Below are 144179 nucleotides of genomic sequence, written 5' to 3'. Positions count from 1 at the left end.
GTCATTTTTTTTTCTGATTTCTCGCGAGTACCTTTAAAATCACGTTCTGAACACATTCAACGGCTCGGATCATCGAAATTCAATCAGGAAAGGGAGGTCCGCATTTTATTAAAATGATGTGGTCCTTACGGGAGACGGATATATATATATATATATATATATAGAGAGAGAGAGAGAGAGAGAGAGAGAGAGAGAGAGAGAGAGAGAGAGAGAGAGAGAGAGAGAGAGAGAGAGAGAGTACTATGATTTTTTTACTTTTTGAAAACATGAGAGAGATAATATTTAGGCCCTAAAAATATTTATAGCAAGAGAGAGAGAGAGCACTAATAAGCCATTTTCAAACACATAGGCATACGGCATGCAACCGAATATATAGCAAAGTTTTTATTAATGTGGGGGTTTAAATTCATTCGAGCTATGTTTACCAAGAATCGTAAGGACTGAATACAAGAGGGAAATGTTCAAGAAACCGACGTAATTGCCATAACATAGAAACTTCCCAATACTTTATAGATCTAAATAAAATGCACGTACATGGCCTTTTGTGCCATATATATATCCACATTCGGATTATTCAGGTCTAAAAAGTCAAGAGGGTCCGGGGAATTTTTTTTTTTCTCGACAAACGAAACTTTTATAATTAATTAAGTATATATATCCACATTCGGAGTATTAATTAATTGATATCGCGCCGAACCACTGTAGGCGCCATGTCAAATTATGCCGCGCGCAAATTAATGTACGTAGTACTATCATGGTCAAAGTAAATATAAATAATCACCCAGCTGCTGCATTATTCTTAATTAATGTATATATCGCTATAGACTGTATAGTACAGTATGTGCTATACTACTTGCTTGGCCAAGTCTTCTGAGCTTATGAACGTCCCATGAAACCCGTACGGCACTCTCGAAGGAAGCTTAACCGATGCTTCTAATCGCAAATTCATTGCGTTCACTATCTGGAGCTCCGATTTCCCCGTCCTCTCGTCGTGAACAAACCCGATAATGTACCCGTCGTCTTCGCTCTCTGAACACGGGTCCCTCGGCACGAAAAACGGCTCCCCGCCGTACCTCCGATCGCCGTAGAAGAATTTCTCCACTCTTCCGGTCTCCAGTTCCACCTTCGCAAACCCGGACACCTTGGGCCAAGGCTCCGCGATTGCCAAGTAAGCGAACCGGGTCTTCCGCCCGAGCTTGTTCCGGTTCACCATGCCCGCTTCCAAATTCAAATCCTGGCTCGGTGATAGTATCTGCCGCCGGGTTGACTCGCGGGTTTTCAAGTTGAGCCGGATCTCTGTCAACACGGACTTCAAATTCTCGTCGCACTCGTTGAATATCGAGTCGGGCGGGGTCATGCACGACCCGATGACCACCACCTCGTCTGACTCGGGTTCCTCCCAAGCGTTCCACAAGTGGAAGCAGAATGTATCCGGACACTCCACCCAAATAATATCCGACCCGGTCTGAGCATCCCTCCTGAGAAACCCGAACCGGGATATCTTTTTCTCCTCGTAACTCACGGGGGACCCACCGCGGAGCATTTCTTGTAACTTGAACACCACTTGCTGGTCGGGTACAACGACGTAGTTTTGAGTAATCGCAAAGTCATGCATCATGGTTGGACCATCCAACGGTATTTCCACGTCCGGTGATTTTTTCCCCTCGGGGGAAAACTTAAAGTACTTGAGGTACGGCTTCTGAACGACGTCGTAGCTGAGGCCCATGAGCTCTTTGGTGACCGGGTCGAGTTTCGGGTGGGCTATCATGGTGGATTTGAGCTGGTTGTCGAAATCGTACCGTCCGATTGTTTTCAACTCACCGGAGGGAGTGATTTGAACTTGGTAAGGCAGGTCGTCTTCCGACATGGCGAGTAGCCTCCGGTTGAAGTAGACCAAACCGGCGTTGGCTACTCCTATGCCGTGGCTATGGTCCACGAGCCCAAATAAACCACGGGCGTAGAAGAGAAGTAGTCGGGCAATACCCGAATGCCCGTGGAGCTCTCCTATCGGTTTAGGAAAAACCGGCCGGCCGATTTCTCTCTCCTGAACCAGCCGGTGAGTCTCCGTGAACCGGCATGAATAGCTAACGGAATTGTTATCATTTATAGTGACGGCGTGAATCATTCCGTCGCCGTCGAAGAGATGGTGGCCGGCGGGGGGGTCGTACATCGGGTTGGCTCCGTTGCGGAGGTAGACGCCCCGAATGCAGTCGGGTATGGATCCAATGACGGGGAGGGAGTGCTTTGCGGGTTGTTCGGGTACGGGGGCGAAGTTACCGGCGATTTGGACGTGGGGGTCGGCGGTTTTCGGTAGCGGGTGGCGGCGCTCGCGGGAGAGCAACGCGCTTTCTGCTGCGTCTAGGGCAGTGGCGGCGGCTCTTTGGAGGAAGTTCCAGTGTGGTGGTTGTTGGGTTGTTTTGGGAGTGTGAATGTTATGATTAGTTGTTGTTGTTGAGTGAGAGTCCTGTGTAGTGATTGTTGGTAGTTGGTAGGGGAGTTTTGGGAACTGGAGAATTGAAGGGGAGTGTACAGCACAACGGATTTTGGAACCTCTCTTGGCATATATACTGGAATTTCTTGATAGTGTGGTAGAAGGAGAAGAAGAAGACATGGTTGGATGTACTGAGAGAGAGAGAGAGAGAGAGAGAGAGACAGTGCAATGTGCTTGTTGAGAAGTTTTGGAGAGGGAGGGGGTTGAGAAGTTTTGTTGAGGGGGATGGGACATTTTTGGAGTATAAATAGAGAGAGAAAGGGTAAGAAGGTCCACCTGATACAAAAAGGAGAGGACCACGTGGTGGATTTGTTGGAAGTGAGAAATTTTTCAGTTCCGGGTGCGCACGGGTCACGTGGTGCCGAGCACGCATTTTGGCCGTCCAAATATATTTTGGACGGCTCAAATCTGTTTAGACTTGAGGGGGTATTTTGGTAATTTAACACTAAAAAATTACCGAAACAGATCTGCGCCGTTCAAAACACGTTTAGACAGCCAAGATTATGCTCGGCATCACGTGGCCCGTGCCCACCCAGCATTGAAAAACTTCTTGTTGGAAGTGCACTTGGGGAATTGACAGATTGAGAGATATCCTTTGTGAACTACGACATTGAAACTTGGCAACCTCTTTGGTCAGATCGGGAGAAAAAAATTTCTTGTGAATTTTCTAACTAGTCTTGAGGTGAATGTCTGTCTTTGACCGAACCTAGATAAAAAATATGCGAGGTGCGCATGAGCAGGCCCCATCATTATCGGGAAAAACAAAGTAGCAGTAGTATTATGTAGTTTGGTTGTGACATATGGGATGACCATTAGAGCAGAAGTTAAATATTGAGGGATAGCGACGGGAGCTAAGTAATTGACTAATTGGAGTGTTGATCGAAGGGGTATTAAATTACTATTTTGATGGGCTTGAAGGGGTATTATTAATTAATTAATTAAGGGGGCCATTAATGATGATTAGAGATTTGTGTTAAGAGAGAGATAGGCACATCATTAATCTGCACTCTGATTGGTGACTTAGTATTTGTTAAGTGTATAATTGGTGTCTAACTCCGCGTATTCCCCTGTAATTAGAGAAAGGAGTCAATTAAAATAAAATAAAAAACCCCAGCTAGCTCTATTTTCTACTCTTTGTCAACTTTGAATTCTTGGTCAAATCACCTACCTCAAACTCACTAAATTAAATACTAGTAGTATTCAACAATTTGCCCTTGGAAGGTAAGATTCATTTGGTTTTGTGAGTGGAGGTGCCCTACATTTAAATAAATCCCAACCTTTTAAGAGTTTGCCCCTTTAAGTCTTGTTACTCTTGTATATCTATCTAAAGAATAAAAGTAAGAAGTCAATAAGACTTATAATTTAAAATTACTTTAAAATTATTGAATAGTTTGGATTATCCAAAACATTACTTTAAAATTACTAAACGGTTCGAATTATTCGTGCAGGATCCGTAGTGGGCCCCGCTTACCGTATGTGCACTTTTGGTTAGTTGCTTTAGCATTTTCGATAATTATATCACCAAAAACAAGTGTTTGCTCGAAGGCCATTAAGATTCATATGTCCCCGCTATATAAATTTGCATGCAATCTCTTTTAACTTGTCGAGATTACATCATTGCCCTTTGACTTGCTCAATTTTTCATGGATGGAAGGATATTATTTACAATCACATAAATCTATACCAAAAAAAAAAAAATGTAGTCACCTAAAATAAAAAGAAGTCCTCTCCTGAACCCTCTCTGATACATAGGACAATATGGAGAAAGTTTTCCTTGATACTATTTTCTATCCAAATGCATCGAACGGGTAAGACTAGAGTAAACAGATAATAGATTAATGTTGAAAACCAATTACTTTGCTCAAAATGTGAGAATAATAGCATCTGGCAATAGTGACTGAATTCTTGCTATATGTATAACTATCGCCAAACGTTTTATATAGGTCCCCCAATTAATGCATGTGTTCTTGGTATAACTCACATATTCGCTCGTGTGGTTGTAGGCCGTACCAATCAAGCGAAATATGAGGCCATTGATTTACGCCTTTCTTTGGAAGTTGGTTACTAGTGCATGTGCATTTTTGTTTCTGGTTACAGACGTCGGAAACCTAACCAATTGAGAAATTATCAATGTCAATTGGAAAAAAGACCGATGGAAATGACACTCCATCGAGGGTACGTAGTGATAAAGTTTAACGGCGTCATTCGGAACGTCTTTGTCTTCTCTTTTGTGCAAATCTTACGGGGTGGTGAGAAAGAACTACTTTCTTTCGGTTAGGCTTGTATTTGCTCTTTTAACTCGTTGTACTTGGTGCTTTAATTTGAGCTAAATAATACGTACTGTTTGCCGATAAAAAATAGCAATTATGGTGAACATCTATGCCATTACCTCCATCAAAGCAAATAGATAATCTAGCTAGCTAGAAGATAGAGTATTGTCATAAATATCTACTCTTCTACACATGTTATGTCCCCCCTCATATAGCCTCCAAAAGAAAGTATCTCTCTCTCCCCAACAGTTGTTTTGAGAGTAGTACTGTACTGTACGTTCTAGCATCCAATCATCAACTTCCAATTTGCCCCAGTTAATCTCTTACTCTTAATGCCTAAACATTTCTGATACATAACCTTGAGCTTAATTTGTCTCCCTATTAATGTCATGGGTGAGATGTGACAGCAAAATGGAACAAAAATTAATTACTTAATTACTTAATCATCTGTGGAAATTAATAATGGTTGGTGTAAAAGGCATCTGTTTTTTATGATATGATGGCCATTCCATCCGTCTTGCAACAAAGCTGACCTTTTTAGTTTAATTCATTAATCCTTGGGTCCAATAACAATAATATAAAATGAAAAATGATAGTATGAGCAAATGGTGCAGAAGGGTAGAGATTAGGGGTACCATTTTCTGCAGCTGATCGAGGAACAAATCCAACAGAGACGGATATAGATTGGAGCTCAAAAGATTATAGCACGTGCATGTGACCATGAACTATAGTGTTAGGTAGATATTTCCTTACCATACGCCGACCAAAAAAAAAAAAAAAGTAGTAGTAGTAGTAATCATTCTTGAACATATGATACAGACTATATACAGTAAATAACAACTGGGAGACATGGAACGATTGCTGAGCTAACCAGGATCACATATACAGCCCAATTCCAAATAGTATATCTCGATAGTGTTTGAGGGACATAGTGGTTGGGGGGCCTTTAGCCAACAGTATTTGGAGATTGGGAAAGGGTGGGTTTGGGGATGCCTTCTCTGCAATTCAATGGCTAGTAGAATCGGAGTTGCAACTATGCATATATGCCTCCACCTAAAAATGTCTTGAATCTATGAAACTCATAATATTTATCATAAATCTCCTTACAAATACTATGAATTTCTATGCATGCCATATGCAGGAGCAGACCCACCTTGGGTCACGTGTCCCCACGCCCTTTTAAATTATTTTTTTCCGATTTTCTGTGTGTGTGTGTGTGTGTATATTATATCTATGACGAATATGTGCAAGAAAGCAATGTTTGGTGCTGTGATAAAGTACTGGCTTTGTGAATAAGAGTTTGTGTGTTTGAATCTCCCCCCACTCCCCTAAGTTTTTTATTTTTTATTTTCAAAACCTTGGCACTAGAAAATTGCCCCACCTTAGAAGAAAAACGAAAAAACTGAAATCTATCCTCCTATACTCGGAACCAAGGTTTCCCCTCTCTCCCAACGTCTCCAATCATTTGTATAGTACTCAATGTAAACTCGCACATTGCATTTGTACACTTTTAGTCCCCCGAAACTTGTACTCGTGCAGTTAATAATAGGAAAACAAATGATGAATATGTGATAATTTTGTTTTAACACATAAACACATATAGTCGAGGTGCGCAAGTTTGCACAAGTAGCTGATTATAAAATACATATATGCTTCAAAATTGTTATTTTATCATGAATGCTAAAATTATTTTGGTGTTAATGTATTTAATTGTAACTCATATATTATGGTTATAAAGAAAATTGGTGCCCCCATTATGTCAAATTCATGAGTCCGCCACTGGCCATATGTATTCGTATCCAAATAGAGTGTGTATTGTACGTAGCATTTTTCACACTGTATACGTACATTGTTGAAGGAGGTTCTCTTGAATCTCCTGACATAATGTTCTAACCAAACATATGAACCTATGTTTCAATGGCCAAGTGGGTACTATGAAATTCCACACATAATCTATATATCTGCTTTAATATCATGTTAGATTGTTGATGAGCACTCAATATTATAGATATTTGGAGTGACTAGTCTCATTTTATGTTGTTTTAACTTGTATTTATCTAGCTTTTATTTGATACTGCACGTAAGTTGTGTTTTTAGTGTTTTTAGGTAAAACGTGCAAATAAGGCGCATTTCAACGCCATGGATGGCTCAAGTACTTCCAAGTGCCCGAATACCCTGTCGGCCCCTTAAAATTTGTCTAAGTATGAAAAAATGACTTTCAGAAAAAGTATCGATTTTCGAGATTAAAATAGCGGTAATTGATCCTTGAATTTTTCTAAGAGTAACTACAAAGTTACAAGATTTTATTTGAAGAGCAAGGTCATGTTTTGAACCGTTTTCTCTTGCGAAAAATGTGCAGTTTTCCATTTTACACTAAAAGTGGGGGTTTGACATTTTGATTTAATTGGAATCTTCAAATTCTGGTAATGTCATTGTTTTCAAATGGGAGGTACTTTCTTATTTTCATTAAATAAATTAAACATTTCTTTTACCTTTTCTTTGCTTAACTTTAGAGAATGAAAATAAGATGTTGTGGAGCTCCGGGGCCGTCGGGTGCCAAGTCTTGGACGCTAGCTTTCCTTTCTGAAGATAAGCTCTGCGTATCGATACGAATTAAGGGTCGTATCGATACGCGTTGGTTAATTGGGCAGTCAGAGAGTTCCGTATCGATACGGCCATAAACCGTATCGATACGGGCGCGTTACGGGGAAATTGGTCTTCTCAGCTTAGCGATGTGGTATCGATACTTTGCATAATCTATATCGATACGGGGAGCTCTTGGCCAGATATTTTGTTGCTTTTTGGACTTTTCATTAATGGAATAGTTGCTACTTTTGGTATGTTTTTAGGATATTTTGTAGAGAGTGGATTTGTTTGTATAAATAGGTTGGAAGTCTTTCTCTCTCATATAGGTAATTTTAGGCTTAAGTTTCTAATTTTCTCTCTAGGTTTTTCCATTGTTAGTCTTTCAAGGTTTTCAAGTTATTTCCTTAAGAACTCAAGTAAATATTTGTCTTATGTTAATTTGTCTTATGTTAATTTCTAGTCTTTTCAATATGTGTGAGTAGTCTCTTGGCTAAGTCTTGGGCAACTATTTCCCAATGACTTAGGTGGTTATTTGGTTCTCAAACCTTCGGGCTTAAAATCATGGTTTTCGAAATTTCATTAACCTAGCCATTTTGGTCCAAGCGAGGGGTGTTAACTCCTTAGTATGTCGTTTAGTCAAGCGGTCTTGGCAAGTGGCATATTGAGGGCTCGTGGCCTCTTACGTGTTAGATACATTAGCAAGAATAGGTTGATTTAATTCCGGTTAATCACATCTTTCGATAAACGAAGTCATTAAAGCTAAATTCTCCGGGCGTGAGCACGCGGTCGTGATTCTCGCCTGAGTTATAATCGAGAACCGGTAACGGCTTAAGTCAAGGGTTAGACGATCCCTAGACTTGTCTCTTTTAGTTTATTAATCTCTTATCTAATTTGTTGTTTTAGCCTTTCTACAGTTAAAAGCAAAACCAAGTTGGCCGTCTTAAACGCCACAATCCACCATATAAAACCTACAATCCGATTAAGCTATTTTCGATTCTCTGTGGATACGATCACGGACTTTTCGGTTATTATGCTACTGATGACCTAGCCCTACGCTTAGGGTTTTTCTCAACCTTAATTGAAGACGAGGTTTGAAGGCTAAGCAATTATTGACCATCAACTCATTTAAAAACTTACGTCTTGAATGCAAACAATCTTTAGAAAGCATGCATGCACATGCTCGGTGTTCTTTTTTAACTTGCATGCACTAAAATCTCTTACTATACCGATCTTCCCTCTCTCTCGTTTCCCTTAAAAAGATTTTCAATTGGTAAATCATGCAACTTCATTTTAGTTTTTTCACTGGTCACTAAACAGACCATGCAGAACAATTATTCAAGACAAGTAATTAATGCATAAATCCAATTTGTAACTATAAGTCATAAATAATTGATGTTTTGCACGAAACAGAAGGACTACCAAAGGTCACCTTATTTTGTACAAAACTTCCTTTTGTGTAGAATTAGCCATTTGTGAATAATTGCGATCGCTTGGCTATAAATGAAATGGGGCCATTTTTCCATCCAATAGACACAATGACAGACTGGTTTGGCAAACAAACTTCACAACTTGCACAAGTGCTTTTGCCACAATAGAATGAAGACAAAGCTTCCAAGAGTCGATCTCCTCATTTTGGCCAAACCTTTCTACATATGTTAGTTTGCATTATAGGCTCAAGTTGAGAAAGTATAGGGACCAAGACCCATCATAGGCAAGCATCCACTTGTAAAATAAGTGACACTGCATTGGCCAATTAGATCAATTCCAGTAGCTCGCCATTCAATTCGTGCGAAAGCGACGAATCACCAGACGTTACGTTAGAGAAAAAAACAAATGTACAAGCCCTCTTCATAAGATGACAAATTCGTGCGGGACTAGAAAACACAATGCGAACCTACAGAATTATGTATCATATTAATGGAGTCTGTCTTACATCTACAAAAACTGTCTTACATCTACAAAAAAGTTATCTTCAAGCCATACAATAGTAGCACACCCTACGTCACACAAGAAATGCAAATTAGGGTTCTGAATTTTCAAAAAAAAACATAGCAACAAGATGAGAAATCATACTCCCTAGCTCCAATGCATTACTTTCAATTAATACATAAAAGTACTATGTGATATTTATTTGTTTAGGATTTCGAAATCAGAACAATAATAGTACTACTGTATATCATTTTTCTTAATACATAATACAAATGGATTATATATCCATCTTCACTTAAAAGTTAAGTTACCCAATTAATGTTTGTAAAAGAAATCACATGGGAGCTAGGCACTAGAAAAGTGTGTTTAATCCCATGAAACATGGCCAATCATGAAACCCTGAATTATTGGTTAATAATCTATGATCGATTATTATTCAATTGGATATATTGATTGGAATTTGATGAGGTAGTTATGGTCGTTGTTGGCAGTTATTAGCACATGGAATATATATGCAGCAGCACGATCGAGAAGATCGAAATTAATGAATACTTTTTATATCTGAGAGATGATGATGCCCAAAGAACTTGGTTAACTAATTAACTAACACTAATGATGGTTAATTATTAGTTTATTAATCATGGAAGAAGTCGGTCGATCTCCAATTGAGTTGTCAGATATTGGGTGCATGGGCAATTATTTATGAGCAAACATTGTTATTTATTGGTCAGTAATTGGAGTCTTGGACTGAAGTGCATTAATCTAGGGTTAAGTGAAGGGTAAATAAAACTCAACTCGATCGATATTAATTATTTGAACATTATTTTGAATTGGGAAAACGAAATGCCAACTTATCCTAGTCCGTTGAACTAGAGAGAAAGAGAGAGCGCGCGCACGCGAGAAATTTGCTTTCTCTTAGAGTTTGACTTTGAAATTAGGAACCTCCTGTTTACTATCAAATTATTATGGGGCCAATCCGAATGGGACCTTGTCCCATCATGAGTCCCACAAGGATTGAGTCCATAAGAATTAATCAATGTCTACGTAAGTTGATCAGAATATCCTGAGAATTATTCAAAAAGAAAAAAATTGTGGCATAACTATTATCGTGCCATTGATTCTTTTAATCTTTGTACTTCAATTCTCAAAGATCAAAATAAATTTGTTTTTGCTGATAATGAATCTTAAGGTTGTTCAAATGATGACATATATACTGTTCGAATGCAACTAACCAACTGGAGTTAGCTCAGTTGGCCAGAATTCTTATACTCTTTGATTTTTGTTTATTTGCTTTGTTTATCTTACATTTTTCACAATTGCAAATTACTAATTTGAATCTATTTTATTTACACTTCAATTTTTTAATCAATATATAATATAGTAGATATATGTCTCCCGTGGATAGAATGAGAACAATAGTAGCATGCGTCGAACACAAAACCGAAAAAATTAAACTATTTTTTTCATCAACTAGTGTTGTGCCTGTTTGATACACGATACCGGAAAAAAAAAAACCAATTTGATTTTTGTTTTAGCCCGTGCATAGAGCGGGCACCAATATGCTTGCAATTAATTGAAGAAAGAGTACAGGCCCTAACGAATGGATCCGGCTCCACATCTGATTATGGGGGAATCGAGTACGTCGTTGGATAATTAGTCAGTTAATGGCAGTTAGCACATGGGATTAGCAACGATTAACACGAACAATGATTAGAACTACAAACAATGATTTAATCTGGTCATAAACGTGGGTTGTAAATTCGTATCCTGATACTTGGTAATATATTCTCCAAGACTTCTTCTTTTTAAGAGAAAAAAATATTTTATTAAATATTTGAAAATAAAATACAAAGACAAAAGAGATGAATTTTTTTTTTAACTATTTCTTTAATTTAAAAAAATATTTTTTTTTAGAAAGGGGAATTTCATTACAAATCTGAAACCCCAGCTAAAAGATTATACAGATGTATAGAGAAGGGCACAAAGCAGGGAGAGAATAAATTAAAAATCCGAGAATAAAGATTGTTTGAAGTGAATATTTGAGTTGTTGATCATAATTTAAGGGGAAGTGCTATAATACACACATTTTATTTGGGTGTGTATCATATGCACCCTAATTGAAACACACCAAAATGTTATGATTTCCAAAATAGTATGAATTTATTGTTGAAAAGTTACGAATCATATTGATAAAAAGTTACGAATTTTTAGTATAAAAGTTTACAGTACGAAATAAAATGTTATAAATGACCGGTCCTATAAGTAATTTTTTATGAGGTGGCACAATATGAACCACACAATAGATGCATATGGTACACATCTTAAAGATGTGTGTATTGAAGACTTTCCCTAATTTAAGATCTTGAACTTGAAGTGGAAAAGATTTGGACATGTGAGCCTCGCTCCGCTATATATGGTTCTTATTTTTAAATACTTATTTTTTATTTTACAAGACAGATCATTCTCTCACAATTTATCACATTTGACTCAAATCATATGCCCATAATTATATCTAAAAATGCTCACATTAGAAAATGCAAAAGAAAGAAAAAAAGTTTGGCATTATAGACTCATGTGTAATAATTAAGGAGGAGGATCATGAAACACTCCTACATGGATACCTGCAGTCAATACTACTCATGTGCAGCAGGTGCGAAGGGTAATACTGGCAATTAATTTACCCAAAAAAAAAAAAAATACTGGCAATTAAACCGACTAGGACCTCATTCGTACGTCCACGTGTGCACATGGATACACATGTGATGTGAACACCCACATGGGATTATCCTTAGTAAGATCTTCTGAGATTTCGTTTACTAGTATTTTTTTTTTTTGGCTTACTAGAATATATTTTGCATGTATCATACACATATTCATACCCTTTTTTTTTGTTTTATTTATTTATTTATTTTGTCGTTTTTGATCACTTAAATTTTACAACTGCCCTGATTATGTTCTTCTAATTAGAGGAGGTTTTTTTGTTTTTTTTTTAACGGCGAAGAAGAAAAATATAATCGAAGGAAATATCTTGCCTTCATAAGCTAGGTATGGATCTTTTTTAACTTTGAAAAGTGATCATTGCACCTCACTTTTTTATAAATACACTTTAAAACATATATTCTAATAATGAACTTTGAGGAATGTGTTATGTGTAATAGAAAATACTAAAAGATAAATTTCATGATGCATTTATAAGATAGTAGATCGAGTGCGAAAATCATTTATCTGACCTTTCATTAATTAGTTGAAACTAGTTTGGATAACTCAGTAGCCCATTAGACCGATTAATTTTGAGAGCCAATCACACCGTCTACTGTTATTGGGGGGGACTATGGACTGACCCGACACGCAAAAGTTGATAACTGAAATATTTACACTTTGTGTAGCCTATTTGTGGAAGAAAGCATTGCCACTCGATAAAGAACATGCATCGGACTATAAATAATTAATGAAGTTATCCTTCATTTCAAAATTTTAAACCTAAATGGTAGCCTATATGTTTAACAACTTAACCATATATCATGTTTATTATCAAAATAGTAAATTATGTAATAGCTACAATTGAAATATATTAAACATATAGGATTGGACCAATCACAATATAGGTAATAGAAGGTTTGACAGTCAGAGTAGGGGAATTACTAGCATGATTTGGCTGGTAGCTAGGATTAGCAAATCGATCATGTGGTCCACGATCGATCTCTCCTTTAATTAATTGCTTTGTCAATAGTTGTAGATATATAAATTACTTTGGGTACGTATTGATCGAGAATGGGCCAAAACAAATACTACTAATATTTTAGAGATGTAGGCATCCGTACGTAGAATTTATCATAAATTTAGTTTAAGATTCCCTATAACTATATAACTGTTAGGAAACCGAAGCCCCAAGACCCAGTAATGACGCGTACAGATTAGACAACAAAAATTGTAAAACCCTATAAAGCGGAATTAGGGTTCTACCTCAACTCCCTGCGACACGAACGCTGGTTGAACTTGTTATAGCACGTCTTGCTATAAACCACGAATACTGCTCGACCGTACCTTACAATCTTCTATCGTATTCCCTGCACGTCTAGAACACGAACCAAGTGTGGACTCTTTCGTGATCTGTTTGCTCTCTCTAAGCCTGCCTCTATTTACTGAATAATAGAAAAACATTCATCCTGACCTAAAGAGCATAACGTGTATATATAGGGCTACGATAGGAACCTAAGGAGTAATAAGTCTGGGCTCCCAGTGTAAATAAGAAAACTTAATCCCACCAGGATTCTATTTCTTATTTCACTAATTATAATTCACCCCACTACAGAATTATAATTGTACTCCCGTCCTTATCTCAATTATATTACGAGCTCCATGATATTAAATACTCATTAATCTCCCCACGTTAAGATTACAGATACCCGTTGATTAAAATAAATTACTAACAATCTCCCACTTAATCAACATCTTAACTTGAGACTATCCGTTTAACTTATTCGATATGTCGGATATAAATATCCACCTGCAGGGTTTGACATAATCGAAACTTATAAGCTTACTCAAGGGGTATCATCAATCCCTATCGGGACGTGGATTCCATTAATAATTAATAGTTGTCATATACATAATGTTGCTACCCAATTCACCGAGACTATTAACCGTACAAAGATCTCACTCTTTAATGAATCAAAGTCAACAACATTAAATATATACTTCTAATAATTATCTTTGAATTAAGAGAATAAGTATTCATAATAACCATGAGATTCCAATTGTCTTATAAAGTTAGTATAAAGACAATTACCTCAATACGGTCCCGTTCAATACACACAAAGTATACTAGCACAATGAGTTGGAATTAACACCATTCCCTGTAGTCAAGAAAAACCTACTAAAATATTGTGCTACAGTCCTACCGATGGTGTGTCAAATTCCATCTAAGACTTTGAACCATAACTTATATTCCACAAGAACCGATGATCCAATCTTCTGTGTGTAAACCGTACTCTACACACTGGATTATCTACTATGTAGAATAAAAGACACACATGCACAACATACAAAATTATCATGCAAATATTGCCCATAAAAGATTCTCATCAAAAATGGATAAAACTGATTAATAATTAAATATTAATCCATCATATAAAAACATAACTTTTACATAATCTCTTAACAAACTCCCACTAAGACTCAAAACCATACTGCCATGCATCTCACTCCCATTCCTTCTACGTAACTATCAAAAGTCTTAGCTGGTAAGCTCTTCGTAAAAGGATCTGCCAGGTTATTCGCTGATGCAATCTTGGTCACAGCAACATCACCTCTCTGTACGATCTCTCGAATCAGATGATACTTACACTCAATGTGTTTGCCCTTCTTGTGAGTCCTTGGCTTCTTCGAATTAGCAACTGCACCGCTATTGTCACAATAGAGTGTAATGGCTGATTGCACTGAAGGGACCACTTCCAGATCCAACAAAAAGTTTCTAAGCCAAACAACCTTCTTGGCTGCTTCAGAAGCTGCCACATACTCTGCCTCCATGGTAGAATCAGCAATGCAAGATTGTTTGATACTCCTCCAACTTATAGCTCCACCTCCCAAGGTAAACCCATATCCTGAGGTAGACTTTCTGGAATCCCTATCTGACATGAAGTCTGAGTCTGTGTACCCATGAGGTACCAGACTATCTGACTGGAACACCAACATATGATCTCTAGTTCTTTTCAGATACTTGAGTATATGTTTCACTACAGTCCAATGTTCTTGCCCTGGATTAGACTGAAATCTGCTAACCATGCCAACGGCAAAGCAAATATCAGGTCTAGTACACAACATAGCATACATAAGGCTTCCTACTGCCGAGGCATAAGGAACTGCCTTCATTTTCTCCATCTCTTCAGGTGTTTTAGGACACTGATCCTTGGATAGATTGATTCCATGTCTAAAAGGGAGGAACCCTTTCTTGGAATCTTGCATGCTAAAACGGGCTAGAATAACATCGATATAAGTAGCTTGTGATAAGCCCAACATCCTATTCTTGCGATCTTGTATAAGCTTAATCCCTAGGATGTGACCAGCTTCTCCCAAGTCCTTCATTTCGAATTGGCCGGATAACCACACTTTCACTGAAGATAACACTCCCACATCGTTTCCGATGAGCAGGATATCATCGACATATAGTACTAAAAACGCTACAACTTTTCCGTTGCGCTTCTTGTACACACATGACTCATCCGGACATTGATCAAAACCAAAAGACTTGATTGCTTGATCAAAACGAATGTTCCAAGATCTAGATGCCTGCGTAAGCCCATAAATAGACTTCTTAAGCTTGCACAACATGTGCTCCTGACCTTTTACTATGAATCCATCTGGTTGCACCATATAGATACACTCATCAAGATTTCCATTAAGGAACGCGGTCTTTACATCCATTTGCCAAATCTCGTAATCGAGATGAGCCGCAATGGATAAGAGAATCCGAATGGACTTAAGCATGGCTACTGGCGAAAAAGTTTCCTCATAATCGATCCCTTCTTTCTGAGTATACCCTTTCGCAACAAGCCTAGCTTTGAAGGTATGCACCTTCCCGTCCGCTCCTCTCTTCTTCTTATAGATCCACTTGCACCCAATGGGTTTAATCCCTTCAGGTGGTTCTACAAGATCCCAGACCCGATTAGAGTACATAGACTCCATCTCTGATTTCATAGCCTTTTGCCAAAGTTCCACATCTTTATCTTGAAGTGCCTCATTGTAATTACAGGGTTCAGCATGTTGATCATCAGGGATCATTTCAAAAAACTCTCCCAACAACGTATACCGACTGGGTGGAACAGTAACCCTCCCACTACGACGAGGTACCGATGTGTCAATAGGTGCCTCTACAAATATCCCTTGTGGCATTTCCTCCTGCACTATTGGTGGTAAAGAAGTTTGTGACGGTCTCTCTCCTCTCAATTCTTCTAGAACAATTTTACTTCTGGGTTTGTGGTCTATCACATAGTCCTCTTCTAAGAACCGGGCATTAGTGCTAACAATAACCTTCTTATCCGCAGGACTATAAAACAGTCCACCTCTCGTTCCTCTAGGGTACCCCACAAACAAGCAAACTTCTGTTCTCGATTCCAACTTATCTGCGTTCCCATTCAGCACATGTGCTAGACTACCCCAAACCCGAACATGCTGGAGACTAGGTTTGCGCCCAATCCATAGTTCTGTGGGTGTAGATGGTACTAACTTAGATGGTACCAATTTAAGAATATACGCTGCTGTTTCTAGTGCATGTCCCCAAAACGAAATTGGTAAATCTGAATAACTCATCATTGATCTTACCATATCCATAAGAGTCCTATTCCTTCTCTCTGCTACACCATTTTGTTGTGGCATACCTGGAGCTGACAATTGGGATGTAATCCCTTCAGCTGACAAGTAGTCCCTAAACTCTCCCAAGAGGTATTCACCACCACGATCAGATCGTAATGTCTTGAGACATTTACCCAAACGCTTTTCTGTTTCCGCCCTATACTCCCTGAATTTCTCAAAGCATTCGGACTTACGGTGCATCAAATAAATGTATCCATACCTTGAGTAATCGTCAATAAAAGTGACAAAGTACTCAAAACCACCTCTAGCTTGGATATTCATAGGCCCACACAAATCAGAGTGAACCAATTCTAACGGCTCTTTGGCTCTATATCCTTTTGCTGCAAAAGGCCTTTTGGTCATCTTACCTTCCAAACATGATTCACAGACTGGAAGTTCCTTAACTTCTAATGAACCTAAAGGTCCATCTCTAACCAGTCTAGAAATCCTATTCAGATTAATATGACCAAGACGTAAGTGCCAAAGATACGTTTGGTTCAATTTCGAAGGCTCTTTTCTCTTACATAGTAAATTATTAGTGTTATTCAATTCATGCAGTTGCACTGTAGGAAATATAGGATTTATAATGTAGAGATCATCCACCAATGAACCAGAACAGATAAAACGTTTATTTAACTTAATAACCACAGAGTCACTAAAATAAACCAAATATCCATCCTTTATTAACTTAGAAACTGAAACCAAGTTTCTTCTAATAGTAGGAACATAAAGACAATCTCTCAAAATTAAACTCCTATTACTACTAAAATTTAAAAAAATATTTCCTACTGCAACTGCTGCCACTCTCGTAGCATTTTCCATATGTAGATAAATCTCCCAGTCACTGAGTCTTCTGGTTTCCTGGAACCCCTGCAATGAATTGCAAACATGATTAGTGGCTCCCGTATCTACACACCAGGTACTGGTAGATAACACCGCTAAAAATGATTCAACAACTAGTGAAAAAGATTTACCTTGTTTGTTCACTTTATTGAGAAAAACCGGACATTCCTTCTTCTAGTGTCCTTTCTGCTTGCAGTGAAAACACTTGCCCGTAGGCTTTTTCACTCCACCTTGAGGCGCATGAACTGCCTCCACAACCTTTTTCTGAGACTTATTCTGCTTCTTCTTGCCTTTCGGCTTAAAAGTAGAAGCCTTCTCAGCCACTAGCACTGATGGTGGTTTCTTCGTAACCAAAAGACCCTTAGCTGCTTGGAGTTCCTTAAAAAGTTCCGCCAAAGATAAATGCATTTTGTTCATAGAATAAGTCAGGCGAAACTGCTTAAAACTCTCAGACTGCAGTGAGTTGAGAACGAAATCGATCTGGGTTTCCCCATCAATTTCAGCTCCAAGGATCTCTAGTTTATTAAGAAGAGCTATCATCTTTAGAACATGATCCCTAACCGGGGTCCCTTCAACATGGGTGATGCTCACCAATTCTTTCATAACAACTAGCCTTGCTGCCCGATTCTGATCCCCAAACATTTCTTTGAGGTTCAGCATCATATCAGAAGCAGTTTCCATAGCTTGATGCTGATGTTGCAATATATTCGACATAGAAGCCAAAATATAACACCGCTCCATCTCATCAGCCTTAACCCAATCTTTATAAGGCTTTGCTTCCTGTTCTGTGGCATTTTCTTCAAGTATAGGAGGGCACGCCGTAGTAAGCACATATTTGTGGCCCTCAGCAGTTAACACAATATTCAAGTTTCTTTTCCAGTCAACATAGTTTGGTCCAGTAAGTTTATTTTCTTTGAGAATAATGGCAAGTGGATTGAAAGAGCCCATTTTTGAATCTGAGAATCAAATAACATAACAATCAATTATGAAGGGCAATAAAAATTTTGAATTTCATTTTAATATTGGTTCCCTCTACCACATGTTAAAAGAAAAACATTGGCAACCCTACACACCGTAAAGAGCATGCCTCGATGGGAAGTCTCTACTCTTTATCATTCATGTAGATAGGCACAACCTTTTAATTTTACTATCTAGACACTATACCGTGCCAAGCAAAATTAAATAGCCAATATAACTTCGGTCCTATAAATAATAATAGTGACTCAGATGGTGAGGATACTATTATTTACAGGTAAGTGTATACCATTACCTAGCCCCATGACCCATTGTTCCGTTATGAATTACCTCAGATGGTGTAGTAATTCACACAACAATCATCATAGACCCATCCTTTAAGGAAGTCTGTACCGATGAGGGCATAATTAATTTTGCCCGATAGGGGGGAAGATTCTAAAACCATCACACAAAATTAATTACATCATCTACATACTAGTTATTTAAAAAAAAATTTGTGAGGGTTATCAAAAATTTTAAGTTTGCAAAAAACGTGATCTAGGTCAAAAGCCATATAATACCATGTTGTCCCAATATGGTAAACTATCATATATGCAAACAATCATAGAAACATGCATAAACATAATTTAGGAAACATAATAAAATATGCATCCCAACTATTATGGTCAAAGATGCAATCCTTGAGCAACAAGAAATTCTTCCAAACTTGAAATCCTTAAACAATAAGAAGTCCTTCCAAACTTGAAATCCTTCGGCTATACTTGTGTAGAAGACTTAGATAGTTTGAATCAATCAAGAAAACCAAAATCCAACCGTGCTTAGGCAAAAAAATTTCGGATTTAACATATTCCCGCGTAAACCATCACAGCCTTCAGTATTTTGGCCATATCTTTTCCATCTGACCTCCAATTGAAGTGATTCAAATTGGGTTGGATTCGAAATTCAATTATCTACAACTTTCGTGAAGAACAGATTTTCTGATTCCAATGTTTACTGGGTCGAAATAGCCCTGCAATCAGACCCTACGAATCTGAAAAAAAACTGTTGCGAGCCAAATAACTTGAATCTTTTGTATCTACCATCTTCGATCTCCGAATAACCGTCGAATGCTATTACAATCGAAGAAACATACAAATATCGATCTTATGCCTCCATTGGAGTTCACATGCTACGTTAATTATTACAACCACGAAAAATAATCGTGGCACCCAATAAATAACACATGCTACGTTAATTATTACAACCACGAAAAATAATCGTGGTACCCAATAAATAACAATAACCACGAAAAAATTATCGTGGGATCCAATTACATAAAACCAATAAAAATCATGTGACCATAATAGCTGGGTAAGAACGTTGCAAAACAAGGGTTAGCACAGTTCTACGTTCTACCCTCTATAACCTACGGACAACATGGCCTGTTTAATCCATACGCGTGATTACAGCCTGCTTTGATACCACTGTTAGGAAACCGAATCCCCAAGACCCAGTAATGACGAGTACAGATTAGACAACAAAAATTGTAAAACCCTATAAAGCGGAATTAGGGTTCTACCTCAACTCCCTGCGACACGAACGCTGGTTGAACTTGTTATAGCACGTCTTGCTATAAATCACGAATACTGCTCGACCGTACCTTACAATCTTCTATCGTATTCCCTGCACGTCTAGAACACGAACCAAGTGTGGACTCTTTCGTGATCTGTTTGCTCTCTCTAAGCCTGCCTCTATTTACTGAATAATAGAAAAACATTCATCCTGACCTAAAGAGCATAACGTGTATATATAGGGCTACGATAGGAACCTAAGGAGTAATAAGTCTGGGCTCCCAGTGTAAATAAGAAAACTTAATCCCACCAGGATTCTATTTCTTATTTCACTAATTATAATTCACCCCACTACAGAATTATAATTGTACTCCCGTCCTTATCTCAATTATATTACGAGCTCCATGATATTAAATACTCATTAATCTCCCCACGTTAAGATTACAGATACCCGTTGATTAAAATAAATTACTAACAATAACTTGACCAGACAACAAAAAAGAAGAAGACCTAGCTTGCAACTGCAAAGGAACACCATTAATCTTAATGCTCTAAAGTTAGTTAACGCTGTTCCTTCGTTGACAAGTTAGGTTAATTAGGTTGAAGAAATATATATATCAATTAATGGATCAGCCTATATATATATATATATATATATTGTTTTTCCTCTTGCATGGGTCTTAAAGAAATGAAAAGGCCAATCGATCCCTTCTAGTCTTCTGGATACCAAAAAAGGGTGTCGGCCAAGAAATCCAAGAATTAGGTATAAAGTATTGATCTCGATCGATCATGGGTGATGAATAAAAATGATGGCCGGGAGAATCGATCAATTTTATACCTTAGTCAAATGAAAAGGTCTAGCTAGGGGAGGTAGGTACGTTCCTCTGCAAGAGAGAGATTGAGACACATGCAATTGGATTAATGTGTTTGGTGGCACATTCAAGGCATATATAGATTATGGAAGAAAATTGAGGTGGGGTTGGATACTCAGTCACACAAGTTAGGGCAATTACAAAAAAGAGAGGTCCCCGGCCCAGTGTTAACTACTTACCAATTGTCCCAACAGCTATAATGAGCCCAACAATGTATATTAATTAAGCTATATATCTGACACCCTTCTTCACGTGTAATTCCGTCTTACCCGTGGAAAATCCAAACATCGCTACATAACGCGAAAGAATGCAAAGAGGAAAAATAAATTCAAACAGGGAATTGAACTTGAACCGAAGGCCTCTCTCAACATAAGCTTTGGTACCATTTTTTTTTTTTTATACCGGGAAGCTTTGATGCCATGTTAAGTTTACTAAACTATTAGAAAATGATACCATCAATGTTATATCAAGCCATTTGACACGGAAAATATATGGATCTAGACCAATAAAATTGGCGGATCAAAAAAAGAAAAGATAAAAGATCGATAAAATTGTGAATGAATTTCAACCTCTCCTCTCATTGTCAACTATTTTCAAACTACATGCTTTATCATAATGCATCTGGGCATTTTGAGACCAATACAGTGTTTTATGGGCTTTACTCCTAGGTGTTTGGGTTTGACCCGTTGATCGGACTACACCACTCAGGTGTTTGGGCCTCGGCCCGTAATCCAACTTTTATTAATCAAGTTTTCTTAATAAATTTTTTATCGTTTCAAAAAAAAAAAGAGAGCCTCGGAGAATGCAAGTACGATATCCTCTTGCTAATGCTATCGCAAATTCGCAACCTACCCCTCTGCCTCTCTAAGTTTTCCTTTTTTTAAAAGCAAAAAACAAGGTACAACAACAATAAGGGGAAGAAAAGAAAAACAGTTATTAAAGAGCTAATTTTACGACAAGCAAATAAACTAGCTCTGAGCCACAGCCAAAATTAGCCTCGAGCAGCACCAAACCATCCCCTAAACCAGCTCCAGATGTGCCCCAAAACCAGCCCAAAAGAAACTACTCCAAATCAGCCAGCCTCTAAACAGCTCCCAAATTAATCTGCTCCCAAACAACCCCTAAATGATCACCCCCCAACTGAAGATTTATCCCACATCGCTAAACGTACAGTATTTAAACTAGTATTCTTATCTTACCCAAAAAAATATATTTAAACTAAGCATTAATTAAGAGCTTAAACAGTAGTTTGTCCACTCATGATTACCACTTGACCGTACGTTTTGGGTTTGAATATTTTGGCAGATTTTAGTGGGGGATTGTTATACTTTCCCTTTCTTGTTTGGAGTATAATACTCAAATTGATCAACAACTGGTGAGATTCCTTTTGTGCACCGTAATTAAAATGAATCACGCATTCTAATTAACTAACTTGTAGTAACTCTTTAGTTAAAGAAAAAAAGAGATAATCTTCAACCAACTCAAGATTGTTCTCTTTCTATCCCAGGATTCAACTAGCTAGGAGCTCTCTCTCTCTCTCTCTCTCTCTCTCTCTCTAGTACTTCATTTCTTCTCTAAATAAACTTCCACCTCTCTTTGAATCATTTTTCCTCGTAGTGGTTTATGTCCAAGTACATGCATGAATCATTAACCCCTCGACATTCTGAGACTGAAGTGATCGATCTTGTTGGACTACTGGAGCGTTCAAATGTCAAACCCTCCATAATGCAATGCTAGCTGCAGTACCAAGGGACACAGGGATTTGTGCCTAACAGGGGCCCGAACCATATGCATTTTTATATTGAGATAACAAAAAACTATTTTAGTACGTTGCATATGTTACTTGCAGGAAGAGATCGATGAGATTGTGTATGTGCGTAGCCGCTATTTAATGTTATATATACACACGCGACAAATAAATTGATTGATAAGTTAAAATTTCAGTAATTTCCACACATATATGGGAATTTTAAGATATTTTTTCTGTGTAGGAACTTGTAGGGGACACAATCCCATTGATTTCTTTTTAGAATTAACCTAGAAAACTAGTGTGGTAGGTGAGAATATGTGGAGTTGCGCAGGAGTCCTGGCACCACCGGTTGTGTCCGCCACTAGTTAATTGGATGATTGCACGTTTTTCTCTATAGCAATTTAGAGATATGGAAATACTAACATCGGTATTTGATCAGTTTGAGCGTGTTAATTAACTTTTGCATTATCTTGGATATCTTTGATTGTGGAGGGAAAAGAAAAGCAAGGAAAATAAAAATGGAGTGCAGGAATGTAAACTTTTCTTTTCATTCTTTGTGTGGAAAACCGACATGAAATTTAAATGTAACATCCATATTTTAAGTTTGCACATTTGCATGGCATTAAGAATAACTCCATAGCAATAAATAAAAGGAGTTTGTTGGTATTATGATTAGCATCTGTGTGTGTAAATATAACCCAAATGTATCCTCTCTAGTCCAAAACTTGGAGTACCGGAGAAAACAGTTCAACTATAAACTGTGAAAATTAATAGTTGGGATTTGCTCAGAAACTCTTCGCGAGAATTAAAGAATCAATTCTTCATGCGAAGAGTTTTTAAGCAGATCCGAAACCATTGATTGCAGCATTAGACGGCCTAGATTTCAACTGTCCCTTCCAATCGATCCAAAATGTGAACTGGGGAGGATCTTCCAATCCAAATATGTTCAACCATAGGGGAAACTTAATATAAACTAATTCAATTAACAAAAGTACGTAGGATCAAATTAGTCTGGATCTTCAATCCAAATTAGTCTTGATTATTGATCTTGCTTAATTTTCACTTGAATTGCGTTTTTCAGTCTCAATATACGGCATAAGAGTAAGACTTCATTTGGCTGCAGGTCTAAAAATGCCAATTTTGAAGTTTTTTTAGCAAACGAAAAATCTGAGAAATCACGTAAGTTGGCCCAAAAGAACCCACTAAATTTTTTTTACGGAGTATTTGCTTTCTATTAAAATTAAAAAAAAAAAACAGAAAAGTTTAGACATCTAAAACCACTTAATGATTTTGTTCGATTTTAAACCAAAAAGTATGTCCACACATACAAAAGTTGCACAGATCCTACGCAAATCTCGTTGTGGGGCCCACTACAGATCCCACACAAACAATTCAAGCCGTTCATTAACTTCAAATTATTTTTTCGAGTGATCTTGCGAAAAATCAACTCAAAAAAATACTTGTAAGTACTCCATCCAATTATATAACTTTTCTCATGAAAAATGGTTCTTCTTGACAATCCAATTATTTTAGGTTAGATTCGCAGAATGAAGCTAGCTATTGTGTTTTTGATCGATTGGCTATTGTGTTTTTGATCGATTGGCTATTGTGTTTGGATATCGATCAATTCAGGCGCGGTTCTTCAATGAGTTACCCCAGCCAGTAGCTAGTAATTGTCGCTGCTATGGACCTGTAATCAGTTTAGACTGCAGTAAAGATAGGAGTACAGCAAAGGATGTACAGCAGTCGTGCACAGATTGCAAATGTTCTTACCGATATTAGATTGAGATAATATTTTTATAAGGACCCTAAACAAAATATTTTGAACAAAATGAGCAGTTCCGATCATCTTTGGGAGATCCGAGAAGGGCGCAAAAGCGATCTGTGCACGACTTTTGTACAGCCTTTACTGTACTTGTAACAGCTCTTTTTAGACTGTAATAACATTTTAGGATCAATGAAAAGGTATATGATTTGATCAAGCACTTACAAATATCTTTTAGAGCTGATTTTTGCGAGGTCATTCAAAAACAAGATTTAAATTCAATAAACGCCTTGAATCATTTATGTGGAATTCATAGTAAACCCCACAACGAGACCTGTACATATAACGGTGTAAGATTCGTGCAATGTTTGTCTGTGTGGATAGCACAGCTCATGCGATTGTGATAATACTTGAGTTATCAATGAAAAGAGCAAGTGAAGGACGCCAACTTGTTGAAAAAGGATGCCCAATCTTCGTGGAAGAAGCAAGTTGTGCATGCATTATCGATCCCAATTGGCGTTGGTGGTACGTAAAAGTGCTTTTTAATTGAAGTTCCACTTTTTGCTGGCAAAGAGTACTTGCAAGCCACAAAAAAATACTCCATCCACTTAATTCTCTTTCTACCTCCAAGAAAAAGGAGATTAATCAGTCATGTCAACTTGCATGTATAATCGTTGTTTTCTTCCGGAACTATTGTGGGGCCGAAGATGCCCCACCCCATTCTTTTTCTTTTTTCTTTTTTGGTATAATTTGCAAATAATTTGATTTGAACATAAAATCTATTATTTGATTGGGGTTGACATCAACTGCCATTGGTTGTAAGGGTGTGGGATGTTTGCACCGATGGAGAGGATTGACAATGTGGACAACAGCAGGGGTGAGGCTGTATCGGCAAAGCGACGGCGAGGTTATGAAGGCGTATGGTGATGGTGAATTGGTGATGGAAGGAGGGTTGAAGCGTTGGTGGAAGCGGTAGCCGTCAAGAGGAGCAAGGCGTGACTGGTGCTGAGGGAGGTGAGGATGGGGCAAAAGAGGTGGATGGGGTGTTTTTGGCATACAGTGATGGAGGGAGGGTAGAGGCGGTAATGAATGTTGTGGTTGAGAGGGGGAGGATTAATTGCATGAGCGAGAAGCTATAGAGGGATGGCCAGTGATGTCAAGTGGGGAGGCCGCGGCGGCGATCGAGTAGGAGTGGTGTTGGAGGCGACGGTATTAGTGGTCTTGTAGGGTTAGGGTTTCTGTGGTTTGCTTGGCTGGTGTGGACCGGCCCAATTACGCAAATGGGCTTGGCCAATTAAATCAAGTTGCATTTAGGGTGTTTTTGTAACGCCCCGACTTTTCGGAAGCAATATAAAATAAAATCTTAAGAAAATTTGCTAAATAAATATAATTTTTCAAAACAAAGTTTAGCTATTATAGTCACAAGATAAATTTACTGATTCAAAATACATTAACTTCAGAGCTAACTCTAGGCTTGATACAAATTCGAAGCATACTAGATCTTCGTTCTTGATATTCTTTTCGTGTTGAACTGCACTATCTTTGAATCATCTCCATTGAATCTTGTGCCCACTGGCAAATTGATCGCCGAAGCAAACGATTTGCCAGGATACAGACGTATCCGTGAGTGATAAATCACCCAGTAGAATAATCTAACCCAACCACCCCTCTTACTTTACAATTAGCAGGTAAACAAGATAATATTGAATCGAAGAAGCCAAACAAATATTATCCACATAAGCCAGTTCATTATTATTCATAACTTAATGTGAAATCTAAGATCTCTCCGCGAGATTTTTCCTCCCCAACCGCTAGCTATGCCCTGTCCCATGAGCTCACTTGCTTTTGTTGTCGCGGATTGCACTTTAGTTATGTACCTAGCGTGTATCCTCTCATTACAACAAAAGAAAGCTTATCATGCCCGAATCATAACTAGGGTTCGCTTATCTTATATACCACTTCACAATCATCACTGGGCTTACTTTGCCAGTATCAATACATCATTGGGCTTACTTTGCCAATCATCATTTATCAATCAACACTGGGCTTACTTTGCCAGTTTCAAACCATCACATCCAACTCATCACATCTCAAAATCCCGCCTGCAAGCAATTTAAAAATAAAACTTTCCAATTTATCCATTATCTAGCATCGTCTAGATGAGTTCTATTTCGCAACACCACCCCATGTCTCTAGGGTCTCATCTAGCATTTTAATCAAGTAATAGTGCATTATACAATTAAAACGAATAATAATTAAAACAAACTACAAGCAAAACAATCACACAACCTCTTATGAATGGGCCGTTGCCCTTAATCTCGTATGGCTAAGATGATAATAAGTAAAAGCTTTTTTTAAAAGAATTTAAAAAATATATTTTTCTAGGCTCTCATTAATTATTTCTAAGTAATTAGATTAATTAAAAATTAATTTGATGCATTAATTAGGTAAAAATATTAAAATAATTAACGTGACCTGATTAAGAGTTCGAGAGGTCCTATGCAACCAGTTGAGTATTAAAAGTTGGGTTCGGAGGGTCGCGGGATTATTTTAAATAAAGACGTTAAATAAAGTGGCCGAAAGTGAAGTAAATAGATAATAAATAATTTACTAATTAAAATATGTTGAGGTTAACAAAGTTTAATCTTCGGAAAGTAGGGAGTCTAAATAAAATTACTCGGGCATTAATAATATGGTTTATAATGTCGTAAGGAATTTTTGATTGGAAACGCTATAGAAATAACAATAAATGGTAAATTAAATAAAAAAATATTAATTTTAACAAGATATCATCTTTGAGATGCAAAGAGTCTAGGAAAAATTATTTTGGGTGTTAAAACGTTGTTTGGAATGTCGCAAAGATTTTTCGTTAGTAAACTTGATAGATAACTAATAAATAATTCAATAAATAGATAATTAAATAAAAAAAATATGATCTTAACAAGTTATGATCTTTCAGGTGTGAAAAGTCTAGGAAAAATAGTTTGGGTGTCAAAAATGATGTTCGGAAGGTTGCAAAATTGTTTCGAAACATTTAAAACCAACTCAATCTACCAGATAAATTAAACTGATATAATTAATACGTTTTATACTAATATGGTATTATTTTGTAAGAAAATAATATCATATCAGTAGTTTTTTATAATATTAATATCAGACGGATTGTAAACTAAATATCAGAAGGGTTATATTCTTTGCAAATAATTACAAATAAAATGTCGGGTTTAAAACTAATATCACATTGGTGAATACGGCAGAAAACTCGCGGTAAACTACATTTTTTTCGTTCGGGACATAGGGTTAAGCATATAAACACTTAATATACTTAGAGAAGAGATTGGAATGGATTATAATACCTTTAATCGGATAGAATTGATTTAAAAACGACTCTTGAATTTTAGGGAAGAAAACTTCGAGCTCTTTGATCGGAAGACTTTGGGATCGGATTGAGGCTTGTTTGGGGATGCTCTGGGTTGTGGGAAGAGTTTGGAACAATCGAATTGGATTTCGGTCGGGTCTTGGTACAAAACCCACTTTTCTCTCTCTTTCTTTCTCTCTCTAAAACTCCATTGATTGGAGCTTGGGTTTCTTTTGTTTTTCTCTTCTTTTTTTTTTTCTGGTCGGCGCGTGGGGAATATTGTAGTGTAAATTTCGTGGGTCAAGGGGGTGGGGTATTTATAGGAGAATTTTGGTAGAAGAGGATAAGAGTTAATTTAATGGGATTGGGTTTATGAGATTTGGAATGGACGAATTAGGCTTGATTTAAGGGTTAGGGAGGAAGTAGAGACTGAGTAGGAGACGGAGAGACGGAAGGAGTTTGTATTTGTGCATGCATGTAATTTGTGTGTAGAAATTTTTTAAAAAGAATACATGTATATATTACATGCATAATTGTATTTAAAAATAATAATTGCATTAAAGAAAATAATTCTAAATAATATTATATTTAGGAAAAAAAATTTGGGTCAAAAATCCGGGTCGTTACATTTTTCGGATTTGATCTTGGCCCAATGGGTGTTTTGAAAGGCGTGTATCGAGAATTTCAAGGGGTGTGCGCTTTAATGGAATCCGAAATGATACACCCACCGCCACTCCTCCACCGCACGCACGCCGGACCTACTCCGACCATCGAACAGCCGATCTGAGCCACCCAAAAAAATTTTAAAAAAAACCGAATGGGCCCGCGCGAGAATCAATGGCATCCGACATGTGTAGGTGCTCGATCCGAACTTCCAAAAATCAGATGATCTGAGACGTTAAAAAATGGAAGATTGGTTTGAGCACTTACACACGTCGGATGCCATTGATTCTCGCGTAAGCCCACTCGGTTTTTTTTTTAAAAAATTTTGGACGGCTCGGATCGGCCGTTTGATGGCCAGAGTGGGCCCGTCGTGCGTGCGGTGGGGGAGGGGCGGTGGGTGTATCACTCCTCTAATGGAATTGTGGGGTTCAAGCATTATGGGTGTTTAGTTGGCTTCTTGTCAACTATTTTAGCTAAAAATCGAGAAGCGAAGATGTAGAATAAGTTTTTGCGAAAAGAAATTGCTCAATGCATTTTTTTTTCTACTGTGTATTGTGTTGATTTCATTAGGTATCTTGATTTTACCATGATGAATGAAATTATTTTTGCAGAAAAAAAAATTTTAATATGGTATCGAGCTGTAGGCAATTGGTGTTGTATACGAACCTCATCGCCTACCTAATGTTAAGATACTCACACGTGTTTAGTCTGTTTATAGAGGAGAGTCACGTGAGGGAGCATATTGAATGTATAAATAATAAATTAAGTTATTCATATCTCTAACAGCTTAAACTTTTAAATGACTTGGTAGTTAACAATTTAATGTCTAATAATTCATCTTTAGTGTATTGTAGATTTTGATTGTTTAAATAAAACTCATCCCGTTCTTAGTTGACCAGAGAAGAGGATGCGTGAACGAAAACCCTTTCATTTTGATTTTCACTAGTTTTGGTAACATTAATGCTAGAGACAATCAATGCGCTTGTAAACCAGTCGGTAACTCTTGGTTCTTTTTTTTGGGAGACTAAGGTTCGAATCCCGTTGTGGGCAGTTTGTGAGTTCAGGGCTATAGATAACATCTAAACCCTCTGTGGACTAACTTACTAACTTCCCCCCACTAACCATCGCTAATGTATACAATATTGGCAAATAAATAAATAAATAAAAGTGCTAGAGAAAGAAAATGTATCCCAAAAGTGTTCTAAAAAGAACAACTAGTGATTAAGATTTACTTTGATATATGAGATCCAATCATCAAAGTGAATCTCAACCACTAACTGCTTTTTTCAGGACACTTTGGTAAGTTTTCTTTATACGTAACATTGCTCCTTTGGTAATGTTTTGCATAAAATAATTTTAGAGGCACATCAATTTGTCAAATCTCAACCACACCCCTCTAACATATATGTAGGTCCTTAGTATTTATTGGGAATTTCAATACATGCATGTGAAAGAGGTATGGTTGGGGTGTGACACATTGATATGTCCTTAGCATTTTCCTTTTTATCAATGATATGGAAACCTTTTTTTTGCGGGGGGAAAAAAAGAAAAAACTACTCTTAAAATGAAATTAGAGAGTGGATGATTTTTACATGCATGGTGGCAAGGGGGGCGCCACATTTGGGATTTTCTATTGCATCCGGGTGGTGATTGATTTTCGCACTCTCATGTTAATGATTTGCACATCTTTTCATTGTTATTTATTTACACACATCCGTTGTTCTTAAATTTTATTTTGGTGTTTTTGTTCGTCTTTTTGAATCTTGTCAGATTGCGGTTTAATTTTTAATAATTATTTGTATTGACGAGAGAAGTTTAAAAAATTGTATAAATTATGATCGAAAGAAAAAAAAAAAGTTTGCTAAAGACGAAAAAAATATCTAATTTGCAGTTGATATTTTTGTCTTTAGTGTCGTCGAATTTTTTTCAACTTCAGTCAATATTTTTATACTATTTTATTTTCCTTGGTGAGACGAATAATTAATCCCAAAACTTATGATGCAATGCTAAATAAAAAGTTATGAAAACTAAAAAAATACCAAAAAAAATATTTATGGAGAATGTACAATTATATGTCCTATTTCTACAAATATTATCATACGTCACAAATGGGATAGATGAAGCATATGAATTGCCAGAATGGGATGGCCGTGCATATGCAACTATGCAAGCATTTCTGGCACGTCAAGAACTCCATAAAAGCCACTGGAAAAAGATTTACAAACTTTGTTCGACCCGATACAATGCATCTAAATATATATATATAGACACACACACACACACGAACCTAATTTTTTTCTTTTTTTGAAAGTCCTACATACCTACATATATACGTATGTGCATGTGCCTGCTATTTTTGTAGGCAGCATTTTTTTTAATCGGCAAAAAAGGAAGTGTTAAAGGGGGTGCAAGTATTAATTGGCATCACTACTGAAAAACTTAGCATTCCAACGAGGTTGGCACCCCACATCCCGACAATCACACGCCCCTCAAGCCCCCGAATTTAAGGTTGGCAAGACACCAACCCAAATACAAAAAGAGATCCAAAAAGTAGTTTCAAATACAGTAACACCTCAATCAAGGTTTTTGATTGCCTCTAGATACGTACATAAGATGCAGTTCTAAGGTAATTAATTGACAAACCAAAAAAATCAGGTATCTACTGCCATCAGAATTCAGATTGTCAGATATTTTTTATTAAAATATGGAAAGGCATATGACACTGAAAACTGACTAGTGGAGTATAGATTGCCATTTGCCACCATATTTGCTTTGGACATAGGTGCAAAACAAAAGTTCAAAATATTTAATAGTATGAACCATATACTCCTTCCGTCCCTTTTTAAGTGTTCTGCTTCATAACTCCAACTTATTAAAAAGATATCATCATTACACCTTTCACATCAACTTTTTCCTCCACTTTTCCTACTTACCCATCATCATTACACTTTTACTCACTAACTTTTCAAAATAAAATCTACTTTTACGGACAAAATAGACAATACACTAACTTTTACCCCCCTAACTTTACAAAATGGACACTTATTAAGGGACAACCCAAAATGGAATACTGGACACAAAAAAAGGGACGGAGGGAGTAGTTTTTATTTTTTAGTAAGTGGGAACGATTTTAAACTTGGAAAATTGAAAGCAACAGAATAGAGATCTCCGTTTCCTCCATTTCATTGCATATTAAGCAGTACTAAGCCCATCTAACTCAGGGTTTCGCGAACCCTAGCAATTTTTCTTAACACGAACCCTGAAGAAAAGAGAGTCAAACATAATAATGTTATGGTGTTATACTCTGAACGGAGATAATGAGGAACAACCCCAGAGATGATATTTGGCCTGATCACGGATGCATGGGGCACCTCGAGTCAAGGGATTTGGTAGGTCTCAAAAGTCGCTATAAGGTATCGAATCGAGGGATGGAAAAATGGGTGACATAGATTGAAATCCAACAAGTTTGGCAACAAATCACTTCCAATGTTTCTCTTGATTGCAATTTTTGATGACTCCACGCAAACAAGGAAAAGTCCGACCAAAGGATCTTTACTCCAAAAAATTGGATAAAGAGTGGTGCTGCTTTACCAAATTAATCTACTCATGATAATCAACTCCCTATCCAAAAAAAAAAAAAATTCTACTGACCAAATTGACCGTGAACAGAGATTTAAAGGGATTAATGCATGCATGAAGTGGAAACAATGAAGATGCCTAGCTAGGGGCCAAATTTATAGGGACTAATATGAGGTATTGAAAGATGTTATGGACCTCGATCTGTTTTAGTCGTTGGATCGACTTTTGTTTTGGACTTGGCTCATTCAGCAGTATTATACATTACACTACCCGTTGATGAACTTTCAAGCGTCGGTAATTACCAATGAACCTGATAAGAACCAGCTCTCACCCAACACCATAATACTTCTGTATAATTGAAGCAAGCCTATTATTGTGCACAGCAATTTCAATTCAATCCAAGTATGGAAGCCCAGTTCCAATAACAAGCTTTAAGCCCAAGTTCATTACTTAGAGATTTTGGACCCAAAGCCCAAGTTTTATTTTGAGTCGCGATGGTGCATCACATTTTTCATATTTGTATTACTAGATTGTCCTGGTTGGCCAAAACATAAGGCTTTCTAACGTTTGAATCTCAAGGGATGTAAATATTGTTGATCGAGTATGTAAAGAGGTGTGTGTGTGTGTGTGTTAAGAGCCCGTAAGCAGACCCGGATGCCAGATTGCTTCTAAAGAGGTGTATGTTAAAAAATAGAGCGTGAAATTGGCAAAAGTGGACTGAAGTACTTTTTCTTGGGGTAGGCTTAGTTTATCCCTTATACTGTATGCAGTTATGCACTGCTCCTCTAGGATGAAGGACGATAATTGAGAAACCAGATTGCCTCTAATGGGCCTTGGTCTTTCTGGACAGGACATTGGTTGGTCCACAAAACTGCAAAAGGGTCACGGCCCAGTTAAAGGCCTAGCGCGCAGTTCTACAACCAAGTCATGACTCATGAATTTGTTGAATAGAATGGGGCTCTGAATTCATTCTAGATTTATGCTGCCTTTGAGCCTTTGAGCATGCACCCCTAATTAAGAGCCATGCACCCCTAATTAGAGCCAACCACAATTTACTGTATTAGATTTATGACTCTATTTGATTTGGTTTGAGGAAAAATAAACAAAAATTTCGAACCGTTGTTACTCAATGAGTCGTTCCTGTATTGATTATATACTTAAACCAGTTTGGTTTCAAGTACCAAAGTTTCATACACCAGCACTATATAAGAAACATTTGTCGACTTTGTTAATTAGCTTGTTCGTATCATCATGAGACATTTGTCTTAAACGAGGAAATGGGCCTTGAAGATTGATGTGATTAATTAAACCAGGAAAGACGATTTAAACATTGCAGCTTACAAGATGAATGATTTAGATTGCCAAAAATATATGATCGAAATAAGTCCCACGCACTTATATATAATAATGGAGGCTAGATTGATTTCTTTTTTCTTTTCTTTTCTTTTCTTTTGATATATGCGGCTAGAGTGACTTCAGTCCCAGTCTTTTTCCATCAGTTTTGGAGGATAAGTAGACATGCTACATATCTATGTGTTCATACAAAGTTACAAACAGCATAATCAGCCTTGTAAAGTTAACGCTAACCTTTATTCATTTACTTTTGTAGTATACTATTTTCCTATGTTTACCGAGGTGCTTAACACTTGGATCTCGGAAAGTGTGAAATTTTATCACCAATGTATTAGCCCCCGATTAAACTATTTGGTCTTTTAGGTAAATAAATTAAATAGAAAATAATTTCTGCACTCCTCTGTTTAAAAATTGCACTCCAAACTTTGTCTAGTGCTTGTTTTGTGTGTCATTTAAAACATTAAAGGACAAATTTTAAAGTGTCTCATCTATAAAAAAAAAAGTAAAGTGCAAAAATCACTACCCTAAATTAAACTCCCACCTCGACTTCAAAACTTGCTATCGTTCAAGTTTAAGATTCAAAAACCCATTATGCTAAATAATTTGTAGCAATCAATTAGTTGAACTGAAAATTTGACATAAAAAAGCTGGACATTGAGAGGTGATTTCAGAGAGTAGTACACAGTTGTAATTAGATAGAAAGAGACATGCCTACAAAGTCCAAACACTAGGGGTGACTTGATTGGATGCCCAAATTAAAAGGGACGGTTTACCAGCTAATTAATCAGGCCATGGCCGGCTTGGTCCTACCCAATTATCTTATCGTTCACACAAACCAGGTCCCAGCTAAAGAGCAGGAATTGGTGGAGGGTAGGCTGTCATCATCCTCTCCATGGATGGATTGTGTTAGAACTTAATTAGAAATGTGCCATATGTTTTTGGGTAAAGTACATTGACCTCCCCCGAGGTATCGACAATTTCACCGGCATCCCCTGCTTTTTCTAAAGCTAAGCAAACCTCCTTAATCCGTTGTAAACGAAGTTAACGATTTGTCATCTTTTACCTTTTTGCCCCTGCACTTTAGTTCCCTTTTTTTTTAAAACGTAAGCTACTGTTTTTCCCTTCCCTATTTCTCTTTTGTTATTGTTGTGTTTTGTTAAGTTTCAATTTTGTTTATATTCTTTACAATCGAGAAAATATAGTTGTTTCAATTTTCGTAGTCCAATTCAACCAAATTACCTGCACGGAACCACTCGTTGAGTTGGAGCTTCATAAATATTGATGAACGATTCCACGTTATTGTTTGATTGATCGCCCTATGTTTGATCAAATCATAGCCAATTAATTTTTCCTCATGATGTCTTCTAATTAATTCGGGTTGGCTCCTAAAAATTATTAATAATAATAAAGGTGTTCCCTCACCTAATGGGGTGGTTCGTGGTGGGTTTTGAGTTGGAAAATGTGAAGAGAATAGTTGTTTGTAAGTGTGGACTATAGAGAGAAAAAGAGAGGGCGAAGGGGACCACGGGTAGTGGTTGGTTTGGGTCCTTGGAGGTGAGAGAAAAGAGGGATGGCTATGGTAGCTAGACGGTGATGCAACGACCATATGAAGTAGTAAATTTGGTGGGTTTAGGCATTTTTGGCACTTTACCCTTGACTAGTAAGGGTATAAATGGCTACACATATTAAAATAAGGGCATAATAGGCATTTAGGTAAAATACAGTTACAGACTTCAGCTTTATCCATTAGTCAATCGTTGGCCAACTGACGGAAGGGATGTAATTTGTCGTATACCAAAATGGAGGTCAATGCAGCTTGGGAAAAATTAGCGGATGCCAGTGTGTTTGTCATATACCACAGGCAGCGTAATTTACGGGGCAATTTTGTTCACCCTCCGTAAAAGATGGTAAACATTATCATCTTTTTTATTGGATGAAATGGTGTGGATTCTACCACAAAATGATATTATATTTACCATGCAATACATTTTTTGATAAGTATGACATCATTTTGTGGTAGAGTCCACATTATTTCGACCAATAGGAATGAAGGTAATGTTCACCCTCTTAAATGGAGGGTGAACAAAACTCAACTCATAATTTACCCTATGTCTTTTAATTTTTATATTTGTAATCTCTCAGAGAGAAAGTCTAGTGCCACGGCATTTTAATCAAAGAGAAAGTCTTAGTGACCGTATTTTAATACCGCATTCTTTACTTCATAGAGTGTGTTGGTCCTCACACAAATGTTTGTATGGAGTCAATCACATTTGTGTCTATGAAGTAAAAAATGCAATGTCCGTAGCATAGATCTTTCACAAACCAATTAAGCAACTCAACAGCTTAATAAGATTATACGTGTATAAGTCATCAAATTATCATTATATATATTCAAGGTTAGTTGTGAAATTCTTATAAGATTACATACATACTCCAAGTTTGTAAGCTTAATCGAGCCAAATATTGTCAGGTTTAGATTTGGATCATTTAATAAATGAGCCTATAATTGAGGCTCAAGTTCAATTCGTTTAGTATCCGAATCGAATTCGAACGAATTTTTATCGAGTCGAGTCTCGAACAGCTCATGAACGGCTCAATTATTTGCAGCCACAAGTTTTGATAAGAAAAAAACATTTAATCACAAATTTTATTTTTTTTGTCACATTTTATACATCAATGAAATTGAAGGAGTTAATATGATAGTTCGTTAGTTCACAGAAAATCCAAAAATCGTCCATAACCATGAACCCTACTCATACCCCTCGCGGGGCTCGAAACCCTGCCTCCCCTGACGGAGGGGGTGAACTTTACCATTAGCACGGCAGTTAAATCACAAGTTGTTTAACTGGTCAACTTTTGCGGCTCTCTGTTTTTGTTGTTTTTTTTGGGTGCCACCATGCCCGCACGTGAACTAGTTTTGTACTGTAAATTCACATCAACGAAATTCCCATTTCATGATGTTGTAAAATCTAGTTAGAAAATGGCATTGTATATAAATGTACCTTAACATTTACTATCTTTTACAGTGCCTCTAAGAGAAATAAGTAATTATTTTTTAAGTAAAAATAATTTCTTATGAGAAAATAATATATTCTGTAAAGCGAAAAATAAGTATTTACAAAATAAAATTTTTAGCAAAATGGGACCTAAGACAAGGTATTTGAATTATTAGAAGAAAAATTTTATAGTTTATTTATATTAAAAAAATAGCTTGTAAACTTATTTGTCTTAATTTTCCCTTTATTTTTTTCCTCTGGACATAGAGAGCGCGAAAGCTTTTAGAGTAAATTGCTTGTGAACAATAACTAGATGTATGCATGAGAGACAAACTATCGATCGTACCTATAAAAGTATATTTTACATAGCTTCTTTTGATGCTGCCAGAGAACCCATTTTATGTGTTTAATTAATTAATAAAATAAAATACTATCACTTTAGCCAGTCCGTTGTACATGCTCCAACAATATTTTAGTGTAAGATGTCAATGTTATGGATGCGGAACGATATTCCCTTCGCCGGCCATATTACGGGAGAAAATCATGATTAGTCAGGCCTGCAGACACTGTTACATGATATTCCAGTATTTTTCATCGCAGCACATTTACATAGACCTCACGAATGTTGGGAATGTAAATAATGAAGTTTTCTCTCTTTTTAACAGCTTAAACTTTTAGACGAATTGGTGATTAACAACCTAATATTATGATATCAGAGCAAGCAATAAATTATGTATTCAAACCTCACAACTTACCTAATGATAAGAATTTACACGTATTTAGTCTGCTCATGGATAAGAGCTTGGCTACACGTGAGGGGGCATGTTGGTGGATAACAACCCTTTTTTTTTAACAGCAAAAAAAAAAATCATTAAAGTAAAAATTGTTAGTACAAGACTAATAGGAGCAAGAAAACAATATTATGTTTAAAGAACAATTATCTGTCCAATTCAAGAACCAAACCTACGATTGGCAAGAAACCAATCGATGACACCCAATTAGGACAAAGCCCACCTAAAATGACCGAAGCCTAAACGAATGTATTAGGTGGTTCACAACCTAATTATAATAACGAACATTTGTATTTCTGAAGGGTATGCGACCATTGATTACTCCAATATTCTAGGTTGGGGTACCTCCCCTACCCCATGTCATTCATAGTTCAGGGAAGACTACCTGCCAACTGTGGTGATGAAATGCTCTCAAAATCAAATGATATGTGATCCAAAGGAAAGTAGATAATCTGTCGCTATTTCTAATACTAAATACTAGCGTGTAATCTAGCTGTATCCATTAATATTTGCTTTATAGTAACTTAGGATGTTTTTTGTCAGTATCCAACTTTAATACTCCATCTTGTTGTATCTAACAGCATTTCCTGCGGATCACAAAAAATAGTATTTCCTTTTTATTTATTGACACTCCTTTTTTTTTTTTGTCTTATTCACTTGGAAATACTAAGGTGAGGGTATTTTTCAAATTTCAATGCGAATAAAGACAAAAGAGAGTGTCAATAAAGAAAACGGGAGTATGAAAACCATTCCCATATTTCCTTTATAAGTTAGCTAGGATGTTTGTGTAAGCTTACCCGCTTCTAACTTTGATATTCTAATCTCGCAGTCTACCTATGGAAGCTCAATTAAAATTATGAAATTTTTTGTATGAATTAACTCCACATGAAAAAAATAGTTGAGGCTAATTCAGTTGGTCAGAACTCTTGTAACTCACTCGAGGATTAGGAGTGCAAATCCTCCCACTTGCGTATGGGTGTTCTTTCCTTTATATTTGTTTGGATTATTTCTCCCCCTAATAGAATTAGTAGTTGGGTTGGGCTTATAGTCCTTGTGGAATTATTTGAGATTGTTTCCTCCTCTAATAGGGCTAGTAATTTGGTTGAGCTTATAGTGATTGATGCCTATCAAAAAAAAGCTTATAGTGATTGAGGAGTTGTTTTCAATTTCATGTACTCCTTCTGTTCCAAAATATTCGTTCGGTCCGCAAAACGAGGACCTCAAAATAATATAAAATTTTCAAGAAAAAATAAATTTTTTTAACAATTTACTAGATATCAATGAGTTTTTTTAATTTATTGAAAAACCTAAATTTTTTCTTGCAAAAAATATGTAATTTTCAATCCTCGTTTTCCGGCCAGACAGACAATTTGGAATGGAGATAATAATTTTTATACTTGTATTTTCCCACCGCTGGACCAAAAAAAAAAAACCTCCACATCAATAGCTGATAATGAAGCCCAAATTACGGGTGGTACAGTGGTAGAATAAAAAAGATTTTAGAAATTACAAGCCCAAATTAGGGGCGTAGAATCAACAAAAAGAACTGGCCATAGGACAAGTTAAAAAAAAAGTAGTGGGAATCCCATTAAAAATTGATAGTTGGAGAAAGAATAAAATACACCGCACTATCTAAGTGCTTAAATACACATTCGTGGGGCGTGCCGATACGCGCCGTCCTAATTTGTAATTTTAAGCTGATAATCAAAGTATAGTGTTGTGTTTTTCCCTTTTTTTTATTCCCCCACCCCCCGATTGTTCCTTTATGGCTCCCAAACAAAAAATGTACGAGTTAATTTTGCAATATGAAGCCGAGATATTTAACGTTTGGGTTTAGTGACGAGTAATGTGAAAATTTTATTATGTTTATTCAACTCAATTCAAATATTGATCACATCTACACAAATAACCTGATTTTAATGGATGTTTAACAATTCATAAGAAATTAATAATTCTAAATCATTAGATACAGCTGACTGAATAAATCTTACAAACTCTTTAGACTATTTCATATAAACATATTATATATATGCAACGATGTTTTAATATCACACTGACATGCATTTTTGCAACCAAGTTACAAATTTAGAAATATAAAAAGAAATAATTTGGACGCATGCAGTACTAGTTTTAGATAAGAAGTAACCTAAAGGCTCCTCTTTTATGATGGCTCATCTACCATTCTACCCTTTCAAATACTTTTTTATGTAAATTTTCACAGTTTAAGGTAAATAAGTAAATACATCCATAAAAGAGGAAAGTGTTAAAATCAATTCCAACTATATAACCAAAGAGTTTGCATGTATTTATATTTAATTTTTTATGTACCTTCAGTGTTTCCATATCATCAAAATGCATTCAAATGTGCTAGGTGTTAGTTTGATAAAATTAAGAATGAAAAGCTACAAATTAATTATTGAAAGCTAAATGTGAAAATTTTCAAGCGGAAATTAAAGTTGTTTAATATTAGTTGTTTACTAAAATTATTAAGAGTTTTCACTTATAGCAAACTGCTTCATGCTGTCCATAAATTTAATTATATGACCAACAATTGATTCCTTTTAGGTTTACAAATAGTCAACATGTAATTGTGGTGTCGATGGAAGACTACAGATGATGATGTGATGTAGAGATAATTTGAATAGTGGTCATGGTAGGGAGGGGGTGAGTCGCTGGATTGACTCGAATAATCAAGCCACCTCACCAACTATGGTCTACCCTTGCGAGACAGTTCTTAGCCGCTACTCTAGGATGAACTGAGCCATAGCTTCTAGGACATGCCGCTCCCCAATCTCCTTGTAATTAGATCTGTTCGACATGCAACCAGTCTAACTACTGCCCGTACAGTCACTCTTAAGCCAGACAGTTTACTATCCGCTGACCTTCCTCTTATATTCCAGACCAATCTCTTTATTGTAAGAGCCTCATTGGTAAGTGGAATAGGCTTGTGATCTCTCCAATCACCTCCTATATCTTTCTTTACCAACTTGAACGGCTCCTGTTAGCTCTTCGCATATATGAGCTATGGTTTTCTTCTTTTGCTCTTTGATAGACAAGAGCAGTACATGAAGCTTCAAATGCCATGGTTCTTGTTATAGACTAGGCTACAAGTGAGAGTGGTAGAATTCATTCAGCTGTGAATGTTGCCGATACCGGAGCGGCTAAAGGAAGCAATAGCAGTAATAGTGGTCATGGTGATAGGTAGGGATTGAATGTGGTAGAGGCAATTATGGTGGAAGGACAGCGACTGGAATGGTAAGGGGAGATGGCAGAGGTGGGTGAGGTCGGTGATGATGGCAACAAGTGGTTAGTATAGTGAGGTAGGGTGGCTACAAAGGTGGAATGTGGCGGAGTAATGGAGAGATGATGGTAGTTGGAGCAAAGAGGTGGCAGTGGTGCAAAGATGGTAATGCTAGCTATGGTGGCGGCAATGTTATTAGTGGTGGAGTGATTTGTACCGACAATCGTAGGGGTGTTAACATTGGAGAGACTGGTGTGGTATAAAAGTACTAATAAATTCAACCAAAATTAACTAAATACTCCGCATAAGATTGTTTAAATTTTATTAATTTTTGATTCTACTGCTATAAAGATATATTATCCACTTTTGATTACTTATCACCTAATATATTCGATTTTCAGAGCTCAATTGGATTGTCAAACAATTTCCCCCATCGGTGAGATTATTGAGTGATTATTGAGTGCTTGGTGTTCCAGGGCCGTCCCTATCCAACACACGATTATATGGGGTCAAACATTAATGATTGAGCTCACACAAATATGTGCCGGTACGTGACTGTGCTCTGGTGCTTTAGTAAGGATTTTTTGAGATTAATAGGATAGTCGAATGTCAGTAGAGTGAAGTGGAGTGGAGTGCAGCTAGTGTCCATAAACACTCATCCCCCAAATCCTCCGGGATAAAATAGATTAAGATCAACAAATCACTAAAAATAGAAAAATAATAGGATAGTCGAATGTTTCCGAGCATAATTACCAACACACGCTCCATATGCGCGTGGGACGTGGGACCACTTGAATTAAGAAGCCACGTAGCCACCTATTAGATACTCCGTATGAGGCTAGCGGAAATTCCGTTTGACCCAAAAAAAAGAAAGAAGATATGAGGCGAGAACAGAACAATACGAGTAAAAACATTTCTCTTTTATATAAGTAAAGAAGAGATGTAGAAGAATAGTTTTCTCCTGGGTAATCAATCTTATACAGCTCTAAAATCTCCACCGGTCACCATCTTTACCAAATCTCGATCCAGTTCTATATCTGTACTGATCATAAAAAAAGATTCTATATCTGTAAGTTCATCCTGTATTTGCTTTCTCTCTTCGTCTATGTTCTTGTTTCTGCTACGTGGGCTTTCTATCTGATTTATAGCACTATTTGTCTTTTGGGTACAGTGCTTTTTGAAATTGTTGAGATTCTTTATCTGATCTGTGAACTGGGTTTTGTTGTGGGTTTTCTGATTTTGAAAGAAATAGATGAGAAATTAAGCCGTTTCTTGGGGATTTGAGCTTTTGGTCCTTTTATGCTTTCTAGTTAAATAAAGTTCACACCTTTTGGACTCTCAAAGTTTGTATTCTAAGTAGGAACGGAAACTTGTGGCTATTAGAAGTGAGAGACAATTAAAGTTGTCTCCTTTTGGTGCGCATGAGTTCAAACTTGGGTGTTTAGGCAGAGGCTGTGTCCCCATCAACCGGTTTGAAGATGATTTAGGATTCAGTTGTCAAGAAACTGGTTCTTGAGTTAATAGATTGATTGCTTTGAATTGGGATTTTAAACTTTCGATGCCATTAAATAGAAACATCTTCATATATTGAGGCAAGGTGTTTCATTAGTCTTTCTGGGGTGGTTAATTTTCTTGGTGATAAAAAGTAGTTCCCATCCAACTCACTGGGAGATCGAAGAAAAGATGCAAAGGGTACGTGTTTCATCGCACCAAGCACCAGTACACAAGCTAGGGGATTCCCAGATGACATTATCCCCAAAATTTAGACTACCTGCAATCCAATCTTCTTTATTGGATCCTTCTTTAGAATTCGAACTATCTGTGAAAGGGGATCCACTCATTCCAGGACTCCCAGATGACATAGCTCTCAATTGCCTCCTACGAATTCCTGTCCAAAATCACACAGCGTGCAAATCCATTTGTAAGCGTTGGTATTTCATGTTTAGTAGTAAGGAGCATTTTTTCAATAGGAGAAGGGAACTTGGGTTCCACGATCCATGGCTTTTTGTATTTGCCATCCACAAAAGTACCGGAAAGATTCAATGGCATGTTCTTGACCTAAACAACTTCTCTTGGCACAATATACCAACTATGCCTTGCAAGGAAAAGGTTTGCCCACAGGGTTTCCGATGTGTTTCGGTCCCACGTGAGGGGACTCTCTTTGTTTGTGGTGGGATGTCTTCTGACGTGGATTGCCCCCTCAACTTGGTATTGAAATACGAAGTGCAAAAGAATCGTTGGACTGTAATGAAAAAAATGGACACTCCTCGTTCGTTTTTTGCTTGTGTTGTCATTGATGGGATGATTTATGTGGCTGGAGGAAACAGTACAGATCGGTTTGAGCTTAATAAGGCTGAGGTCCTGGATCTTGCAAAGGGGACTTGGCGTCCTATTGCAAGCATGGGAACAAGCATGGCTTCATATGATGCAGCGGTTCTGAATGGGAAGCTCCTTGTGACTGAAGGTTGGTTTTGGCCTTTTTTTGTTGTACCAAGGGGTCAGGTTTACGACCCGAGAACTGATATGTGGGAAAGTATGGCTTCTGGGCTTAGAGAAGGGTGGACTGGTTCGAGTATTGTGGTTTTTGGGCATTTGTTTGTGGTGTCAGAGCACGAAAGGACGAAACTTAAGGTTTATGACATGGATACGGATTCTTGGGAGTTTGTAGAAGGGCGTCATTTACCGGAACAGATATGCAAGCCTTTCTCAGCTAATTGCTGTGATAATAGGATCTTTGTTGTGGGACGTAATCTCAATGTTGCTGTGGGTTATATCTCTAGGGTTAGCTTGGATGGCTCGGGTGAGAAAAAATGGAGATTCTCTGTTCGATGGCAAGTGGTGGATGCACGAGAGGATTTCTCTGATTTGACACCTTCTAGTGCTCAGGTTCTGTTTGCTTAATTCCTCAGTTTGCTTCTTGTATCATGTTTCACTACTTGTTGGTTGAGTTGTAAAGATTTAAATGTCTAGAGCGATGATAGATGTGTGCAAGGCTTTTAAAGTTCTCCAATCAGGTGTACTAATAGTATGTGGCTTAACTATACATGTTTCCTTTGTTATTTTGTTTGATCGCCCAATGTGCCGGGTCAAACAATGACAATCTTGATTGAAGAAACGTTTTTCTTTTATAAGTTTAAGATATTATTAAGCTCAACCAAAGAATCAAAGTCTGGGGATGAAAACCCTAACAAAAATAACAAAACAACAGCAATTAGGCAGCTACAACTGTCTAACAAGAACCCTGACTATAAAGGTTGCAGAATCCTTTCAGACAAGCCCCATTGCATACAGAGGGCTTTATTCTTGAAGGAGTGATTCATATTTCTCCTTGAGCTGAGAAAATCTCTAATTCCAGTTGCAATCCCCGTGGCCACATTTTTTCCTTTTCAATTGAAGAAAAGTTGTGCATTCCATTGTTGGTAATCAGTGATTTTGGAAATGGAAATTGTAAACTAAGGAGTCAATGTTGCTTGAGAACTGTCACATAGACTCCTGTATATGTGTGCAAGCACCCGTCGGAATTCGACTCTTAGGTCCAGACAGCATTTGACACTTACTTCATCGTCTTGTATATGTATCCAAAATCTGTAGTGGGATATTCACCCTGCAAATATGTCTACAAAGTTGAGTTTACGTTTACCTTCCATACACCTGTGGGCAAAAACTATGCATGAAAACGTTGATGATGCCTTGTCATTGTCATTTTACCCTAAAAATGAAAGGGTCATGAAATATAAGATGTTTTCCTGCTTCCTTGATCATAAGCTAAGCCTGTACCCAAAAACATAGTCGAAGAATAGCTAATCACGTCTGTGTCCAGGTTAAGGCCAATGTGGTCGATTTCAGTGATGGTAATCTCAAAGTGATTAGGGTGCTTTCTCCTTTTGATGGGCATTCTAAAATCTTTTTGGGTACGTTTTTGGTAGTTGAACTAGGCTCCGTTTGTTTCGATGAAACATTTTATAACCAAAAGTATTTTCATGTAAAATTGAAAAATTGTTTACGGCTTTGTTTGTTTGGGGTGAAAATATTTTCCCCAAGAATATGTAACTAATATTTGGTGTTTGGTAGAGGTAAAAGATTTTGCACCAAATGGATGTAGAATGTTTTGTGGCTCTCATCTCCGTAAGTCATTTTACAGCTCTGGTCTCTTATCCATATTCCACCATTGCCAATCAACAATGCTGGGCATGAATTGAAGCTCTCTCTCTCTCTCTCTCTCTCTCTCTCTCTCTCACACACACACACACACACACATGTATGTATGTATGTATGTATGTATTAAACAGCCCCAATTAGTACTTCGTACTCGTCTCTCTCTCTCTCTCTCTCTCTCTCTCTCTCAATACACTCTACTTTCACTCCCATTTATTCTTCCAAAACAATCACTGCCCAAGTTCTAAATGGTTTTCCGTGTCCATTTCCCAGGTTTTCATTTGGTTATTCTCTCTAAAAATGAAGGTCATCAGGTTGGTTGACATTTCGTAAATTAGCAGGTTCTTAGTTGTTTAACCAAGCATAGTTCTCTCCGTAGGTCATCTGTTATTTTCCGAGTTAGAACAACTGGAACTCTAAGTGGGTGATGCACGGTGATCAATAAAGGGTTGCATTTTCCTCTGTAGTTTTTACATACCATTGTTTTTCAATTTTTGTGTTCTTTTTATGGAAAGAAAAAGAAAAGAGAAATCTTTTGGCTCCATCAGGATCACTAGGAGTTGACAATCGTGTTTAGTCCCTGTTCTGGACAAGATTGGTTACTATTGTTAGCTTCTTTGTCAATAACAAAGGAGAAAGCATACGTTCATCGGCTTCCAAGCAAAGGAGTATGTTTGGGCTAAAGAGCAATCAGATTCACACTTGAGTGTATTCTCAATGATTTTGGCAGTTATTTTGTCAGTTCTAAAATGTTTGTTACTGGCTGCTTTGAACAATTCGTACTCGTTGACTTCTTGATCTGATGCCACTCTTCAATCTTAGAATACCTCTGTTGACCCTGCCTAGAGTATCCTCCTATTGGGGATTTCCCCTACTATACGTATAAGAATGAAAACCTTCCATGTTCATGGTGATCGCCATATATATAATGCGACAGATAAATGCAAAACAATTTGGGATACGTGTAATGTTCTATTTGTTGGTCCTGCAATAAGTTCCTGATCTGGAACTCTCATATTCATTTGCCTTCGAGGACTTGCTTCTTTTGAAAGGTTCCAGTACTGTTCATTATTATTTTGCATTCTCATTAGGAGTGGAATAGAGATTTAACCTGGTTCTGTTCAGAGGTTTTGGTACTTGAAAACTTTTACTGGTCATGTGACTCCTACCCAACTTAGTTGTAGGAGGTTGATGTTGTTCTCCAGTTGGTGAGAGGTCATGTCGACAAGGCAAACTTGGTTTCCAATTGCCGCGGAAGAATTTTAGTATTGCTTTGGTGTGTATAAAAGCAAATTTGAATGCCTTTTTTTCTTTTTCTTTTTTGGTGCTTTTGAAGTGATATCTTGGAAGCAAAGCAAGAAGCAGGAGTGCTTTGCATTCTGTGTACTCAAAAAGTTATGGGGTCCTATGATTATTGCAATAGAAATAAATAAAGGAATTGACGCACTCTTTTTTTAACCATATGCACTTCCTTTTTTCTCATCCGTATTCATGTGAATTTACTGTATTATCTTCCATCAATGCAAACAATAAATAGGGATTCGGAAACTTTGTAGTGCAGGGATGCATTTAGGGCTGTACAACATCATCCAAGCCGTCCAAAAGTTTTTTTAACATTCTACATTGAAAACAAACTATTAAAAAGTTTGTTTTCAATTCAAACCGTTGATTGCTGAGATGGACATCTGGCGTGATATGCTACAATCCTGTAAGGCAGCCCGCCCTACAGGATCTCCGGGTGATCTCTTGGAGGGAAGTTATAGATGTGAAAATGGAGAGTATGGATTGAAGTTGATATAAATAGTAGAATTCTCCGAACTTAATTTGCAAGTAAAATACATAGTTTTAAATCTCTAAAATGTAGAATGAGTGGGAGTAGGGGGTTGAAGATGCTCTGAAGGAGGAGGAATCACGAATTGAGAACTACATCATGTAATTGTTCAATTCAATTACTCCTTCGCAAGAAAATTGGGATTGCTTTGTTTATTCCCTAGGGGCAGACTATATTTGACCGAATGTGGGTGTGGGCCGGAACGAACTCCAAATTTGAAAATGGAGAGTATGGATTCAAGTTGATAACAATTTCTTGACAGACGTTCCCATTTGGAGTTCCTTCTCCCTCTAGAGATAGAGATACTGCTGTAATTTGATCATAATCCCAAGTATTCATATCTTAGGGGGCGATTATTCGCAGTCCCGTATTCTCTCTCTTAACCTACTATATTTTGGTAAATAGTTGTTAAAAATCATACATAACATTTCGGTAAATAACTGTTGAAAACAAAATTATATTTCGGTAACTATATGTCAAAAATATGTTCAACCTTCGGTAAACAACTGCCGAACATACATTTTCGGTAAATAGCTGTTGAAAAAATATATTATATTTCGGTAATTGTATGCTGAAAATGTATCTCAATTTCGATAACTAACTGTTGAGTATAATTGAAAATTTTTAACGGGCTAAGGGAGAAAATACGGGACTGCGAATAGTCGCCCCCATATCTTATTACTCCGTATAATATACTATAGACAAATAAAATGAAAAATCTCCAACCTTTTGACTATATGACAACATCTTTTCAATAAGTATTGAAAAATGGGTGCTTCTTTAAAAAGTTACGAGAAAGGTCAGAAAAACAATCAATTAAGCGAGTTTTTCTTCCTTTTCCAGAACACAAGTCCAAAAGAAAAAGAATTGAAAGAACTGCATGCAAGCAAACAGGCAAAGTTTGGAGAGTTCTATTTACGAAGTAACAAAAAAATAAAAAGTTCCGAGAGTTCAATGGTAAAGATGTGCATGATAAAGCAAAAAGATGCCAAAAAAACAAATAAAGAGAGGAAGCAATAGCAAAGCTGGAACAAACCCTACATGAACAAACACATCTCCAGCAACCAAAGGCAAGTTACCAATTACACTGGTCACAACTCACAAGTACTCCAACTACTACAAATAGCAACAACTAACAACTAAAAAAGAACAAGAAAAGATAAACATAAAGACCAGACAAACCTAATATCAGTTCACACCCATTCCCCCATCCTCTTGAGAAAGGTGGCTGGAGAGAGAGGCAACTCAAAACCACAATCGAGAACTAACGAGTAGAATGTTTGCAGGCATAATGTCCATTCCAGACCAAGAAGATGAGCCAATTATCATAGTTACTCTCAACCCTCCTCCAACAGATTATTCCAGCTCTGATTTGTCCCACAACTAATCCTTGGTAAGATATAATGCTAGACTTTAGCACTTGCGTGTACAAATTCATTGCATCAGAGCTATGGCTAATGCTAAAGACATCAAAAATTCTCTACCATGGTACCTAAGTCAAGTTTCCAGCACTAGGTACAATGAGAAACAACCATTTGATGGAGTACCTCACATAAACCAAACCAAACCGAGCCTTATATCCCAATCACTTGGGGTCGGCTACATAAATAATTTTCCTCTATTGAACTATGTCAAGGGCCACTTTGTTCACACAAACCCATTATACTCATCTTTGCGCACAACAACATCTAATGTCAATTTAGGTCTACCCCTCCCCGTAACATTGCTACCCAAAGCTATCCTATCTGCTCTCTAAACTACTACATCTCCTGGTCTACGGTAGACATGCCCAAACCACCTTAGTCTAGTTTCTCTCAACTTCACATCTCACGAACTGTTTATAAAAGAAAATTCAGAACACTTTGCATCCCATAAAATTTTTTTTTTTTTTGATAACCGGATGTCTGGGCAAGCGTACGCACCTCGACTAATTTCAGGGCCCTGAAGTTAACAACTAGGCAAACCTCCTGTGGCCACAAGGTACATTCCATAAAATAACCAGTTAAACAGAACCTAAAATTTTCAAAGCACCAAACAAAATTAGTTCCAAAAATCAAATATTCATATAGAATTTCAGAGAATGCCGTGGATATATCAGAACTGCAGAGTTAAGAAGCGCTGGATACATGACAACAACGCAACATAAAAACTCAGTTTCACTGCAACTGAACCACAAGATGACTCCAATAAGCCTTTGACGACACCAATTAAGTAAGAGTAGAGCAGAGTATACCACCATCAGGCAAAGAAAATTGATACATCCGAAAGGGAACCTCTTTCATATTCATTCCAAAAAATTGTCACAATAAAAAAAGGGACAGAAATCCACCTTAGCTCGAAGGCAATGATTTTTTCAAGCTCTCCCACTTGGTGGGCCCTTCCGGATCTCTTTCTACGAAATCTCTTAAAAATCGTGCCTCTGAACACACAAGGATCGTGCTCAAGGACAAAGTAGGTTTGGCTTTGCCTCTCCCCCTCAACCATGCACACATGGAAAACCTAAGATTGATTCTGCCCAAATCATAACCCAAGTACGAAGGAAATACCACAATTGATTCCAATGGGTAACCCAAACAATTTCTCAAACAATCAATCTTCTTTTCGAGTAAGTCTTTGCTCTGGTTTAGAACAGCTGGAGCATGTTTGATCATATTTGCTACAACATTGGGGTCCAAACCAGCTTGCACCAGACAATCAAATCTCTCCTGTAATTGATCACCTCTGCCACGGAACTTTTTCAGAGCTTTTGTCATCTCGTCTGAGTTTTCCACGTAACCTAACTTGAGCAAGAACGTAGTCTTCTCCACAAACCTACTTTGGTTTCCAGACCATAACTGTTCAATGCTGACAACATCTGATTTGGCAACCAAACTGAGAAACGTTAAAGGGTCTTCCTTTATCATAAGACATAAAGCGTCTCTCTCAACTTTCAATTTTTTCAAAATAGTTCTGGTTTGATTCAGAGAGACCGCACCCAGCGCCCGAATGTTATTAGCTACAATAGTTGCAATTCCTTCAGTTTCCATTCCTATCTCATACAGAAAACACACTGCTCGGCAAACATTCTTGGCACACTTAGCGGACAGAATTTGAGGGTTCTGCAAGAAGAAAGAGTAAATTTCACTCATCTTAAGATCCAATTTGAGCAACCCTCCAACTAAAATATAGAGTCTTTTGCTGGAACCTTCCAAAAGCAAACCAGGATTCGTTTTAAACAAACTCCCCATCTGTGTCCGACTATAACCCACTTCACCAAGAAAACCCATTGTCTCAAGCATTCTATTCCAATTGTAAGCGCTTTTGCAAGACAAGTACCCTCCAATCCAATCATTTCCAAATCCCCATGCTTTCAACTTTTCAAGAACCCCAATAAGTTCCTTGTTAACATTACCCACCAAAAGCGAAGGGCAACAACTAACCAGCTTAATAACCGTGGATTTGCTCAAGCCTAGTTCTTCATAAGCCCTAAGTTTCGAATCCAATATCCCATACTCATACCTGAATACCCCAATTGCTTCCTTGTATATCCTACCAATCTTACTTCGAGGAACCCCATAACCGCAAAGGACATGAAAGTTATCAAGCATGACTTGATCGTCGTTCAAAAACATCAAGCTCTGGGGAAGGAGGGATACAACCTCAGACGGGGTCAAACCCAAGCTCTCCAAAAAGGGTTCGAATTCATTAATGGGATTGTATCTGAGGAACCTGGTCAAAGCCTTAGACACATCTTGCTCATTCTCAACCTTGGAAAGCAAGTGCTCAAGGAAGAATGGTGAATTCTTGCTAACGTGTTCCGCATCCGTGCAGTGGAACCCTTGAGTACAATGCAAGTATTCGAAAAGAGCATCTTGCCCCTCTGACCTAGCAACTCGAGAAATCGGGTTGGTAGGTGTAAGAGAGAGAAGTGGCTGTGTTGACTCTACAACAGAGATTTTGGTATCATGGGTGGGCCTGGAACTGCCAAAGCACCTAATCCTCAAAGGTACTAAATTAGGGTTCTGCACAATACTGGGTTTCAAAGGGAAAACATCATGAGAGAGAATCAAGTGGCTGAGTTTGCAAATCAATTCAGACGCACAGACATAAGATTCCCTTTTACGGATTCTGAGTATCAACATGGAAAAACTACTGACACCGCAAATGTGAGTTTTCGACGCTAAAGCTCAAAATTCGATCATGGGTTTGTCGTATATCGTATCAAAGTAGATGAATTGAAATCAAAAACCCAGAAATGTTCTCAGGTTGAGTTTTGGGTTGACGTACCTTTGGGTTTTATGTGGACCTCTCTCACCCTTTTCCTTCTCTTTCTCTCAGATGATAAAAGGGGAAAACCCCTTGTAAGCATCTGCTTCTATGCGGAGCGTTTATTGGCAGAGAGCGATTGCCTACAAAACCCTAGAAGAAGGGTTTAAACGGAGTTTTTGGTCGATCTGTCCAGTTTTCAAAACATATATTCGACAAATGTCTATATTTTGAAATGTTTTATAAAAATAATTTATCGCAACTGCATTTTATGGAATTTGCGTGCCTAACAAAATCCCCGCAAGCCAGTAACATATTCTACAAATGCGTTTTTTATAAATTAAAGAAGAAGAAGAAGAAGGCATAACTCTTCAAGATGCGGCTTGATAAAGCTAGATAATAACCTTTTCCTTCCCTTGGTGTCGAATAAATGCGCATAATTTTGTGAGTTCCCTCTCAAGTTCTAAAAAATGATTTAAACCATGAGATATTCTTACAATAATTTTTTATGAATTTTTATAAAAAATTAGCTCAATCCGATATCTATAAGGGTTTCTTTAGCATTCGTAAAAATCATAAAAAAATATTATATGAATAGCTTGCGGTTTATATCATTTTTTGAGACCCGTAGGCCTCCAAAAATCAAATTGGATCCAATAAATAAAATACAGATAAAAGAAAAAAAGTGGGAAAATCACAATCCTTAAAAGAACCCTTTTTTTTTTTTTTTTTTTTTTTTTTATCTCGGCTTTAAAAACCCTTCAATACAATGATGACGTGGTGTGAGGTTAATTTAGCTGAAGTAATGGAGTCTCGAATAGAAGGATAGTTACAGAATTGTTGTTTAATGCGAGTAGGATTAGTTTAGAAGGCAGGGATCTTTAACGAACGAATCTCAGCAGACGCTTAGCTACCGAGAGCATCTCCAGTAGGAGATGTCAATTTCTACGTGGACATATTAACGGTAATAAGTGACACCAAAATTCAATCCAACCTAACAGTCTTTTTTGATGTCAAAATCTACGAGACTTTGAAAGGAATGACAAAATTGACAACCACTTTCCTCCATGCCAAATTTCAAAAAATGACCATTTGGATTAATATAAGAATTGACATGAAGGGTTGGAGAAGGATAACTTGATGTCAAATAAAAAAAATTGGTATAAGGGTTGAAAATGAAGGCTTTGATGTCAAATTGAAAATATCAAAATGCCACGTAAGGCTTCAAAAATAGTTTGACATTTTCAATATGAAGTCATGGGTTGGAGAGCATCTCCAATGGGAGATGTCAAATATGACGTGGACGGTGCAACGGTTACTTTTGGCATCAACTCATCTTCCAACCCATCCGCCTTCACTCATGTCAAAGCTGATGTGGCTTTGGCATGAACCTTCTGTATGCCAATTTTGACAACTACTATCTCCCATGCCAAATTTCAAAAAGTAACCTTTAAAAGGTAAAAAGCTATTGTTAGAAAATTTAAAACCTCTATGTACTACTCCCTCCGACCCAATTTGTTTGTTCAATTGTCGAAATACGTGTTTTTCAAAAATATACTTATATCTTACAATTTATAATGTTTTTTATGATTTTGAAAATTTTGTATAATAAAACTAATTGAGATCTATCAAACAAGATCCATATTGCATATTAAAAACATTACGAATTGAAAATTATAGCCAATTCTTTGAGAGGTCAAACGCTCTCAAAAAGGGGACAAACAAACCGGGACGGAGGGAGTCCTTGTTTGAGTTTTTTTTTGTTTAAATAAATAGAATTTGGCATAAGAATTGGAGATGAGGTTTTAATGTCAAATTTGAGATGTCAAAATGCTACATAAGCCTTCAAAAAAAAATTGACATCACCAATTTGACACCTCCTGTCTTAGATGCTCTAAGACATTGATAACTGATGCTTGGTTGTCACAGCTGATGCTTAGCTACTAGGAGTAATAAGTTTATAAGAAATTCAACTCGGTCCCGGCTTTAACGGGAGCGGCTTAGTGAAGAGAGCTGCTACACACACAGCAGATCTGTGCACAGATTGTGCACAGATTTTGTTGTGGAACCCACCACGGATTCCACAAAAATCATCCGAGCCGTGCATTAAATGTAAAACATTTTTTCAAGGGTTTCCGTAAAAAATAAGCTCAATCCGATATCTATAAGTGCTTCATCCAACCATCTAACTTTTCATTTAGATTTTCAGATAATGAAAAGTTATATGGTTGGATCGAGCTCTTATAGGTATCGGATTGAGCTTATTTTTTACGGGGGCCCTTGAAAAAATGTTTTACATTTAATAAACGGCTCAGATGATTTTTGTGGGACCCATGGTGAGCCCCACAATAAGATCTGTGCACAATCTGTGCATAGATTGCTGTGTGTGTAGACTTTCTGCTTAGTGAATGGTGAAATTAGGCCCCGTTCCAGAACGTAAAATAAGTACTTATTTTTTAAGAAGGTAATTTCAAGCTCAAAAATAATATGTTTACGCAAATAATTTTTTTTATTAATATGGATCTTGTTTAATTGATCTCATCAAGATCTTTAATACGGTGCAAAAAAAATTTAAAAAATATTTTTTATTTACATTATTTTTAAGTTTAAAAATGTGAAATAAACTGTTTATTTTTTAAGAAAATTTCTAGAACGGGGCCTTAGTCTTTTATGGATTCGTCAAAACGCACATAAGATAATCCGAACATTATGAATTAGGAGAAATTATTTATAACTCGTGCGTTGCTATAATCTATTAGCCGGCTTAGGACTAGAGGGTGACTTGTATGGTTTTTTTAGATTAAGAAGGTAAAGTGGAATGGGCGGGGGTTGTAATCAGTGATTAACCCATATATTTTTTCAAAAATGATATAGGTACCAACGGTTTCCGTAGGGAAACCATACCGACGGCCACCGGACGGTCGATCCGAGCCGTCCAAAAAATTTTAAAAAAAAACTGAGAGGCCCATCATAGGAATCAACGGCATCCAATGTGTGTAGAGTGCTTGATCTAAACACCTTAGTTTTCGTATATATATATGGTTTCCCTACACTAGGAGTCGGTACGTAAAGTAGGACTCATTTTTTGGCTTTCCTATTTCGTCAACCAACCCTGCAATGCGTACATCATTTGGTGTATTCCAAATATATTCCAAATATACACCTCATTGTATGTGACCCACATAGGGTCCCACAAAAATTATCAAAATCGCTAATTTTTTTAGAAGTCCCTATTAAAAAAATTAGCTTAGTCGAATATCGGTGAAAACTTTGATCAATTTTTTGCTCAATTTTTTGTCAACAAATTGGGTGCATAGTCGATCAAACCTTTACTGATATCTGACTGAGTTAATATTTTACGACGATCCTTTAAAAAAATATTTTAAATAAATAAAACGACTTTAATTATTTATGTAAGAGCCCAAATAGGTCCCACAAAATGGCGTGTGCGTTTGGTTACTGCAACCAAATGATGTACCATAGTTTTATTGTTCGTCAACCTCCACGATTCATCTCCCTCAAAAAAGAGAGAACAAGAGCTTGTTTTGCGCATACAGACGCAGAGAGAGATAGAGAGAGATGGGTGCGGTGACATTAGCGGTGTTGGGAGTAGTGGGGCTGGTACTGGGATGGATATCAATAGAGATCGCGTGCAAGCCCTGTCTCAAGAGAGGCCGTGAAGCCATAGATCGCAACCTCAATCCCGATTATGACCCTGACGACGATGACACCAATTCCATCAATGCCCCTCTCAATCCGAACCCCTCTACGACTGTTGATTCTGATCCAGTTTCAGCTTCAATTGCCATCAAAGCCGTCTGATCTTTTCAATTTCTGTGAGATATCCAATTTTGTTATGCTGTTTGTTTAACGAGGAGAAAATGGCAAAAGAAAAGAAACTGGTTTTCTTTTGGGTATATCGTTGATTTTGTTCTTTGTAGGGCGACTTTGTAACCCTTTTATTTTTTATTTTTTATTATTGGATTGGAAATATATGTGTGCAAAGAAAAAACAGGATTGTTTTTGGTATTCCTGAATTTGTTTTGCTTTGTTTGGAAAGAATATGTAGCTCTGATTCAATGATCAGAAACACATCTGGGAAGAGAAGCAAAGGTTCTTTTCTGGGCATACCCTGATTTTGTTGTTTGTTAATAAGTTGCTTTGATTTGGATCAGAAACATGAAGAATGTGTACATTGTCAATGTCGAGTATATATTCGCATATTCCGATTCCCAACAAAATTAATTTTATAGAAATTCTGGTGACATTGATTGGGGTGTGTTGTGGATACAGTCGCGGAGTTGCAGCTTTTGATCACAAAATATTTAGTAGTAAAACACCAATATTGGCGCAAAACTAGCAACTGAGAGAGAGAAAGAGAGAGAGATTAGCTTGGAGAGCCTAAAAACCGAGCCTTAAATTTGGAGGCAGAGGTTAACTCCCAGAATGGATCATCAACAGGTAAAGCAACAAGCAAGCAAAACATAGTTTTCACAATTTCTAAGTAACAGGTATCTATCTATATTATTCTCCTTTTCCACCATTTGGTTATCTATGTACCTACATATATAAAAGGGGAAATTACAGTAAGCCCCCTTCAACTATACCTCGGTAACGAGTTGCCCCCTTCATCGTTTGACTCGGACACTTAACCCCCTTCATCTTTTATCGCGTGACACTTAACCCCCGATATTTTATCTCGTGACACTTAACCCCCTTCATCTTTTATCGCGTGACACTTAACCCCCGATATTTTATCTCGTGACACTTAACCCCCTTCATCTTTTATCATGTGAGCAGTACATGACCATATTAATGACAGATCGTGCCCTTATAAATACATAAGTGTTCCAAATTTCAATCCGTTTGAACCCGGGAAAAGATTTTTGTTTTCTGATCATGTTATCCTAAATGGTCATACTTAAATTTTGACTCTAGGACTTTGGTTGACTAGTCCTAAGAAATTCGTAGAATCAAATATCTCTTAAGGCTAATCAACGAAAGCCATAAAGTCAAATACCTCTTTATACCATTTATATATTTAAAAATATGGTTAAAAAATTAAGTGTTCCAAATTTCAATCCGTTTGAAATGGTGGAAAGATTTTAGTTTTTTGATCATTTTATCCTAAATGGTTATAGTTAAATTTTGACTTTATGGCTTTAGTTGATTAGTCCTAAGAGATATTTGATTCTACGAATTTCTTAGGACTAGTCAACCAAAGTCCTAGAGTCAAAATTTAATTATGACCATTTAGGATAACATGATCAGAAAACAAAAATCTTTTCCCGGGTTCAAACGGATTGAAATTTGGAACACTTATGTATTTATAAGGGCACGATCTGTCATTAATATGGTCATGTACTGCTCACATGATAAAAGATGAAGGGGGTTAAGTGTCACGAGATAAAATATCGGGGGTTAAGTGTCACGCGATAAAAGATGAAGGGGGTTAAGTGTCACGAGATAAAATATCGGGGGTTAAGTGTCACGCGATAAAAGATGAAGGGGGTTAAGTGTCCGAGTCAAACGATGAAGGGGGCAACTCGTTACCGAGGTATAGTTGAAGGGGGCTTACTGTAATTTCCCCTATATAAAATTCTCTCTTGATCTTCGTGAATGCACATCGCAGCATCCTAGTGATATCTAATAGGGTTTTGGACTCTTGCAGTTCCAAAGCTAGTACTAATTACAAATTAAAAGCATGAATTAATGGTTAAACTTGTTGGTGGATATATGTTGATCAGATCATCAAGACCATCGATTTCATGATCAAGATGAGCCGCATCCAACGGACAAGAAATCTATGAATAATGGGACACCACCACCGGCTTCTTTACCAAATCCAAACTCCTTTCTGCTCTTATAACACCACTCTTCGTCCCTCTACTCGACTCCTCTCCAACGCCCTGCTCTTCCCTACTACTCCATCCATGTTAGTAGTATGTGTTGTTGAATCGGAGAGAGAGAGAGAGAGAGAGAGAGAGAGAGAGAGAGAGAGATATGATCTTAACGGAAGAGGATTGGGACAGTGGAAGGTTGGGCTGGTATCAAAACTTAATTAATATATCAATAAAGCTATGGGTACATGTGAAATGAAATGTAAATACTATATACATATGAGTTTTATGGGGCCCACCTTAGGTCCCCACAAAGATGATCCGAATGGCCTATTATTTTTAAAATATTTTTTTATAGAGCTTTGTAAACAATCAGCTCAATCCGATATCGGTAAGATTTTTTTCTTGAATTTTTTTTTTTTTTTTTTTTGGGGGGAGGGGAGGTAACTGCTTAGTTTTGTCCCTACAAATTTAGAAAAAAATTCTTATCAATATCGGGTTGTGCTGATTTTTTACAAGGCTCCATAAAAAATATTTTAAAAATAATGGACAGTTCGGATCATCTTTGTGGGACCCAAGGTGGGCCTCACAAAATTCATATGTACATGGTATATATATTTCATATGTACACATAGCAGCACTAACAACTAGTAAAGATTGAGGTACAGCAAAGGCTGACAGCACCCATGTACAGATGGTTTTTGCGCCCGTCAAATTCTGAAGCAAAGTTGTATAATTCGTAAACACCTTTACCGATATCGGATTGAGATGATTTTTTACAGGGATTGTAAACAATATGTTTTGAACAAAATGAGCGACTCCAATCATTTTTGTGGGATCCGAGAGGGGCGCAAAAACCATCTGTACTCCACTGCTGTACAACTTTTGCTGTACCATTAGCAGCTCTCACAACTTCAACAACTACAGAAGATCTAGTAAACAATGAAGCAGAAGATTAATCCCTCCGTCCCTTTTTTTGTGTCCAGTATTCCATTTTGGGCTGTCCCTTAATAAGTGTCCATTTTGTAAAGTTAGGGAGGTAAAAGTTGGTGTATTGTCTATTTTGTCCCTAAAAGTAGATTTTATTTTGAAAAGTTAGTGAGTAAAAGTGTAATGATGATGGGTAAGTAGGGAAAGTGGAGGAAAAAGTTGATGTGAAAAGTGTAATGATGATGTCTTTTTAATAAGTTGGAGTTACGAAGCATGACACTTAAAAAGGGACGGAGGGAGTAATATTTAACTTACCATTTGAAGATCACACTTTTATACTATTCATTAGTCTGTGCTAAACTTTTGCTTTTCCAATATTTTGAATCAGTTTTCGAATAAAACGCAACAGAAAGTGGTATCGTCTCGTTCGGCTCGGGAATTCTACGCATATCACCTCCAAATGAGACCGTTCATGAACTCTACAATCTTGCAATCAGGACGACTACAGCAACAATTCACAGTTGACATGTACGTGAAGATTGAAACCTCAAGACTTGATTACTTCAGAAATAAACAAGATGAGATAAGAGCTAATTATGCAAATAGTTCCCTAAACACTTTTTTAAGAGTGTTACCGACTCATATTCGAGCACCGGTATCATTCGAATATTTGCGAACCACAAGAGCAAAGTAATGAAACAGGGAAGCCACTGTAGCCCATGGATTATTAGAGGACGACCAAAGTATAGCATTACATTACGATCACAAAATCTTTTAAGCAAAATCTACCACTTCAACATCTACTATATATATGCTATAAAATTCCCATACCAACCATCAAATGCATCAGGCTTCCCCTGTGACCTTCTGCTGACGGTGCTGACAGGTACGAGCTTCTGAATCGTACTTCCCATTCTTTCCGGAGATTTTTTCTCGATGAAGCTTTACCTGACAACTATTACATCGCTACTGGAGTACACGATTTACATCAAGGATCGCATTGCAGCGCATACAGCGCTTCATGAGGTTTGGTTTTCACCTCATCCCACTGCATGAATATGTCCTTTTTCTTGATCTGCAGTCCTCTGCCTTCTTTCATTGTCAAAAGCACTCTTTCATTTTTATCAGCATCTTGATCTTGATCTGGAGGGAGCCTTGTGCACTCAATTTGCCCTTTTTTATCTTAATCTTGATCTCGACAAACTGCACCAAGGATGATGACATCAAAACCATACATCTGCAAGGCTTTCCCCAAGCCACAAAGCATCTCGTCGCACAAGAATTTTGGTGGTCCACCATCAAATGGCCGGTCGAGCGGGTTGCATATCATGTAAAGCCTCCTTTATCAACTTCGCCTTCTTCTTCTTCTTCTCTTCCTTCTCCAATTTGTTGCATATCATGGTCGAGCGGGTTGCATATCATGTAAAGCCTCCTTTACCACCGATTCCACCATTTTCTTCTTCTTTTTCTCCATCATTTTGCTCTCTCTCTCTCTCTCTCTCTCTCTCTCTCTCTCTCTCTCAAACCGGTCATTGATCAAGAGAATAAGAACCTCTGTCCCTTCCCCCCCATCTCTCGTCTTCTTCTACCCTTTCCTTATTTTTCTCTCTCTTCTCTTTTCCCTCTCTGTATCATTTTTTGCCTTGCTTGGTGTTTGGATCTACATGTTAGGAATTGCGCAGTCATGACTTTATTGAAAGGATGCAGACACATGGAGACGATTTGAGGGAGATTAGCACAAGAAAAAAGTTCTAGCCTTCACTTTGGGAAACAATTACTGTATGTAAAAATGGTGCACTAACCAACAACCACGTCAGAAGTCATAATCAAGTATCAACAACTTTCATATATATATTTTTTAAAAATTTAAAATTTGACACAAAAAAAAAAATGAAGTACAATTAAATAAATAGAACAACAATTGCAGCAAACACAATTTTTCAAAAATAATAGTCCCTCTCCCAAACCTAAATGATGCATTGTCCTCAATGTAGCAAAGAGGAATAAGTTATGAACAGTTCAGGAGGTTACCTCAAGCAAAGACCAATTTTCTTGTGTATTCTCTGTGATTGATTAGCTAGCGACCAAAAAAAACAAAAACGAGATAGAGAAGAAAAAAAAAATTAAATACTATTTGCAACTACATAGTAGAACAATCATGTCGTTTTCTTTTATTCTCTTCTTGTAATTTAGGATGTACGGATTTTTCCAACAAAAGTTATTTGACTCAATCGAAAGAAATATCGCAAATTGTTCAATCATGTGTCATGCACATAGCAAAACAAGGGGCGAGATCATCATACCATGGAAATGTATGCTTGAGTATCGTTGTGTCTATACAAAACGTAAGAGTTGGAAGTAAAATAGCAACTCCAAAAATAAGATCCCACTCAACTTCACCGTTCTCATCTTTATAATCATCAACTGCTGTTTCCCTTTCATTTTGATCACCATGACTAAGAATGACAATTGGCGCAACCTTTATTGGATCTAAAATTTCAATGCCATGATCAGGTAACGAAGTTTCCAAATCAACTTTAGGTGGCTCCATAACAGGTGTGAGCAGTGGTTGTCAAGAACGTAAGTATACTAATTACTCCTGAAATGCTGTTTTTGAGGCAGAATTGATTAATTCCTCCTTTTTTTGATCTGGACAAATTCATTGTTTAGCCATTTTAGCATTGAAACTTTATTTTTCTTCTTTCGGTGTATGGATAGAATTTCAACCGGAAATTGCATATTTTTCATACGACTACAATCTTGAGTCAGAATAGCCATAAACTCTTGGGGTATACAAGCAACTCAGTTGAGCCTAGAAGAGTCAAACTAAGCAGATGCTACCCAGTGACAGTGAGCTCCCTCGTCTGCTCCCCTGGGAATCCAGCAAGATGAGCATACCCGGTGCGGAGAGCAGCCTTTGTTCGGAGACACATAGGGTAATGAGATGTTTGTTGTCACTTGCCACAATTGGTCCTCTGACCTGCTGTGATTTTGCCATAAGACACGGAGGGGAACTTCACAGAACAACACGGAAGGTCCAGAGATTTTAGCTCATTCGTCATCAATCAAAATTCCTAGATAATTTCGAACCACCACCCCTGGATAACCGTTTTGCGCTGAGTCGCCTGCCAAGAAGCATCACAGATGATCTGAATCGAATTGGCCGGAGGAGGGGAACGCCACCGTCCGGACAACATTTCAAATGACTTAAATATATAATTTACAACTGAAACAGCATGTGTCCACAACAAAAATACAAAGCTGCGAGTAACTGTACAAAATCTGACATGGGATCGAGAAACATCAAACCTCTTGAAGAGCGATGCACTTTCCCACGTCATATACAAGATGGATGTGATTTGGAAAAAATAAAAATAAAACAAAGATGACTTAGGCAAGGTAGTTGTATATTTGAGGGTTGCTCTTGTCCCTCTCCAGATACTCTCTATCAATGAGGCTTTCAATTCTCTTCTTCAAATCAGCTGGTTTTATTGGAAACTTGAGCTGCCTCACCAAAACAAACACACATTTCAGCTACCACATCAGCAGTTCTGTTCTACTATTGCTAACAATAGAAAGCCTCAGACCCAGTTAGGTTGAATTTCCGGATTTCATACTAAAGTTTAATTTTCCAAACAGGAAAAAAAAACAATATTTTGGCTGACAACTTTTTTATTTGCTTTCTTTTAAAGGTAATTCATTTGTCAAAACCAATAAACAAAACTTTTTCCATGTTGTGAAATATTTCAGCTAAAAAAGAAATAAGAGTAACACATGGTAACATTAAAAAGATGTATCCAATTTTTGTTAAGGGGGATAATTAGAACTGATCCCTTTCCAGTGTATCACTCAGAAGTCAGCAATAACATTTTCTTGTCCACACCAATCGATGAGGGGACTTTGATAAGCACCATTACTTCTTTTCCAGCTTCTGAGAGATGAGAAGCCCAATGGATAACCACAAGAAACATGAAGTTTATAAAGCAGTTCTGGACTCTACCCATGTCAAACTATTTAATTTTTCTTTTTTTACTTGTTCAAAGACAAACAGAAAAGAAACAAAAAGAATTTGTATCACCTGCTGGAAGAGTTCAGTTATCAAAAGCGTGTGACTCAGAACCTTCCTTGTCTTCATTATCCGAACAATAGCAGCATCAACCTGCAAAATGAACAATGTGGAAAAGCAATGTAAATAATTTGCCTACTTGACAGTTTTAAACCTTCGATATAATTAACGGTTAAAAGAATATGCAGGGATTCGAACAGAATTTATAACCTGATACTGACGGTCTTGAAACACTCTTTCGGTCGTGCTAGTGTTCTCTTCCACTGTTTCTTTCATCTGAATAGCATTTACCTGTACCCCTCAAATCAAAGTAGCTTCAGTACTACTATCTCACCACAAACAAGAAAAGACCAAATTCCACCAGAACCTATGTAGTACATTGAACTTAAGTGACAAAATTGAAAAGTAGACAACATAAGGCAAAGAATTTGATTCCCCTCACTCTATACTTGTGCCCTTCATTGGTACTTGTTTTCATGAAAAGATCTCCATTAGTTTTCATAGAAAACAAAAAAAAGTTTCATAATCATCTAAAAAATGAACTAGGAAGTATAGAAAATTTTCTGAGATGCCCAGAATAATGAAAATGAACAAACATATGGGGACATGGGGAGTATGGCATTTCAGCTTTATTTGTAGTTGCCATTATATCTGGGACGTATACCACTGAATATACCTTTATACGGTAGAGAGGTGCCGTAAATTCTTCATTGAACAGAAATGAATCATCATCATCCACTTCTCTCCCTTTAGGCAACTGCACCAAACAATGTTCTTGAGAGAGAGAGAGAGAGAGAGAAACCAAATTTTCTAGACAGTGTACAGAAAAAAAAAAAAACAAATGTTTCCTGCATTAAACACCTACCTTCTGAAGGACACGAACTTTTCCACAGGCAAGGGATTGCAGAGTCCTTCTCAACTCCTTGTCCTCAATCCCAGTAGAATCTTTAATATCTTGGAAGCTAAGCTTTTGGGCATCATTAAACAGCATTAAAACAACAGTCTGCAGCACAATAACGGCAACAAAAGGACCATAAATAGTTGTAGTCGTGCACCAGTGCACGAGGCATCAACAGATCACGGAAAACAAGTAAACAAAATCAATCAACAAAATAACACAACCACCCAAGCACCAACCTGAAATAGAGACACTGCCAGCTCCTTTTTACCTTTTGGGTATTCTGCTTTCAAGACACAGTGACCTAATGAATTCTGCCACATTAATCGCCTCCCACTATACTTACTCAAGTAGAACTCCTTAAATATGTCCTGTAAAAACGCACAAAAGAGGACATATCAGGTCTGTAGACAATATAAAGTCAGCAAAATGAAACAGAAGCACTGTTTGGCAAGTGCCAAACCTGATACACATTGAGTTCATGAGGAAGCCGGATATCCATAGGGGGATATGTTGGCCAGTACCTGCGGCCCAATCAACGATATTCACTGTCAGATTCTTTCTGAAACTTGGATTGGAGGCACGATAATAATGCATGCCTGAAGAGTAAAACAAAATATACTGAATAAAAAACAGACCCTGTTGTTAAAACATGGACACTCAGCTCAATCCCGGAAGGGAGTTTTGTCCTGGCTTGGGAAGACTGCTTGAAAGACTCGTTTATCTCTTTCGACAGTTCAATGTCCTGTATAAACGTTCAAATATTAAAGAGAATATAGCATAAGGTCTTTTTAATCGACTTCCTATACTATGATATGCACTGTAGCTAAAACCACGCTGGACCAAACAAATAAAAGAGTTCTGGAATGGTGATGGCCTACAAACAAAAGACGTTCGTGTGTGAATAGACTTTTAATTGATAATGTATTTCCAGCTATAGTATATGGCATATACTGAATAAGTACAGGGTATACGAATTCAGATGCTTATATTCTTTAGAGCATTAACAATATTACAGATACTGCACCATATCATACACCACATTGCAAAAGATTGATAAAATAAAGATAGCTGACCTTAAGTTCTCAGTAAATGCACTTACCAGTTGCAAAACAAAATGATCCACGAAGCACACTGTGAAATGCAATACATTTGTACAAGTCTGCTATATCCTTCTACTAGTACCAGTGATCAGGAACAAGATGGGATATAAATGTTTGATCCTGGAGGATAGTATTGTTAGGATATATTAATCTTCATTTGTAGTTATCATTTAGAAGACCCTATGTAAGAAACTCTACAAGATGGAGTGATATTCTCGTGTACTGATGTGGATACCTTAACAAACTGTAGAAGTGGATTTCTAGGGTTCCTTGGGTGAGGATTCCTAAGGTTTTATCTCTTTGTTATTCTTCTTTTTAAATTGTCCTGCATCAGTTTGGTCTTAGAGCAAACATCGATCCTTATCGTTTGTTGATTTTCTCCCAGTCATTATTTACCTTCAGTCAAGAAAAAAACAGAGAGAGAGAGAGAGAGAGAGAGAGAGAGAGAGAGAGAGAGAGAGAGAGAGAGAGAGAGAGAAATCTGTGTCACAAAGAGAAAGAATGTATTTGTTCGACCCTCACAGCCATCAACTCAGATTCAGATCAGATTACATGACCAGCACCTGCACCGTTCACACTAACATCATTGTTACAGTCCCTCATCATCCCACCGCCGCCGCTGCAGACCACCATCGCAGGATGTTTCTGTTACAGTTTTCCCACACTCCAACCGTTTGCCTTGAAATACCCACACCATTACTTCTCCCACCAACACTATCCACCAGTTAATTCTAGGCCCAGTCTACTTAAATCCAGTCCATACAAGTCCAACAAACCCTGAACCAGTTTCTCATTTAACCCAGCCCAAACACAAAAATAATACTCCCTCCATACGATTTTCATTGTCCATTATTCTTTGCCTCTTTTATGTCTATTGCTTATATCTTTCAATGTAGATCTCGAAAAATATACGATATGGATCTTATTTGATACATTTTAATTTGTTCTATAATACAAAGTTGTCGAAATCATGAAAAACATTATCGATTGAAAAACATTCTCAATTGAAAGATATAGGCAATAGACACAAAAGAGACAAAAAGAATAATGAACAATGAAAATGGGACAGAGGAAGTAATTCTATTAAATATCCTGCACCTCAAATAGCAAACCTCAAGCATAATATTCTTCCGAACCAAATCAAACAAACAACAAAAGGCAGCAAATCAAAAGAAGTTTGAGAGGATTGCATATATTGGAACGCTTGGATTTCACATTTTCTGACCACTGAAATTGGAGAGCTTTGAGTTCATATTTTGATCTGGGGTGCACACATGGGCAGACCAACAAATACCCGGGGCTCAAATTTGATCCGCAAAGGTACTATTCTCCTTTTGAAATTCAGATTACTATCTTTATTCATTGGAATATTACTAAATTCTGCAAAGAGGTCCAACAATTTGTGCTTCTCATTTCCATGCGCCCTAATATGGATTCTATTTCCATAGAGCATCTTGCAAAGCTCATCAACCACCTCTCAAGTCTCAACTAAGGTTGAACGAAACAATTCTCAATTCTACGCTGAGTTAAGTAGGACCATGAGATACCTTAGACAGTCTCCTCCAATTGTTGTTGCTAACCACGTGGTCAATTATTTTCGAGGGTGCATTTCACTGACACCATTTGAGGTTTTGCTTAATGATAGATACCCCTTCACGTATGAGAAATGACTATAAACTTCCTATAGTTTCAATGTCCATTTCACCGACACCCAACTAACAACTCTTTGACCAACCACATGATGGAATTAGCCAAATGGCTTATATTGACAAAATTCACCCTTTTTGATAATAAAGTAACCAATAAAAGCTCAAAATTCTCAATCTTTTGGATCCAAAATTACTAAATTTGTCATTTCTAATCCAAACGGCCCTTTCACGATTAAAAACTAAAGGGCTACTAATAAATTCTACTCTTTTTCATCAAAACAGCTCTTCCAATGGAGGAAAAAAGAAGTTATTTTGATTCAAAATACGTGAGTTGATATTTCTTATTACCTTTTATTAAAGAGTGAATATTCAGATATGTCATTTTTGGCTCATTCCATCACGAGCATGGACCAACAATTGTCGAGTCTGGCATTACAACTGTGGGGAGCGAGTTTTCCTAGGAATGTGATTTCTGAGTCTGACATTAAAAGAGGTAATCTTACAATTGCGCCACACCCACAACCATACGAGATCACGTGGGAAATAATTCTATTGTTATGGTCTATGAGAGAAATTTAGGGTCAATTAACATGGGTAATTTGTATGCGGAAAATGTTTACTGTGACATCTTACCCATAGATGTTGGCCATGTCCTTCTGATAACTCATGGATGAATGATGTGCATGCAAGTGGCAGAAAAAGATTATCATATTTGGTGTAATAGTAGATCCAACTTGCTCAAGTGCCCAACGCCTAGTCTAAATGATAAAAACGCACAACCCAATTCTTCCACCCAGGGCCCCATTAAGCAAACACTCCCATTGTATGCCAACCTAACTCTGAGAAAGTCGTAGGTGCGACTAGTCCAACGCATGATCCACTGGCTAAGGAAGTTTTGATTTTCTACCTCAAGTGAATCACGTGGGTAAACATTGTCTCAATGAGACCTCAAAAGAACTACCTAACAATTTATGCTCAAGAGTGATGATGAGTTGTATTGCGAGGAAGAGGGACCTTTACCAACAAATAATCATTTAGTCTACGAACTATTCCTAGTCTCATTGGACAACCTGTCCATGAAACCAACCATCTTCTCCCATATGTTCACGCCAATGAACTTGTTTGTGCTTCCAATATATTGGACCTTAATGCAAATTTGCATGATTTTTCAATGAATTTGGGTATTGATATTGATTTTTCTGAGGAGAATTGTGTTTCTGGCCCAAAGTACTTTTAGCCCTCTCTTGCTCTCCACAGGAGTAAAGAAGAGCGTGCTTCTGTCTCCCACCACAACATAGATAGACGTTTCTTCACAGTACATGGGACACCTTTGGACTTTCATGAGTTGAACCACACTTCTAACTCGCCGGAGCTGAGTTCTTCTAAACAGGGGAGAATTGATAAGGAACAAGACGGGAAATATGTGGAGAATGTTTATCTCTTTAGTTGTTACCAGATTTAGTTGTTATTTATCTTTATTTGTAGTTATCATATAGAAGAGCCTATTTAAAGGACTCTGCAATATTCTTGGAAACTTCAATTTTTTCGAGTGTCGGCGTGGATGCCTTTACAACCCCTAGTAGCAATTTTCTACGGCTCCTTAGGTGCGGATTCCCGAGGTTTTATCTTTTTGTAAATTTTTTTTTTTAATCATAATGCATCAACCAGCGTAACCAACATTTTATGATCAAAAGCTCAAGAGGCATATCAATGAAACTTATGCATAAACGACTCTTTAAATTATATTAACTACCACTTGGCACAGGGAAGGCACTTATCAACAAGGAGCACACCTTAAACATTCCTTCAAGTTTATTGGTAAACTGGCTGCCACACTCGGTTTTCAACTGTAATTATGGAGCAGATTTGTAAGTATAACAATTTTTGACAAAATACGCAAGGGGGAAAGAAGGAAAAAAAGGGGGAGAAGAAAAGACAAGCATCCTTCACCTTCGAAATTATAGACTTCTCTGCGTCAATGGAAGCACTCTTTCCCAACAGTAGCCTTTTAGCAAGATCTTTCTTGTAGAATGCTTCGAACACATCCTTACCCTAATATAACGCAATCATCAAAAAGCATAATAACTACAAAGACAGCTGCCGATATAATGCAAGAGAAAAATCTACGGAAAAACAGATCCAAATTACCTGTATAAACCTGAACAAAACCAAGATCTTATCAAGTGTACCCTCTAATTCCTCTTCAGATGTACCCTTATTCCCAGCACGAAGTTTTTCGTCCAAAAACTTTGCAATCAGTTCAGCAGGCCGGTTCTATAACAGATTACAAGTCACAACAATCTATTCTTAGTTTCGAATATAGTTTCAAATAGGAGTAAGTCAGAAGCAATTGCAAATAAGTTTATTAGTCCAACAATTTGTATAACTTGTAGATGTGGCACTGCAGATTTGTGATTGCAAAATAGCTATCCAGTTTGCCAATCATGCAGTGCCAAACCACATCGACATCTTGTACAAGTTGACGTAAAATGTAAGTTGAACACATCAATGGGTTAATAGACTAACCCATTGTAAGTTGATTTGTTAGTGTCTTCCAAGTAACGAGAATGTAGATCCAGCAAAACATATATAGTCAATAAAAACTGTTATATCATTACTCTATTTGGAGGACTGCTATTTTGCTAAAGAACTACACAATCTTGCGGGTCAACATGATGATGGAATGTTGAGGGCCTGTATGCACTCCAGTTGGAATAGTGCCGTATATGTGTAAGCCGTAGCTCCTTAATTAACAAAGGTTACATCACATCACAAAGCATCATAGAAATTGTTCTGATATTAAAAGGTCTAGATCATATTTCATGAGCAACAGGGAAGGGTAGAAAGAGTGTTTGGTTTTGAAAACCGAACAATATATGGAGCCAGCTCATGGAGAATGGGCGTCAGGCTTAATTCATTAGCCTAATACATGACCTTGAAAAGCTTGCTTTTGAATCGCATTCAATCTGTTCATGTATAGCTTGGTTGAAGTGCGTTAGGTAGAGACATGGATGTTGTTTGAAGAAAATAAATTAGACATTAACAACCCTTTGATGTGACCCGTAGGATCCAAGTGGGGTGGCTCAAGTGGAGGAGCGCTATTGGTGTACTATGTGATAAGAGGGTATCCACAAAATTGAAGGAAAAATTCTATGGAACTGCCATCAAACCAGCGATACTTTAAGGGACAGAATATTGGCCTATTAAGAAACAACAAGTGAGCAAGATGAGTGTAGCAGAAATGAGAATGTTGAGGTGGATGTGTGGTAAGACTAGACGAGACAGGATTAGAAATGAAACAGTTTGTGAGATGGTAGGTGTAGCACCTATAGAGGAGAGGTTGTTAGAAAATAGGCTAAGGTGGTTTGGGCATGTTTACCGTAGACCAGGAGATACAGTAGTTAAGAGAGCGGATATGATAGCTTTGGGTAGCAATGCTACGGGGAGGGATAGACCTAAATTGACATTAGATGTTGTGGTGCGCAAAGATATGAGTATAATTGGTTTGTGTAAACAAGTGGCCCTTGACAGAGCTCAATGGAGGAAAAAGATTCATGTAGCCGACCCCAAGTGATTGGGATATAAGGCTCAGTTTGGTTTGCTTTGGTATTAACCCTTTGATATTTTTGGGTAGACTGGGTTCCCCTCCTACCAAAAACAGAGCACAAGGGATAATAGGGACTCCATTGGACAACTTTATGTGCAAGCCTTTTCTTCTATGGGATACGCTAGCCACCACCCAAGGGCTGGCAGATAACCCGGATAAAAGTAACAAAAAAGGTACTGAAATGTGTGAAAAGTGTATCGGTAGTTGTAAAAATGCCTCAGGGTAAGTGGAAGGTGCACTGAGTTGCCCACTAGGCAGTGGTTAGCTAGACCCGTATTCTATTAGTTAACAATGACATTCACAGTACTGACCTGTCGGAGATTTATGAGATGCTCAAATGCATCCTTAATAGTGTTGCAAAATGCTTCATTCTTAGCGAAGCTTTCTTCCCATATGGTATCAAGAGATCCCTTAAATTCTAAGAGGGAGGAAACCATATCTTTGTCTTTCTCCTCATCCATGACAATACCCTGCCCAGTTTTCCGAATGTACGAGCTAATAGCCAGCCTTAATGATTCAAGGGCATTAACCCTGAAAAATAGCGAGTACATCCTCTGAAGATCGTCAATGCGATTCGCATCCATTAGCATCATGAAACCCTGCACAGTTCAGGAAGACCAAAAGCGACTAAGAAATCTGGCAATCAATGACTGAACAAGGAACTGAAAATCAGAACCATAGTTTGGATAGTAAGGATTTGGAAATCAAGGCATTTTTTGGTCAATTTCAACGGAAATGTAAGAAATTTAGTCATAGGTTGCTTGTGAAACTAAAGTAGGAGAGGAATTGGAAGTAGTTTATTGGGATGATTGTATACCTACAATCCCAAACAGCAATGTTCTAAAAGTCCCTAGCGCAAGTCAGCCGGTAGACCACCTTCGAGCGATTAATCGGATAAATCGGCAATTAATCGGTGCATATTAATTAGTAATTGGGGATTAATCGCTAGTCAGGCCTAATCAGATAGGCCCCACCAACGATTAGTTACTGATTAATTCCTTGTTTTAGAACACTAAACAGGAAGGATTTCATGTCACTCCTAGTAGCTAGTTAGTTTAAGTCCATCATACTAGAGCTTTCAAACTCAATATCAAAATCCCTACGTCAAACAACCATAATTAAATTTGAGCAATTCTTATCAAATAAGATTCAAATCCTTCACTTCAAACCCATAGCCATGCAACTGACCAATAATCTGTGCCGATCAAAATCCTGACCAATAATCTCACCTTATCAATAATTGCAGATATATGGCACTCAAGGAGTTGTCTTTCAGCAGCAGCTATCACTGGTTTTCTTGTACTTTCATCCAAACAGAGCAAGCATCTTTCATTTTCTTCATGCAACCTTACCTGTAAGCAAAGATTACCATCAAGTCTTCTGAAGCTACTCCAAAGCGTAGAACAGAAAGTAAATACCAAGCTGAATCTACAACTTCAGCTTTGGAATCTTAAAGTAATCTAAAAATGGAGCAAAAAGGAGAGAGAATGTAAAATAAGGTAAGACATATAGTACTCATGGTCACTGTAGTCCTTAGAAGAGAGAAAAAACAAAACCAATCAGGAAAAATAACCACCCCCCCCCCCCCCCAAAAAAAAAAAAAAAAAAAAAGCTGACCTCCACATGCTTCAAGTAGTCTGAAACATCAGATTGCTGCATGTATTTGACACCTTCAGCAGCGTAAAATTCAGATGTGCGGTCAAGGAATGGCTTTTCAAAGCTCTCTGAGTAAATGCCTAGAGCAGTAAACATCTTCAAGAGATGGTTAAGGAGGGCTCTATCAACTGCTTCACCTAATCTGAAGGACCACAAGAAGAATGCTGCTGGTTATGAAAGGGGGAAAAAAAAAAGAGAGCTTACACTGTAAAAGGGATGCTTTGATCTTAGTATATCCATGGTGGTTATAGTTTCTACAGTCCAAACTTGGCAAGTTGTTACCACAATGAAAATGTATTTAAATATTTTATTATAGATGACAAATGTAAAGGCACGTTTATACGTAATGAATTAAGAATAAACACATAAAAGAGCACAAATCTAGACTTCCTGAATAGTTTATGTAAACTTGTCAATAACAATAATTTACGTTAATGAATTGCACTTTGATTTACTACATCACACAAATTATAATTTGTAAGTGCACATGCATATCCCACCATGATAAGAGCACAGACCTAGCCTGAAAGAGTGCACAGGAAATCGTGTATCTATATTATAAAACAAAGCTGTTTCTATTGAAAATCTATATTATAAAACAAAGCTGTTTCTATTGAAAATGTCTAGGCATATAAATGAGATCAACCTCCAACCGTTATATCACTTCATGTTAAATTTATAGCAATTGGATCATTTTTTTTAAAGATACAGAGAATATTCTTCTAATAAATCTATCCCTCTATATCCTCACTTTTTAGGCAAAGTGTCTTAATATAAAATAATGTTGCCTTATATGATCAAATAGGAAAATATCTAAAAACGGTAACTGACGCTTTATGGAGATTACAACTATCCCGTAGAGCAGTTGGGTAGTACAGGCAATTTATTTAAATTGAGACTCTGAATCTATGACACACTTCGAAGTGCCTTTAGGCACGGGCATCCGCTAGTATAGTTACATAATATGATGATGTCATACTACTCTTTTGCCAATTCGTGTGGCAACCACAATGATCAGATATTATTAAAGATAGGTTAGTTGTTCCGTCTATTGGTGTTCAAAAGAGTAACCTTTCTTCCTGAAAAATGGATACAAGAAATCTTGAGCAATAGTCAAGGAATTCTAAAGGAGACAATAAATTACCTTTCACTCTCTATCATTTTTAGAAGGCCAAATACAGTTTTGTGCTCAACTTCTGCAGCTAGAGAGAGATGTTTACGGAAAAGCTGCAAGCCCATGTCCCACAACGAACAAACATTTGGGGTTTGCTTCACATAGGTTCTGTCAAGATACAGGGCAATACCACGAATCATCAACATCTGGTCGCAAAAGTCTTGCCAGCATTTCCCAACTAGTGTTAGGAAAACCACCAGATCTTCACTTTGGCCAACCAAAGACTCTAGTGCAGCCGATGTGTGTATTTCACACTCCTTTTCAATCCGTTGATAGAGACTTCCCCCCAATTTATGCAAGCAAAGATCATTAACAGCCTAATGACCATACAAATGTTTAATCCATATCATAAGGAGCAGTTGTATCCAAGTAAAGGAAAAATGATGTGTAGAACTTGCCTGATAAAGCTTCTCCAAGTCACAAGGATCTGGTTGCTTCAAGAATATGGCACTTATAGCGGACTTCAGTGATGTCCATGTCTTATCCTCAAAATTTGTGGGCAGTGTTGGTTTAGCTTCAAAGATAGAGACATAGAGTAAGACAATTTATCATCAGTAAGGAGGTAAAGACATTATTTGGAAAATGTAAGCCATTTCTTTGATGAAAGAAGTCTACTTTCAGAAGGTATAGAAGTTAAAAGTAATGATTTCCCAACAAGTCTAGTTTCAGGATGGGCAGGAACTTGTCCCTCAATTAGTTGAAAGACATAATAATTCTTGGACCTTCGGCAAAAGAAGAAAGAAAATCAATTTCAGTGCATGAAGCCTTAGAGAATTGTTCTTGGGTAATCAAGCAAAAGCATACATTTTACTTTCAAGTCCTAGATTTTTCTTATAGTTTTCAAAAACCTTCACGTTATTGATTGTTTTACCTACCAACCTCATTTGTGGGAGCCGCGAGATACATAGAACGGAGTGTTGCACTTTGTGGAGGCTGTTTAATCACATTAGAACTTGTCCCATATTGACTCATTATCACCTCCAAAATTAGTATCCGAGCTTCGCAAGCTCTTCACTCAATGTCAATTTGTTTGAATTGGATGCTTTAACAAATCAGAAGGACAAACATTAAGAAGCTTGCATGGATCTTCAGAGTTATGTATACCAGGCGGGGTAGAAATACCTTTCATTTGTACTCCATTAACTTCTTGATCCCATACATAACAATAAGTAGTTGGTGGGTCGTTGTCGTTAAAGCATCCAACTCCAAACCAATTGGCAAGAAGTGGAGAGGCCCCCTAGGCTCATATACTAAGTTTGGAGGTTATATTTAACCAATGTAGGACAAACTCCAACACTCCCCCGCACGTGCGACCCCTGACTCGCACGTGGAGAGGTAAACAAAGGATCAACAACGGTGCACTTATGGCACAAACAAGGGGGAACAAATTCTCCAAAACCCTAGCTCCGATACCATGTTAAAGCATCCAACTCAAAACCCAAGCTCATATACTAGGTTTGGAGCTTATATTTAACCAATGTGGGACAAACTCCAACAGTCGCCTCTATCCCGGGAGATATTTGATCTCACATTGTTTCCACTTTCCACTTAAAAACCCTTGATCCAATGTGACTTCATGTTTTTCCTGGGTTGATTGTTGACCCTTGTTCACTGATCGAAGTAACTAAGGGATTGATAATATTAACCAGGATCATTTGTGGAAGATTTGTATATCCACTGCCCTCTAAGCTAAATCCGCACTGACTCTGATATTTCAGTACTGATTGGAATTTCTTTGTTTTCTTTGATGGTTTGCCCTACCATAATCATGTTTGTCCCTTGGGCAATCCAGCCGTGTCTGTCAATGTTTCTGGTCAAATATACACTGAATTACTCAGAAATATGATCATTGACTCAATGGTGTTTAGAAGCAAAACACCAATTACATGGCATTCTCAAGCACTTAATAATTATAGCCCAAAAGGCTTGTTTGATTGGTTTCATTAGCCACTGGATTGGACTACAAATCTCGTAGAATTATCGTTTTTTAATTTAAATGACATAATTGGTTGAGAGATTAATAATCCATTGCACTACCAATCCAACAGAGTATGGACACACAATATGGTATTTGGTATTAGCAACCCCTCACTATTAGGCCGGTAGACTACTCGTCCTTACTGGTCTGACCAATCAAAACGAACTTTGAAGGAATCCATAACCAAATCGTCTAGATAATGATACGTACACAGATTGCAAAATCAAAGCAATGCTAAGTTGCTAAGTAATACTGCATCCAATTGAACAATAGGAACACACAATTCACGGCAAAAATGTTCATTAAACTACTCAATCTCAGGCTAATCCCACTAACAATACCTAATTTACCTCAAACCCAACAACCAAAACCTTAAAAAAAAAAATTAATTAAAACATATTGTGATATTGTTCAAGTCATGCAAAACGAAAGCAATGCTAAATACGACGTCACTGATGGAATCAAAAGTACTGCTACGGACACAGACAGTAAACCACTCAATCTCAGCTTATACCCGGGAGGGGGAAAAAAAAAACCCTAGCTAACCACACTAAGACAAACAATCAGCTGATAAGAGCAAAGACGCATGACGAATCAAACCAGAAAACAGTCATTAAAACACTAATGAAGAGGTAAAAAAAGAACCTTTGAGGAGCTTGATGACGAGCTTCTTGGCAGGATGAGGCGGCGTGGCCTTCTTGCGGGACAAATTGGAGGTGACGCCGCCGCCGCCGCCAGAGGAATGGGCGACCACGTCGTAATTAGGGTTGGTGGGATCGTCTTCGATGGTGGTGGGGGAAGGAGGGTCGTCGAAGCGGAAGGGGATGCCGTTTTTGTTGCGGTCGAGGGAAGAGGCGACGGCCTCGGACTTGGCCTTTTTCATCGCCGCCGGGAGATAGCTGGTGGTGGTGTGGGCAGGGCGCTTGTTGTTGGTGGTGGTGTTGTCGTTGGTTTGAGACATAGAAAGTAATCAACAGCTCATTGCGATAGAGACGGCCCCCCAATACGAAGAAGGGGATGAGGAGGACTAATAAAGCTCGATCCAGAGAGAGAGATCTTTCACCCCAGTTTTACAGCCGGTTATGGTAAATTATAGCAGTGACTCAGTGAGGGACTTCCACTGTAGGGGACATAAGTTTCCTTCGGCTCACGACCTTCCGCCAACGTTACGCACATGTGAGAATTCGTGTTACAAGTACTGTATGGTTCCCTCTTGTCAAAAAAAAAAAAGTACTGTATGGTTCCCACGATACTGTGGGCTTATGGAGGGGCCTGTGGGCTGTGGCGATGTCCAAGGGCATAGGCATATACGGGAGCAGATCTCCCTGAGTCCCTTACCCTAATGGTTATCCAGTGCCCCACGTATTTACTCCTATTTGGGAGACTTAGCCAAAAAAAAATTCATATTTATAGCTCACGAACAAGTACTTTTTGCAATCAAACCTAAAGACAAATGTGCCTATGAAAGTGTCTAAAATCCTTGGGGACCCTTTGAAATTGTCTAAAATCCTAGGATATCTTATGAAAGTGCTTAAAACCCTAGGGTACCCTATATATGAAAGTGCCTAAAATCCTAAGGTACCATATATATAAAAGTGCCTAAAACCCTAGAGTACCCTTTGAAAGTGCTTAAACCACTAAAACATTAGAATAGAAAAGTGCACTCTAAAGTCATGTGAAAATGCCTAAACATATTTTGACTTTATAGCTAAGAAACTCAAAAAATTGAAGGAACTCTACTAGAGTATTTGTTGGCATCATTCCCCTAATTGAAAACTATTTTACCTTCTTCATGGCTAATTTTTCCTATTTATTACTTTTATCGTCAGACAGAACTAGGATTTTCTGCGGAAGGGAGGCCGGAACGAAAACAAGAACCTAACATTGCTAAACTCTTAAGCTTTTGTTACATACTAGTTAGTAATTCAAGCACAAGTAGTCCCCTTCTCTCTAAAAAAAACCATCTCCCTTCTCTCTCTAAAAAGCCAGGCAATTAGGGTTTCTCATTGGGTGGGTGGGGGGCGCTTCCGCTCCTCCCGCCTCTCCCCTCCCTTCTCTTCTCTCATCTCTCTCTATCCGTCTTTCTTTCTTTCCCCTTCCCCTCTAATCTGATCCCGTTCTTTTATTCAAAAAATGATTGGCGTTGCAACAAAGTTGGGTGGTGATGGTGGTGGTTGGGTGTTGCGGTGTTCTCTCGGCGTCTTGTTCCTCCAATCATTTTTAGGAGTCCTTTTGCATCGTTTCGCGGCGGTTGGGTTCCGGTTCTGGCGTGGTGGGGCAACTGGTATGACTTCTCCTCCTCTATCTTCTCCCTCTCTTCTCTATTTTTTTGAACCCCTATCCCCTGATCTCACCGTTCTCCTGGTCCGATCTCGGTCGTCGGTTCACTTATTCGGTTCTCCAGTTGGTGGGCTGTTGGATTCGCCAATTTTGCCTAACGGCATGGATTCCCGAGGGCGTTCTCACGTTCAGCGTGACTCCCGCCTGGGTCTTTGTCGATGGACCTGGGTTTTGCTTAATGGCTTGGTTGTAGCTCCCGCGGTAGCTGTTTCGCTAGGTTCCAGCTTTGCTCCGTCGTTGGGTGACCAGTGGTGATTTGGTAGTGGACGATGGTGGTCGTCGGGTGACCAGTAGTGGTTCGGTGGTTGGTGGTGTTTTTGTTGGTCAGCGGTGGGGGTGAACAGTGATCTTGGGTAGGTTTTGGTTTTCTTTTGGGCTGTGATGTATGGTTATATTCTGGGCTTTTGGCCTTTTTCATTGTTTGTGCTTCATTGTATTATCTGGGCTTTGGCCTTAGGTTTTTTGGGCTCTGGCCCTTTGGGTGTATCTTACAACTTTTGGTTGGAATTCTCTCTTTTCCTCCAATAAAATGTTTGTTTCGTCTTTCAAAAAAATTCAAGCATGAAATTTAAAGGAATAATGTTCTTCAAAAAAAAAATATAGGCACTTGTTTTTCAACAACGAAGAAAATTTTAAAAACATCAACACTTTCTATTTATACTTGGCAAAACAAGGACATATAGCCCTATTAATTTTCTGTGTTCAGTTACTAAGAAAATTATTGGTTCCTACTGGAAAACACTCTCCTGCAAAATAGGTCATGCCAAAATGAAAGAATTCTTGTTTTCTTGCAGGAAAATAAATTTTATTTTTCTTTACTTCACCTCATTTTGCCTTCCCTACGAATTCATTTTCCACACACCATTCTCAACAATTGAACGAAGCATATATAAAAAGAAGTAATTATTTTCCACTACTTACCCACTTTTTATGTTTTTAATTTAAAAGTTTGGAGGAGTTGATACAGTACGTTTTGAACATATATTTAGACTCCCGTTCCACTAAGGTTCTTATTTTTTTAAGTACTTATTTTATGTTTTATGAGACAGGTCATTCTCCTACAATACATCATCTTTAATTCAAAAAATAAGTGCTTATTTCAGTTAGTGGATACTATTTGGTGTCTTTGGAGCACTATCACGTGGGCCTCCCCACCAGTGCATTTTCCCTCCATCCCTATCTATCTTAAATTTACGCAGTAGGAATGGAAACGGTATAATTTGGTTCGGTAGCAAATTCAAAACAAAAACTAAAATCCGCTATTTTCATTTTATCTAAATCATAACCAAAACTACGGTTACCAACTTACCGGTTCAGTTTAGTTTTTTCACAAAAACGATGGCAAGAAATCAACACAAACAAAGAAAATGACAGCAAAGAACAAAAAGTAGTAAACACCTAATCCCAAAAAACCAATGGGTACAAGACTTGGAGTGTCCAAATAAACCAAAAGTAGTAATTGGCATCTCCCACTCCCTTGCATTATCAAACCTCCGTCACCTTAAAGCAAAATTTCAGTCTCACACAAATCTCTCTAGCAAACTCCCACTCTTCTTTGGTCGGGAGAGCGGTGCAAGACTTTGAGTTAACAAATCCTAATTGAAGTGAGTTGAAATTACACACACGCATATACACACAAGGGTATTTGCATAATTACAATGTTGCTTGATTGCAATTCGGTGCGGTTAACACATGAATTTTAAAACCAGAACTGAGCTGGCCAGTTTTGTGAAATCAAAAATCAAAAACCAAAACAATGGTTAAAATCGCACTAGTCTGTTCGGTACGATTTGGGTAGCTAGTGGTTCAACCTAGATTGTCATCCCTTTGACACGATGTTCATACACTTGATCTTAGTCTGACGTAACTGTGTGTAAAAATGAAATACTATATAAAGTATCATGTGACTGTGCTTCAAAAACGATAAATAACTCACATGCCTACTCTAATCATCAACATCCCATTAAATTTTCCTTCTTTGGCTCGCCTTAGCACCTAACATGATGATCTGCATTATTAATTTTTGTCAGTCTCATAGAAAAAAATATTTAAATAACATTTAAATTGATTGAATCTCATTAAATATTTAAACGAATCATTTAAAATGAATGGTTTAAATCTAAAAATTGTACAGCCATACATTTTAAACAGCTCAAAATGCACTTTTTGATATCAAGTTAAACTAATTTTTAGCACAAATATTTTCTTTGCAAGATATACTAGATGAGCGATTCAGACCATCATGATAAAATTTTAGTAATGGGTGTGATCAATTAAAGTATGGAGGAGAACTAAACTGTCTCTTGGGCCCTTTTAGTGACTCCTGCTCTACATACTTTGATACTACATTGAAACAGTTCAATTGTTTAATACTCAATAAGAACAATCGTGCCAAAAAATCATTTTGGTACACTGTTTGATGGTTGTTATTATGAATTTCTGATAGTTTACAGGCCTGGAAAAACGGAGTTGGGATGTACATTTCTATTTTCATAGAATATGATGCCAACATAAACCCAAAAAATTTACGCCTACAAGCCGACTTAGGAAATATATTCACCTATTACTGCTTTTAAATGTGGATCCCTTTTTTTTTTTTTTTGAAAGGCTTTAAATGTGGATACTAGTCTACTACATAATTCTCTCTCTCTCTCTCTCTCTCTCTCTCTCTCTCTCTCTCTCTCTCTCTCTCTCTCTCCTATAACTCCACACTCTGTTTGGCCTTCAATTGAGAAAGCATTCTGGGATGAAGGCAACAATTTAAAACACAACAAACTGCTGTAACTTCACTCTCTAAACAGTTCCCTGGCCTTCAATTGGGAAAGCATTTTGGGATTCCTTTGGCAAGCTAACAGTCTCCCAAACACAACAAACTGCCGATTGCAGGGCCTTGGAGCGACTTCCCCCATATGCCATTGACCTAAATAAGGTGACAAAACAAACCGAACTGAATGGAGATTGGGTAGTACATTTCAAACAATGAATAAAAGTTCTTAAGAAATATCAAAAGAGGAAAATGGCAATCTAGACGGCATTTGTAAAGCTAATAAGAGCATATTTATGGACATACTTCACTAGAACAACTTCATGGAAACCAAGAACCCCTGAAATTTTCTGTAAAAGCAGGGAGAAGCTTTGCTAATATCTCATGTCGCGCATGACATTATAGATTCCAATAAGAAGTGTGATGCCCAAGGAAGACCATTGGAGTTTAACTACAAAGATATAAAATGCTTTAGTCCAAGTTACAAAGGAATAGTACAAAAAAGAAATCTACCACAAGCTACCTTCATCTCATATCTAATACTACTACATTAAAGTATATCCTCCAAAGCATTCATAGTCTATAGACAAAATGCTGGACAAACCCCACCTAACAGGGGCTAAGAGCAAGCTCTAGAATCTAATTCAATACCATATAAAAGATCAAAGGACTGAGCAAAGCTGGTGGTAGTTTTTAAATGTTTTGGCGCTGAAAGTACTGCAAATTAAAGGAATAATATCTCCATCTCCTTGATTTCATGTGATTCACTAGGTTCCATTTTGGTTACACCAGTATTTTTCTCATAGCTAATTTGAGGGAAAAAAAAATGCTTTTAATTATGCTGTTCAGCTTGATGCAGCAAATGACATCAAAATATCCTCCTCCTTTCATTTTCTTTTCATCTCCTTTATTCCCATTTCCAACAAAATTTTGGAACTAATCTCTCTAACAAATGAGAATGTATTGTGCTTACAGGAAGCAATAATACAAGATCTATAGCAATTCAGTCAATCCATAAAACAATTCAACAAATATCTTTACTCAGGTAACATTTTCTTCTCACTTTGTTTCCTTTCTAAGCAAAATAAAGATCTATTACAGACTCCACAAACCAATCAATCAATCAACCCAATAATTAACCGTTAACCAACCCTTTGTTAGGCCACATCATCAGAAGAGATGTCTGATTGCATTTAACACAAATCAATGAGAAGTCAACTTGGCGATGAGACAACCCAATAAGAGTTATGCCAGTGTTTTCAACCCACTTCTAAGAGGGCGTCATTGCATCAGGCCTTCAGCTTTAAGTAATGGCTCCGGAAGGTTCTGAAACCAGCTTTAAGTAATGGCTCCGGAAGGTTCTGAAACCAACTTTGGCCGGTAAACTGATCACAGATCACATTCAAATTCACAGAGTAAAGGATAGTTTATGGCTGTATGGCGTCATTATGGCTCAGTCAGCAATCAGCCCCTCAAAAGACAAATATTTGAATCCTATGACTTGTATTGTCACTTCCTCTTGCAGAGAACTTAAATCTTTGAGAAACTTAACTTCGATCTACCAGATTTGACCCAAGCAGGTAGCTTGGGTGATACTCTATAACGTAGCCAGGGACGGATCCAGAAATATAGCATAGTGGGGACGCATGTTAATCAAAATAGAGAAAGTTCATTTTTTTTAGTCAACCACAGTAAGATTGTACAAAATTAAGGCATACATTACCAATTACAAAAGTTTATAACACATACTTTAAGTTAAATTAGGTAAAAATGAGTACAAAATCTCAAACAACATTTTAAAGTATGGTTTAAATGAATATCGATAAGTTATAGAATGATCGAGTTATTTTGTTAATGACTTTATTTTGAAATATTTCTCCCAAATGGTTAAAATAAAGAGAATGAAGAAAAAATAGCTCCAAATAGACAAATAGCTCCTAAAGTAACAACTATAAATGTATCATGTAATAAAATTCAGGTATAAAACTAATTCTATATGTGTATTTTCAAAATATATAAAAGTGTGTATGTTTATATATCAGCACACTTTTATAATTATGCTAATTTATAAAAAAAAAAATTTTAATTTCGAATGAGAACACGCGTTCGAGTGGGGGCAAGTGCCCTCGTGTGACCCCCTTTGGGTCCGTCCCTGGACGTAGCGTAATAGTAACACTGTAAGTCGTAAGACCTACTTAGTGCTCTCTACATGTCTCTCTTTTATGGGTGGTTGGGTAACTAGCTAGCATGCCTTAATTTATGAACATATCATTTGCCAAAACAGGCTAAATTTGACATTCATATAAGAGATTATATAACACCAACTTGCCAACCTAATGATTTTGCAAGACGAAATTTGGTAGACAAAAAAATATTGCAGATGGATTACTCCAAAAGTAAACATTCACAGAAGCATAGTTGTACCATTCATTCAATGCACATTTGTCTTACCAAATCAATGACCTTCAGTCCCCATATACTTGATCTGCAAGAGCACGAAAGAGGCAGTTCCCATCTTCCATCATTCATTTCACTTCTAATCCGTTTGCCCATTTGATGTCAATCTCAAACTGGTGTTCCCTTTCCTGAAACAGATGCAACACAACTAATTGACAGAACTGCATTTTCTGAACATACTGGAAATGAGCTAGACAGACCCGTCACACTTCACATATGTTCAAGCAGCTCAGCAAAGTCAGGCTTACATAGTGTTTACCTGAAAAATAGTAAAATTTACAAAATGGCCAAATATAACTTACAACATTGTCATAGTAGGGCCAAAGCAAGGGTTCTGTTCAACAGCGCTACAATACCTTTCAGTTTCACAATGAGACCTTGGCGAAGAAGGCCTTGACCCAATTGGTGACGTCCTAGTTGAAACAATATGCCAAGCACTTGCTCTCTAGATGATGCAATCTGCGGAGAATTGGAACCGCCAGACACAAATCTCCGAGAACCAGAGTTCCCTATAGAATGTTTTGGGGGAGGTACAGGACAAAGCCCCACCTATCATGGGCTAAATGCAACTCTAGATTCGAGAGGCAAGTTCAATACCCTATAAAAGGTCATAGGACTCTGCAAAGTTGGTGTTAGTTTTTAAATGTTTTGGTGCTGAAAGTATTGCAAGTTAAAGGAATAGGATCCTCATCTTCTAAGGCATAATTTCAGACAAGACTACGAGGCTATGTAGATTTAGCAATTTATGGTCTCTCAAATTGCAAAATTTAAAAACATGATGGAATGCAAAATATGCAAGTACATACCTAAATAGAGAAATTTGGAAATCCAGCTAGAAAACATGGAGCTTTGATCCACCCCTTAGGCCTTACATATAATCAAATCAATAGACAAAGTTAAATCACCAGTCTCCAGATTTTGCAAGGAGCTAGGCTGGTCACACACTGACACTTCTTGTTGACAAGAAAAACTCATCAGTAAATTTATTGTAAGAAAGATGTTACAGATGTAGAATGTATGACGACACATACATAATTACAAAATGACGAGCATGAGACAATATAACAACTATGATACTTACAATATATTTTTGTATGAGATCTTTAAGTTTCTGCCTCCTGCCTTTTGATTTCTCTATAGAAATGTAGCTTTGGTGAATCTCCCAGCAGCATAGCTTTGAATGTTCTTTCAACTTCACCTAGATACTTTTTCTCTTATCTTCGATGTACTCCAATACCCTGAACAAGATATCAGCACCAAAAGACTTCAGAACATTTTCCGTTGGAAAAGAAATGCTTATAAATTTCAAATATTGACATAGGACTCACATTGGCAAATATTGCACATAGAAGCCAAATAATTGTATAGAATCTTCATATTTTCCATATGGTAAGGACTGCAAAAGTAAAAAATAGTTAGTGGCTGAAAGAAGTATAACGGAGGGCCTTCCTACAGTACGATGTAAAATGCAATGCGATTCATGCGACTGGTTGATTAAGCTATGACCTTCTTTGCTAAGAATGAATTAAGCTCAATAACTTCTATCATAATCAATAAAATTCTATAACGAAGTTTACAATCAAAGTGGCGACACCATTCGGTTCTAATCCTCTCTCACCACACCACAACTCTTCCCTCATAGAAATAGTTAGCAAAATATGTTACTTGCTTGTCTCTAGCATCTAAATTAAATAAACAATGCTCCATAGATAATGTCCAAACAATGGGCAACAAGGACTCTACCTTCAGTCATAAATCAAAATCACTGAAAGATAAATAACCATCCCATGCTTGTTAAGGATTTTTAGTGTAGTATTTCTATGTTCAAATTAATTTGGTATCCGTAAGTCATGTACTCTTCTTCTTTTCCGCACTCATTCTTCCGCTAGTTGATATTCTAAACTTTCCTATTTCACCGCCCTATACCACAGTTTCATCTTATATAGTCAAAAGTAACGAAAACCACAACCAATGATGTCTCACATTATATCAACACAGCTTAATATTTTTTTTCCCTTGTCTATATAAACTATATATATCTTATATCATTCCGTACATCATATTATTAGTCCCTCCTACTTCGACATCCTCTCGACCACAACGTGCGCGTCTTCCACCTAGCTATCTTCGAGACTTCCACTGCTCTCAAGCTCAATTGCCGGCTGTTCCTTTCTCTTCTTCTTTGCTTGGTTCACAGAAAGGTATGTCTTATCCATTATCCTCATGCATATCCTATCAACAATTGTCTCCTTCTCACCATAAATTTGTTGCAACAATTTCGTCTGTTGTGGAACCCAATTCTTTTTGTCAGGCCATGCAAGACCCAAATTGGCGTGCTGCTATGGCTAATGAATTTCTCGCTCTTGAGCAGAATTGCACTTGGCAACTAACACATTTGCCTCCTGGTAAAAAGGCTATTGGTTGTAAGTGGGTTTATAAAATCAAATATCGAGCTGATGGCACCATAGAATGCTACAAAGCTCGTCTCGTTGCTAAAGGTTATAATCAAACAGAAGGCCTTGACTATCACGAGACGTTTGCTCCAGTTGCAAAACTAGTTACTGTACGCTGTCTTCTTGCCATTGCATCAGCTCATTCTTTGCCCCTACATCAGCTCGATGTGCAAAATGCTTTTCTCCATGGAGATCTTGAGGAAGAAGTCTATATGTCACTTCCTCAAGGTTTTCGACGATAGGGGGAGACAAAGGTATGTCGTCTTCTTAAGTCCTTATATGGTCTTAAGCAGGCTTCACGCCAATGGTTTGCTAAATTCTCTACTGCTCTTATAGATGATGGGTTTATCCAATCCAAAACAGATTATTCTCTATTCACTCGCTCTCGTGATCAACAGTTCACTATTGTCCTTGTCTATGTCGATGACATTATTGTCACCGGAAATAATGAAACTACCATTCGTCATCTCATGGAATTTCTTCACCAGCGATTTCATCTCAAAGACCTTGGACTTCTCAAATACTTTCTTGGTCTTGAGGTAGTGCGATCTGCAAGAGGTATTTGCCTTTCGCAACAGAAATATGCTCTTGAAATTATTGAAGAAACTGGTTTACTAGGTGCTCAACCAGTTCATATTCCAATATAGCAAAACCATAAATTGAATGCTTCTGATGGTGCTTTGCTTACTGACCCTTCTTCTTATAGAAGACTGGTTGGTCGCCTCATTTATCTCACCATTACTCAGCCAGATATTGTGTATCCTGTTCATGTTCTAAGTTAGTACACGAGCCAACCACACAAGCCACATCTTGATGCTGCTCTTCACCTAGTGCGCTACTTGAAATGAGCACCTGGTCAAGGAATTCTTTTATCTTCAAGTTCTGATCGTCAACTTCGGATGTATTCTGACTCTGATTGGGCCAGCTGTTCAGATACACGACGTTCAACTACTGGTTTTTGTTCATTTCTAGGCACCTCACCTATTTCGTGGAAAACCAAGAAACAACACACTGTGTCTAGGTCATCCGCAGAATCCGAATACCGCGCCATGGCCTCTGCTGCGTGTGAAATCACTTGGTTACTATCTCTTTTGAAAGATATGGGAGTTCACCATCCTCAACCTGCCATACTCTTCTGCGACAATCAAGCAACGCTTCATATAGCCGCCAATCCGGTCTTCCATGAAAGAACAAAGCACATTGAGATCGATTGCCACTTCATTAGAGAAAAACTTCGTCAAGGCTTCATCCGTACTATATATATGCCTAGTAAAGAGCAACTTGCTGATATCTTTACGAAGTCCTAGGGCAAAGATCAGTTCCAACTTCTTCTTCGCAAGTTGGGCGTTCTCAACATTCATGCTCCACCTTGAGGAGGAGTGTTAACTATAATTATGGGATCTGATGTATTTATTGAAATCCCCTTAATGATGTGATTTGATGTAGATAATTTAGGAAGTTTGAATCCCCTTGTTTATGGGATCTGATCATTGTAATCTTGTATATGTAGATGACTGAATATGAATAATATGTATTGAGAGTTTCTCCCAAACTTGTCAAGCTCTGAACCGATTACCCTGTTTTGAACCCGATCTGAAATGAAGTTGTACATATCTGCAACTGAAATTTTGAAAGTGATGATATCAAGCGCCATCACAGGCGACAGTTGAGGAGGAATTGGTAGTAATGGTGGCTGTGGTTTTTGGGAGGCGATGAAGGGGAAAGGAATGGTGCCGTTGTGACGGTGGCTTTCTCACCGTACGGTTTTTTCAATTTTGGCTAGGTTTTAATGGTAGAAATTGTTTGTGGTTGTGGGTATTGGTCTATTTTAATGGTGGATGGTTGAATTTAATGGTGGGTCTTGGTTGGTTGTTAGTGCTGCTTGTGGTTGCTCTTGATCGGTTTTCGTGTTGAGTTTTCGTCCCTTTCAACAATGGCGGCAGTTGGGAGGAAGATGAGATGAGGGAGATGAGCTTTGCTCCGTGTAAAAGAAAGGTATATTCGTCATTTCATTCATTCCGTTAACGGCCTTGACGAATTTTTCATTTTCAGTAGATGAAGGGGTGCGTTTGGGTGTTTTTAAAGGTTAGGGAGTGTTCGTGTCCAAAATGTATAAATGAGAGAGTCTCCGTATAATTTCACCATATATTATTAACTGAAACAGAGAAGTAAACTCAAAATTCTTAAACTGTAACTCTGAAGTTTTTGCTGGGAAAATAGATATGCCATCTCATTCAGATTAAAGCTAGAGATTCTAAAGTACCAACTTGCCGGCCTCTAGTTCAGATTAAAGCTACAGATTCTAAAGTGAAACAAAGAGAGAACCACGTGTGAGAGGGAAGTGTTGGGAAAAATAGGCCGAATTTCCACAAGTATAAACCATGGAGGAAATGTAATATGTGCAGCGAATAAAAAATACCAAATGCGCAAACAACAAACAAACAAGACACAAGCGATTTTTACGTGGTTCCACCAAATTTGAGGTACATCCACACGACCGAAGTCCAATTCCACTATCAACAAAGTTTACAATTGGGTTTACAAAGAGATTCAAAGATCTCACAAACACCCTAAGGTATATCCAACTAAATTACAACCAAAGAGAGGAAATACCTCAACCATTTGATGAACAAAATCCTCCAATAACAGTTGAAAATGAGAGCAACTGGAGTATGAAATCAACAAGAGAAGCATGTGATGTATACTCCGAAGAGACAAAACACACAGCATCACTCACCGTTTTTTTTTCATTTCCAAGTTCTGGTGAATGGTGATGTATACTCCAAAGAGACAGAACTTTTTTTGCTTCCACGAGAAGCTAATATGCCACCACCAAACATGTGCTCCAGAAATTGCGTACAAAGTTACAAACTTCTACTTAAATAATAGCCAACAAATTAATCTTTTGGGCCAAACAAAATTGGGCTAACAAAATTATTGGGCCTCCACAAAATTACCATTGAGTTAATTCTGGGCCGGTCCTAATATTGGATTCCATAACCCACCAAGTCCTATGGGGTAAAAGTGCAATGCTCATTAAGTCCTGTGGATATGATTTTACTTCTTTACCCCACTTTGAATAGCAACAAATGAACACAGCCTATCATTTAGGGTTTCGAATGAATGCACCCCCCCCCCCCCCCCCCCCCCCCCCTCTCTCTCTCTCTCCTCTAGTTAGCCCCGCCACCATCGGCTACTCCTCCGCTGGTCTCAGCCACGCCACCGGCCACTCCTTTGCCGGTCTTAGCTCCACCGCCAGCTATTCCTCCTCCGGTTGTTCCAACCCCACGGCCTCCATGGACGTCGATGCCTCCACCGCCACCTCCATCCGCCGCCTCCATGGACGTTGATGCTTCCGTCTGGAACGACAATCGTCGTTCTTGCCGCGGTTCACAAATGAATGCCCCATCTCATCATTTTAGGGTTTCAAATCTCCCAACCCATCCCTCCATCGCCGACTTCTCTTCGACCAGGATCATTCCGCCCGGAGGCGGCGCGACGCCGTCCTTCCACCTGGGCGTGACCGCCGGTCACTCGACGGTGATTGCTTTCTACGTCTTTACCTTTTCAACTAACAGTTTTAATTGTAAATTTGGACAGAATTTAACACTGTTAATTATAAATTTAGACAGAATTTAACACTATTAATCGTGGTGGTAATTAACACTGTTAATTGTAAATTTGGACAGAATTTAACACTGTTAATTATAAATTTGGACATAATTTAACACTGTTAATCATGGCGGCGGCGGTGGTGGTGGTGGTGGTGGTGGTGGCGGCGGTGGTTGTAGAGACTCATATTTTTTGGAAATTATTTAAAGGTTTATTAATATTAGAAATTGAGGAAAATGTGAAATATGTGTTTATATGATTTGGGGTTCGAATGAAGAGATTGGAAGTTGAGGGAGTGCAAGTGTGATTAGTGTATATGTTAGTATATATAGGGTGTGTGTGTGTGTGTGTGTGTAGAGGATAGAAAATCCCCCTTTCTCTCTCTCCCTTCCGTCCGACTCTCTCTCGGCTTCTCACTCTCTCTCACTCATTCCTCCACCAAAGCTCAAAACCCAAAGAACTCAACCCTCTCTCCATCCTCCTCACTTGCCATCGAGTTCATAGCTTGTCCAGTTTGGCTCGGAGAGGAGTATTTTGGGTGTATTTCAAAGTTTGAGTTCAAGGGTTCGCGTGGCCTGATCTCTTTGCATGTTTTCTCTCCGACTTCGAGGTAGGGATTTCTTGCACTTGTTATATGTTTATGTGTTGATTTTGCACCTTGATCGTGCTTTAGATTGTTGGTTGTTGTTGTAGTTGAATCCTTGAAAATCTGCTCGAAACCTTGCTGTATCGATACGGGCTTTCTGCCGTATCGATACCATTAGAAAACAGAAGCTTCAGAATTTCTGATTTGGTTGCTGTATCAATACGGCCATTTTAGCTGTATCGATACCAAGAGCTTATGGACAGTTTTGCTGCATTTGTTCCAAACTTCGATTGTTTTGACCTCTGATCACTTCTAGCACCTCTTAAACATCTTTAGACCTTCTCTAAACTCGCTTGTTCGATCTATATTGATTCATTGATGTTTCCATTCCCTAGACACTTCTGAAGCTCAAACTTAGTGTCGTCGTAAACAGAAAACGTATCGTAGAGTGTATATGAGTATCAAAGGTTGTATGAACGTTGTGGTGGTATAAATGGTAGATGAGAGCGATATAATGACTTCAAGGGTAAAGTAGTAACTTGTCTTTTCACGACTCATTGAACCTCTCGATTTTTCTTTGGTACACTTGCTACGGGATTCAAGTATAGGAACTAGTAGGTCGAATACTTTAAAAACCGCTTGTGAGTAGCATGTTGTGTCAGTGCGGGGAGATACTTAGAGGTATGGTGAGGACGTGTGTATTTGCTTATATGTGATATGGTAGATTGTTGGTCTTGTAATGTCATGTGATTGATTAAATGGCTTTTGGATTCGATTGAATGATTCGATGTTTGTGAAAGGGGAACGCGGAATGAATGTGGATGATAAATGGACACAAAGAGAACTTTCAGGGCTTTTGAATGAGGAAATGCCTGGCAGGAGCTAAATGCTCATATTGTAAGCTTTTAGGGCTCTTAAATGAGTAAATGTCTGGCAGGAGCTAAATGCTCATATCATTTGTCTTCAAGGCTCGTTATCGAGTAAATGCCTGGCAGGAGCTTCGGTTCAGACTCTTAACAACACGTTATTGGTTTATTAAGTTAATGAGAGGATTTTGGTTTTGGTTAAAGGATTTTTGATATAAAAATCCTCCGGTATTTTTGAGCGAATCAAAGGTTTCCGGTATTCGTGCACAGAATCAACGAACTCCGGCTATTCAAGCTCGAATCAGCGGAGCTTGACCATTATAGGTCATGTATTTCTCTACATTACGCTTATTTGAAAACAAAAGAGATTGATTCATAAGAAAAGGATGTTGATGACCAACAATAAGGAAAGGGAGAATGATTATGAGGATGGGAATGATTGTGGAATCATATGTGATGCGATGAATCGGTTGATAAACCAAATATTGGTTATTTGTGATTGATGTGGGAATGTTAGTGGTACTGGTATGGTGTGTGAGATGATAGGTATCACATATAGGATTGTCTAGAATCCTTTGGCCATGGTGAGTTGCTTGTCGATAACCATATGAACCTTGGGCATATCTGTCTATTCTCATTCACTCTAGATGCATAACTAGGCATATTTTCCTATAATTTGTGCATAGATTTCTCTACTGGGCTAGTGTAGCTCAACCTATCATTTTCAGGTACATTGCAGGTCATTGACATGGAGTGCTTGGAGTGCATGTTTGACTTCATCTTTTTGAAAGCTAACAAGGGGGAACTACTTGGCATCTTAGTAAACTCTTAATCCTCTCTTTCAGTACTAATACCATGACAATTTGGGGCCTTCGAGCCGGAGATGAAATCTTTGAACTTAACTTGTGATTATAAGAAAAAATTGTCTTTTGGGGTAATATTTGTATAAATGCGAGGATTTTAATTATTAAATGTTATAATTATTTATGTTGAAAATCGAGAGCGTGACGGTGGTGGCGGCGGCGGCGGCGGCGGCAGTGGTGGAGTGGTGGTATAGGAGGTTATATAGGCCAACTATTAATTAATATTGTTAATTGTGGTGTAAATTTATATAAACTTAGCACCGTTAATTAGATAGGAATTAACACTGTTAATTGTGGTGGTGGTGGTGGTGGTGGCGGTGGTGGTGGCGGTAGCAGCGTGGTAGTAGTGATTGTGGTGGCGATGATGGCGGCGTTGTGGTGGTGGTGGAGTAAGAGGTTGTATGGGTCGACTGCTAATTTAGACAAAAATTAACACTATTAATTGTGGTGGCGGTGGCGGCGACACGGTGGCGGTGTAGGCATGGTGGCTGTGTGGCGGTGGTGGCAGCGACGTGGTGGTGGTGGTGGTGGTGGGGTGGAGTGGCGGTGTGGTGATGGTGGCGGTGGTGGTTGGATCATCTCTCCAATCGCTTTTTTTTTATAAAGGGTATTTTTGTCAACAAAATAATGAAGAGGACTTACTGAGCTAGAGGACTTACTGAGCTATAGGCTCTTTGGGTAGGACCTAGTAGGCTATTCTTCATCCAGACAGGACCGGCCAGGAAGTTTCCCTTTCAATGTCAATTTGTTTGAAACGCCAGGAAATGTATCTTTTCTTATAGTTCAAGTTTTGTTCACATCACAAGTCGAACAAGCTAAGCAGAAACTCATTCAAGTTTGATTAATCCTATTTGTATACTCTAATAGTAGTAGCACAGTGGTGGCACTTGTGATACTTTCGAGTTTGGACCACCACTTGTGATTACAATTAAAAAGTGTACTTCGGACGAATATGAAATATGGACTAAAAAGAGAAATTCGGATAGGTACCTTCACTAATTAAGCTTTAACCCTTTTTCATTATTTAATTTTTAACAGTTGGTTATTTGAGATACTTATGTTCTTACTTCTACTATTTTTATATATATCTCCACATTCATATAGTGTAGCTACGTGTTGAAACTTTCAAGAAGATAGAGACTCCAAATTTGCAGTAGAGCAAAGGGCACTTAAAACACTAAAGAAGCAAAGAAATATCCAAAGTTGCTCCATCTAATGTAGAAAATATAGGGAAATGATTCTGTGTGGAGACCCGTAAATTATTATAATTTTGAAAATCGTTTAATGCGTGAAAGAATTGTATTATTAATAAAGTTGTACGTTTGTTTGTGGGGGTGTACGGATATACGTCTACCGTTGTGTATCAGACATTCTGAGAATAGTTGGATTTTGAGTTTCGGTGTTGAAATGATGTGTGGAAGTGTTGGTAGCAATTGGGGTTTGATTTGATGAACGTTGGCAAAAAATTTCGAATCTGTCTTTAATGTGCAGGTACAGCTTTTTCCAGTACAGGTACATTGCGACCAGAAACTGTGAAATGCTGAAATTTTTGGGTACTTGTACCAGTACTGTCATTCCACGGTACCAGTACATCGTGCAAAATTTCTTATTTTTCAGCACGCATGACAGCTCACTATAAATACTCCCCTTTACCATTTTTCACACCCAAAACCCTCGAACCAGGCCTGGAAACACCCCGTCTCACCTACCCAACTCCAATCTCACCCAAAACTCTTGATTTCAACATCAAATCTTCAAGATCCAAGGGTTTTCTTCCTCAAAATCACAAGATTCTTGCATTTGGTGAACCAAGGGTGAGTTTTGTGTTCTTGTTCTCACTCCTTGAAGCTCTATCACGTTTTTCTCTCTCTCCTCTAGATTATTTGTTGATCTTTGCTTGTTATTCATATTTTTAGGCTTTATTTGCTCTAGATCTTGTATCCAAGCTTGGGTGAGGCTTGTTTTTGAAGGATTCAAGCTTATTGCTCTTGGTAGACCTAAGGTTTTGCTTAAAACCCATCTAGGTAGGAATTTCTCTCTTCCTCTACATGTTTTGTGGTGACTATGTGTGATTTAGATGTTTATTTACTATATATGGTCGAATAGAATGTTTTATGGCTTGAGGATTGCATTTTCTTTGATAGTGGTATTGTGGTAATGAGTGCCATGGTCCATGAGCTATATGTGTCGTCTAAGATAATGTCGGTGTGTGTGGAATGAGTTTATGGCATTGGTATCAATTGTGACGATAGTATGGTTGTTGTTGTTGTGAAGTGAATGGGGGATTTAGTGTGACGCAAGGGGTGGAAACACACGGTTCGCAAGGGGTGGAAACACAATCTCGCAAGGGGTGGAATTTTGTTGGAAGAAGTGTGTGCGTGTGTGTGTACGTATGGGTTTGTGATTGGGAATTGTTATGACATTTGCAAAAGAGTGTTGATGTGCATTATTTGGATTTGTCGTTTAATTTGATTCGTTTATGCTTATCATCTCATTGCATGTAGATTTTGTAGAGAATTTCCTACTGAGCTAGTGTAGCTCAGCAAAATCTTTCTTTTCAGGTTCAAACGTAGGGCAATAGGTTGCATGACATGGTGTATTTGGAAACGAAGACTTTTGGAAGCTAACATGACTTAGCTACTCATCCATTTTTGTATTAGTCTACTTTTGGATAAAGATGGTATTGTAACTAAATTACTTTGTTTGATCTTTTGACATAAGATTGTAATATTCTAAATACTTTGCACATGTATTTAACTTAATTTGGGCCACGGTGCCAAGGATGTATTTTTTTAAACTTGGGGACTTCGTTTGTAATTAAACAGGTGGGAAACCATTTTGGGTATTATTTGTCCTATGCGAGGATCTATTATCGAAATGATTTATCTACTTATGTTGAAATGTATTTTTGGCTGCTGATAAAAAAAAAAAAAACAAGTATTTGGCTGGAATACAGGCCAAGAGATGTCTCCTAACCAACTTTAAAATAAGACACTTCGTGCTAGAATCTAACCAAAATGGAGGAGGCAAGAGGACCAAAAAAAATTCTTAAAAAAAAAAAATTCTTCGGCAAACATGACTTTCTGAACCTTTATAACAAGGAAACACAAAATAAAAAACATAATCAAGGATAAAACAACTACAACCGAACAAGTAGCCATAAATGGTAAATTGCTAAAATTCCTCTATATTTTGACTAATGCCTCACAAACTTGCTTTTCTTGTCTTTCCTGTCATTCCTACATTAGTTACTCTCATTAATTAGAACTGAACAGATAATCAAGCAAGTTACTCCATCAAAATAAACTACAAAAAATAATAAAAAAGGGGAATGATTTTTGAGCTCCAAAAAAAGCCTAAGGAGCTCCACCTTTTGTCTTCATCAGACAAACTCCCTGAATTACAATATCAATCTAAAACTTTTCCCCATAAAAGTTCCATAAAGTATGTAAAAAGATGGAGCGCCTGAGGTGTTTTGTGGAGCACGAAAACCTATAAAGAACTCTTCAGGGAAAAGAAAGAACTTTTCCACGGAAAAGTTTTAGATTGAGAGGGTAATTCAGGAAGTTTGCCTGATGAAGACAAAAGGTGTAGCGTCTAAAGCTTTTTTTGGAGCGCGAAAATCAGCTTCCATAAAACAAATATGTTCACAAAGACAGAACAGATGCAGAAGCGAGAAAATTATTTGAGAAAAGAGAAAAAAAAAAGTGAATTTTGTAATTGCATTTTTTAAATAGAAGGAACAACACCCAACATAAATATACCGCAAAGTCTGTTCGCACAAACCTTTATACACAAATCAATTGGATATCGGTAGGTGCTTATTCAGAATTCGTTGGGCGAAACTGTGTGGTTCGCTCCACAGATTCTTAAAATTCACTTACCGATATCCGATTGAGCTTTTTTTTTTTTTTACAGGAACCCTAAAAATTCAGTCAACAAAAAAGAAGCGGTTCGGATCATCTTTGTGGGACCCGAAGTGGGCCCCACAAAAATCTGTGCAAGTTCTGTGTATAAAGATCTGTGCGCATAACATGATTGTAAATATACCATGTACCTTATCTCTCCTCTTCCTCTTGCAACAAGACATGAAACCTTCCATTGCAAATTGAGAAAAGTAGTCTCTTTCCCACCCCTACATGGACCGAAACCATAAACAAGCATAGGCAACATCACAAAAGATCAGTCATAAAAGCACACCAAGAGATATAGATGCAATCAACAGCATCGGATGGTCCTGACCATAATCGAAAAGTCACCATGCCTTGCTCCAACAATGAGGTCCAAGAAGCCCTTGGGTTATTCTAAAAGAAAGAGATGGTTACTGAATGCCAATGAGAAATTTAGAGCAGAGAAATAAGCACTACACCTTGAACATGCTTGACGCAATCCCTTTCCCCCTCAAAAGTGCAGGTGAGTTATCATCTAGTGAGTGCCAAAATTTTGAGTACCATAGTAAGGTAGTTTGGTCATAGCCTCCAAAATAGTTCGTCTTGCATGGCACGGTCACTTGACTAATAGCTTTTCATTGAATAGGAATTGACCTACAAGAGGAGAAAAATGAGATGAGTGGATGAGGAATGCATTTCAGTTCCACTAACTTTCCGCTTTTAGGGTATACCATGCAATAGGCTTCGTGATTGGGAGCATAAAACCATATCATTTGAAGATATGAACATCTGGCAAAATTATCTCCCCCTTTATGAATCCCCATAAAGATTCGAACGAGTGACTGTAGAAGAAAGAGTCACAAAGAGAGTAGACGATGATTTATGCAACTAGATTGTTCATCTCTATGCCAGCAATAATGGAAATGGTTCTTTGATTTGTTGATCCAAGATACTCAATGTGCTGTAAATAATACTTCTTTCCGGGTGAGAACAATCTCCAGCCGTAAAGACATTTTTACTCTTCTCCACTTCAATCCAGCTGCATCCAACAGGCTTTTTGAGATCTCTTGTCCTCATAAGCCTTCTTATCCCAAGAACCCCATCCCATTGATTATCCGCAGCATAAAGATTTGAAAGCACAACATAGTTCCCAATGTCACCGGTCTCAATTTCGAAAAGCTTATTGGCGGCATCACGGCCCATTTGCACCTGATGGTGGGCCCTACAAGCACCTAGTAGCGACCCCCACACACTAGCATTAGCTTCAAAGGGCATTTCGGTTGCAAGAGAATACGCATCCTTTATTCGACCTGCTCGAGCAAGGAGATCCACCATGCAAGCGTACTGTTCTTTGGTTGGTTTTATGCCCTGCATTTTTTCTATTGAATCAAAAATCTTTAATCCTTCATTAATAAGGCCAGTATGGCTACAAGCAGATAAAACAGCAGTTATTGTAACATGATCCGGCTTTTCACCCAATTCAAGCATGTGAGAGAAAACACCAAGTGCTTCTTCTCCCTTGCCATGCATAGCATAGCCTCCAACCATAGCCGTGAATATAACAACATCCTTCCGATGAGTTGATTGGAAAAGCTTGTAGGCAGAATCGATATTACCACATTTTGAGTACACATCTATAAGGGCTGCATTTAAGTGAACATCCTTGAAACAAGCTCTAACCGCATATCCATGGCACTGCCTCAGAAACTGGACTGAGGCCATTTGAGCACAAACGGGAAGGAGACTCATTAGAGTTAAGGCATCAGGCTTCATTCCGTAGTCTTTTAGCTCATGGAACAGACTTAGAGCTTGAGAGGGGCAATCATTTTTAGCGTAAGCTCGAATCATTAGATTCCAAGTGGTGAGATCTCTCTCGGGCATATAGTGAAAAATCCTATGGGCATCATTAGTTGAACCACTTCTCACATATCCTGAGATGATTGAATTGGATGTGACCACATTCCTCTTGCCTGATGACGTCTCAAAGATCTTCGATGCATACTCCATGTCGTCGCACTTGGCATATGCATCAATTACTGCATTCCCAAGAGTAGGTGTACCATCGCCAAGCAAAAATCCAGACTTTATCGAAACGCCATGAGCCTCTTTAACCTTGTCAACTCTGGAAAGAGTAGCACAAAACTGAATTATAGCTAATATAGTCAAAGAGTCAGGTTTTATACTTTCCTCAAGCATCCGATGTAACAGTTCAAAAAATGAACTTTGAAGATTTCTGTCTGCAAAGGCATGAAGCATAGAGTTCCACGAAATCAGGTCTCTACTATAAATTGATGAAAAGGCTCGGAATGCAGCTTCTATGTCACCACACTTTGCATAGAAACTTAGAAGAGCATTTCCCACTGATGTATCCTCGTTTAGTTGAGGATGCCGGATAACATATCCATGAATCTGTTTACCAAGCAGAAAGTGACATAAATTGGCACAAGCAGGAAGAATGCCGAGAAGAGTGACAGAGTCTAGTTCAACCCTCCCCACAGAGATTAATTCATGAAACAACTCCAGCGCTTTCAACCACTCACTGTTTGAAGTGTATCCTGAAATTATAGTATTCCAGGAAACCAAATCCCTTACTCTCATTCTCTGGAACACAGACTCTGCTTCTCCCATTCTTCCAATCCTAGTATAGAACCTCACAAGAGCATTGACAACGGAAAGATCGGCTACCAACTCAGCCCGCCGCAGCACATGACAATGGATCTCTCTCCCAAAGTGATAGCCAACACTCTCTTCTAACAAGCCACAAATAGGCAGAAACTTTGCAATAGTTGCATAATTAGGTGTTGTTGGTCCTTCCAGCATCCATCTAAATGTATCAAAAGCTTCATCCACGCAATTGTTCTCGGCAAATCCAGCAATCATCGCATTCCACGAAACAACATCCTTGTCAGGAATTTCTTCAAACACATGATATGCATCCTCATAGACATTCCCAGATTTGGCATACAAGGAAACCAGAGCATTACCCACCAAGGTATTCGACACTAACCCATATTTCATCACATAACAATGCACACACTTGCCTAAATTCAGTGCTCCTGAACGTGCACAAACAGGAAGAACTATAGCAATAGTGACAGAACTGGGTTTCGGGTCGAACACTATATGCATTTCATGAAACAATCTCATAACCTCAGCATCATGATTCCTATACAAAGCAAACCCAGATAGCATTATGTTCCAAGTGATTGAATCATGACTGGGAATTTGATCAAACAGTTTTCTACTGTCATCAAGAGCATGGCTTTTGGCATACATGTTCAGAAGTGCTTTGGAAACAAGATGGCATGAAGCGTGGCCCAGCTTAATGATATGGGTATGGAGTGATTTCCCTAACGTGGTGTCTGCAGTTACAGCACATGATTTGAGGATGGCTGCAAGTGATTGGTAATCAGGTTTGAAGCCCATTGGATATCCCAGCTTTTGAAGGCAGAGGAGCAGGGCTTGATTCATATTTGGAATACACAAAATGGGCTGTTTTGATAGTTTGAAGTTATATTAGGTGTGCACGGGTTGGTTCAAACTCACCACGAAATTAATTATGGTTTGATTCTTGATATTACTAGATTACAATAAAGTAATTTATTATGAATTCTTTAATTTTCGGCGTGGATGTGCCTTTGACTAGACCGAGAAGGAGATTAGTTAAGATGCACGTAAATCGACTCAAACACTCCTGACTATCGAACCAAAAAATAATATACTCCTTCCATCTCATAACGTTTGTCTAGTCCGCAAAACGATGACATAAAAATAATACGTAGTACCATTTTTGCAAGAAAAACTCCAATTTTTTTTAACAATTCCCTAGATATCAATGAGTTTTTTAAATTTGTGAAAAACATTTGAATTTTTTCTTGAAAGAAATGTAGTATTTTTGAATCTTCATTTTGCGGACCAAAAAAACATTTTGGGACGGAAGGAGTATCAAGTGGTGGCGGCGTATTGTCACGTGGCTCATGTGGTGCCACATGATCCTTTTATACCACACATTTGTGTAATGAAAAAAGGAAATGCGAGCACTACGTGACGTGACGCCGTGACAGTACACATGGGGTAATGAATCTCTCATATGGAAGGTTAACTGCCGCTCCATACCTCCCATGACGCCTCTTCTTTTTTTTTTGCCTCGCTTCAGGCTATAGCAATGATACGAACCCTTTTATCTATCTATATAATAAAACAGAGCTGTGTTTGAATCCAAAAGATAACCAACGCTCCAGATTTATCTCTTCCTCCTGCATAAATCTCTACCCTCCATTCTACAAAATGGCATGTCCGTAAATTGATAACTTTTTTTGACTATTTTCTAATCACACATTCCCCTTCTATTTTCTATTTTGGAAGAGAATTGGGGAGTAAACATAGGGGGTGTTCCAGATAACCTTCCTTTTTTAAAACTTTTTTTTCTTCAATTTTCAAACTCAAATATAATGAAAATGAAAAATATTTTTTTGATTTTTCTTGCACCGTATAAAAGATCTCAATGAAATCTATCAAACAAGATCCATATTGGTAGAAAAATTATTTGCGTATACAGATAATTTTTTGGCTTGAAATTATCTTCCTTTTTCCAAAATCTTCCTTTTGTTTAGTTGGAACACCACCGTAATTGCTTAATTAGTGGCAAAAACTAATTGGCCAAGACAATTGCTTAATTACAGTAGATTTTTGTTAAATCTTTCAACGAATTCTTTTAGTTATTAAATCTTTGATTTGGTGGGTAAATATTTCATCCCTTGAATCCATATATTTTGGACCATTAAATTGGTACATATTTTTTAAACGTAATTAGTTTTTGAATTCGTATATACGGGTAGTATAGCCAGCGACATATTTGAAAAGAATTAATGAAATGAAACCTAAAATACTCCTTCCGATTAAAAAGAAAACATTTGGCCCTTCTAATTAAAATTCAATTTGTATGTATCTTCAAACATTTGAAATCCATGATTTATGGGATCGATTATAAACTGAAAAGGAGAATACGTACATATATGAAATTGATTTAGTCTATTTTAAATCCATAGATCAATAATTGAAAAGGAATCCATAGGTAATTGATTTAGCCTTTTTAAAAGGAGAATTACGTACATATCACTTGGGATATAGACAAAACTGTATATAAGGAGTCATTTCTGCCTCCTACTTAGGCATTAGGTAAAATATATAAGAAGTCCACAACCTAAAAGGAATATACCTTCTATTTAAGAATGTGTGAGTGATTGGTTCCCTCCCTGTGATTTCCTTATCACATAAGATTTAAATATTAGAAGTTTTAAACTTATCACTACGTTTTAGAAGTTCCCGTTTCTTAGAAGACCAACCTACTGTGTGCAATTGATACCTTCTATTTAGAAGTCCACATTTTTTGGGTTTGTTTGTCACATGCATAGATTTTCCATGTCCTCCAACTTCTGAACGACCATTACCTATAGTGAGGTAAGTTCGATTTTTTTTAGTACTCACTAAAATTCGATTTCTTTCTTGAACGATTTTTAATCATATTGGGTTTCTTTTGCCAAAAACAACTTCCTGAACGACCATTACCGATAGTGATAGAAGTTTGATTTTTTCAGTTCTCATGCAAGTTTGATTTTTTTCATGGACGAGTTTTACTCATATTGAGTTTCTTTTGCCGTAAATTAGGAGTTTCTTGACTAATTTTTTTTAGTTTTATTGCAAGGGATTCAAACATCAAAGGATTTTTTTCATTTCTCATGCAAGTTCAATTTTCATATTGGGTTTCTTTTGCCAAAAATTGGAAGAAAAAATATGAGTGTGCGAGAAATTTTTTTTTTTGACAACCTTGCATGGGTCTTTTGCGTTAATTCTAACTTTGTTGTTTATTCTACCATCTTCTTACTTTCTTTTGTTATTTATTCTACCATCTTCTTACTTTCTATTATTTTACTACAGGAAAGATCACAAGAAATATATTTAGAGAATTCTTGCGTTGAGTTTAAATTCGAGGTACTGCAATTTTTTTTTTTGGATTGCCATCTTTTTTCATGTAGAGCACTCACAATAATTTTGTTGTTACACTTATAAACGTTTTAATTAGGTTCATGGCCAATTTTATTTGTCGTTTGGAACATGCATGCTGACTCCTTCATCATTCTTTACAAAATCGATAAGGGAGGACTGGGTTTGAATCCAAAAGACAACCAACGGACCAGAATGTCCCCTCTATAAATCTAGATTGTTGGTTGTTCAAGGGTTATCATCATCACATTTTGGTAACCGGTTAATCAAAAAAAAAAAAAAGGATCCCTGAGATTGATTCCCTGTGATTCAGGGATTTAATTTTTTACCACATTTAAAAGGATGCATGAGATTGATTCCCTATGATTCAGGGATTTAATTTTTTACCATATTTACCAAATATTGACATTTAAACTTCTATTGATTATCACATAAATTGAAAAATAATGCTTACAGCCACATTTTCGGGTAAGAATGGATCCCTGTGATTCAGAAAATTAATGCCGAAAATTAGGGTGGTTTTCAAACGTTTTTTTTTTAATAGTAAGATTAAACGTTTGCTACTTCAAACCTTTCATTTTTTCATTTTTCTTTTTTTGACATAGGAAAAGAAAGAGCGAAAAATTAATTAACGCCCTATTCTTTTTTTTTTTTGAACGGCAACACTCTATTCTTTTTTTCCTTGATAGTTGTCAAAATAACATTTTTTTGCAAGATTAACAAATGGAGTAATTGTAAACCTTTTTTTCTCATTTTTTTAAATTTCGTTTCATTAGAACATGTGTTGTTATTTACACTCTTTTAAACATTACCATATATGCATCGATGAAAATATTATGATGTTAACCAAACACATCGCAAACTGGAGTTTTGTGTTCATTTTTTTTTTGTCACTCATTTAATATTATGGGAGTCTATATATATCTTTAAAATGCTTTCTGTTGTTATTCCCATGATAACTTTTGACTATTACTCTCTTTCAAATTTCAGATAACTTCTTGGGACTTAACTAATTATGGACAATCTAAGCGTCTATGGCCATGTGAGTTGAACCGTTTCATTTTATACCTTGGTCGTAATAATCAAATTAATTGTTTCCTATGCATTCGGTGAATTCTTCATTTTCTTATGCAGCTCGACGGTAACTTGCAGAAAATGTAAGAACTATTTACTCAATTGCATTACTGAATCTGATTTTATATATTTGATTCATATTTGCTTTGTTTTATTTTTTCAGTACAAAGGTTACGTGTCTTCGAGAAAAAAATGTAATTGTGGTGATTCATGATGGGCAAGAAGTTAATCGTATTTTTATGCATGGGGTATGCCTACCAATGCCATTATTACTTTACTCCCTCTGTACTGTAAGGGATCAACGAATTGATAAAAGGGATGTGGTGTCATACAATACATACCTTTCGAGAAAATATAATTCTCATATCAATGTGGAAGTTTGTCCTAGAATAAAATCTGTTAAGTATATTCACAAGTACATCTACAAAGGTCATGATCTTACCATGATGGTGTTGAGAGACGAATAAATAAGATATAGAATTAAGGTAACTATTATTAGTCATCATTTTACTTTTACAAGAAGAAATTCTTGCTCATTAATTATTTTTTTAGGCTGTTATTCATGTTCATAATTGTGCTTTTTGGATGAAGTAGATATGCGTTGGTACAAAAACTCTTGGGAGGCAGATGGAGAGACAAATTTCAAGACAATAAGATCTATGTTGAACACCTTTTTTTTCCCCTACGTAGTGTATCAGATTTGACTTTATATAAATTTTTAGATTTTTTATGCATGTTAAAATTGGATTCTATGAATGCAACATGGTATTGGTTTTGAGTTTTGTAGTTTGGATTAATATAGTTCAGTGTGTATCCTATCAATGCAATTAACTCGGTATATGTGATTAGGATTATCATTGGTAGTGATGTACACACGGGTAGAGGCTTAACAAATAAATTTTTTTGTTGCGGAGTGCTGCAGGTATAGGTAATTAGCATATTAAAGTTTTGCAACAACAAAAATATACCGTATTTTACTTTGTTCCTACCCATTTTTTTCAACATGTCATCCCTTTGCTCATTGCTCGACCCGTAGCTTTAGTTGTCTTCAAAATGTGTTGCGCCGTGCCTTCAGGCACGGGCATTCGCTAGTCATAAATATTGAAGTCATGAAATACTATATAAATCATTCACACAATATGGAAATAAAAACTTGGAATTCAAAAGTACACTGGCAGTCAATTAGCATACTAAATTCACGCAACTTTTGTCAACCGATTAAATTGATTTTTTTTTAAAATTGTCCATCTCTGCAAGATTTATGAGATGAATAATTTAAATCTGCGAATTTGTGATCACGAAGTAGGGGCACAAAAGAAGGAGCGTTGTGATCAGAAATGATCTGTAAATAAATCGTCTTTGAAACGGGTCCCACCTGCTCACGCTCAGTAGAATGGCCAAAATCGGATCCATATCAGTCCACTACCAACCCACAAACCGAATCAGATTGAGCATAGTTTTCGGACTTGGGGGCATGGATTCAGAAAAATCAATTATAGTTGATCCATTCAACTTGGGCCGGATCAGCCTATGTGGGTTTTCCATCCGGATCGCCTCGGATCCAATCCGTTCATACATTGCGTGCTTTGACTCAGACTTTTGGTCCTATTGAAACAGCCAGCTCGTACCAGTCAACGGGTCCAACCAAACCCGACCTTTTTTCATACATTAGCTCTTTCTTCTTTGACTCTCCTAAACCAAACCCGTATAAAAAGTAAAACCCACCACTAAAAAAACCATACATATTCCAGAAACAAAAGAGAGAACAATAGCAGAGACTTTTACTCAGGTTTTGAATTTCCATGGCCGGAGCTAGTAGTCATGTGCCAGTGAAAGTGGTATATATCGATACCCAGTACGTCGAAACCGATCTGCTCAGCTTCAAACCGGTTGTCCAAAGCCTCACTGGTATGAACTCTACTGTTGCATTGATGGAAGAGAGCAGCAGCTCTTTACCATGTCACAAGAGAAAAAGATGCGCCGGCAACAGTGATGGCAGAAGTGGCGGTTCGAATTCGTTAAACGGCTTGTCGACGACCAAGGAATTCGAAAGATTTTCAATGGAGTTGTGTCCTACGGAGGCCTTCCAGTCAGTAGCGACGTCCCAAAGTTTTTTTAGGTCTCATACCAAACATAAAAATGAAACCTATTTCATTGAGTCGTCAAACAGTTGGGGCCTTCCGTCAAAATGATACTAGTAATATTGGTCAATGAGTTTTAAACAACGACCTAGCTAAGTGGTGGTTGTAAGTTGTAACTATAGTCGTAAGACTTACACTTTTGAATTAAGTGTACGATACATTGGCCAATTTTACTGAATGCATGTAGTTCATGAATTAAGTTCTCTTGTACTATTTCTTGTTATATTTTTATCTGCATAGACCCTTTAGGTGTTCTGGGCTAGGCCCTTTGGGTGTTTTCTTTGTTGGTTTTTTGCCAACAAGGACTGTTTCTTATCCTTTCCTCTTCTATTAATAAAATTTCTTCTCTGCTGTTCAAAAAAAAAAAAAGTTCTCTTGTACTATACCGTCTCCCCTCGTACAAAATTGGGTAAAGGCCATGTTTATAAATACTTGACACTCCATCCTTAACTTAATTAGGTTTGGGAATATAGTACGTATTTAATTTGTTTAATTTTGCACCTTTGTTTTGCTTTTCAAGGACCAAACCAGCTTCATTTATGCAAACCAATGAAATTAAACATATCATGCCCGCGAATTAGTTTCTGGTCGATTGTGCAATCTGAAGGCCAATTATCAGTTTTCTTTTTCAAATTAGCGTAGCGCGCAAGAATAGTAAAAACCAATTAAACAAACACAAACACAACCACACCCACAACCACACACACACACAAAAAAAACACTGAGATTTACGTGGTTCTCAATCTCTCTATGTATTGCCTCAGTACCATTGATATATAAATGCAAACGCACAGGCCACAGGATGCAGTTTATTATAAGCTAGAAGACCAAGTAGATCTGGCACTATTTCTCACGTTTCAGAAAGAAAATTACTGTCTCCAACTCCAAGCAATTACTCTTGGGAGGTGAAGAGATCCATAGATGGCTAAATACGGCTCCGGTAGACTTGAGGGAGGTAATTCAAATAGCTGATCGAGGGGATTTGTTGTTCCCAGAAGATAACAAATCCTCGTTGATGAGGATAAGAGCCACCAGCCACACACAGTAGAATCCACTCCTCTCCCTTTCTAGAGGAAAATTGACCTAGCTAGGAAATGTACCAAAGATTTTTTTATTACAGGTTGACCTCTTGCCAACCTAGTCGTTCTGGGTGCTTGAGTGTCATATGGCTGTCGCAGTGCCGTGAGAGTTGTGTCAATGTGTTGGGATGCTTCTTCCCGTTGTGATTACTCATGCTTGTGCGATCATTTTTGTACCAAATCTTTGATTAATAAAATTATTTTTTGCCGTTTTAAAAAAAGAATCATACTACCAGACCATAGATAATCAAATAAAACTAAAAAAAAAAAGAGGTGTGAAATTATTAATGATAATTTGTAGAAACCGTTCTCCTGGAGTTTGATTTCCTATTTCAATCCCTTTTTACAATTCTTGGCCAATAAAACTCATCCTACATCACGGAATCGTTTGTCTTAGGTTCAAATCTGACGGATCAATGCCAAACATTCTAAACATTGGGGTTACTGGAGAATTTTTTTGGTCGTTAACTTCAGCGCCCCATAATTAGCCGAGGTGCAAGCAAGTTGGCTTGGACATGTAGTTTTTGTAAAAAAAAGAAAAACTCATCCTTAATCATTACTCCACCATTGATAGGATTGGACGAAAAACATGACAAGATAAAGGACTTTGAAGACAAGATCAGTGGGTTATCTTTTAGCGTTGGGCTATAGAACCCAATGCTTTTGGACCCATGTACCAGAAATAACATTAAAGCCCACTATGGAGGTAATTTTAATTTCATTTTCCCTCCCTTCTCTTGTTCACACCAAAAATAAATAATTAAAATTGAGCAAAAACCTCAATTCAAATAGAATAGTAATTTAAGTCTAGGAATCGTACCACGGAGATCAAGAGGCTAATTAATTATTTATTTCTAAAATCGATTCCTAGTTCAATTCAAGAAAGAGTGATTGGAGTTTGGTTAACTAAATTATCTAAGTAATTAAAAACGAGAGAGATGTTGAATTCAAATATGGAAAAAGGTCTTAGGGTTTCGAAATCCACCCTAACTTCGTAACTTAACGATTATGTTAATTTAAGAAACCGACTACCAAAATGACATTGATTCACTGAACGCTACAAGCCCTAGTGATATCGCCAAGAAAATTGTATGTGATTGAAAACCGGAAATAATCTATCTTCAGTTGGCACGAATCGTCTTCGATTCTATAACTAATTAATCTAGGCACGCCTCGTCTTTCCTAGGCATAGATTATTCTAATTCTCAATTTCATACACAAAGAATACCATTACATAACTATGTATTTGCAATTACAGAAAACACACACATATAACTAGATTGGAAAAATAAGTTTGAATCATAAAATCAGTCTTAATGCTATACAACCATCGTTTCGATAATCGAATCCGAAATTAACATAAAACCATAGTTACTTGATTAGAGTTTCATGACACCCTAAGAGAGATGGTTAGTTGCCCATAGAAAGTAAAGAATCTAGAGACGTTAACTGCCTTCGTCAACCAAAGTCGCTGCTTTCTTTTACGTTTTGTCTTTTCCCCGGCCAGAAAAAAACAAGTCAGTAGGTTTTCTCTTGGTTATGTAGGAATTGAATTGATTAATCACACAAAGACCCCTTGGACTTTTTTGCAATGATAAAATCATTCAATTCTTAAGTTTTCCGCACTTTTGTCTCCAAACTTCTTTTAACTTCTGTTTTTACTCAAAATCTCGAACAACGGGCTCAAGCAACCTATAAACATAAAAAGGACAAAATAATTATCAAGTACCTAAAATAAAAGACTAATAAATGTAGTTTGGAGAGCCAAAATATATATATTTTGGCACTTATCAAAAAACAACCAGATAACATGCATGATACGATGAAGATTCTCCATCAAACGGTAAACCACACCGAATATTCAAAAAATTTCACTACTTTTTCTTGGCCTTGTTAAATATGTTAAACTATCTAAGGGCCATTTTGGTCAAATTTTTCTCGAATTCATTTCTTATTTTTCATAAACGAAAAACAAAAAACTAGCAATTTTAATTTATCAAATAGAGCCTTAAGGGTTCTTAATTTTTTTTTTTTTGGTTTTGCCTCCACAATACCATATCCAAGGATGGGACCGGAGGGTCTAGTGGTGGCGGTTGCCACAACAAGAATTTTAGAAAACGCAATTATTATATGTGAAAAAAAAATTATCCCCAACTTATATAGTTTCGTCATTGCTAGATTTTTTTCCTTATTTTTTATTATAAATCTTGTATTTTTTTTTCAAGAAAGGAGACCCAAAAAAGTATTCTAAAACTAAATTCAATGGGCCAAAGTGAAATAATATAAATGATGATGTATAATTAAGAAAAAAAAACTCCATATTAATTCTAAACCTAAAATAACTTAACCTAAAAAATTAAGGGAATTTAATTATAATATCACTCCCCAAATTTATAATGTCACTCTCAAAAGGGAGTGTGGTTATCAATTTGGGAAATCCATATAGGGATTCATTAAAAATTTGGGAAGTCGCATCATGTTTGTGTATACCGATGCACATAAATTGAATTGGGTCTCTAGACCTGCTCTCTCTTATGCCATTTAGTTTTGATTTAGGGGTATGGTTCCGCAGCAAAACACATATAGGGGGGCTAGTGTTTAAGTGGTATTCTGAAATCAGCTACTTTGTATATATTACCAAAAGTTAGGTCTATCTCCAATCTTCTCCCGCTCATACCTCCAACGATTGAGGCCTATATGAGTTCTGTTGTTATTGTTGGAGTGGCATTATCGATACCCAAAATTAAAATTAGTCTTTTTTCATACTCCATGTGCAAATGAAAAACATCATTTACTATTATTTTTATTATATTATTTTAATTTTTTCTGGAGCTGATAACTATTAGATAAACATAATCATATTCATGTATATCTCAAATTCAGTTGTATCTTAGCTTTGGGTTTATCATTGTTTGGGTTTGAATCACCCTTGTAACTACTTCATCTATATATTGAAAGCTCACCCTCAGTTTGTGGTGTGCATCCAAAATACCATTCTAGAATCTAAGTTTAACTTGGTATCAGAGCTACTCAGCCATGTCTACTTCTTCATCCTCTTCTCAAACCTCTTGACCTGTTACTTCAAAAATCACTTCAACAAACTCACTTCCTTCACTGCCCTTTTCAAATGCCTACCATTTTCTTTCCATTAAATTTACAAATAACAACTTCTTGTATTGGAAAACTCAGCTCTTTTCTTATCTCCGAGGACAGCACCTCCTTGGTTTCATTGATGGTTCACACCCGTGTCCATCGGCCAAAACACATCTCGACAACGTTGAGATTGCAAATCCAGAGTTCGTACTTTGGCAAGATCAGGATCAACTTCTTATGAGTCTATTAATTTCTTCCCAAACAGAAGAAGTTCTTCCGCTTATCATTGATGCCAATTCGTCCCGTGAAATCTGGATGACCCTTGAAGCCGCTCTTGCCTCCCCCTCACATACCTGTATTCTCTAACTACATCTCCATCTCTAGAATATCAAGCAAGGCGATCAACCGGTGACCCAATATTTGCACAAAGCTAAATCCCTCTCCGAAGAACTTACAGTAGCTGGTCGCCCTTTGGCGATTCAAGATTTTAACCTTTATGTCTTCAAAGGGCTGAATCCGACCTTTAACGACTTAATACCTTCGCTTGCTACACGAACGACGCTAATCTCTTACACGGAACTACACAGCCTTCTTTTCAGCCACGAGTTCATGCACTTGATGGCCTTCTCCTCACTTACAATTGTGGACTCTATGGAACCTTCGGCACAAGCCAACTTTGTTCAGGGCACCACTTCCAATTCTGATCATGGGAGAGGCTGTAACGGTCGTGGCCATGGCCGCGGTCGTGGGCGTCACAATGGATCTCGCTCTAATGATTTCCGCAACAACTATTCTTCCAATGTCAGCACCCACCGTTCCCCGCCTTCGGACTCGCACCCACGCTGTCAGATTTGCAGCAACACCAATCACTCTGCTGTCACCAGCCGTTACCGTTACAACCATGCAGCCCCTCCATCAGCTCATATTGCCTCTTATGCACCATCTCCTATTCCAATGTCCGAATGGTTCCCCGATACCGGCGCTACCCATCATGCCACTCCAGATCTTACCACTTTCTCCCATCATAAAGATTATCACGGTTCTGACCAGCTTCGTGTAGGGAATGGTCATGGGCTCCCTATCACTAACATTGGTCAAGGTACTCTCTCCACCCCATCTTCTTCCTTCCATTTATTTAATGTCCTTCATGTTCCATCTCTTACAAAATCTCTACTTTCAGTTTCCCAATTTACTAAGGATAATGGGGTTTTCTTTGAATTTCATCCCTTTTTTTTTCTCATCAAGGATTAGGTTACTCGCCAAACGCTACTCCAAGGGCGGATTGAGTCTGGTCTTTACAAAATTCCTGCCTCCTCTCCAGTCTCTCCGTCTGCTCATCTCTCCGAACGGGTCAACTCCGTGTGTTGGCATCGTCGACTTGGCCATCCACATCAACGTGTTCTGTGTCAAATCCTCACCCAAAATAACTTGCCATGTTCTACCAATAAGCGACCACCTCTTTGTCATGGTTGCTAGTTAGGAAAATCATCTCGCTTATCATTACCTGTAACAAAATCCGTTTGTTCAGCACCATTAGAACTTGTTTTTAGTGATGTATGGGGTCCGTCTCCTATGCCATCTACCGATGGGCATTGGTACTTTGTATTATTTTTGGATGTTTATTCAAAATATTTATGGTATTTCCCTTTTTCTCTCAAGTCTGATGTCTACCAAATTTTCATTCAATTCCAAACTATGGTTGAAAGGCAATTTTCCACATCCATTAAACAGGTGCAAACAGACTGGGGCGGGGAGTATCGGTCATTGAATCCATTTTTCAAAAAATGTGGTGTCATCCATCGTCTTCCCCGCCCTCACACCCATGAACAAAATGGAAAAATTGAACGTCGACATCGCCATGTTGTTGAAACGGGGCTATCTTTACTTGCACATGCCTCGGTTCCCCAAAAATATTGGCATTTTGCGTTCGAAACAACAATGTATCTCATAAATCGTCTTCCCTCGCCGGTATCTCAGAATTTGCCTCCTTTCCAACTTCTCTTTCGAAAACCACCATATTATCATTTTTTAAAAACTTTTGGTTGCTTGTGTTACCCATATCTTCATCCATATAATCGCCACAAAATGTCATTCCGGTCTACGCCGTGTGTCTTTCTCGGGTATAGTCCCTCTCACATGGGATATCGTTGCCTGGATTATGCTTCAGGTCGCATCTATTTCGCTCGACATGTTCGATTTGACGAATACAATTTCCCATTTTCTAGTCCATCTATTCTTGGAGTAGCCCCATCCGTGCAACCACGTACCAATTCCACCCCTTGGGCAATTGTTTCTCATCAGGTCTCTCTCATTCATTTACGTACCACGTCAACAACTTCAAATTTGCAATCCCAAGAATCTCCCACTCCTAACAACCAGATAACTCCTAACCAAATGGAAACCTCACCTATTCTCTCGTCACCACATCCTAGTCCACCTTCTACACCCTTATCCTAATCCAATAATTCATTCGCCAATATTTTATCCTCTCATACATTCATACCTAATTCAAACATCATGCAAGGTATTAACCTGGTAATAGACTTGCATGAACCCTCAAAACGTCCACCCAAAAATCGTCCTCCTTCAACGCCTACCCACCATATGCTCATTCGATCTATGAAGCAAAGCCAACCCCATGCGCTTCTTACTGCGTGCACCAATTCCTCTGACCAACATGAACCCACAAGTTACTCCTCAGCCTCCAAATCACCGGAGTGGCGTGCAGAAATGAGTGCTGAGATTTCAGGCCTATTACAGAATGGGACTTGGAGTTTAGTTCCATCATGTGAAGCACACAACGTGGTTGGTTGCAAATGGATTTATCAAACTAAACGCAATGTGGATGGCACCGTTGATCGCTACAAAGCCCGACTGGTGGCCAAGGGTTTTCATCAACAACCGGGTATTGATTATTTTGAAACATTTAGTCCGGTTGTCAAACCGGTGACCATTCGCATGGTTTTGTCCATTGCTATATCTCTTGGATGGGACATACATCAACTGGATGTCAACAATGCATTTTTAAATGGCTTCTTGTTTGAACCAGTATACAAGTCACAGCCCCCTGGCTTTGTTGATTCTCAAAATCCGAGTTATGTTTGCAAACTTCATCGATCACTATACGGGCTCAAACAAGCCCCGCGCGCATGGTTTACTCGTCTATCGGATTTTTTTATTATCGGTGGGATTTGTTGCGTCAAAATCTGATGCCTCACTCTTTATTCAACATCATGGGTCTCTTCGGGTCTATATGCTCATATATGTTGATGATATTTTAATTACCAGCAACCATTGGCAATCTCATCTGTCAACTCCATTCCAAATTTGCTCTCAAAGACCTTGGGCCGCTTAATTATTTTTTGGGAATCGAGGCAACGCGCACACCAAGGGGCGGTCTTCACTTGTCCCAACACCTATATATTATTGATCTTTTAACCAAAGTCGAAATGCAACATTGGAAACCTGTGCTCACACCCAATTCAACAACCATTAAATTATCAAAACAAGATGGCCAACTCTTAGCTGATCAAACCAAATATCGACAGGTGGTGGGCGCTCTTCAATATCTAACTCTTACACGACCCGATATTGCGTTCACAATCAACAAAGCCTGCCAATTCATGCATTCGCCCACTGATATTCATTGGGCCGCTATCAAACGGGTATATCTCAAACATACTCTACACTTCGGCATTCTCTTTTCGCGAACCTCTCCAATATGTTTACAAGCGTATTCTGATGCCGATTGGGCTGGATGTATTGATGATCGACGATCGACGGGTGGGTTTGCCATTTACTTGGGCAATAATCTTGTGTCTTAGTACTCCCGCAAACAGAGGACAGTAGCTCGGTCTTCTACCGAATCTAAGTATAAAGCTATTGCCGATGCCGCTGCCGAGCTCGCCTGGATTCAATCCTTGTTATATGAACTCGGTATTTGTCTCCTGTCAGCTCCTACACTATGATGTGATAATGTTGGTGCCACTTACCTTACTGCAAATCCAGTTTTCCATGCCCGGACAAAGTATGTGGAAATCGATTTTCATTTCGTCCGTGAAGAAGTGGCCCGCAAGGATTTACAAGTTCAGTTCATATCGTCCAAGGATCAAATTGCTGACATCATGACTAAGGGCTTGTCTTCTACACAATTTCAATTTCTACGGGACAAACTGACCCTCACTCCTTGACCCACGTCAGTTTGAGGGGGTGTATTAGATAAACATCATCCTATTCATGTATATCTCAAATTCAGTTGTATCTTAGCTTTGGGTTTATCATTGTTTGGGTTTGAATCACCCTTGTAACTACTTCATCTATATATTGAAAGCTCACCCATAGTTTGTGGTGTGCATCCAAAATACCATTCTAGAATCTAAGTTTAACTTGACTATTAATATTGTAATGCATCTTTTTATTTTTTTAGTATACATTTCGCTACTGCTAGGGTAAAATTCTAGTTCCATCCCCGACCATATCCCAAACAATGCCTTAGAGCTCATTTTGGCCTTATAAAGGTCTCATGTACATACTAACATGTGACTTAACTACGAAGAAGCTTTTGGTCATACAGCATCAGATGTGTACTTAGATGTTGAGAGAAACTAGGTCAAGAGAACTCTTTTTCAAAATGTTAATCTAACTATTCTAACAATAATGATTTCGCTGATAACAAAAAATATGCCCCTAATTAGCATAATTTTTGCTCTGTATAAGGGATGAGGATAAGTAGATTCAGTGGGTTTCCCTTAAAAAGTTAAACTACAGTTTATGTGCTTTAGACAAATTATTTTTACTATTTGAATTTTTAATTAATGTATGCGAGAAGAATAATCTGTCTTAAAATTCGTGTTGCTGTGGATTTTAGTCTGTTTAGCCGACAAGGGAAACTTAGCCTCATTCGAGATCCTTCCTCCTTAGGCAACAGAATCGAAGTAAAAAGGTTCTTTGCATTACGTTTCCAGCCGCAGCCGCCTAGGTAGGGGGGGGGAGGCGCTCGATCTCCTCCTCCCCCCGGGCTCTCTCCTCCCTCACCCCTATCTTTCTCATCCTTGCTGGTCTGGTTTCTTCTGCCTTTTTGCTCTATCAGTCCTGCTCCCTCGTCCGTGACCCTTTCTCATCCTCCTCCGGCGTCTCTCCTATCGATCTCCATTGCTGAATGGAGTCGATCTTTTGGGGCCTAACAGCGTTGTGGAGGACGTCGTTGTGGTCAGTGATGTTTGGGTGTTGGATCCCGCCGATCAGTTTCTCTTAGGCCAATTCGGTTCAGCGCTTAACGGCTAGGGTTTCTTCACTGCTGGTGGCTTTGGTTGCATCCTCTTCTTCCAGATCTTGGCAGTTCGTCCCAGCTTTCGGTTTGTTTGGTGGTTGGAGCGCGCGTGTAGAACTTGTTGGGTCTTTTCCTAGCGGTGATGATGGTGGCGGCAGATGGCGGTGGGTGGTGGTTGTGGCTGTTGGGCAGCAGTATTGTTGTTGTTCTGTAGTTGTTTGTTTGTGGCTTTGGCTGGTTTGGCAGGTATGGCGGCGGTGGCGGTGATGGCATCGTTGGAGGCGGTGGCAGGTGGCTCTGTAACGCCCCGATTTTTCAAGAAATTTCGGAAGTATTAACCCTAAAATACACTGAATTTTACAAACTATTAGGCCCCTATTTATCCTTGTACAAAAATTACAATCTCAAAATAATACAAAAATCTATGTACATTTATTTAACAAAAGCAACTCCAGAGCGACTTCCAGGGGGTCCCACCTGTATCAACTGCTCCACTGTGAAATCCTGCACACTCTGGCAAATTGAACGCCGAAGCAAACGATTTGCCAGGATACAAACGTATCCTGAGTGATAATTCACCAAGTAGAAATCCTAAAACCCAATACCACAATATGCAGATTAACAATATAACAATTCATAATACATAGAAGGTATCAAAAAATAACACATCGTCTTTTTCTTTACCATCCATCATCTTACATGTAATCTAAGGATCATCTCCACGAGATCCTTTCCTCCCACATCCACTAACTACAACCGTCTCATGGGTCCACCCTTCCTCTTGCTTATCCTGCACCAGGGTCCTAAGTGAGCGCACCTAAGTTATGTACCGAACATGTTCTCACTTAAGACCATAACAGGAGAATCGAGTCATCCCATGACGTATCATACATTAAGGTCGGACATCCAGTACCCCACGCTAACTATAACCGTCTCATGGGACCCATTCTCTTCCCCAAAGAGAAACTTTCCATGATGTATCATACATTAACGTCTCACTAACTATAACCGTCTCATGGGACCCATTCTCTTCTTCGAAGAAAAACTTCCCATGACGTATCATACGTTAGCGTCTCACTAACTATAACCGTCTCATGGGACTCATTCTCTTCCTCGAAGAGAAACTTTCCATGACGTATCATACGTTAGTGTCACAACACTGGGCCCCGCAGGTAACCCATTTCAACACAGGGCCCCATAGGTTACCCTTGCCATCGTCATGGCTCAATTTACAATCCACACAGTACTCACACTTTCAACATTTTACCATTTTCCATTTACTCATCATCGTCTATATGTTTCACTACTCGTAACCACCCGAGGAACCTATTTGTCCAATCTACAACCATAACAAAATACCACATGGTTCAACATTTCAACTAAAAGTACTAACATGCCAACAACACATAACCATGCGATAAAATTTATCCTGTCATAGAATTAATCATGCGAGTAACAAAATAATATTCAGTCAAACAATTAATTACTACACTTAAAATTAAGTCTATTTCTCTCGTTTAGAAATTTTATAAAACATTTCTACTATTTATATATTTTCTTTAACTCTCATATTATTCATAGATTTTACAAACTAATTTTTATTGGAAAATACTTATTGCTAAATTTAGTATTTACTAACTACATTAAATATTAATATGAGATTTTCATAACAACAAAGTTATGCGATGCTATTCTAGTCAATATTTATTAGAGTTAAAGATTAACTAATATATAATCTAAAATATTTCTTGTTTACAATCTAAATAATTTTTACTAATAAAATATTCTTATTAATATTTCATAAATATTTATCTACCCCAATAATTTATTAAACACGTAAACGTCCACTCAAATACAAATCAACAATGCATCATTAATAGTAATTTTGCAATCAAACACTTGTTAAACGATCATAAATTTTCACAGGGTATAACACTAATCATTCCAGCACAACCGGACTGAATTTTTATATAAACAGGACTAAAAATAAATTAACAATTTAACAGCAGATCATCATCTTCAATAAACTTTAAATCTAAATCTTAACTCCATTAAAATACAGATTAAAGTTTCGGGTTTCCGGAAAACTACCTCAAACGCGATTCTAAGTCCGAATAAGTGTTGTACGGTGTTCGTAGATCGCCATGGTGGTTTTGAAATCTCGAGGCAGCGTCTGGCGGCACTCTGACAGGGCCCGCAGCAGCGGTGTGCCCACGAAACTCACGGTGTGCACACACCTACGGCCACAACTCGCTCTCTCTCTCTTTCTCTCTCTCTATTCTAGACTCAATAATAGAATTGAGAATAAAATAATATACTGGTGTTCAATTTTCAGATTTATGTGGGTATGTATAATGAGAAAGAATAAGGTAGTAAGAAGGTGAGAGGATAAGTGTAGAAGTGGTGGAATGAGGAAGGAGAGTGAAAGAGAGGGATACTGAAAATGATAAAAGGATAGGGGACAAGTGCCACATTTGGGGGGGTTTTCAATTCTAATGTATGTGGACGCATGTATGTACATGATGAGAATGTATCTGGACGCGTGTATATATAGGATGAGAGATAGAGAAGTGGAGAGTTAATTTGAATAGAGTTCTAGTTAGGGTTTAGATAGAAAAGATAAGAGATGAATATGAAACTCTGATTCCTTGTATATCTAAAGTTTAAATACATATTTTATACAATAGTGTAAATAATATCAATTGTACACATAATAATATATTTTAATTATTCAATCTAATTAATTATTGAATTAGGAATTTAACAATATAAATTTGTATTAAAAAAAATTGGATCGAAAATCCGGGTCGTTACAGCTCGGTTTTGGTTTGGGGTTGGATTTGGTGTGTAGGGTTATATTAGGTGTGTGGGCTTTGCCCATTTGTTTGGTTTTTGGGCTGTTTTGGTTTGAGTTGGTGTCTCTCCAACTTGGGCCGGTTAGGTATTTTTCTTCTGGTTTGGGCTCAGCCTGTTGGGCCAAATCAATTTCCTCCATGTGGTTAGGAGATGAGGGTCATGGATGGTCAGACCGGTGTATCCATGATCCTTTTAGCTCTGTACTTTGTGTTATGAGTTAATAAAATTTTATCTTTTGCCGATAAAAAAAGAAAGAAGGGAAACTTAGCCTCAGCACCGAAGAACACTTCATGTGACGAGGTCCTCCAAAAAAGAACATATAGCACAAAACCCAAAATCAAAAAGTAAGATATATATAAAAGGGAATTAAATGAAAAACCTAGCTAAAACCATTCTTGCTTTTCATATCTTCAACGCTCTTATCTTGTGATAACAACTTAGGTGGAAACGTGTTGGAAATTTTCCATTCCTCCTCCTCTTTTTTCCTCGTGAAGCAGTATGTGATGGTTTTCCAGCATCAGTTACAGTTGAAATTTGCTTGTGATTGTTACAATTCATCAAAACTGTTGGAATTTAGGTGGGTCCGGGACCGAATTGGGTCGCCCATGTGTGGCATGACCCGGAGACCAATTATCATGATAGAGTTTCATCTTATCTTGGAGAAAAAAGGAAGATGTTCAATTAACCCTAATCTCTTAAGAATTAGTATACTCCTGAAGCAGATGCTTCGATCTATATAATTTCTTGCAGGAAATTCACAAGTGAGACACAATAATCAATTAGTATTGAGTTCAAGGATACTTTTTTCTCCCTCTACCGTTATAGAGTGGTTTTAGCTTTTTTGTCGTGGATATATATTGTTGGTGATAATCGTTGGTGATAATCGCATCGTTCTATCACTCAATCGCTAGGAGATTGTTGCGGTTATATATTAATGTTCGGAGTTCATAATTTATCCACACAAAAATTTAGTTCAGTTAAAACACTCGAAAAGGTAACCCGAACCACCCGCTTCTGCATTCGTTATTTACTAATTAGTGATTAGGAAAACCAACCCAAAGCCAAGAATCCTTGGAAAGAAAGATGTATATCTTTGAGCAGACACAAGAAATTTTCCAATTCTAACAGTAACCCTTTTTCCATTCATGTACCTCTGCTGCTTTCCACCCTTTATCTTTAATGCTTTTAAGAAAAAGCATGTTTCTTTAAATCTTCTTCTTTGTGGAGTTGAAGGATGGTGCCTCCCCCTCTGTGGAGTTCTGATTCGATTGGTTTCTATATTTGGGTGTTTGTTCCTGTTTTCTGTTGCGTTCCTTTTCGTATGCTGGTTGTTGCTTAGCCGGGGTTGGTCATGGCTTTGTTTCTCTATCTGGGTTTGCTTTGCCGTTCTCTTGGTGGCTTGGTGCGGGTGTTTTGAGGTTGTTTTTGTCTGCTCCTTGCCTGTGCTTGTTTCCAGCTTCTTCTGTGGGGGGCTAGTTTAGGTTGTTTTTTCAAGGGGCTGTTTAGCCTAATTGTTGGTGGAGGTGTTCTCTTTTCTTTGTTTCCTTTCTGCAAGGTGCTGGAGTGCTTGAGGCATTTTCCTTTTAGGTATAGGTGTATCGGGGTTGGTTTTTTTCCTTTGTTGGCTTCTTGCCAACGTCATTTTGGTAGGGTAAATCTTATATGACCTTGTTCTTTTTAATCTTTGTTCCTTTTTAGAGATTAATAAAATTTCTTTGCTGAGGAAAAAAAAAACTTCTTTGTGAAGTCTATCTTAAACAAAGGAAAACCCATTTTCCCCCTTTGAGTGCAAAATAGAACATGCTTAAATTCCCACCAATGAATATCCTATGGGCATTGATTAACAATTAACAAAGCTTAAATTTCTTGTCATTCCAAATTGCATACATACTCTTTCCGGCAAAACATGCACTTATTTTCAGTATATATTAAATGATGCCCTAAAGCTACTCTTTTACCCAAAAACAAAAAAACAATTCCAGAACCACAAACACACTCACACTCACACTCACACTCACATAAAGATCCACACACACTACAACTCCAAAGTGTATGAGACCCATAAATAAATTTGTGTGTGTGTAAAATAGGGATGTTGCATGGGTCGGGTTGGGTAGGTTTAGGGTGTATTCTTTAACAAATCCGTACTTGGCAGGTTAACAATTTTGTAACATGCCGCCAACCCATCACTATCTTAAAATCAGCGAGTTGGTTGATTTTTTTGACGTTTTCAACTTGCAGACTTGCAGGTTAGGCGGGTAGAACAGGTTGAAAACAAACTTCACTAATTGAGCTAATAATGAAACCAATAGCATAGAATTAGTAATAGGCTAATAGCCAACATAGACCACATAATTAATAGTTCATACAAAAACAAATAGCATAAAACAATATGTTGGGTTGGATTAAAGGCGGTTTAGAGAAACTTTACCCGCACTCAAATCAACCGGTTTAAAAATTTTGTTTTAATGTTTGAAAATGAATTACAAAGATCATAGTGCACAAATTAAAAAGAATTAAAACTAGTAGCTAATAATCCATACAAAAATCATAGTGCACGTTAACATTGATAGGATATTATTTTTATTTGTTATTATTATTCTAAATATACAGGTATGTTGGGTTGGATTAAAGGCGGTTTAGCTAGAGAAATTTTACCCGCGTCCAAACTTACCCGTTTGAAAGTTTTGTTTTACCCGCCCAACTCAACCGGCCGCTCATGGTTTTAACCCGTGATTTTCGGGTTGGGCCGGTGCGGGTTGGGTTGGCAGATTGGCATATTTTTTGCACACCCCTAGTGTAAAGTGTTTGTGTGAGTGCGTGGAGAGTAGAATTTTCCGAAAAGGAAAAGATAAAGAAGGATCGGAATTGACCCGCTAGCTCTTGAGGGACATGGTGTGTTTTTTAGTGCTTCATCAAGAGAATGAAGAAGTAGTCCTTTTCGCTTTCTCGTTTCACTATTTTCTTTTGCTCGGCAAAAAAGTGAATTTATTCATCTTTGAAAACGGATAACAAAGATAAAAAGGACCTTAAGTATGACAGTGCGCACCGCAACGGGGACGAGAGTTTTCACATGGGGGAAGAGATATTGCAAGGAAAAATCAAGTAGTGCTACAATGGAGTACATAGGATGTAGGACAAGATCTTAAGTGTTTTCACTTACGGAAATCGTATTGTAGAAATAACATGGTTTGGGGTGTTTATGTTGGTTCTTGCTTGGTTTCCTCCTGCTAAGTTCATGGTGGTTTGGACTTTGGAGTCTATCATTCAAGTACACACCCAAACTTACAAGTATGTGTGCAGTCCACACTCTTGAGAGTTTGAGTGTGTGTACGTGGGTGTGTCTAAATGAGTATGGTTGTAGTATTTTAGAACTTTAATTTTGTGCCATTTGTTTTGTCGTTTTTTTTAACAGTGAAATTGAAATTTTACTGATCGATATCTAAAAAAGTTTACAGAGACTAAAAGAATTCGAGACAATATGGCATCCCAGCAAGGAGCAAACATCTCAATAAATGACATACACTCTCTCTCTCTCTCTCTCTCTCTCTCTCTCTCTCTCTCTCTCTCTCTCTCTCTCTCTCTCTCTCTCTCTCTCTCTCTCTCTCCCTCTCTCTCTCTCTCTCATATGCCACAGCCCAAACCCCGGCCAAAAGACAAGGTTGGCAAGAGACCAACAAGAAGAACCCCAAACGCACCCCTTCCTCCTAAAAGTAATCCTTTCCTCCTAGGCCAACATATATGGCTTTGTTTCGCTCATCATCAATTTCCTCTGACTTAGCAATTTTGCTAATGACTTTCCCTTCATTACCATCATAACCAATACCCAACATCTTATCAATATCCCAAATTGCTTGAGCCTCGTTCAGAAAGATTTTATTCCTGTTATATATAGAGATATCCCTTCCTAGTTTCTTTTATAGTTTTCTTTGGTTATCAAGAATCTAGATCTATTGTTTCCTAGTTGAGTTGCGATTTTAGCTTATTGTTGGAAAGTAACTAGAATTCCTTATTTGAGTCGGTTTAGGTTTATGTGACAAGAATTCTATTCTAATTCGGTTTATGGTTTTTTAGTGCTTTTCAATAAATAAGAATCTTGGGAATTCTTAAGGTTTATCTCATTTGAATTGGGGCTTGATAGGAGGGTTTTGTTTCGTCTCTTCGGGTTCCACCAAGGATTTATTCTCCCTTTCGGATTCCATCAGAGATTTGTCACTAAATATCGTTTGGTGCTTCGTTGAGAGTTACGGGCTCTTTGTATTCTCTCCTTGATCATAATGAATCTTCTCTCGCTCTTCGCCCGTGGAGTACGTTCTTGCTTTGTGCTTGAACGGAACCACGTATATCTTTGTGCCTTTATTTTATTACTTATTGGTTTGTTTACTTGTCTACTTCGTGAATGTCCTAACATTTATATAGGAGAATGTAGCCTACGGGTATAATATTATTGATTTAATGATCAATGATAATTCGTTCGTTCTGCTGCGTCAGTATATGTAGGAAAGTACGTGTTATTTCCATGTGGCTGATGCAAATATGTAAAGACTTTTATAAAAGGGGCCTGTGGCTGATGCAACACTAGCTTTAGTTTCTTTTTATCTCTTTTACTAGTCAGATCACATGCATGGCATTCGCGGTGCCACTTAGGAGGAGTAGATTAATTACTAGAGCCAAAAGCATGCAATTGCTTGTCTCTCTTGCTTATCAAGAAACGTGACCTAGCTAACTTTGACGATTAATTTCATACGAATCTTAATTATGCATGTCTTCCTAGCTAATTAACAAGTTGAATATTTAGAAAATTAGTTTTAGGTCCATTATGTGAACTTCATAAACCCACAAGTTCACTTATTAATTTTGTAAGGTCTCAAATCCATTTTAGGGTACCCTAGAGTATGATGGGATACCCTAGGATTTAGACATTTTCATAAGATTTTAGGATGCATTTTTTTATTATAGAATAGGGTACCCTAGGGTAGTGTACCATAGGGTTTAGGCACTTTTATAGGGTTTTAGTAGTTTAGACACTTTTATAGGGTTTAGGGTTTTAGGCACTTTTATAGGATACCCTAGGGTTTAGGTTGTGTGGACTTGTGGTTTTAAAAAACTATTAGGTAGACTTGTGGGCTTATAAAATGTCTATAGTGGACCTATTACTAAATCGGTACGAACTACTTGCCAACTACTTATGTACATTTCAAAAAAGTTGGGAATTACCAATAAGAGGAAAGGACAAACAAGGAACTCTTCATCGTGAAGGAATATACTTAATTAAGAGACAAAATTGAAACTTGTAACCAAGTATATATATGAGTTTCGAAAAAGAGAATAAATTCTTTACACCGCCGGTATAAACATTTGTATCCTCCAAATTAATTGCATTACGACACGTGTCAAAACAGTGGTCCCAATTAATAAAATATGACGACGTGGCGCAATGCAATTGATTTGGAAGAAACAAATGTTTACACCGGCGATGTAAAGAATTTATTCTCTTCGAAAAATATAAGATGAAGCTAGCTACATTTTTTTTTTTTTTAATATGAATGTGTTTTAATTGGAAGCATATCAACTGAAATCTGATTAAAGTACGTAGTCATTGCTTTATTAAGTATATGTTATCGATGAGTTTTGAAAAATGAAGGTTTTCGATCATTGAAATGGATCCAGGAAGAGCCCGTTAGACTGACAATTCATTCTCTAAAATGGTCTGGAAAGGAAGTTGGACCTTTTTATACTTCGATAAGGCAAAAATGAAAAAAAAATACTCAATAAAAGAATATTCAAATTAGTATAAATAACCTAATCAACAATCACAGGAGCTAGACTAACTTAGGCTACCTTGAGGTTTTGAGCTTGGTAATAACCTGAATGTAAATGTGAGAAAACAGACTACAATGATTCAACATTTTGTCGACCATTAAAGGCTTAAAATCCACATGTCTAGAATGCAATCTATCAAAAATTCAGAAACAACTAAATGGTATTAAGAGTGATAATTAAGGTTGCGTTAGATAATTAATTTGCCGATTAATTCCACATGTGTTATTTTAATTTTATTTTATTTTTTGGTGGTGGAAAGAAGCTGTGTTACTTTTTTTTTACAAAAAATCTGTCTCTACTTTTGGTCCAAAAACAGCCTTTAAAACTGATTCTGAGAAGTTGTATATTTTGTAAAATCTAAAATAGTATAGTATTAACAATTAACCACCCAATGTTGTGTCACATTAATATTATTAGGTGCTTTAATGCCAAAAAAGTACAACTCATGTCGGCAGTAAAACAAAGCCTACTCATATATATTTCGTTTTCTTGCATATTCATCAAGTAATAAAAGTCAAGTAATCAACAGAGAGAGAGAGAGAGAGAGAGAGAGAGAGAGAGATGTTGGTTCCAGAAAAGGACAGTTGCCATCTTTCATTTTCGTTGTGCGTAATACGATCTCCCTTATCCCCTTACTAATTAAACACTTCTCTAGCAAGTTCGAGTTTACCTTCCACTTAAGAGGGTGAACATTACCTTCTTTTTTATTGGTTGAAATGGTGTGGATTCTACCACAAAGTAATGTCATGTTTACCAAAATGTGTATTGCATGCTAAACATAACATCACTTTGTGGTGGAGTTCACAGCATTTCATCCAATAACAGAAAAGATAATATTCACCTTCTTTTAAAAAATGTGAACAAAATTGCAATCAGCAAGTTCGTTCTTCCACCTATACTTCTTCGGTTCTACAGTAATTTGGCCCCAAAATACGTAGGTAATCATCTTTGAATTTCCCACCTGCAAATGCAAAGCAACCCACTCATCAGCCCTTTTTGGTCTCGTTGTCAAAAAAGTATTCTCACAACTTTAGTACTGCCATCTGATCAAAAAAAAAAAAAAACTTTATTGTTCTAAAACACCAAAAATCCCTCTACTCTTTCTTTATTTATGCTAGGAGTACACGCAATGGCAGAGGCAGAATTTGCGACTTAGAGAGGAGCCCAAGCAACATGTGTTTATATATTGATAATTTGAAATTTTTGGAGGGTTTTCCCAACACATACAGGAATTTTAAGAAATTTTTTTTTTCACCCAAGCAACAATTGCAAGGGCCAATTCCATAGAATCTTTCTAAATTAAGTCGGGTTTTGGAGATGGTTGGGTTTTCTTCATGGTTGGATTTTGGAGTGGAGGTGTTTTGGGGGGGCTTTTTTGGGTCTTGGTTGGCTACTTGTCATCTTTCGGGTTGGTATTTTTTCTTTTGGGTCCTAGCAACATTTGATTGTCTCCTTTCTGGTCTCCTCATGCTCCATCGTGATGTCTTGTGTTTTGAATCCTTTTAATTTTTGTAATTTATTTTCAAAGATTTAATAAAATTTTTTTTTACTGGTCAAAAAAATGTACGCAAATATTTAGAGTTGTGCAGGGGTCTGGACACCACTGCATGTCCACACTTGTGCGCTTCCAACTATGCTCCGATTTAATAAACTCATTTAGTTTAAGCTAAGAAGGTGGCCGCTACGAAATGATAACAGTAATTATCATATCATTATCTCGTTATTATTATATCCAATTCAGCATCAGCAGGCGGCATATACAATTATATCTTGATAATTGATGTTGCTTTTGGTGGTGTGTACTTTCCCTTTTCCCTTTCAAACAATCAAAGATTCTTTTGATCCAAAAAAATCATCCAATTAAGCTCCTCTTTAATTATTTATTATCTTTCAAATGAGTTTATTCTGTCCCCTGCTTTTTTTGTTTTTACGTACATTTCCAAATCTCGTCTTAGTTTAGTTACAAATTCGTATCACTACTACGATGCAGACCGATAACGATTTGTTTTTTTTTACTTCTGATATGTCTAGTCCAAAAATCCACATTAAATAACATTAATATATAACAATTAAAAATCTTCAAAATTGAATATATAGCAAGAATATATAAAAATTCATTTAAAATTGTTGACAGTGTAGTATTGGAAATCACACGGCCAAAGTAGAATATTATGAACAGCAGAATCTCTCTCGATCGATCGATGAACTGTTGATCGGAAAATCCCAACCTCAGGAGATGCAATTCATGACTAGTCTGATGAGAGAGTTAATTAACTGATTGCTTCTGGGCTTTGTTGCAGAGGCCGGGCTACGTAATTGGTCTTTGTTATAAACCTTAAGTTAACTAAATAAAATCTCATTAGTTAATTAATTTTCAAAGCAGAGGATGTGTCTTTGGTCCAACGAGATCAAGAGTGGTCTTAGGTGCCAGTATTGTCAAGAAAAGAGAGGTCAGGAGTTTAACTCTTCTTTCAAAATGTTAATCTAACTAATTTAACAATACCAACTTTCGCAGATAAAAAAAAAAAAAAACGAGCAGAAGATTCGTACGTGATCAATAGCAAGTTATTTCAGTGTCATGGGGTGTTGAAATTAAGGATATCTAATCGAATTAGTCAAAAGAAAAGCTTTTTGGGATGAGAGGACAGAATCATATTCCACATTAGAAGACCAATAGATGAGAATGCTAAACATTAATTAATGAACGGTGAGAAGGTTCAGTTGGATTGATTATATTCCATCAATCAAATACTTTTCACTTTTAAGTTTTAACAAAAGCAGAAAATATTTACATGGCTAGTAAGTACTGCATGTATATAAGATTAGATCGTCACCTTTCGCCTTCATAATCAATTTGGGATATTAAAAATCTTGCTTTTTCCATTGCACCATCACTACGTACCCCATTCTTTTTGAATATCTCTCTCTTTCCTTTTAAGTGAAGAAAGTATTGAGGGCATATTGGTCAAATCGATGAAGAGATGGCTTTCTTGAAAAGTCACAGCAGGAATTGTCTAAGATAACTTTTAATTATAAGGTGAGGGAACCAATAGAATTTATGAAGAAAGAGCCAATAAGGCAAGGCAACCTATTACCTCTATGCCCAAAAAAACAAAATTCAAACAAGTAAAGAAAGGAATTCCCAACATAGACCATCATGGTGTTATATATACCCTCCTTGCCCATCTTTCTTCCTTCCCCCTTCCCTCTCATTTAGGAATCTCTCTCTCTCTCTCTCTCTCTCTCTCTCTCTCTCATGGCAACATTTTTTGGAAGAATTGCCTTCGTCCATTCTCTTCTTATATTTGCTCTCTTTTTCTCAGGTACCCCTCTTTCTCCGTTATATGCATGCTCGTGTCCTTAGTCTTTTTCTTGATCTTTGAGCTAGCTACCTTAAACCCATTTTTCCTTTGAGTCATTATTATCCATTTATATCTTGTCTTTTTCAATACACATTATATAGGTTTTTTAATTTTATTCCTAATTTTAACCTGTTTAATTAATTGTGCTTTTTTCTAGGAGGAGTTGAATCCCTTGGCATCAACTACGGTCAAGTTGCCAACAATCTGCCACCACCGGAGCAAGTTCTTGAGCTCTTAAAATCTTATAGGATCACAAAAGCAAGGATTTACGACACCAACCCTCAGATTCTAACGGCATTTGCCAATTCCGGGGTTGACCTCATTGTGACGGTGGAGAACGAGGTCTTGAGCGATTTGATGGACCCACAACAAGCTCTCCAATGGGTCGGGACCCACATAAGGCCCTACTTCCCGGCCACTCGGATCACCGGGATTGCTGTCGGCAACGAGCTCTACACCGGCGACGACACCACCCTGATGGCCAATGTCGTGCACGCGATGACCGCGATCCATGCTGCCCTGGTCCAACTGGGGCTAGACTCGTACATTCACGTCTCCACGCCCAGCTCCCTGGCCGTTCTGGCGGAGTCCTATCCGCCTTCGGCCGGTTCTTTCAGGCCAGAACTCGCCGGGGTCATGCCTCAGATTTTGCAATTCTTGGCATCTACTAAATCACCCTTTTGGATCAATGCGTACCCATATTTTGCTTACAAAGATGAGCCTAACAATATTTCTTTGGACTACGTTTTATTTAACCCTAATGTTGGAATGGTGGACCCCTACACAAAACTGCACTACGACAACATGTTGTATGCCCAAGTGGATGCCGTTATTTTTGCTTTAGCCAGAATGGGCTTTGGTGGGCTGGAAGTCCGGGTTTCGGAAACCGGGTGGCCCTCTAAAGGCGACCCGAACGAAATTGGGGCGACCGTGCAAAACGCGGCGGTTTATAACCGGAATATCTTGAGGAGGCAATTGGTAAATGAAGGGACTCCCTTGAGGCCTAGTTCTAGATTGGAGATTTACTTGTTCGCTTTGTTCAATGAGGATTTGAAGCCTGGGCCCACCTCGGAGAGGAACTTCGGGCTCTTTCAGCCCGACGAAACTATGGTTTACAATGTGGGCCTCTCGGCCTTGTCCGCCACTTCGACGTCGACAATGTCGTACGGCTCCGTTTCTCTCACTTCCTCCGCTAGTTCTCATCAGGTAATAAAGCCATAGATTTTCTTTTTGCCTTTTTAACAAACAAAATAATACAGAAATACGACTTAAATTAGGTGGGTGATGTAAAAAGGTGGCTGGAAGAATAATGCATTTGTAGAATTGTACATTTATACATAATTGGTGAATATTTACTACTAATATGATGCTCTCTCTCTCTCTCTCTCTCTCTCTCTCTCTCTCTCTCTCTCTCTCCTTCCTCCCCACTTTGTGTTTGGGTGATGAATTGATTATTGTAAAGCAGGTAGCAAAGATGGGATATCAAAGCTTGGTGTATTGGATGTTTGTTTATTTGCTGGCCTTCCAAGTAGTCTCAAGAAGACCATTCTAAACTCACTGCGGCACGGGTCCAGTTTTTTACTAAACTCACAGCGGCACGGGTCCAGTTTTTTACAGAGAACTGGAGAGAAGTTGCTCCCTAGCTATGTACATATACCCTTAATTTGGATGGGGCCGGCTTGTCCTTTTAAGCCCTTTGTCCCTTCAAAAAAACATGCAAAACTTGAGACCCCTTTTGCAAGAGAAGAGACTGAAGGGATATCTATATGTTTTTCGGCTGTGTTTGAATCATGAATTTATCCGGGGAATTTCTGAAAGCAAGATAAGGGGGATGAGAGATTCTTCTTCTTCATTCAATAGGAAAAGCCTCTCTTGAATAAAAAGTCACAATGAAATTCAAGATCCAAATAAAGGCTAATTGAAGGCAACCTCATTCCTCAAGCTCTTCCTCATTTTTTGAGGATCGAAGAGCTTCTTTTTGGCGAAGAGAGAGAGAGAGAGAGATCGAGGACGTGATCGCTACTACGCTTTCGCTATTAATCAAGGGCTTGGTCGAATATCTAATCGATCCCCAGTAATGTAATTACTTATCCTTTTAATTAGAGCTAGAGGTAGGTAGGTAGGTAGCTGCTAGGACTCCGAAAATATTGATGTAATGTTAGTATTAATTTCCATTTGTATAGAAAGAGAATAGTAGCTAGCTAGTGAGGTCAATCTTGAAAAGGATTCTCTCTCTGGTTTGCAAGAAAGGTCCCTACTTTCGGACGTGGATTCCATCGATCACTCTTCCTATATATATGGATGGAAACTTATCAAGTAGTATTAATTGCTTATATTCCCATTCTCTCTCTTTCACTTTCTCTCCCGTAACCAGTGGCAGACCCAGAAATTCGACATAGTGGAGGCACTAATTTTCTTTGTAACTCCGTAACATATGAGTTACAGTTAAGCATATTCACTCCCAAATAATTTTAATTAGCATTCATAATAATGTAATAATTTTTAAGTATATATGCATTTTAATAACAAACTACTTGGGTAAACTTGCGCACTTCAACTATATGCGTTAAAACAAAATTATCACATGTTCATCATTTATTTTTCTACTTATTAACTCTACAAGTTTCGGAGACAAAAAATGTACAAATACAGTGTGCGAATTCATATTAAGTAATACACAAATAATTGAAGACATTGGAGAGTGGGACTAACCTTGGTTGTGAAAGTGGATTTTGAAAAAAAACCAAAGAAAAGTCCCCACGCTATTCCTTTCACATGACCTGTTTCTTACCACTGAGCCAAACTTTAACATCTTACAGAAGATAGCATATAATCAGTCCGTCTCCCGTAAGAACCACCTCATTTTAATAAAATGCGGACCTTCTTTTCCCGATTGAATTTCGATGATTCGAGCCGCTCAATGTGTCCAGAACGTGATTTTAAGGGTACTCGGGAGAAATCAGCAAAAAAAATGACCGGGAAGGGTTTCATCCGAGCAGTTTTTGTTTATTTTTTATCGAACGGTTCAAACAAAAATTGCTCAGATGAAGCCCTTCCCGGTCATTTTTTTTGCCGATTTCTCGCGGGTACCCTTGAAATCACGTTTTGAACACATTGAGCGGTTCGGATCATCGAAATTCGATCGAAAAATGGAAGAAATGAGGAGGTTCGCATTTTAACTAAAATAAGGACTCCCTCATTTGAGACTGACTGAGCATATAATATATATATATATATATATATATATATATATATACATATAAAATCAAGAAATTTATTTTTTTTAAAAAGGCGTGGAAGCACGTAACCCCATGCTCTAAAGTGGGTCCGCTCCTGCTCATAACATTAAGTTTAGATAGAGGAAGATAATGTAAACCGGCCCAAAGTACAAAAGGTTAGTCTTTGTTTGGTTCATTACTTTTTATCTAGAGAAACAGAGGAGGTGTCTTGCTTTATTCCCTTGCCAAATAATATGCTTTAGAGATATGTGTGTGGTGTAGAGAGAGAGAGAGAGAGAGAGAGAGAGAGAGAGAGAGAGAGAGAGAGAGAGAGAGAGAGAGAGAGATTGGGGGCCATGTAAGCTAAGCCCTTTACCAAGTAATCTCTATCACATCAGCAAACGCGGAGCACATGCAATCCAACAAAAACATAGGTCATGTTTTGGACGGATATGGGGCTAAAATAGTCTTTCTTTTTTAACCTTCTATGCTACCAAACAACATGCCTACCTCACCGCTTGTATCTAATATTGTGTTTTTTGGCCTAGGTGTTGCATGGTTGCTTCCGTCCTAGTCACGTCACTCTCATCTACACGTTAGAGAGAGAGAGTGAGAGAGAGTTCTCATTGAGCACTTGCGCCGTCTTCCAGCCCTTTTGGTCTCACAAATTGACCATAAAGAGCGTTCATGTGAATGAAAGTGGAGGAATTTCATTTCTGACTCCCGCATTTAGACCCAAAAATTTACATGCAAGAGGACGTTAATTATGTTAGTATGGGTGAAAAGAGAGAGGGTAAACTGAACCGAAAATCGAAACCAGTGATTTGGTTTGATTTCTAACGATAAACAGTTTGGTCTTGTTTGAGTTTTAACCAAATCACATAAAATCAATTCGGTTCATCCTCCCATCCGAAATAAACTGGCCGGGACTGGATTTGTATATATACATTAATTAGTTCAAAATTAATGATAGGGTTCCCACTTCGTATTTATGAGTATTCTCTAAGGGTTTGCTTATTTTTGATGTGCTGTGCCTCCATGGCTCCACTTTAGACCTCGCACCTCTCTCTCTCTCTCTCTCTCCCTCCCTAATCACAAAGCCAATCACACCTCTCTCTCTCCCCCTTGACTCGAAGCCAACCTTTTGAGCTCTCTCCTGCTTTGTACTTCGATTTTTTCCATTGCTATACTCTCCTTATCAGTCTTGGACCTTCGTCAAGTTCAATGTTACCTTCAATGGTTTAAAATGAAAATGAAAATGGTGGAACTCTAAGGTGGCTCTTTTTCTTGCTATAAAAATGGAGCATGAGTTACAAATTGAAAAAACGGAATAAACCGGTTAAACCGAACCAAACGAACCAATAATATTTTATGTGTTTTGTCCAAACAAAAATGTCCACTTTAATTTGAAAAAAGCATAAACCGAACCGTTTACACCCCTAATTGTTAGGTTATTCATCCATGCAAGTCATACATATTCGTTGGGTGCTTGGCTAGTATTTCTTCGATTGAACTATCATATACTCCAAGACACCTGATGTGATTTAGAATAAAATCAAGTCATGTGATAATCTCCATACGTATGTGAATAGAATATATCGCCTTTGTGTGTTTCATTACAAAATAGTACTACTACATGTGAACATAGAAAAGTGAATGCCGCTACTGTCTAATCGAAAGGAAGATAGGATAATTTTCAGCTCTTAGACTAGTATAAAAGAGCATTTTGTAGGGACTCCAGAATACGTTAATTTCAGTTTACGTAATGTAATATTTAAGCACACTCCAAAATCCCCCCAACCTTTAATTTGCTTTCAGTTTGCCTAGCTATTCCAATGTTTTTGGTTAATAAAAAAACAAGGCACATGTGAATGGAACAATTGCATTGCCATCAATCAACCAGTGGCGGAGCCAAGAAATGAGATCGGAGGGTGCCGAATTATGAAAGAAATTTGTGTTCGGTGATTTTTCAAGACTAAATCCAGCCATTCAAGTTTTTACTGAACGGTTTTGATAAAATGAAGAATTAATCTCGATTATTGTTACTATCATATCATTCGAAAACATGCAGTGTTATTACCGCACGATCTCGTTTTCATAAACTTTGGCTAAAATTTAAAATTCAACCAAAATTTATGATTCCTGAATGCAAAAAAAATGGTATTGAGAACTTTACGTAGTTGATCAATAAAATGTTGGTGTTCAAAGCTTACTCAATAATTAATTGATACTCCATTCGTCCCTAAATAAGTGTCAGACGCGCAAACCTAGACATTTAAAAAATTGCATTTGTTTCGTTAAAAAAATTAAAATTTTTCCACAAATGAATAGATAGCAATGAGTTCTATTAGATTGTAAAAAAAAATTAGATTTTTTAACGAAAAATATACATCTTTTGTAAGGTTTAGGTTTGCGCGCCGGACACTTATTTAGAGACGGATGGAGTATGATATTTATGTGAATAAGAAAGATTAGTCCAGACTTCAGAAATACAAGAAGGTAAATATGAATTTGGGGTCAGGCCACGAGGAATTTCTTGTGGCCCTAGCCCCGGTGCGTATGATAGGAGAATTAATAATCAAGGTCCATGTTTAAGCTTGCCCGAACAGCCCTTACATGTTTAAGCTCCGCCAATGCAGTCAACTGAACATCCCAATTGACACATAAATCATAATGATGCGACTCCGGCTTCAATGAGTTCAAATATGCAAACACCAAGCAGTTCTTGACTTGGACTCTGCTCTTCCTTACCGAGTTATGTGGTCTTTCGTTGACAATGTCCATTAAATTGTAGATTGTGGTAACACATCAATCTATATATACGTCTGGGTGTATCTTTCAAGTTTTGGAATTCAAAATTTTCTTCAAACAAAAAAAATTCAAGGCTGCAGTGTATTCATTCACATATTCACTCTCATCGGCATGGACCATCAAGTAACATACTGAGGCTTTAATTGGAACCCCCACAAGAGAACGATAGGATTGGTCCTTCGAAATTAGTCGATGTGCGTATAAACTAGTCCGGACACTTAAGTTATCAAAAAAATCAGAGCAAACATATTGGTCTTAAGACCCGTCTTGTGCATTTGGTGGTAGATATGCCGCAGCAACTAGTACAAGGACTTGAGAGTCCGTGGTCGTATTAAGAAGAGATTCTTTTATGGAGTGGGCAAGACCTTGGATCCTAAAAATGAATAATCTTTCCTTAACGATGATTAAAGAGAATAGGCAAGTTAATAGTAAAACTCGTGGCCGTGGGAGCCAGTTATCCTTGGTACAGCAATTTTCCTTTTTATTAAGAGTGGGATGGATGAATTGATTAGCCTCCCACCATGTTCAGCGACAATGATTAGGACTCTACACACTTTAGGGATGACCTTTAGTTGCCATAATTTGAGGAAGAAGATGCTTTAGAAAAGCCACACACCCCTTTTTCTCTATGGAAAAAGCTTTTCCATGGAAAAAGCCAATAGAGGCGTTTTTTGCGGATCAAAAAAAAAAAAAAAGCTTTTCTACAGTCATAGTCGGCTTATCGGACGAAAGAAGGTTTTTTTTTTCCCCCTTTTTTCCGAAGATGCTGAAAGAAGGTTGGTAGTCTCAATTCCTAGTTCTTTAACTGATTTACCGGCCTACATGTACCATGTGTTAGATTTGGACGCGGGGGCTCTGCTGCCCAGGGTGGGTACTCACGGCACCGTTTTATCAAATGAAAAAAAAAACAAACTCTTCCGCCTGCAATCCTATAGAACAGAAACGTGATTATGAAAGTCTTAAAGTTAAAATTTAATTATGTCTCTTTAGAATAATATGATCAGAATAATAAGATCTTCACGTCAATTCAAACGGATTGAAAATTGGAGCACTTAATTTTTTAATTATATTTTTTAATATATAAACGGTCTAAAAAATTAAGTGTGCCACTTTTTAATTCATTTGAACAAGTATGAATATCTTATTATTCTAAAGCATCATAATTAATTTTTGTCTCTAGGACTCTCATAATTAAGTATCTGCTCTTTATTTAGGATCCTATAGATCGGAAACGTGATTATGAGAGTCCTATAGACAAAAGTTAATTATATCTCTTTAAAATAATATGATTAGAATAATAAGATATTCGTACTTGTTCAAACGAATTAAAAAGTGGCACACTTAATTTTTTAGACCGTTTATATATTAAAAAATATGATTAAAAAATTAAGCGCTCCAATTTTCAATCCGTTTGAATTGACGTGAAGATCTTATTATTCTGATCATATTATTCTAAAGAGACATAATTAAATTTTAACTCTAAGGCTCTCATAATCACGTTTCTGTTTCATAGGATCGCAAGCGGAAGAGTTTTTTTTTTTCTTTTGATGAAACGGTGCCGTGTGGGAGTGTGGGTAGAGGCTGGGCAGCAGAGCCCCCGCGTCCGTTAGATTTATAACATTGGTCACATAATTTCCTGTGTCACCACAAAACCTGCCAACTAAAACCGCGGCCAATATGAGAATTTGAGTGTGGCTATCGTTTGTCAAACACGAGATTATGTGGCCAAACAGCATCAAATCAGATTTCCAGAATCTAATCTCCGTTGGCCCTTTTACGCAGCTTTTGGTTCCGAGGGCGAGAAAAAGTAATGGGTTCTTTAATTTGTCTCCACAATTAGTCGGTCTATTGAGCTGACCACCGAATAACAAAAAATGTCATTGCATAATTAAACTTAGACCTCGCCCGGTCATCACACATGCCTCTACTATCAGCAGAACACTTGCATAATAACAAACGGAAGTGTTTTACTTGACAGAAGCCGAAACAGGGAAAACAAAGCGATGGAAAAGACCGAGAATAAAGTTTCAAGGATGTTTAGCTGAGAAAATAAGTACCCAGAAGCACAGCCGAAGGACTCACCTTTGCAAACTACTCATCACTCCACATAGATTGACCACCCAATCCAACTTCAGCGACTGGGGCCAACTGGAGGGGAGAGCTCTGGGCCCTGTTCTTGATTTTCTTGCTCTTCACGGGGAATGTAACTAAGCCACCAGTGGCACTAACATCCTGAACAACTTTTTCATCCAACCCTCCGGCACTGTTTTCAGAATTTTCACCAGTAATAGCAAAAAGATCTGCAAATGGAGTTTCTCCATCATCAATGACATTAGCTTCAGTTTGTTTCGCTCTCTTCGATTTTCTTTTTAGTTCCTTCTCCATTTCAGTACCATTCTCAATCTCGTTTGCGGCTTCTGCCTCAAGGATTCGACTTGCTTTATCCTTTTTGCGCTTCAATTGTTTCTCGACGAAAGGATTTGTAAATTCAATATCTTTATTGTCATTGACATTGACTTCATTTTCTTGGACCTTCTTCAACTTTTTATTCAATTTCTTTTCAGTGATGGTATCATTTTCTTCCAGAAGTCCCATGGTTTTCCGATCTTTATGCCTCAATCCTCTCTCAATGACAACATCCGTGGCAGCATCATGTTGATCGTCGTTGGTCTGACTCATCCTCTTATGTTTGGGGTTCTGTTTTGTCGTTCTTTGCTCTATTTTCCCTTCTTTTTGAGCCCCTTGCTTTTTAGCAGCAGTAAATGAATAATCATCAACTGTCTCATCTCTGTCACCCTTCTCGTTCTTTGAGCTTTTATCGATTGGTTTGGCATTTAATATCTGCAAATTTGGTGCTAGCTTTCTGATCTGCTTCACAATAAGAACCAAAATGGTCACTTGGGAAAATAACGTATACTAAAAAATGTACATCAAGAAAGAAGTACAAAAGAAATAAGTAACAGATACCTTTTTTGCTAACTTGTCCTTTTCAGCAACGGGATTGCCTTGCAAATTTAGGTTTTTCAGGTTAACCAACGAAGGCAGCACCTAGTAGAACAATGCCAGGACAAATAGTAAATACTCCGTACAGACACAGGCAACATCAGTTAACAGTGATTTGCCACAAAATGGCTAACCTTCAGGTCAGACCAGCTAGTGATTGAATTGTTCCCTATGTCCAACAGTTGAAGTTTCATATTAACGACCAACTCAGATGGAAGAGTCTGCGCAATTGACAAGAGAAGAAGAGAGAAAACAAATTAGTGAAATTATCTTTAGAGACAAAAAGGTGAAGACCTAACAGCTAACAATGACATGGAAAAAAGATAAATGAGTGACAATCCTGTAGCTCTCAACTCTCAAGCAACTGAGCCTGGAGATTGTATTCAAGTAAATGGTTTTATAGAAGTATATATGCAGAACGTATGCTTAATATTGTAAATTTACCTTGATATCATTGTGAGCAAGTCGGAGCTCTTTCAACTCAGTGCATGACTTGAGTGAGTTGATGCTTTGAAGTTGGCAGTTAGATAGAGAGAGCTGGAATCATGAACAAGTAAGAATAGCAACACTACAAGGGTAAAAAGGTTTGAAGCTTGGCATTTTAACAGCTTACCTTCGTGATTGATTTCACCTTGTTCAGAGAGCCACTAATTTTAGAGATTGAATTTCTCGAAAGAACTGCAGAGTATACCAAACCCAAGAAGAACTCAAACTCAAAAGCAAACATGGAACGGAGGTACACGTATTGCAGTTTACACTCCATAAAGAAAACAAAGTCACTATTAAATAACAATATACAGATCTACTCATTAAAGACCTCAGAAGTTTGTTCTTTCATTGGATGGTCCTTTCTCACGAATCTACTGGCTACAACTTTCATAAGCCACTGAAATTCTTGACATATACTCTCATAATAACATAAAACGTTTATCCGACAACTGTGAGGACAAATAACAGGACTTAAAAAAGGAAGAGGTTGCAGCCTCTACAAGTTTCGTTACTTTACCAAATTCACAACTGGAAACAAATCAGTATTAGTAAGAGAAAATTAGTTAGGCTTATGATTTCCCCATCACCTCTAAAGCTGTACCAGAAACATTAAACCACTGAGGTAAGGTTTAACAGATGTGGCCACATCTGGATGTTAAGAAAACATGACGGATCATCCAATCGCTTTTGAACCATGCATAGACAGGTCAACCTAAATAAATTAGAGGCTCCATTTAACATGTTAATGTGCCCTATTATGTATATGGGATATTATTGCTCACTGGATTGCAACGTAAACTCTAACCACAATATTAGTTTGATGTATGCAGGAGATGGTCAGTGACGCAGTTGTATATAAGACTGAAGCTTGTAAAGTGACCTAATTTATCTCACAATCAGTTATACAGTTTAGAGAAGCTTACATGCACTGCTTTGATACAAAACTAGAATCAGTTCAATAATATCGGACATGGAAAAGATAAAGACCATAGAACCATAGAAAGCATGTTAAGCAATACACACTTAATTATAAGTAACGGGAGAACTGTCTAGAGTAGATTGAAGACAAAATCTAAAAACTCTCAGGAACTGGAAGTCTGGAACATTACAATTGTTGGAACAAAGAAGATAGGTGGTTTACTTGGAAGGGGGAGCAAGTTAATTCAATACATCATCAGTAGCATGGGTCTAAGACATCACATAATCATCCACATATGAACTGAATGATAAGTGGAGCATACACTTAGATGTTCCCCCAGAAGAAGGAAACTCATACCTAGAGTGTTCAATTCTTTCATTTGGTCAAGCGGACAAAGTGTAACGATCTCATTATCTGCACAAAGAGGGATTCTTCAAGGGGAATATAGAATTAAATTTAAACCAAAAATTAAAAGAACGAGGCGATGGATGGTTCAAGTTGGATCGTACCATTCAAAATCAGTGCACGTAAGCTAATAAGAGACCTGATCTCATCCATTGATTTAAGCTTATTTTTGCCAGCATTCAGCACCTACTTCACAAGAATACCATATATTAAATCTGGAAAGGGGAATGCCAATAGTTTTAGACCTAAACCAGCGAATAGGACCACTACTTTTCAACCAGGTGGTGCAAATTGACATCGCAAATGCATCTAAAGGAATCTTCTGGTTTCCTTGGATAATGAAGCATGAAAATCGTAAGTATGAACTAAGTATCCAACATAAAACATGCAGAAGAAAGTACGCAATAAATTTCAAACCGAACGATCATAATTGAAAACAGAAAGCAGATGAATTAAAATTCAAATATGATAAACAAGTCAATGGGGAAAAAAAATTTAGCTTATATATTGGCTGAATAAGCATGAAATTGTTTACCTTGAAACAGAACAAAATTTCAGCTTATAGAATTGCCAAGCAAGTATGACTCAAACGTAATATTATCGATATACTCAAAAAGAATATTCACTTGCTTCTTTTGTACCATCTATGATCTTGCCTCAATCATTAAGGGAATCTATAACTTTACAGTGACTTAATTCTACATTGTCTAAATTGAACAATAAGGAGCTGCAAGCACGATTTGCATGATAACACCTCATGAGGAGAGAAAGTGGGGCCATGAACGAGAGGCAAAATAGTGGGCAAGGGGAAAGGAAACTTCTTTTTAACTTCCCTTGCACCAGCATTACAAACCAACCTATGTATTGTGTGTTGTCTTCGAGGTACATTATTACTATATTTTTTTCCCGAAAACTGAGAATAATTCAAATGGTATTCAACATACAAACCGAGCAGAAAAGGGAAATCAGTTCTGGCTTAAAACAAGTGTTGATGCAGCTTTATCTACTTAAGCTCATAAGCTTATCACTTTTTTGGTTTCAATTGCTCAAACAATCTAACCCAGAAAAGAAACTGCTCAAAAAAGCTTAAAGAACTGGGAAAACGAACTCTACTCACAGTGAGCTTGGTAAGGCCTTCAATTCCTTTCAAGCTCTGAAGCTTGTTCTGTACAACTGATAACCATTTCAAATTGACACATGACCTCAAACCCTACATTACCCATCAAAACAAACCAAAACCAAATCAAGCCCACAAACGAAATGCTTCACCCTCGGAGCACAAACAGACACAAGACCGACTTGCCTCTAGTGAAGTTAGATTGTTGGCGCTGAGGTCGAGCCTCTCCAAGTTCTTGAACTCGCTCAAGCACGAGACCTACCAAGAATCAAATGAATCAAATTCGAAGTCGTGAAATCAAACAAATGAGACCAGGGATTTGATTGAGGCGGCTCACGTCGGTTAGAGCTTTGTGGGTGAGCGTAAGGGCTGTGATGGCGCTGGGGTCACGGGTATGGTTGTCCTCCAAGACCCGCTTGGAGCTCAGCACTGTCATTGCTTTCTGGGTTTCTCCTATCAATCAACAAAACCCTAGATGCTCTCTGGGGGGTTTTGTTCCCTGTCGATGACGGTTGTTCCACTGGCGGATCTGTCCAGCTGCCGAAGGGGCACTTCACCCCCTCAACTATGAAATATTTTCAATTCGCACACATTCTTAATTTAAAGTTTATAATTCACCCCTGAGAATTTTATCAACAACAAAACAGTTTTTCCTCTGGTCCTTTTTTTTTTTGGAGGAAGCACGAGTACAAACCAATAAGCTACACAACAGGAAATGAAACACTAGCTCTATTACAAAACGGTTGGACTCATGTAGCTGTTGAGTTAACAAAAGTGGGCATAGCCTATTTCCTCTGGTCCTTGGAAATGGGGGAAAATTACATTTTTTCAAGGATGATGATTTTAGCCACCGATTGTCCAATTATTTTTTCAAGGATGATTCTGCCTGAAGATGTTGGTTGATTGTGTAAATGAGTTGTGTGTTACTTGTATGCTAGTAGTGATGGAAGCCACAATATATCTCTTTCTTTCTTTATTTTGATCGACAAATACAGCTAGGGAGCAACCCCCCTATGTAAACCCAAAATCTTTAGAAGATTAGGGGGAGGAACTGTAACTCATGAAATGCAAATTGAAGCAGCCCTCTGAGAAGCCAACCAATGTGCTGCTAATTACCAAATATATTTTCAACTGTTAGTTACCAAAATATATATGTCGAGAATATATACTCCCTCCGTCTCTTTTTTTGTGTCCAGTATTTCATTTTGGGCTGTCTCTTAATAAGTGTCCATTTTGTAAAGTTAGGGGGGTAAAAATTGGTGTATTGTCTATTTTGTTCCTTAAAGTAGATTTTATTTTGAAAAGTTAGTGAGTAAAAGTGTAATGATGATGGGTAAGTAAAGAAAGTGGAGGAAAAAGATGATGTGAAAGGTGTAATGATGATGTCTTTTTAATAAGTTGGAGTTGCGAAGCAGGACACTTAAAAAGGGACGGAGGGAGTATATGTTTTCGACAGTTAATTACCGAAATTGTTTTCAAAATGGTCACAGTGTGGTGATTCAATAACGACTGTACTAAGAGAGAGAGAGAGAGAGAGAGAGAGGAGTGGCGGTGGTGCGACGGTGTTCTTGATCGAGTGGTGGTGGCTATGGCGAGCTATGGAGATAGAGGAGGTGTGAACTGACTGAGAGAAGAGATGATGGGTTGTGTCTAAAAAGTTAGAAGGGCAAATAGGATATTTTGTATTGGGGACTCATGTTGTAATTATTTGAAAATTTTTAATGGGCTAATGGAGAAAACAATGGGTTGCGAATAGTCGCCCCCTTATTGTTTGCACCATATCTGTGATTTTCCTTTTCTCTGTTAATTGAGTGACACGTGGCATAAATAGAAGAGTATTATTGGAGGATTAATGGAACTTTTTATAATTAATTATAATAAAGCCGTAATAGGGCTTTATGAATTAATTAACTGCTTATCAGTTAACATAAAGTTTCCGTCGATTGAGTGAGATTTGGTACATTTTCTCCGTCGATTGGATTACAGGTGGCAGAAGAAGGTGTTTCCAATTGTCCCATGATTGAAGAAGCAGTTATACAACTTGTATGCATGTTCTTTCGTGGAAGTTATGGCAAAAGAAGAAGGAAAACCGTCATCTTGGAGGGAAGATTCAAATTCAAAGTTAGGAGGGCCTATTTAAGCATGAATTAATGGTATTTTCAGAACACACAATCAATCGTCAACAGGCCTTTATCTTTTCTTTTCTAGGAGTAAAAATAACTGTTAGCAAATCGTACTTCATTCAGGTTATATTCTGTCGATTTTGTACTACTACTTGGAGATTAATAAAAGTTCCTTTATTAGTTTTCGATTCTATCCCGACTCATTCCATATTACTACGTTTGCTTCCAAAGAAGTCCTGAAACACAACTAGGAACCAAACACCGTCTCACAATTTACCCACATTCCAGCAATCACAAGATATTTCCCCATCGATTGGTATTTCTCCGTCGATTGGATAGAAACCAAAAAAATTTGGTAACACTTATTTCCCCCTCTGGAAGACCAAACCAGACTCGGCTTCATTTCCCCAGCAAGAGCTCTAATATCAGACACAATGGCTGCAGCATCCCAAGAAAGAAGTAACAGATACCTTTTTTGCTAACCTGTCCTTTTCAGCAACGGGATTGCCTTGCAAATTTAGGTTTTTCAGGTTAACCAACGAAGGCAGCGCCTAGTAGAACAAAGCCAGGACAAATAATAAGAAATACTCCATACAGACACAGGCAACATCAGTAAACGGTGAGAAGATTTGCCACAAAATGGATAACCTTCAGGTCAGACCAGCTAGTGATTGAATTGTTCCCCGCGTCCAACAGTTGAAGTTTCATATTAAGGACCAACTCAGATGGAAGAATCTGCACAGTTAACGAGAGAAGAAGAGAGAAAACAAATTAGTGAAATTACCTTTAGAGACAAAAAGGCAAAGACCTAACGGCTAACAATGACATGGAAAAAAGATAAATGAGTGACAATCCTGTTGCTCTCAACTCTCAAGCAACTGAGATAGATTGAAACTGTGAAAATCTTGAAATCCCATGCCCCCATTCCACTTTGATTTACATAGCTCCTTGCCATTAATCCAATGGATTTTGCATCCTCCGGCGACCCAGACCACCAGAACCTTTTAACATACTGAGTCAACTTATTACAAAACTTTTGAGATAAAGAGAAGCAGGCCATAGCGTAACTAGGGATTGCTTGAATGGCATAAGAACCTCGCGACCAGCTGACGGAAACAATCTAGATTCCCACCCTTGCATCTTTGAGATAACCCTCTCGATATTGATAAGCCTCAGAATTTTATCTCCCCCAAAAATGGTAAACCCAAATACCTTGCATTCTACTTCATTTGGGGAATATGAAGCATCTCACAAATTGACACCATATATGTCATATTAACGGTAATGGTATGTGGGAGATGTTTTCAGGAAAGGCAGCAAATGGAGAAATTTGCAGTTGAGATCTACAACTTCAATCTCAGTGTCTAGAATCAAATTCCCACATTGTATGACTAAAATAAACAAAGCCAAGAGTGAGTTGTTTTCCATCCCTCCGCATCAGAATAACCCATACTCCCAACACAATCCTTCTTAAGTTGTAACTATCTTCAATTGAAGGAACACATTCATCTTGCATAAACTATTGACTTTTAACGATGAAAATATATGAAATTAATTAAAATAATGCAATGGAGACATACCAATAGAGAACAAATCTGAATGGACATGTGTCCGGAAGCATTTGATGTGTGTGAACTCCACGTCTACTGTTTGGGACCACGTGCATCGGACGGTTTTGGACACATCTATGTTTACATATGTGTGCTTACATCAATATTCGTAGCGCTGCTCCTATGGAAATTATCCCCATTAAATCATCCCGGCCGTGCACTTGTGATTGGCACGAAAAGTAGACCACGATATTTCCGTTATCACTAGGACTGACAGCATCCTCAAATCATGGCATCCCTGAATCATGTTGTTCCCTAATCCTACATTCCTTTCGTCTATTACACCAGAAATCTTTCATAGACAGCGCATATCATCTCAAGAAAGCAACCTAGTCTGAGCCTCAATCTCCGCTACCTGGGCAGTAACATGTGAACTTCAGGTAATATTTCTCCACTTTCCAACGTCAGTCGTCAAATACATATATCCTCAGCTTAGGCGGGAGATTAACAATCGAAAGCTGGTTTATATCAGGTGATTCCACCCTGTAAGAATCAGAGAGCTAACAACATGATGGAGATATTTTATCAAAAAATTCAGGTCTAATTGCCACCGTTCAAACTAATTGCGGAAGCCTAATCACTTCTCGAAGATAATGTATTGAAAACTATCAGGCATTTCAAATTTCAGTTTAGACAGTTTGTACAGCCACTGCCAACAGATTAGAACTATGGATAGAATAAATTGGAGTTTAACTGGGAAGATGGAACTTTAAATGTTTCTCTTTACCTTGTTCTTTCAAAAACACATGTACATGGATAGTACTACACATCAAATAAGAATTTGAAAGGAATGATCTTTTCTCCTGAGAAATAATCTTACTGGGTGATTATCTTTACACTAAAAGTGCCTAAAGATAACTTACAACATCGTATGTCAGTGTCTGCTGCTTGAAAGTCTATGCACAGTGACGAGGCCACAACCAAAATAATACCATATCTGTATTCTTCTCTCAGATTTATTTAGTGGGTGCAAAATTATAAGCTCCCCAGAATTCCAACATACTCTTCTCACCAATAATCTCCACAAGAACAAACTCCATCCTTGAAATGGTGAAAACGGTTTGCATCCCTTACTACTATCTCCCTACCGACGAGCTTCGTTATCACCTTTGTTGCCGAATGACAATTCACACATGCCCTGAGATTCTTCGTTATCCTAAGCGTAGTACCAGGAGGGGTACTGATTAGGCCATACACAATTGCTAACCTTTCACTATGATTACAAAGACTCTCCTCCTTGTCTTCATTATTCAAGTCATGCAACACAGATTCCGTATCCGGTACGAATCCAGCCTCCTTTATCCTCCTCTCTAACGTCTCAAGCTCCTCGTTAATCTCCTTTGCTCTTGGATGTGATTTGTCCCCCATACGGAAGGCTTGAAGCTTTCCATTAACCTCAACCATACTATAACCCGTATCCTTACTCAATCCTCTCTCCCTCATCAAAACCCTCACCTTTGCAACACCATTCCACCTACGGGCTGAAGCATAGAGATTTGAAAGCTGCACATAATGTCCAGTGTTTAACGGGTCTAATGAGAAAAGCTTTTCCGCAGCGTATTCTCCCAAAATTACACGGCGATAAATTTTACACGCGCTCAAAAGGGCTCCCCATATAGTGACACCTGGTTCGATTGGCATTTTCATGATAAAATCATGCGCCCAATCCAAGTAGCCTGCACGGCCAAGAAGATCAACCACACAAGCATAATGCTGGTGACGTGGCTCAATTCTATATTCTTTCATTTTGTGGAAAAATTCCCATCCTTCTTGTACAAGACCCGAATGGTTACATGCAGTTAGCAGCCCAATGAAGGTGACATCATTGGGATGGACTTGAGCTTGCTTCAATTTGTGGAAAAGATCAATAGCTTCTTTGCCACAACCATGCAATCCGTATCCTACAATCATAGCACTCCAAACAACCACATCTCTATCCCTAGTTTGGTTGAATACTTTTCGAGCCAACTCTACATTTCCACATTTTGCATACATGTCGATGAGGGCCGCGCTGACATAAACATCGTCCCTATATGAGGTATTGTTGACATAGTTGTCCATCCACCTGGCTTGTTCAAGTGACCCCACTTGTGCGCAAGCTAAGATTGTAGATATGACTGTGATCAAATTTGGTCTAATGTTTTTAGACATCATCCCCTGGAAAAGCTCCACAGCTTCTTCAGCGCAACCGTTCTTTGCATACCCCGAAATCATGGCATTCCACAGAATCACATTGGGTACCTCCATTTGATCAAATAACGACCTTGCAACCATTACCTGCCCACATTTTGCATACATGGTCGTAAGTCCAATGCACAAGTCTGGCTCGAATTCAAGACCCATTTTAATAACACAACCATGAATTGATTTCCCTTGTTCCAAATCCTCTACGTCGGTATAAGCCCTCAGGATGCTTACAAGAGCAATCCAGTCTAATTTTACATCCAGTTTCCTCATATCAGAAAAGATTGTCAACGCTTCTACAGGCTGCCCATTCTGAGCATACCCAGAAATGATTGATGTCCAAGAAACTATTGTCTTATCATATACCCCATCAAAAATAACTCTTGCACGCGCAATTTGACCACATTTTGCGTACAAGTCCACAAGCCCATTTTGCAAAAACATGTCAGATCCAAACCCGTGTCTGAATACCTGCCCGTGTACCACCCGACCTGCTTCAATCGCAACGAACCCACTGCAAGCTTTGAGCACGGGAGGGAGAGTGAAGCAATCTGGTCTCACCCCACAAACCTGCATTCTCCGATACATCTCAAAAGCTTCACTGAACAAGTTGTGCCTGGAGTAAACCCGAATGATGGCGTTCCACAGATGCACAAACGGGTCAGGAAAATGGTCGAACACCTGACGTGCATAACGAATCTCCCCAAGATCACCACAAACGTTAATGAATTTTGTTATTATGAAGCCGTTAGCTTGTAGTCCAGAGAGGAATAGCTGAGCATGGATTTGATTTAACTGTCTATTGCTGGTTGAAATAGATAAAAGAGATGTGTAGAATGACTCGAGATTGAGGCTGTCAAGCAGGTTGATATTGTTGGAGGAGTAGCGGTGGGGGTTTAGAGGCAGAGGTGAAGAAGAGAGGTGTTGGGTGAACGCGAATGGTGCTAATGGGTTTGTAAGCAAACGTTGGATTCTAGAAGGGACAGTTACAGTTTTGGGGAGAGAGAGGGAAGAAGCCATATATATAGCTCATGTAGAGAGAGAGAGAGAGAGAGAGAGAGAGAGCGCGCGCGCATTTTGCAAGCCTAGCAGTATTTTTGTTTTCCTTTTAGAGCACCTCCCAATCCTCCAGTCCAGGTTAAGTTAACAGTGTGACAATATAAATAGTAGATTAGTAGTAGAAAGAAAAGGGTTAAAAATGAGACGCAAAATTATGTGTAAAAAGTTTGCTAGATAGAAACTGAAGGATGGTATGTTTGACATTCTAAATTGTTTTTATAGTGCTGGTTAAAGTGAAAACAAAGGTTTTTTTTTCGAGGAAAACATCAACCCAATTATATTAATACGAAAATAAATTACTACAAAAAATACAACAACAAAACAAAACAAACATAAAGAAAAGCTTTGCGTAACCAGACGCCGGAACCAGACCCATCAACACTCATTCACATGAGTCGCGTATGCTCTCTCTTCTCTCTCCTCTTTTCTTTAAATTGTTCGTCTTTCCTTCAACTGTCTTCTCCGTTTTTCTTCTCTTTCTCTCCCCCCTCCCTCAAAAAAAAAAAAAACCCTTTAGCAAGGAACACTCTTAAGTGTGTTACATAATATCCCCTTTAAATAGTCAAATCTAGTAAAACTTTAAAGGAAAAACTGTGTTAACTAGGCATCTGACACTAAAAATAAGTTAGATGACCAAATGAAGAAGCTCAGTTTGTTAGAAGTTAGAACATGAGAAGTAATGCACAGCAGAATAGGTTTGCTGGAGTAGCTTTTTTGTTTTCTGAGGGTAAAAACCGGAGTAGCACTCTCTCTCTCTACTTGAGTAAAGTATATAAGAACTTCAATTACCCTTCCCCCCAAGGCTGCGTTGGATGACATCCATTTATTCTGTTTACTAGCTCTCAACTTCAGCAAAACATGAACAAGAAACCTTTCCACTAAAATACTCTCTCTCTCTCTCTCTCTCTCTCTCTCTCTCTCTCTCTCTCTAAAATTTTCTTCTAGCCTAGGGCTTCTCTCGCCGTCGCTACTGCCTGGGGGGGAGCCAACCCGCTTCCCTCCTCCCCCGGCTCTCGCTTCCTCGTTGTTTTGATCGCTTTGGTCCGCCCCTACCTTGGTTTGATTGGTGGTCTGGAGCGTGCATGTGAACCCGGTTGGGTTCGGTGGCAGCGGGTGCTGGTTGGTGGCTTGTTGGGCAGCGGCTTTCTTTGTTTGTTTCGATCTGTGTAGCTTGTGTTGTGGTTGTGGTGCTGTTTTGTAGGTTCGACGGTGGCTG

At 37.9% G+C, this 144179-nt stretch overlaps 9 protein-coding genes and 3 long non-coding RNA genes across 21 annotated transcripts; 4 read left to right on the top strand and 8 right to left on the bottom strand.

The window, feature by feature from the left end:
* Positions 1-764: 764 nt before the first annotated feature.
* Positions 765-2704, bottom strand: LOC131314459 (9-cis-epoxycarotenoid dioxygenase NCED2, chloroplastic-like). The gene has a single exon (XM_058343098.1). The coding sequence runs from the start codon at positions 2609-2611 to the stop codon at positions 845-847; it is 1767 nt and encodes a 588-aa protein (XP_058199081.1). The 5' UTR covers positions 2612-2704; the 3' UTR covers positions 765-844.
* Positions 2705-41279: 38575 nt separating this feature from the next.
* Positions 41280-43493, top strand: LOC131312663 (F-box/kelch-repeat protein At1g30090). The gene is made up of 2 exons (XM_058340579.1): positions 41280-41431; positions 41723-43493. Exon 2 carries the CDS (start codon positions 42046-42048, stop codon positions 43261-43263), a length of 1218 nt encoding a protein of 405 aa, XP_058196562.1. The 5' UTR covers positions 41280-41431; positions 41723-42045; the 3' UTR covers positions 43264-43493.
* A 4895-nt stretch (positions 43494-48388) lies between these two features.
* LOC131312662 (transcription termination factor MTEF18, mitochondrial-like) lies at positions 48389-50988 on the bottom strand. The gene has a single exon (XM_058340578.1). The coding sequence runs from the start codon at positions 50467-50469 to the stop codon at positions 48679-48681; it is 1791 nt and encodes a 596-aa protein (XP_058196561.1). The 5' UTR covers positions 50470-50988; the 3' UTR covers positions 48389-48678.
* Positions 50989-54078: 3090 nt separating this feature from the next.
* LOC131312661 (outer envelope membrane protein 7-like) lies at positions 54079-54792 on the top strand. The gene has a single exon (XM_058340577.1). The coding sequence runs from the start codon at positions 54173-54175 to the stop codon at positions 54413-54415; it is 243 nt and encodes an 80-aa protein (XP_058196560.1). The 5' UTR covers positions 54079-54172; the 3' UTR covers positions 54416-54792.
* Positions 54793-60513: 5721 nt separating this feature from the next.
* LOC131312659 (cullin-4-like) lies at positions 60514-74663 on the bottom strand. Its single transcript, XM_058340576.1, has 17 exons — positions 74140-74663; positions 71915-72030; positions 71487-71833; positions 70304-70484; positions 69916-70038; positions 68998-69285; positions 67228-67353; positions 67030-67131; positions 66873-66926; positions 62966-63072; positions 62791-62851; positions 62567-62698; positions 62295-62432; positions 62106-62186; positions 61640-61720; positions 61442-61522; positions 60514-60867 (listed from the first exon to the last, which is right to left on the bottom strand). Exons 1-17 carry the CDS (start codon positions 74453-74455, stop codon positions 60754-60756), a joined length of 2448 nt encoding a protein of 815 aa, XP_058196559.1. The 5' UTR covers positions 74456-74663; the 3' UTR covers positions 60514-60753.
* LOC131312660 (uncharacterized) lies at positions 63079-66820 on the top strand. Its single transcript, XR_009195937.1, has 3 exons — positions 63079-63831; positions 63894-66502; positions 66576-66820. It is a non-coding gene; the product is annotated as an uncharacterized LOC131312660 (long non-coding RNA).
* Positions 74664-78083: 3420 nt separating the features above from the next.
* LOC131312658 (uncharacterized) lies at positions 78084-82987 on the bottom strand. 5 transcript variants are annotated; one of them, XR_009195934.1, is made up of 4 exons: positions 82384-82985; positions 81862-82293; positions 81050-81673; positions 78084-78754 (listed from the first exon to the last, which is right to left on the bottom strand). It is a non-coding gene; the product is annotated as an uncharacterized LOC131312658 (long non-coding RNA). The 5 variants fall into 5 exon arrangements; XR_009195933.1 differs by having other exon boundaries at positions 78085-78754; positions 81050-82005; positions 82137-82293; positions 82384-82657; XR_009195936.1 differs by having other exon boundaries at positions 78086-78754; positions 81050-81922; positions 82137-82293; positions 82384-82647.
* Positions 82988-91741: 8754 nt separating this feature from the next.
* Positions 91742-96854, bottom strand: LOC131312653 (putative pentatricopeptide repeat-containing protein At5g08490). Of its 3 annotated transcripts, XM_058340566.1 has the most exons (4): positions 94057-96854; positions 93805-93979; positions 93678-93739; positions 91742-93570 (listed from the first exon to the last, which is right to left on the bottom strand). In XM_058340566.1, exon 1 carries the CDS (start codon positions 96794-96796, stop codon positions 94229-94231), a length of 2568 nt encoding a protein of 855 aa, XP_058196549.1. In that variant the 5' UTR covers positions 96797-96854; the 3' UTR covers positions 91742-93570; positions 93678-93739; positions 93805-93979; positions 94057-94228. The 3 variants fall into 3 exon arrangements, with proteins under 3 accessions (XP_058196549.1, XP_058196548.1, XP_058196550.1); XM_058340565.1 differs by having other exon boundaries at positions 91742-93739; XM_058340567.1 differs by lacking the exon at positions 93678-93739.
* A 26972-nt stretch (positions 96855-123826) lies between these two features.
* Positions 123827-126366, top strand: LOC131312656 (glucan endo-1,3-beta-glucosidase 11-like). Of its 2 annotated transcripts, none has more exons than XM_058340573.1 (3): positions 123827-123986; positions 124183-125231; positions 125491-126366. In XM_058340573.1, exons 1-3 carry the CDS (start codon positions 123920-123922, stop codon positions 125575-125577), a joined length of 1203 nt encoding a protein of 400 aa, XP_058196556.1. In that variant the 5' UTR covers positions 123827-123919; the 3' UTR covers positions 125578-126366. The 2 variants fall into 2 exon arrangements, with proteins under 2 accessions (XP_058196556.1, XP_058196557.1); XM_058340574.1 differs by having other exon boundaries at positions 123866-123986; positions 124186-125231.
* A 5542-nt stretch (positions 126367-131908) lies between these two features.
* Positions 131909-136582, bottom strand: LOC131312655 (leucine-rich repeat-containing protein ODA7). 2 transcript variants are annotated; one of them, XM_058340571.1, is made up of 10 exons: positions 136325-136582; positions 136174-136245; positions 135988-136080; positions 134975-135056; positions 134823-134879; positions 133671-133735; positions 133502-133594; positions 133192-133278; positions 133022-133102; positions 131909-132922 (listed from the first exon to the last, which is right to left on the bottom strand). In XM_058340571.1, the coding sequence occupies exons 1-10, from the start codon at positions 136421-136423 to the stop codon at positions 132146-132148; spliced, it is 1506 nt and encodes a 501-aa protein (XP_058196554.1). In that variant the 5' UTR covers positions 136424-136582; the 3' UTR covers positions 131909-132145. The 2 variants fall into 2 exon arrangements, with proteins under 2 accessions (XP_058196554.1, XP_058196555.1); XM_058340572.1 differs by lacking the exons at positions 136174-136245; positions 136325-136582 and having other exon boundaries at positions 134975-135059; positions 135988-136070.
* Positions 136583-136949: 367 nt separating this feature from the next.
* LOC131312657 (uncharacterized) lies at positions 136950-138596 on the bottom strand. Its single transcript, XR_009195931.1, has 2 exons — positions 138471-138596; positions 136950-137095 (listed from the first exon to the last, which is right to left on the bottom strand). It is a non-coding gene; the product is annotated as an uncharacterized LOC131312657 (long non-coding RNA).
* An 818-nt stretch (positions 138597-139414) lies between these two features.
* Positions 139415-143411, bottom strand: LOC131312654 (pentatricopeptide repeat-containing protein At3g12770). 2 transcript variants are annotated; one of them, XM_058340568.1, is made up of 2 exons: positions 140584-143411; positions 139415-140075 (listed from the first exon to the last, which is right to left on the bottom strand). In XM_058340568.1, the coding sequence occupies exon 1, from the start codon at positions 142922-142924 to the stop codon at positions 140729-140731; it is 2196 nt and encodes a 731-aa protein (XP_058196551.1). In that variant the 5' UTR covers positions 142925-143411; the 3' UTR covers positions 139415-140075; positions 140584-140728. The 2 variants fall into 2 exon arrangements, with proteins under 2 accessions (XP_058196551.1, XP_058196553.1); XM_058340570.1 differs by lacking the exon at positions 139415-140075 and adding an exon at positions 140076-140203.
* Positions 143412-144179: the final 768 nt, after the last annotated feature.

The sequence above is a fragment of the Rhododendron vialii genome, chromosome 13a (assembly GCF_030253575.1).
Source record: "Rhododendron vialii isolate Sample 1 chromosome 13a, ASM3025357v1".
NCBI lineage: Eukaryota > Viridiplantae > Streptophyta > Magnoliopsida > Ericales > Ericaceae > Rhododendron > Rhododendron vialii.
This window is presented reverse-complemented; position numbering and strand designations above follow the sequence as displayed.

Bases quoted from the DNA above. Each gene is read 5' to 3' on its own strand.
- LOC131312663 (XM_058340579.1), top strand. From the start codon at position 42,046: ATGCAAAGGGTACGTGTTTCATCGCACCAAGCACCAGTACACAAGCTA.
- LOC131312662 (XM_058340578.1), bottom strand. From the start codon at position 50,469: ATGTTGATACTCAGAATCCGTAAAAGGGAATCTTATGTCTGTGCGTCT.
- LOC131312655 (XM_058340571.1), bottom strand. From the start codon at position 136,423: ATGACAGTGCTGAGCTCCAAGCGGGTCTTGGAGGACAACCATACCCGT. The intron at 136,081-136,173 runs GCAAGTCGGTCT...TGGGTAATGTAG, and splicing joins ACAATCTAACTTCACTAGAG to GGTTTGAGGTCATGTGTCAA. The intron at 133,595-133,670 runs GTAAGCTGTTAA...TCATGATTCCAG, and splicing joins AGGTGAAATCAATCACGAAG to CTCTCTCTATCTAACTGCCA.
- LOC131312661 (XM_058340577.1), top strand. From the start codon at position 54,173: ATGGGTGCGGTGACATTAGCGGTGTTGGGAGTAGTGGGGCTGGTACTG.
- LOC131312653 (XM_058340565.1), bottom strand. From the start codon at position 96,796: ATGAATCAAGCCCTGCTCCTCTGCCTTCAAAAGCTGGGATATCCAATG.
- LOC131312659 (XM_058340576.1), bottom strand. From the start codon at position 74,455: ATGTCTCAAACCAACGACAACACCACCACCAACAACAAGCGCCCTGCC. The intron at 71,834-71,914 runs GCAAGTTCTACA...TATGGTCATTAG, and splicing joins ACTTGGAGAAGCTTTATCAG to GCTGTTAATGATCTTTGCTT. The intron at 69,286-69,915 runs GTGAGATTATTG...TGAACTGTGCAG, and splicing joins TATCTGCAATTATTGATAAG to GGTTTCATGATGCTAATGGA.
- LOC131312654 (XM_058340568.1), bottom strand. From the start codon at position 142,924: ATGGCTTCTTCCCTCTCTCTCCCCAAAACTGTAACTGTCCCTTCTAGA.
- LOC131314459 (XM_058343098.1), bottom strand. From the start codon at position 2,611: ATGTCTTCTTCTTCTCCTTCTACCACACTATCAAGAAATTCCAGTATA.
- LOC131312656 (XM_058340573.1), top strand. From the start codon at position 123,920: ATGGCAACATTTTTTGGAAGAATTGCCTTCGTCCATTCTCTTCTTATA. The intron at 123,987-124,182 runs GTACCCCTCTTT...GCTTTTTTCTAG, and splicing joins ATTTGCTCTCTTTTTCTCAG to GAGGAGTTGAATCCCTTGGC. The intron at 125,232-125,490 runs GTAATAAAGCCA...ATTGTAAAGCAG, and splicing joins CCTCCGCTAGTTCTCATCAG to GTAGCAAAGATGGGATATCA.